The 127752-nt window shown below is 60.0% G+C and overlaps 7 protein-coding genes and 1 long non-coding RNA gene across 11 annotated transcripts in view; 5 read left to right on the top strand and 3 right to left on the bottom strand.

Annotated features, from left to right (window-relative positions):
* The first annotated feature begins 3014 nt into the window (after positions 1 to 3014).
* LOC102454174 (uncharacterized) lies at positions 3015 to 6866 on the top strand. The gene is made up of 2 exons (XM_075924225.2): positions 3015 to 5055; positions 5535 to 6866. The coding sequence occupies exon 2, from the start codon at positions 5556 to 5558 to the stop codon at positions 6105 to 6107; it is 552 nt and encodes a 183-aa protein (XP_075780340.1). The 5' UTR covers positions 3015 to 5055; positions 5535 to 5555; the 3' UTR covers positions 6108 to 6866.
* Positions 6867 to 24335: 17469 nt separating this feature from the next.
* On the top strand, positions 24336 to 33183 carry TYMP (thymidine phosphorylase). Its single transcript, XM_075924339.2, has 9 exons — positions 24336 to 24696; positions 25842 to 26044; positions 26335 to 26433; positions 27864 to 27993; positions 28370 to 28488; positions 28899 to 29061; positions 31337 to 31567; positions 31781 to 31921; positions 32234 to 33183. The coding sequence occupies exons 1-9, from the start codon at positions 24549 to 24551 to the stop codon at positions 32446 to 32448; spliced, it is 1449 nt and encodes a 482-aa protein (XP_075780454.2). The 5' UTR covers positions 24336 to 24548; the 3' UTR covers positions 32449 to 33183.
* A 3651-nt stretch (positions 33184 to 36834) lies between these two features.
* Positions 36835 to 38607, top strand: SCO2 (synthesis of cytochrome C oxidase 2). The gene is made up of 2 exons (XM_075924372.2): positions 36835 to 36985; positions 37578 to 38607. Exon 2 carries the CDS (start codon positions 37589 to 37591, stop codon positions 38561 to 38563), a length of 975 nt encoding a protein of 324 aa, XP_075780487.2. The 5' UTR covers positions 36835 to 36985; positions 37578 to 37588; the 3' UTR covers positions 38564 to 38607.
* Positions 38608 to 40269: 1662 nt separating this feature from the next.
* NCAPH2 (non-SMC condensin II complex subunit H2) lies at positions 40270 to 60806 on the bottom strand. 4 transcript variants are annotated; one of them, XM_075924362.2, is made up of 22 exons: positions 60721 to 60806; positions 59144 to 59392; positions 58378 to 58497; positions 53651 to 53752; positions 53140 to 53195; positions 51200 to 51281; positions 50344 to 50415; positions 49346 to 49425; positions 48068 to 48222; positions 47506 to 47598; positions 47065 to 47192; positions 46861 to 46932; positions 46536 to 46602; positions 45912 to 46019; positions 44879 to 44932; positions 44342 to 44412; positions 43185 to 43284; positions 42728 to 42793; positions 42040 to 42095; positions 41418 to 41519; positions 40785 to 40934; positions 40270 to 40625 (listed from the first exon to the last, which is right to left on the bottom strand). In XM_075924362.2, exons 3-22 carry the CDS (start codon positions 58486 to 58488, stop codon positions 40488 to 40490), a joined length of 1863 nt encoding a protein of 620 aa, XP_075780477.2. In that variant the 5' UTR covers positions 58489 to 58497; positions 59144 to 59392; positions 60721 to 60806; the 3' UTR covers positions 40270 to 40487. The 4 variants fall into 4 exon arrangements, with proteins under 4 accessions (XP_075780477.2, XP_075780467.2, XP_075780460.2 ...); XM_075924352.2 differs by having other exon boundaries at positions 58378 to 58522; positions 59214 to 59392; XM_075924345.2 differs by having other exon boundaries at positions 59214 to 59392.
* Positions 60807 to 60823: 17 nt separating this feature from the next.
* LMF2 (lipase maturation factor 2) lies at positions 60824 to 77741 on the top strand. Its single transcript, XM_075924330.2, has 14 exons — positions 60824 to 60981; positions 64396 to 64649; positions 67357 to 67385; positions 67820 to 68016; positions 68430 to 68608; positions 69153 to 69291; positions 70793 to 70927; positions 71359 to 71464; positions 72432 to 72528; positions 73251 to 73433; positions 73808 to 73976; positions 74664 to 74775; positions 76112 to 76223; positions 76597 to 77741. The coding sequence occupies exons 1-14, from the start codon at positions 60888 to 60890 to the stop codon at positions 76945 to 76947; spliced, it is 2157 nt and encodes a 718-aa protein (XP_075780445.2). The 5' UTR covers positions 60824 to 60887; the 3' UTR covers positions 76948 to 77741.
* Positions 77742 to 78680: 939 nt separating this feature from the next.
* On the bottom strand, positions 78681 to 102895 carry MIOX (myo-inositol oxygenase). The gene is made up of 10 exons (XM_075924381.2): positions 102743 to 102895; positions 86803 to 86883; positions 85961 to 86041; positions 85045 to 85207; positions 84583 to 84650; positions 83998 to 84107; positions 83538 to 83605; positions 82006 to 82055; positions 81484 to 81596; positions 78681 to 79076 (listed from the first exon to the last, which is right to left on the bottom strand). Exons 1-10 carry the CDS (start codon positions 102758 to 102760, stop codon positions 78968 to 78970), a joined length of 861 nt encoding a protein of 286 aa, XP_075780496.1. The 5' UTR covers positions 102761 to 102895; the 3' UTR covers positions 78681 to 78967.
* A 2930-nt stretch (positions 102896 to 105825) lies between these two features.
* LOC142826469 (uncharacterized) lies at positions 105826 to 110684 on the top strand. The gene is made up of 3 exons (XR_016348609.1): positions 105826 to 105960; positions 106557 to 106884; positions 110235 to 110684. It is a non-coding gene; the product is annotated as an uncharacterized LOC142826469 (long non-coding RNA).
* Positions 110685 to 124392: 13708 nt separating this feature from the next.
* Positions 124393 to 127752, bottom strand: part of ADM2 (adrenomedullin 2) — a 12776-nt gene continuing 9416 nt past the window's right edge. The window contains exon 3 of the mRNA XM_075924221.2: positions 124393 to 127752. This exon is cut by the window's right edge and continues 1124 nt beyond it. The gene's annotated coding sequence lies outside the window, so the exon portion shown is untranslated.

The following is a 127752-nucleotide window of genomic DNA, read 5'->3' as shown; positions in this document are numbered from 1 at the left end:
CATCCTCACTATCGATGTATCAGAGGCTGAGAAATAGAGGCACATTGAGGCAAAGGTCACCTGGGGAATCCGTTGCAGAAACAGAAATACAACCCAATAGTTCTGAGTCTTCCTGTGGCAGGTGTGGGTCTAGGTCAGTGTTTCTCGACCAATGGTAGGGGCACCCTTAAGTACCTTAGGGTACTTGAGAGAAGTCTGGAGGGGTATGTCAACACAACTGACATTTGGAGAAAACGGAATTTTTGTGTTACGTTTTACAGCGCTTTGTTATTTTTGTACTTTTGACACCCAAAAATTTCATCGCCTGCCTGGCTACGATTAAGTTGTTTAAACAAATGTGTTGCAATGGTAGAAAAAATTTTAGCGTGTCTGAAAACTGTAGGTACTGGGGGTACTTTTTTTTTTAAACGGGGTATTTATAAATTTTCTTTAAAGGGTGTACTTTATAAAAAAAAGGTTGAGAAACACTGGTCTAGGTTGATCCCTGTTCCGCTGTCGTACAAGACACGGTCGCACGGTCGCACTCCAAGATGGAGTTCAAGCTTAAAATCTTGTTCTGTCATAACGCCAACAGCAACGAGATTCCCCCGGGCACTCTGTGTGCTACTTTTTCTTTCCTTCGACTCACCTCTCTCTAACGGGTTACAGTAAATGAATTCCTTCAGGTTTGTGCCATGAGGTACAGAGGATCATACCTCTCCTCATCGCCTTCTTGACACACAGGCATCCTCATGGGCCAAAGGAAGTACAAGGGTGCACATTTCATGCTTGGGCAAGGGCAGAGCCATTGATTTTAAAGGCCTGACTGAAGAGGTTTTAGGCCCATATTTCTGCAGGGCTGAACACTCAGCACCCCCTGTGAAGCTACCAGGAACTTTCCATACTCAACATTTCGTGATTATAGGCCACGCACTTTCCTGAGCTCTGTATCCAAAACCGGAGGAGATTTGTGGCCAAGAAACCTTTGGTGCTATGAACAGATAAAGAGCGGAAGAGAGCATGGGCGGTGGGGGAATACAGGCCTCGGGGAGGCAAGCCCCCAACCCCGCCCCTTCTGAATGAGGCCCGCTTCTGCTGCTGAGGGCTTCTGTGGGAACCAAGCCACCCCACCCCGCCCAGAAGGGGCAGCCACCTTCCCCCACCTTCCGCCATCAGAGTCCGGGAGGTCTGGTGGCACAAACACAGCCTTGGGGAGGGGGGCTGAAGGCCAGGCAGCCCCAGGAGACGGAGGGAGCCATGCTGATGAGTGGAGGGCAGTGTGAGCAGGGCAGTTTGGGAAGGCCTTGTCCTTAACTCTGTCTTTCTTGCCTTTATTAGCTGAGTCGCTCACAAGGCCCAGTTCTCCGTTCATGGGTGGAGATCCTGGGCCTCAGGATTCCCGTTGATTTCCCGAAATGTTGGCTCGGAGCAGCAGGGGGTGGAGGAGCAGAGCATGCAGAGAAAGATTCACTTCCCCCCCCCCCCCCCCAGGTTTCTCTATCCAGGCGTAGGGAAAGCGCCTTCCTTCAGCCTGGAGTTCACAGAACTGTTCCTTCCTCACAGCTCAGCGTCTGCCCTTACACTGTAAAATAGACATAAAAGGGAAGAGCAAAGGTGCGTTGGATGCAAATCAAACAGGCCCGATTTTGAAGGCCAGGGATCACGAGCTGAGCACTGGATTGACGTGTGACCATCACAAGTTACTCAAAATCTTCAGTATTGGAACATAACTGTAGAAAGTTATTGCTACTTTAGTTATCCACCTCTCTGGCTGTATAAAGCTTGGGTGGCGTTTGCAACGTGCTGTGAAATACTCGGCTCAGAAGAAGCCTCAGACAATCTGCCTTGAAAGTTACAATTGTACCTGTTTTCCAGAGAGGTGCATGGAGGCTCATTCAGGTGAAGGTCAGAGGAGGTGACTGGCAGCATAAACCCCCGGACTTGGGATGACTCGGGGCAAACACTAACCTGTATCTCCTGAACCCGACTGGGGCTTCCAGACCCATCCCTGACCTCAGAGTGACTCTAAGGCTGTGTCTACACTGGCATGAATTTCCGGAAATGCTTAAAACAGAATAGTTTTCGTTATAAGTATTTCCGGAAAAGAGCGTGTACATTGGCCACAGATGCTTTTCCAGAAAAGCCCTTTTTCCGGAAAAGCATCTGTGGCCAATGTAGACGCGCTTTTCCGGAAAAGAGCCCCGATCGTCATTTTCGCGATCGGGGCTTTTTTCCGGAAAAGACTACTGGGCTGTCTACACTGGCCCTTTTCCGGAACAGTGTTCCGGAATAAGGACTTACGCCCGAGCAGGAGCAGCGTAGCTTTTCCGGAATAGCGGCTGATTTTGTACAGTAGAGCATCGTTGCTTTTCCGGAAATTCATGGGCCAGTGTAGGCAGCTCGCAGCTTATTCTGGAAAAGCGGCTGATTTTCCGGAATAAGTGGCCCAGTGTAGACACAGCCCAGGGTTTTGTCGGTAAAAGTGGACTTTTGTCGACAAAACTATACCTGCATCTACTCTGCCGCTGAGTTCTGTCGACAGAACTCAGCAGTTTTCTCAATGGCTGTAAACCTCATTCTACAAGGAATAACGCCTTTTATCAACAGAGTTCTGTCGACAGAAGGCGTTATTGCATCTACACTGTCCTTTGCGTCTACACTGTCATGTCGACAAAGTGGCTTGCTTTGTCAACAGAACTGGATGTAGTCTAGATGCTCTTTGTCGACAGAAGCTTTGTCGACAGCATGGTACGTCTAGACTACAGGCTTTTGTCGACAGAAGTTTTGTCGACAGATACTGTCAACAAAACTTCTGTCGACAAAGAGCGTCTAAACTACATCCAGTTCTGTCGACAAAGCAAGCCACTTTGTCGACATGGCAGTGTAGACACAAAGGACAGTGTAGATGCAATAACGCCTTCTGTCGACAGAACTCTGTCGACAAAAGGCATCATTCCTCCTAGAATGAGGCTTACAGCCGTTGACAAAACTGCTGAGTTCTGTCAAAATTAAGTCGACAGAACTCAGCCACAGTGTACACGCGGGTAGAGTTTTGTTGACAAAACCCTTTAGTCTAGACCCACGCTATCTATTGACAAAACTTCTGTCGACAAAAGCCTGTAGTCCAAAGTGTCCTCCGTTAGAATTCTAACTGAGCTTTTTATTCCTACCCGGCACAGGAACAAGCTTGAAACATCCACACTTGTGATTTCATTATATTCACCCGTTACAGTTATGGGGGATACCCAGCCTGGTCTTCTCACACAGTGTAACAGGCATCAACTTGGAGCTGCACTCCTGGGATGAAGAGTAAGAAGAGAAGGGTTGCATTTCTCTTGCTCCAACTCACCCCATGAGACCCTCACTCAAGACCCCTCTTTTTCTCAGCTTCATAAACATAGACAGCAAGGATGTTGAACCTCAAATTTCTGCAGCGTCCTCAGGACTCAAGATTTCAAAGCATCGCACCCAACCCCTGCTGTTTCACATGTGCACGAGGTCGTCTTCTTGGACTATTAATTGAGAGTTGCTGGGCTTGGAGGCCTCTACTCTGAGTCAGAGTCACTTGGACCGACATGGAGGCCAAGGTCTCCGGGGTCGTTCCCTTCATCGGGTCGTGATTTCAGGACACACCATGTGGGGATATTTCTTGTTCATTCCAATGCAGCTTGGAATTGGGTGTTTTTTCAACACCGTGCGGGATGGTACGGCCCAGGCCGGTTCCCCTCAGCTCCCGGGAGCTGGGAGGGACCCAGCGCACTGACCCTCCCTGGTCGCAGTGACCCCCCCCAGACCCATTCGCAGCAATTCCCCTCAGCAGAGCCGGAGCCTTAGGAGACCTTGCGGCCAGGCCCGGCGACCGGGGCTCAGTCTGTTCGGGGGGTGGAGATGAAGGTTCTCTCTAGGCGAGAATTAACAGGCCTCATTCGCCTTCACAGAGGCTGGGGGTCATTAACTCGAAGCAAGACACGTCCGCCCCGTCCCTGGATGAGGGCCCCACTGCTGGGCACCGCTCGTAGCCGTCCGCCAGCGATCTGGCCCAGGCAGGAATGGTTCCTGCAGCGGCCCTGTGGCTGGTCAGACTTTATGTCAGATCCCATCCACGGCATCCCCTCTCCCCCACAACGTGTCTCTTTCATCTCTCCTCAGTCTCTTGCTGGGCTCACTCAGCTGCTTTGTCCTCCGAGACCTCGGTGGCCTGGCAGCTCGTGGCTGGAGAGATGGTTTCTGACAGAGAAGATGTTCCAAGACGTCACTTTCTGTAAAAGAGCTCGGCTCCCTTCCCCGCCCTGCCATCCCCTCCCCCCTTGGCCCAGGAGCTAGTCCGCTCTAGGCAGCCCTTCGAGACACCTTTGGTGACCCACGTCACGGTGCGGTGTCACGCCCGGCTTCCCACAGGGTGTGGTCGGATTCCGCCCTGGGCACGGGCCCATTTCAAAGGCCTGGGCCCCATGTAAGGTCCTGCTGAGACCCACCGCACTAAAGTTCTCCACAGGCATTGCCCTGCCAAAGTGTGAATTTCAGCATTAAGATCCTGGCAGGGAACGCTCTGGGGCAATGGAACAATTCCCAGGGGTTTCCCAGGGCCGTGGCTATGGCCCTTTGGGGAACGGGGGGGTGGGAAGGCCGGAAAATGGCTCCCTCCTTCCTCGTGGCTTCACAATGAGCAGCCTGATGCCCCAAGCCTTGACCAGCGTGAGCTGACAGGGCCCTGCTGGATTCCTTTCACAACACCCATTTGTGGTGCTCCTGCTGCTCACAATCACCTTGACATTTGGCGCAAGGACACGGGCAATGCCTCGGGCCTGTACAATTGAAGATGAAAGGAGGCTGGAGATGCAACGTGCGTGTCCCGCCCGCTGAGGCTGAGATTAGCCCAATAATCCCCAACGCTGAGGCAAACAGCTCCGGCCAAAGGAGGACTTAGGAAGGCAATCGAGTTTGCTTGGGAGCTAATTAGGACTCCTCCACAAAGCATCCCAGCTCCCCCAGGCTGTCCTAGGAACGGTATAAAAGAGCTCCCGACCGTGGACTCTTCTAAACACTTCTCTGGACTCCATCTCCTCCCTGACCCAGGTAAGTCCAGCTCCGCTCGGTCTCTGTCTAACCCTCCACATCTCCCGGGAGAGGCTGTTTTCATTGCAGACTCACTCGTACCTGTGCTGGCAGTGATAGGGACCAGGGGGCTCTTCCATAAGTCTCTGGGGGGCTCAGGCGGCTGCGGGTGGGTTCACAACGGGAAACGAAAGGGGGAACGTTACCACAACAGATGCAAGTGGGAAACTTATTTCCTATTCACTGGAAACAGAACACGGGCATTGAAGTGAGGGCTACTGGAAGGTGGGTGCCGGATGAGACGGAAGTTCAGTCCTAGTGAACAAGAGGGGTAGACAGAGGAGATAGGAGCAAAGAAATGGCCATAGGGACAGAGTACCCTCCTCCACTCTCTCTTGGGCTGCACGCAGACCTCACTGCAATAGTAACCCAGCTTCGGAACCTCTTTTCCACTGGCACGTGTCCCTTCCCTTCACTCTCCCCCCTGCTGTGTGTTCCAGGTTTACCTGCATCCCACTGAGATGGCTTTCTCCAGCCTGTGCTATCCAGAATGCGGGGTGGCCCGGCCCAGCCCCGTCTCTGGTACCTGCAACGAGCCGTGCGTTCAGCAGTGCCCTGACTCCGAAGTGGTGATCAGACCCTCCCCGGTTGCGGTGACCCTCCCCGGACCAGTTCTCAGCACCTTCCCTCAGCAGAGCGAAGTGGCAGCCGTAGGAGAACCTGTGGTGGGAGCCGGCTACGGGGGCTCCTTCGCTAACGGGGGATTGTACGGCTATGGAGGCCGTTACGGAGGGTTGTTCGGTTATGGGGGTTATGGTTATGGAGGCCGTTACGGTTTTGGGGGATACCCAGGTTACGGTTATGGGGGATACTGCGGCTACCCAGGCTTTTATGGTAACGGAGGGTTCTGGGGCTACCCAGGACGTTATGCTCATGGGGGATACTGTGGCTACCCAGGCTATTATGGGAATGGGGGATACTGCGGCTACCCAGGCTTTTATGGCTACGGGGGAGTAGTCGGTTCCGGGGTGTCGTGCCACAGGTACCGCAGTGGAAACTGTGCACCTTGCTAAACCCAGCAGGACCATCTGTGGCAGACCCAGGCAATGAACGGCCGGATACAGATTCCCCCCTGAGCTTTGGGGCTTGGCTTTCAGACGTGCTGGGCAAACCCGGCTCCAGCTGAGCTCAGTGGGAGCTGTGTGTGCTCAGCCCTGGGTCTGGGAGCCAGGCTGCATTGCTCCCCTCACGCTTCATGGCTCCTTCTGCTCCTGCTTTGCCAGCCCCGCGCTGAGTCTCCTCCTGGCCTGTGGGCACCTCCTGAGTGTCACACAGACCGTTTCCCATCAATCGGGGGAAAACGTGGAAGGCAGGAGATGGGTTGCAAAGCACCTTGGAACTCGGGACCGACATTCTCTCCGCTCTGTCGAGTCGCTTTCTGTCACTGCACTGCCAATGCCATTCACATTAAAACTCTGCTGCATCTTTGTTTTCGTCTTCCGATTGTGTTTGTTCCTCCCTCCTGGCTGACAAGTATCAGAGGGGTAGCCGTGTTAGTCTGAATCTGCAAATCTCATGCATCTGACGAAGTGGGTCTTTGCCCACGAAGAGTCTGGTGAGTTCTTGCAGGGCAGCAACCAGGTTTTCATAAGGACAGAAAAAGTGGCACCAAATCGTATGGTTAATGCGAGGTTAACGCTAGACCAGGGCACTGGATCTGTCAGGGGACCGCGAGGTGCACCTCTTCCGTAGCCCCGCCCCTGCCCCTCCCCTTCACCCAAGCTCCGCCCCCCACGGAAACCAAAAGCTGGAGGAGGCCAGGGAGCCAGGGCCACCCAATCTGCTATGCTGGGGGGAAGGGGGAGAGCAGCCAGGCCTGGCCTAAGGAAAGTACTTTGGGGGGAAGAGGAGGATAGAGGCCTAAACACTGGGTGTGGGGCAGGAGTGTGGGGCAGGAGCACCCACTTTGCAAAGCGAGAGGCCATGGCCCTTTGCCCCTCCCTGTCCCATTGCACCTGGGAACCTGGACCCAACTCCGGAAACCAGAAAGCTCTTCTCCACCTGCCCGCCGCTGCCCTGCTCTTTGTGCGACGGAGCTGGTCCTCCCCGGGGCTGAGTGTCTCCGCAGGGGTTAGTCAGCCAGAAAAGCAGCTGGAAGTTGTTCCAAGCTGGCTGTTTGGTTTGGTGTCGGTCAGGATCCCTCAGCCCACGCCAGTCCCGTTTCCGTCGCTATCTCTGCTCCCGGCGCTAAGGCGAATGTTCAGATCCACGTGTCCCCGGCACATCCTTTTGTTCAGCATTTTGAGTAAGAAAAAGTCCAACAGAGACTCAGTCGAAACTTATCTATGGTGTCAGCAGCCTCCTCTCGGAATAATCCCCCTTTCTCCAGGACACTCTTCTCCGTTGCTGGAGGCCTCCAGGGACACCCGGCACCTGCAGTATTCTAGAAAGCCGCCTGGTACGATGAAACTGGGGGTGTAAATTCAGCCAGGACTGCCCCTTGACACCAGCTTCTCCCTGACAGTGCAGGGCTGGGGGTGAGCCGACAAGGGCTCGGGCCGCGGGGCAGAAAGACTTGAAACTCAGTGAAATTGCTTTTCTCGTTCTTTGCCCTCAAGCCGGTATCAACCAGTCAGCAGCAATAGCCGCTCCTCGATCCCATGACATGATCGGACGTTGGTGGCGCACGGATGCTGCAAACCCAGCTGAATGGGTCCGTTCCGCCCATCTAGACAAATTCCCCGGCAGCACCAACACCTGCCGGAATCTGGAATCTCCCATGGGGCGTGACGAGATTCATGCCCAGACCAGCCCTTGAGTACAGGAATCTCATGGGTCTGGGAATCCATGACTCACGGCTCTCCACATGCTGTGTCTTGCAGCAATTCGCTGCGTGTGCCGTGGCGAGATAGCGCCGGAGTCGCAGACACAGAGATTCCGGTTCCCGTTCCACTTTGGTTCCACCTCTTGATGGCCCTCAGTCCTCAAACAGGCTCCGCTGGTCAATTGTTTTATGGGACAACACAAACGTAAAAATGTATCCAGACCCTCCTGCCTGCGCACGGCCAGGACACACCACGCTCGGGGTGAGGGGACCTATAGCCACCTGGCCACGGGTTCTGTGTCAGGGCCACCCAGCTCTAGGCTATGTCAGACCACGCGACGGATCCCACCTGGGAACGGAAGGACACGGGCATTGCTACAGGAGATCAGGCCTTTCTCCCGCTCGGCTCAGTACCAGAGGCTTCACGGGGGGAGCAAGAAACCCAGCAAATCCAGGCCTGGGGACAGCGGCCCAGATGGGAATGTTTTCACCACCCCTCGCCAATCGGAGCTGTGTCCATTGTGGCACAATAATACGATTTTTTACCCCTGTCCCAGTCCTGAAGGGACTTGTCTCCCCCCGGCGCTCGCCTGAGACACACCAGGGTGAGTAACGGATTTAGAGCTGCAGCATGAACGAGCTGAATGACTGAGACATGAGCCTGTTGCCGTTAAGCCACAAACCTTTTGCCGCCAGATCACAGGCTGCACTGAGAGCAAATGCCCGACTATCGCCAAGGTCCCTGTCTGACATGCCTGCTTCGTCCTTTTGGCTTTCCTGTGGGCTCCCTCCCTTCCCCGTCCTATTACTTTGGAAGGGCTGGGAATTCGGGTCCTTTGAATTCAAGTGAGAGCCCTTCAGAGAAGACTCCAGACCTAGCAGAACTGGGCGTGGGCTGAATGGGTCACATAAGAACATAAGAACGGCCGTACTGAGTCAGATCAAAGGTCCATCTAGCCCAGTAGCCTGTCTGCCGACAGTGGCCAGCACCAGGTGCCCCAGAGAGGGTGGACCGAAGACAATGATCAAGCGATTTGTCTCCTGCCATCCCTCTCCAGCCTCTGACAAACAGAGGCCAAGGACACCATTTTATCCCCTGGCTAATAGCCTTTTATGGTCCCACCCTCCATGCAATTATCTAGCTTCTCTTTAAACTCTTTATAGTCCTAGCCTTCACAGCCTCCTCTGGCGAGGAGTTCCACATGTTGACTATGCTCTGTGTGTCACTATGACACAGATCTTATGCCTGGACACAGCTGAGCCAAACTGCCTGCAAAGGTGCCTTGGATTGTAGGGGTCTGACTAGAGAGATTCCGGGTCCTTTTCTCTGAAGTGCTGAGTTCTCAAAACTCCTCTTGGACTTAATGGGAGCCGATCCAGCTCCATGTTTTGGGGAACCGGTGGAAGGTTTTCTGATTTGTACAGCAACAAAACTAGTTGTGCACCACCACTGGGGATATCCACAACTAGAGGACAGTTTTGGATCAGAGATCTAGCAGCCTTTTGTGCTATTAAATGAAAAAAAAATGAAAAAAAAAGCAATGAAACCAGAGGACCGATAGTATGAGATCGCACACATCTGAGTTTGAAATAAAGGGGAGTTGAAAACTGTCCAACTAAAGCGAGCGAGCGGAGGAGCACGGCTGCATTTCCAGGCGGGGCTGTGCCCTGTCCCAGCTCCAAAGTGGCGTGTTTCGCACACAGCTCCGTTCCGTCTTTTTTGCATTAGAGGAAATCCACCGAGGGAGACATGGGAACCATCAGGCCTTTGACAAACCCGCCTCCATCCCTGCCTCCCAGAGTCTGCTCCGGCCAGGCGGGGGGGAACCTCACCAGCTCGCTGCCGAGTCCCAAGCTCCCTACATCCCAGCCAGGTGGGAGCAGGGGAGAGGCCCGGTGACCAACTGCTGCAGCAGCCTCCCCTGGCAAGCGCTGCCTCGGGTACCGCATGCACCGGCCCCCATGGCTCCTCTCAAGTGGTACTGCCCAGAGCCCTGCGAACGCTGCATGGTGGAGGATGCCGACCCAGCTGGGGACGTCACGGCACACACCAGCACGATGCATCACTGCCTCTGGGAACAGCTGCCCGGCGGGGAACAGCACGGCTGCCAGAGGGGGCGGCTACTTGGCTCCCACAATCTGCTCCGCCACTCTGGAGGCTGCAGAGAGACCCGCGAGTGGCTCCGCTTGAGAACCGCTGCGCTAGAGGAACTTCCCAGAGGCACGTTGAGGTTTTGGTGCCGTGATCATGGCCAGGGGGTGCTGCCCAGCCTCCGGATCTGGGGCTGCTTGATTTCCAGCCAATAACACTTTGCATTCCCCTCTCCTTGGCCAGCGTTCCTTGGTGCTGCCCAAGGGCAGAGGCTGAGCCAGTGGGCACCAGCGCAGCCTCATGGACTTCAGGGTCGCTCTGTGCCTCACGCCTTGGGAGGCATTTCATGCTGCCCTGATTGGGGGAGGGGGCATAATCCACTTCCAGTCTCATTCTAATTCTGGCTGAAAAGCTCTCTGTGGGAGACGGGACTTGCAGGAGGCCCTGGGTCGGTCAGAAGTGCGATTGGCCCAGTCTCCTCCTACAGCAATGTGCCCTTTGCATAACCCTGTCTCTCTTGTGCATCTTCCTTTCCTTGATTAGCTGACGTCTCTCACGAGGCCCAGTTCTCTGTGGGTGGAGATCCAGGGCCTCGTGATTCCCGTTGAGTTCCCGATATGTTGGCTCGGAGCAGCAGGGGGCGGAGGCGCAGCGCATGCAGAGAAAGACGCACTCCCCCCCAGGTTTCTCTAACCAGGCGTAGTGAAAGCGTCTTCCTTCAGCCTGGAGTCGATAGAACTGTTCCTTCCCCACGGCTCAGCGTCTCCCCTTACACATTAAAATAGACAGAAATGGGAAATGCATTTGTAGAATCATAGAGCCATCGAACTGGAAGAGACCTCAGAAGGTCAAGTCCAGCCCCCTGCTCTAGGCAGGACTGACCCCAACTAAATCAACCTGGCCAGGGCTCTGTCAAGCCGAGACTTAAACACCTCTAGGGATGGAGACTCCACTACTTCCCTAGGGAACCCATCCCAGCACTTCCCCACCCTCCTAGTGAAATAGTTTTTCCTAATATCCAACCTAGACCTCTCCCACCACAACTTGAGCCCATTGCTCCTTGTTCTGCCATCTGTCACTACTGAGAACAGCCTCTCTCCATCCTCTTTGGGACCTCCCTTCAGGAAGTTGAAGGCTGCTATCAAATCCCCCCTCACTCTTCCCATTGAATCCTAATCAAACAGACATGGAATCCCAAGGCTGGAAGAGCCCTCAGGAGTCATCGAGTCCAACCCCCTGCCCAAAGCAGGACCAACCCCAACTCAGTCATCCCAATTTCAAAGGCTAGGACTTGCAAACTGAGCACTGGATTGACAGATGAGACCTCGCCAGGTGTTTTCCAAGTGAGTCTAAATCTTAAGTATTATAATAACTTGCCCGAGTAAAAAGTTGTTGCTACTTTATTATTCATCTCTCTGGCTCTATAAAACTTGGGGAGTGTTTGCGACGTGCTTTGAAATACTTAGCTCAGAGGAAGTCTCAGACAATCCGCCCTGAAAGTTACAATTGTACCTGTTTGCCAGAGAGGTGCCCGGAGGCACATTCAGATGAAGGTCGGACAGAGGGTAATTGGCAGAGTCAGAAATAAGCCCCAGTATTTCGGATTACTCATGCCAAACACTACCCTGTATCTCCTGAACCCACCTGGTGCTTCCAGGTATATCACTGACCTGAGCGTAGCTCTGAAAGAGGCTCATTCTGGAATTGTTAAAATTTTTATATTCATGATTTCGGGGGGAATATTTGGGTGAAAAGTTTCACATCTAACGTGAACAGTTGTCAGCCCTCGAGAGTCTTGCGATACAGTCTAACACCCTTTCTGCACAGTCTGACTCGTGGGTATTCCCGTTTCAGTAGCATTACGTTTTCTTGTACCAAAATGCTTCCCGCTTAGAATCGTAACTGAGGCTTTTATTCCTACGCACCCCAGGTACAGGCTTGCTGTCCCTCTGAGCCATTATTACACTCCTGCTCGCTGTCTCTTATAGCACAGTGGAACAGTGATCGACCCGGAGCCACACCTGAGGGAGGAGGTCTCAGAAGTACAAGGGTGGCTATTCCTTGCCTGCAACTGACCCCCCTGCGAGCTTCACCTCAACATGCCTCTTTTTCAAGGATTCCTAAACGTGGAGAGTAAGGAGATTACATTGGGTTTTTGACCCATGCAGAGAACTGTCTCGTTAAAATATTAATTGAGAGTTGCTGGGCTTGGAGGCCTCTGCTCTGAGTCAAAGTCACTTAGACCGACATGGAGGCCAAGGTCTCCGGAGTCCTTCCCTCCATCGGGTCGTGATTTCGGGACACACCATGGCTGCGTCTAGACTGGCAAGTTTAGTGTAAAGTAATGCACATCGGGAAAAATAACCCCAACTATATGTACAGTATGATGGGGACTACTTTGGCTTTGACAAATCAGGAAAGAGATCTTGGAGTTATCGTGGACAGTTCTCTGAGAACTTCCACGCAGTGTGCAGCGGCGGTCAAAAAGGCAAATAGGTTGCTAGGAATTATTAAGAAAGGGATAGAAAATAAGACCCAGAATATCTTACTGCCCCTGTATAAAACTATGGTACGCCCACATCTCGAATACTGTGTACAGATGTGGTCTCCTCACCTCAAAAAAGATATTTTGGCCTTGGAAAGGGTTCAGAAAAGGGCAACTAAAATGTTTAGGGGTTTGGAACGGGTCCCATATGAGGAGAGGTTAAAGCGACTGGGACTTTTCAGTTTAGAAAAGAGGAGACTGAGGGGGGATATGATAGAGGTCTATAAAATCATGAGTGGTGTGGAGAGGGCCGATAAAGAAAAGTTATTTATTAGTTCCCTAAATAGAAGAACTAGAGGACACCAAATGAAATTAATGGGTAGCAGGTTTAAAACTAATAAAAGAAAGTTCTTCTTCACACAGCGTGTTGTCAACCTGTGGAACTCCTTGCCAGAGGAGGCTGTGAAGGCTAGGACTATAACACAGTTTAAAGAGAAGCTAGATAATTTCATGGAGGTTAGGCCCATAAAAGGCTATTAGCCAGGGGATAAAATGGTGTCCTTGGCCTCTGTTTGTCAGAGGCTTGAGAGAGATGGCAGGAGACAAATCGCTTGATCATTGTCTTCGGTCCACCCCCTCCGGGGCACCTAGTGCTGGCCACTGTCAGCAGACAGGCTACTGGGCTAGATGGACCTTTGGTCTGACCCAGTACGGCCGTTCTTATGTTCTTATGTTCTTATGTCTACACGCGGCAGAGAAGGGCGATTCCAAAATAAACCCCTTATTTCAAATGACCAGTTAAACCTTCACTGGTAATTCGAAGTAAGGGGTTTATTTCGGAATCGCCCTTCTCTGCCGCGTGTAGATGATGGCAGTTATTCCGGGCTAATCAATTTCCAAAATGGCGACTGCCCGGGAACATGCTAATGAAGCGTGGGATATTTAAATCCCGTGCTTCATTTGCAATTTCGGTCGCCCTCTTTAGCCTCCCTAGTTCGAACTAGAGGGCTAGGGTAGACATACCCCCTAACAGTTAGGAACTTCAATCATATTAATACACGGCCAAGCATTCTTTCAACATTCCTGTGCATCATTGCGATCTGACTGCCTGGCTACCGAATGGCGACAAACAAACCTCAAAGCCCCGTCTCATTTATGCAACCTGTGGTGTAATTATCCTCCTGTGGTTATTTGTTTACATGCACACAATGAGAAGACACAATTTGTAACCTGGGGTTATGCAGCATTTCAGCCAAACACCCTAATAAGATGGTCAGACAAGGCCTCACGTTAATAAAACAGTCTCTGGGCGTAGCCGTGTTCGTCTGACACTTTAGAAACAACGAGTCGTTCTGTGGCACCGTAGAGACTAAAAAATCTATATACAGTCGCATGAGCTTTGTCCTACATTCAACGAGTACTTTGTTTCTCTCACCTTTTTCCGTTATAAAATTCTGGGTTTCTGTTACTCCTGTCCAGTTCATCTGAAGAAGTGGGTTTTGTCCACACAATCTCATGATATTCTGTATATTTTTGGGGTATGAGTACACTGCACAGTTATTTTAGAATAAGTTATTCCAGAATAATTCTTCAGAAATAGCTTATTTCAAAATAGCACATCTACACAGCAGGAAAGCCCCAAAATTAGTCCGAGGGAGGCTTCCTTAATGTAGACATGATATCTCGATTTAGAGTCCCAGGAGGAATAACTTAGAATGGCCCTTGCAAGGGGCTATTTCAAAATAGCAGAAGTGGAGCATCTACACGCCTTATTCAGAAATAGCTATTTTGGAATAGGGGTTATTCTTCATAGAATGAGGTTTACAGAAGCCGGAATAAGCCGTCCATTATTTTGAAATAATTTTGAAATATCGGAATTGCTGCATAGATGCTCGCATCGTTATTTCAGAAAAACGGCCATTATTCCGAAATAGCTTTGCTGGGTAGGCACACCCTTCGTCACTATGCTATGCAAACTGTGTAACCTATTTCAAGATAGCCTCATTTGAAATTTGGCGCTGTCTACACAACACTGTCCACACAACTTTCGAAAGAGAGCACTATTCCGGCATCTTCCTTATTCCTCACGCAACGAGGTTTACAGGAAGCCGGAATAAGCCGCCCGTTATTTCGAAATAACAGGCATGTTGTAAAGTAGCGCACAATGCTATTTCGGGATAAAGGGCTGTCACAGTGTGACGTAGTGTGGGTACCTTGCTGGTTGCTAGGCTTGGGTTGTGAGTGACCTCCACTGGCTGCAGCACGGCCCAGCAGGGCAGGGGATGAGTCATTATGCAAGGGGGCTTCAAACCTGTCCGACCAGTTATCTCTCAGGGAGCAGAACAATGGGAAGAAGGGGAGTGAAGCCCTGGCTGGGGGCAGGGCTGGAAGTGAGGGAGTTAGTTTCTGTCTGGTATCATGGAGGAGACAGCCTAGGGAAAGGGGCTGGGATTTAGGGGCCCAGTCTCCCCATCTCAAGGGGGGCTGAGGCATCCTAGGCCTGCCCTGTAACAGATGACATCTGTGCTGTGCTGTATCCTGGAGAAGCAATAAACCACCTCTATTCTACTGGCTGGTGGAGTCTGTCCGTGCCATTACGGGGGTGCAGGAGACGGGAAAACCCCAACGCGCCGTCACACACGGGGCAGATTCACTGACACGGCGCCTCCAGCTGGTAGCCCTGGGGATTCGCTTCTGTCTGCTCTCTGGACGCCTCCCTCTGGGTGGGGTCTTCCTGTGTCCTCGCTTCATTCCCCAATCCGGACCCGCGTCGCTCTTGGACTGCGGTGTCCTCTTCAGGATACGGCCCTCTGGCCGTGCCTGCTCCCATGTCTCTCAGGCCCCTTCCGCGGGTACTTATCAGTCTCTGCACTCCAGGGTCCTCCCCTCCCAGGAAACCCCCAGTTCCCCTGCTCCCTCCTTGCCTCAGTGTCCCACAGCCAGTCTTCATCTCGCCCCTGCCTCAGGGGCAGACTGCAGCCTGACGTGGCCACTCAGCATTGGCAGGGGGGTGTGGACCTGCTGCCTTTGCCTATCCTGTCTGCCCCTCTGCAGCCCTCCTGCATTCGGGTCTGGCCTCAGGCCCTGCAGCCTGGAAGCTCCCCTGACCACAGCGTCCCCTGCTCCGCCTGCCTTCCCCAGCACTGCAATGCCTCCAGGAAACCTCCTGGCTCCCTGCCCCCCAGCCAAAGCAAGTCCCCTCCCCATCCAGGAACCCTTCTTTACATCGCCCCCAGGTGGGCCCTACTCAGGGCTGGGTTTTGGCCTTAAAGGGCCAGAGCGGGGCAGATGTCCGGTCGCACGGACGTTATCCCGAAATAGCGCCACTATATAGACGTCCCCTAAGGACTGCTCATTAATAAAACAGCCCGTTCACAATCACAAGCCCCAATAACCCACTTCTATATTTTCCTGCTTCCTCTCACAGCCTCGGTGACGTTCAGGATTAATTCTAGAAGCACGCTTTGCTGATCAATTACATTTTTCCCCTAACTATAGACCTTCCACCGTCCGGTAAGGAGCCAACGGACGCCCCATTGTTGGGTTGATTTTCCTGACAATAACTAGACTAATGTGGCCGTGTTCTGATCTTCTTTTTCCTGGGGTGCTCCCAAAGAAACAGCACCGAAATAATGGCAGTGGGTCTCTCATAGCTTTTAACAATGATATAAAACACAGCTCTGGAGCACAGCTAGTTTCCCCAGCCACTGTCACATTTTCAGTAAGTTACCTGAGCATTCAGATTGGCCTTTTCAGAACACAAGAACAGCCAGACTGGGTCAGACCGATGGTCGATCCAGCCCAGTGTCCTGTCTGCAGACAGTGTCCAGTGCCAGATGCCCCAGAGGGAGGAAACAGAACGGGGAATCCTCACGTGATCCCTCCCCTGTCACCCACCTCCAGACAAACAGGGGCTAGGGACCCCATACCTACCCATCCTGGCTAATAGCCAGTCATAGACCTAACCTCCATGAATTACTCTAGTTCTTTTTTGAACCCTGTTAAAGTCCTAGTCTCCACCACATCCTCCGGCAAGGAGTTCCACAGGTTGACTGTGTGCTGAGTGAATAAAAACTTCCTTTGGTTTAACAGATGCATTGGAGTGTAAGCTTTCGTGGGCAAAGACCCACTTCATCAGATACATGTAGTGGAAATTTCCAGAGGCAGGTATAAATATGCAGACCAGAATAAGGCTAGAGATAACGAGGTTAATTCGGTCAAGGAGGGTGAAGCCCATTTCTGGCAGCCGATGTGGAGGTGTGAACTGGACAGTCCCTACGCAAAAGAATAAATGGACTCAAATCAGATATTAGTAATGGCAATATACAAAAACCTGTAGGGGAACACTTCATTCTCCCTGGACACACAATTGCAGATCTAAAGGTAGCCATCCTGCAGCAAAAAAATTTCAAGACCAGACTTCAAAGAGAAACTACTGAGCTACAGTTCATCTGCAAATTTGACACCATCAGTTTAGGATTAAACAAAGACTGTGAATGGCTAACCAAGTACAAAAGCAGTTTCTCCTCTCTTGGGGAACGTCTAGACTACAGGCTTTTGTCGACAGAAGTTTTGTTGACAGATACTGTCGACAAAGAGCGTCTAGACGACATCCAGTTCTGTCGACAAAGCAAGCTGCTTTGTCGACATGACAGTGTAGACAAAAAGGACAGTGTAGATGCAATAATGCCTGCTGTCGACAGAACTCTGTCAACAAAAGGCGTTATTCCTTGTGGAATGAGGTTTACAGCCGTCGACAAAACTGCTGAGTTCTGTTGACGTCATGTCGACAGAACTCAGCAGCAGTGTAGACGCAGGTATAGTTTTGCCAACAAAAGTCCACTTTTGTGGACAAAGCCCTGTAGTCTAGACACACCCTTTGTGTTCACACCTCCACATCAGTTACTAGAAGTGGACCTCGCCCTCCTTAGCTGAATTAACCTCGTTATCTCTAGCCTTATTCTGGCCTGCATATTTCTACCTGCCTCTGGAAATTTCCACTTCATGCATCTGATGAAGTGGGTCTTTGCCCACGAAAGCTTATGCCCCAATACATCTGTTAGTCTCTAAGGTGCCACAGGACTCCTTGTTGCTTTTGCAGATCCAGACTCACACGGCTGCCCCTCTGATACTTGACTTCCTTTGGTTTGTTTTAAACCTGCTGCCTATTCATTTCATTTGGTGACCCCTAGTTCTTGTATTGCAGGAAATGGCCTATAACCAATTCCTGCTTTACACTCTCAGCCCTGTTCATGCCATGTTCTCTGAGCCGGGCCCTGCCTCTTCCCCACACCTTAGCACCGCTTTATATTAGCAAAGTCTCGACCATTGTTAGCTAGGCGTCAGGCCTTCCACCGGGCCTGTGCTACATACGCTTGTGTTTCAGGCCCTCAGCTGACAACCAGGTGTACCCTCAAAGATATCAGAAGGGAGGGATAGCTCAGTGGTTTGAGCATTGGCCTGTTAAACCCAGGGTTGTGAGTTCAATCCTTGTGAAGGCTGTTGAGGGATTTGAGACAAAAATTCATCAGGGATGGTACTTGGTCCTGCTGAGAAGGCAGGGGACTGGACTCAATGACCTTTCAAGGTCCCTTCCAGTTCTAGGAGATAGGCAATGTCCATTATTAAAAACACGTCAGCAGCTGACCCAAGTGGAACCAAAAAAGAGCACAATTCAGATGGTCCTTCCAGGTGCCCTCCAAAATCATTGTGGGCCTCACTCAGAACGTGGCCTTCTCACAACACCTTTAATTCCCAGCGGCCGACTCCACTCTCATCAACCCACCCAACTGCCTCAGCTTATCGATCACCGGTTTATCGGAAGGCAGCTCTCTCCAGAGCAGAGTCAGTCCGCTCTGGACCGACGGAATAGTGATCCCAGCACCATGTGATTCCACTGAGACCTGATCTTCACAGAAAATGGATTAGATCTGACCATTTATAACACAGAAAACCAAACATAAGAACGGCCGTACTGGGTCAGACCAAAGGTCCATCTAGCCCAGTCTCCTGTCTGCCAACAGTGGCCAGCGCCAGGTGCCCCAGAGGGGGTGGACCGAAGACAATGATCAACCGATTTGTCTCCTGCCATCCCTCTCCAGCCTCTGACAGAGGCCAGGGACACCATTTTATCCCCTGGCTAATAGCCTTTTATGGACCTAACCTCCATGAAATCATCTTGCTTCTCTTTAAACTGTGTTATAGTCCTAGCCTTCACAGCCTCCTCTGGCAAGGAGTTCCACAGGTTGACTACACGCTGTGTGAAGAACTTTCTTTTATTAGTTTTAAACCTGCTACCCATTCATTTCATTTGGTGTCCTCTAGTTCTTGCTCTACATTCAAAAACATTTTAGCCACCGCACGCTGGCAGCTATCCATGCTGCATTCTGATTACGGTGGGTTTGTTTGTTAAGTAACTTACCCCCGTATCATAATTATTCCTGTACATTACTACAGTCCTGCGTATTTACCAACTTGCAAAAAAGCTTGTGCAACTTGTGGTTTACCCGAGCTTTTGCAGTTCCGATTACCAAATTTACTAATCCTACTCTTTCTCTTTTCCTATTGCAGTTCCTGTAACTTTCTTTAATATCTCTGGACAGTTGCTTGGCAGTTAAACTATAGTTTACCCAGAACTATGGATCCTCCCCGGTCGTGTCCGGGGTCGATGTGCTGGAGTGTCCAAGCCACACAGGACTGGAAGGGGTTAAGGAGGCCAGGCAGGTCTATTAACTCCACTGGCTGCACCTGGAACAAAAGCAGGAGAGCAGGGAATTGATTTCAAGCAGGCTCAGCTGAGCAGAGCGAGGCAGCCACAGACAGGGAGGGCTGCTGGCAGGCCTGCTGAGTGCCCCACGGCCTGGCGAGAAAAAGGGCCAGTGTCCCCTGGCTGTCACCAGCCCCTGTCCACCCCAGCCCTGCCTCTCCCACCCACAGCCCCGTCCCTTCTGGGAGCACAGAGATACCCCTTCGCCCCCAGAACGCCTGTCACCCCCCGGCTGCTGGAAAGGGCAGTTGCTGCCAGGGAAGAGGGAGGAAGCTGGTTTGCCCAGGGCAAGGGGAGGATGCCAGGGCGGTAGGAAGCAGCAGTGATGCCCAGAACTGCAGGCATGAGGACCCAGAGCAGAGGGCAGGTGCTGGGCGGGCAGGTGGGCGAAGGCAGGGGCATCAGCCTCGGCGCTCATCCCCAGTATGTCCAGAAGGAGGCGCCAGACGTGCAGTAACCGCAACTCCCCCACCCTCCACTCCCCCAAGTGACGGGCAAGGCCAGCAGAGACAGCGGCCAGGCAGAACGGGGCCGGTTCCCCCAACCCGGCAACGCCAGGACCAGCCCTCCCCACTTCTGGGGCCCCCTCAGCCCGACCTGCTGCTCTTCTGGTGCCGTCGTTAGCTCCAGGGGCAGGCACGCTGGAGCCCCCGACAATTGGCTCCCTCCCTGGGGGCCGAGCCCGCGCCCCCCGAACCAACCGCGCCCATGGCTCCGGCGGCTTTGCCTGGGTGGAGAATTGGCATCAGTGGCTGCCATGGCGACAGCGACCCATCTCACCCCGGCCAGGCTCGCCCCTGTTGGAAACATGGGTGCTGACTCCCCCCCAGCCCCACCTCACACAGGGGAGAGGTTCTAACCCATCCCCCACTTCTCCTCAGACACCCCAGTGCTCCCTGTGCCCCCCCCAACCCCCTTACACAGGGGAGAGGTTATAACCCATCCCCCACCTCCCCTCACACACCCCAGTGCTCCCTGTGCCCCACAGCCCCCCTCACACAGGGGAGAGGTTATAACCCATCCCCCACCTCCCCTCACACACCCCAGTGCTCCCTGTGCCCCCCCAGCCCCCTCACACAGGGGAGAGGTTATAACCCATCCCCCACCTCCCCTCACACACCCCAGTGCTCCCTGTGCCCCCCAGCCCCCCTTACACAGGGGAGAGGTTATAACCCATCCCCCGCCTCCCCTCAGACACCCCAGTGCTCCCTGTGCCCCCCCAGCCCCCTCACACAGGGGAGAGGTTATAACCCATCCCCCCACCTCCCCTCAGACACCCCAGTGCTCCCTGTGCCCCCCCAGTCCCACCTTACACAGGGGAGAGGTTATAACCCATCCCCCGCCTCCCCTCAGACACCCCAGTGCTCCCTGTGCCCCCCCAGTCCCTCTTACACAGGGGAGAGGTTATAACCCATCCCCCCACCTCCCCTCAGACACCCCAGTGCTCCCTGTGCCCCCCCAGTCTCCCTTACACAGGGGAGAGGTTATAACCCATCCCCCACCTCCCCTCAGACACCCCAGTGCTCCCTGTACCCCCCTCCAGCCCCCCCTTACACAGAGGAGAGGTTATAACCCATCCCCCACCTCCCCTCAGACACCCCAGTGCTCCCTGTGCCCCCCAGCCCCCCTCACACAGGGGAGAGGTTATAACCCATCCCCCACCTCCCCTCAGACACCCCAGTGCTCCCTGTGCCCCCCAGCCCCCCTCACACAGGGGAGAGGTTATAACCCATCGCTCTCCTCCCCTCAGACACCCCAGTGCTCCCTGTGCCCCCCAGCCCCCCTCACACAGGGGAGAGGTTATCACCCATCCCCCACCTCCCCTCAGACACCCCAGTGCTCCCTGTGCCCCCCAGCCCCCCTCACACAGGGGAGAGGTTATAACCCATCCCCCACCTCCCCTCAGACACCCCAGTGCTCCCTGTGCCCCCGAGCCCCCCTTACACAGGGGAGAGGTTATCACCCATCCCCCACCTCCCCTCAGACACCCCAGTGCTCCCTGTGCCCCCCAGCCCCCCTCACACAGGGGAGAGGTTATAACCCATCCCCCACCTCCCCTCAGACACCCCAGTGCTCCATACCCCAAGCGCCAGGCTGGCGATGCAGTTGGGAGCTAACACACTGGGAAGTCTCTGGCTACGTCCCCTGTGAGGGTGGGTCCACAGGCCCGTCCAGGCTCTGTCCTTAGCGTCACCCTTCTGCCTGGTAGCGCCAGCGGGAGCCTGGTTATAACTGAACATAGAGCGTCTCCGCACAGTCTGCAACAGTGGTTTGAACTATTGTTTTTTAAAGCCACCGAAAATGAGCCCAGTACATCTACGAACATCCAGGAGACCTTCACCATCTGCAGAATCGCTATTGGCACTTCCACATATTCGCAGCCAGGAGGGACGGGTTCCTTGGGAAGGCACCGAGCAGGGACTCCGGAGAGCGACACTGACTTCCTGTGTGACCCTGGCCATGTCCCTTTGGCTCCTGGTACTTCAGTTCCCCCGTGACACGGGTAGGGTCGCCGGAGGTCCCATTTTTACAGAGACAGTCCCTCATCTGAGACCTCCTCCTGGCCTCCCGACTTAAAAAAAAATCGGGCGCTCTATCCTGTATTTCCCCTGCAGCGGGGCATTGCGGGCGGGGAGCTGCAGCCACCGGAGCCCAGAGTGACGGCAGCCCCCCGCCCTTTTGGGGTAAAGCCTCGAGCACCAGCAAGCCCCCCCCTTGGTGCCCCGTATTCGGCACAGGGAAATAGGGTTCCCCTAGACATGGAGACGGCACGCTGCTTTCCCTTGCAGGAGTGGAGGCCTGGCACGGAGAGTGCGGCGGTCGGAGGCTACGGCCGCAGGGTCACGGACGTACCCGGAGAGGTGGGAAAAGCCAGCGGGGGCGCCCCGGTACCCAGCTCCGGCAAGAGCAGGCTGAGCCGACAAAAGCCAGCGGGGGCGCCCCGGTACCCAGCTCCGGCAAGAGCAGGCTGAGCCGACAAAAGCCAGCGGGGGCGCCCCGGTACCCAGCTCCGGCAAGAGCAGGCTGAGCCGGCAAAAGCCAGTGGGGGCGCCCCGGTACCCAGCTCCGGCAAGAGCAGGCTGAGCGGCACCAAAAGCCAGCGGGGGCGCCCCGGTACCCAGCTCCGGCAAGAGCAGGCTGAGCCGGCAAAAGCCAGCGGGGGCGCCCCGGTACCCAGCCCCGGCAAGAGCAGGCTGAGCGGCACCAAAAGCCAGCGGGGGCGCCCCAGTACCCAGCTCCGGCAAGAGCAGGCTGAGCCGGCAAAAGCCAGCAGGGGCGCCCCGGTACCCAGCTCCGGCAAGAGCAGGCTGAGCCGGCAAAAGCCAGCGGGGGCGCCCCGGTACCCAGCTCCGGCAAGAGCAGGCTGAGCCGGCAAAAGCCAGCGGGGGCGCCCCGGTACCCAGCCCCGGCAAGAGCAGGCTGAGCCGGCAAAAGCCAGCGGGGGCGCCCCGGTACCCAGCTCCGGCAAGAGCAGGCTGAGCCGGCAAAAGCCAGTGGGGGCGCCCCGGTACCCAGCTCCGGCAAGAGCAGGCTGAGCGGCACCAAAAGCCAGCGGGGGCGCCCCGGTACCCAGCTCCGGCAAGAGCAGGCTGAGCCGACAAAAGCCAGCGGGGGCGCCCCGGTACCCAGCCCCGGCAAGAGCAGGCTGAGCCGGCAAAAGCCAGCGGGGGCACCCCGGTACCCAGCTCCGGCAAGAGCAGGCTGAGCCGGCAAAAGCCAGCGGGGGCGCCCCGGTACCCAGCTCCGGCAAGAGCAGGCTGAGCCGGCAAAAGCCAGCGGGGGCGCCCCGGTACCCAGCTCCGGCAAGAGCAGGCTGAGCCGGCAAAAGCCAGTGGGGGCGCCCCGGTACCCAGCTCCGGCAAGAGCAGGCTGAGCGGCACCAAAAGCCAGCGGGGGCGCCCCGGTACCCAGCTCCGGCAAGAGCAGGCTGAGCCGACAAAAGCCAGCGGGGGCGCCCCGGTACCCAGCCCCGGCAAGAGCAGGCTGAGCCGGCAAAAGCCAGCGGGGGCACCCCGGTACCCAGCTCCGGCAAGAGCAGGCTGAGCCGGCAAAAGCCAGCGGGGGCGCCCCGGTACCCAGCTCCGGCAAGAGCAGGCTGAGCCGGCAAAAGCCAGCGGGGGCGCCCCGGTACCCAGCTCCGGCAAGAGCAGGCTGAGCGGCACCAAAAGCCAGCGGGGGCGCCCCGGTACCCAGCTCCGGCAAGAGCAGGCTGAGCCGACAAAAGCCAGCGGGGGCGCCCCGGTACCCAGCTCCGGCAAGAGCAGGCTGAGCCGGCAAAAGCCAGCGGGGGCGCCCCGGTACCCAGCTCCGGCAAGAGCAGGCTGAGCCGACAAAAGCCAGCGGGGGCGCCCCGGTACCCAGCTCCGGCAAGAGCAGGCTGAGCCGGCAAAAGCCAGCGGGGGCGCCCCGGTACCCAGCTCCGGCAAGAGCAGGCTGAGCCGGCAAAAGCCAGCGGGGGCGCCCCGGTACCCAGCTCCGGCAAGAGCAGGCTGAGCCGGCAAAAGCCAGCGGGGGCGCCCCGGTACCCAGCTCCGGCAAGAGCAGGCTGAGCCGACAAAAGCCAGCGGGGCGCCCGGTACCCAGCTCCGGCAAGAGCAGGCTGAGCCGACAAAAGCCAGCGGGGGCGCCCCGGTACCCAGCTCCGGCAAGAGCAGGCTGAGCCGGCAAAAGCCAGCGGGGCGCCCCGGTACCCAGCTCCGGCAAGAGCAGGCTGAGCCGGCAAAAGCCAGCGGGGCTGTCTGAAGAGCTGGCAGGGCCCCGGGGGCCACAGGGCAGAAGCTGTAAGAAAGGCACCTTCCTGTCACCCCTGGCTGGAGGCCCACAGCTGCCTGCCCAGAGCCCCAGGCTGGCCCGTTCCAGCCCCGCTGTGGGCACTCAGCTCTGCCCGCCCCCCATGGAGCCAGGACCCGGCTGCACCAGGCAGGAGCCGGGGCCGGAGCGAGTCTCTTCCACAGCAGCCTCGGACTTCAGACCCACCGGGGCCGGGACCAAGGGCAGCGCCCTCCCGGGAAGGGAGCCAGGAGCCGGCATTTCCCAGGCAGGCCAGCGGGGAGAGGCCAGGGTCTGGGCCAGCTCCCCCCCAGGGAGGGGCCGGGCCCGGGCTGCAGGGCAGGGGCAGGTGCCCGCGGCCCGCTGGTTCCTGGCTGCCGGGGAAACCCTCCCGAAGGCTGGATCCCAGCCCCGATTGGCCGCGCCACGGGGCAGCGCCCACCACGCCTCCCCGGAGCCCGGGGCCGCTGGGAGCGGGGAGCAGCCCCAGTCCCTAGCGAGCCGGGGCGCCAGGAGCGGGACCCGCCGGCGTCTGCGCCCCTCTGGCTCCGGGGTCCCCGGGGCTCTGCCCGGCCCCATGGACCCGACGGGCCCCGGCCCCGACTCGGGCCCCAGCCTCCCGGAGCTGATCCGCAAGAAGCGGGACGGGGAGCGGCTGCGGGACTCCGAGATCCGGCTCTTCGTGCGCGCCGTGACCCGCGGGGCGCTCCAGGAGGGACAGACGGGTGAGCCCGGGGCAGCGGGGGGCAGTTGTGAGTCCCTGGGGGGCTGGGGGCCCCGGGGCAGGCGGGTCCCTGGGGGGGGGCAGTTGTGAGTTCCTGGGGGGCTGGGGGCCCCGGGGCAGGCGGGTCCCTGGCGGGGGGGCAGTTGTGAGTTCCTGGGGGGCTGGGGGCCCCGGGGCAGGCGGGTCCCTGGGGAGGGGGCAGTTGTGAGTTCCTGGGGGGCTGGGGGCCCCGGGGCAGGCGGGTCCCTGGGGGGGGGCAGTTGTGAGTTCCTGGGGGGCTGGGGGCCCCGGGGCAGGCGGGTCCCTGGGGGGGGCAGTTGTGAGTTCCTGGGGGGCTGGGGGCCCCGGGGCAGGCGGGTCCCTGGCGGGGGGGGGGCAGTTGTGAGTCCCTGGGGAGCTGGGGGCCCCGGGGCAGGCGGGTCCCTGGTGGGGGGGGGCAGTTGTGAGATCCTGGGGGGCTGGGGGCCCCGGGGCAGGCGGGTCCCTGGCGGGGGGGGCAGGTGTGAGATCCTGGGGGGCTGGGGGCCCCGGGGCAGGCGGGTCCCTGGCGGGGGGGCAGTTGTGAGATCCTGGGGGGCTGGGGGCCCTGGGGCAGGTGGGGGGGCAGGTGTGAGACCCTGGGGGGCTGGGGGCCCCGGGGCAGGCGGGTCCCTGGCAGGGGGGGCAGGTGTGAGATCCTGGGGGGCTGGGGGCCCCGGGGCAGGCGGGTCCCTGGCGGGGGGGGCAGGTGTGAGTCCCTGGGGGGCTGGGGGCCCCGGGGCAGGCGGGTCCCTGGCAGGGGACAGGCTGAGCTCCAGGGCATGGGGGTCCCAGAGGCCGGCCCCCTGCACGTTCCCTGGGAGGCGAGGTCCTCGGGGGATCTCTGCTCTGAGCCGGGTGCGGATCCGGGAGCCCCCTCTGCTTTGGCCTGGCTCAGCGCTGGGCTCGCTCTGCCCAGGGCGGGCCCCAAGTGCCCAGGTTAATTTCTCGCTTGGGTGGGGGTGGGAGAGCCCCCCCCAGGGTGCGGCTCCTGCCTGTCCCCTCCTCCCAATGCTCACCAGCTGCCAGGCCTCCGGCCCCATCACCCAGCCCCCCTGGGTGCCGGCTCCAGCCTGGTCCTGCCCAGCCCCCGGAGCTCTGCCGCTGAGCCGTGGCTCTGGCCCCCAGGGGCCATGCTGATGGCCATCCGGCTGCGGGGCATGGATCCGGACGAGACGCTGGCGCTGACCCGGGAGATGGTGGTGTCGGGCAGGGTCCTGGAGTGGCCCGACAGCTGGCAGAGGCTCCTGGTGGACAAACACTCCACGGGGGGCGTGGGGGACAAGGTCAGCCTGGCGCTGGCCCCGGCCCTGGCTGTCTGCGGCTGTAAGGTGAGCTCCAGCGCCTGGGCAGAGACCGAGGGGTGCTCACGGCAGCTGGGCTGGGACGCAGGCGAGGTCGGTGTCTCCCTGTGGGCCAGGCGGGCAGCGTGGTCGTGGGTGCGCCCGGGTGCCCTGCTCCGGGCGTGGCCCTGCCATTGCGTGGCTGCCAGCCGACGTGGCACCTGGCCGGAGTCTCTGCCCCGTGTGGATTCCCTTCGGCACCAAGGGGCTCATCCCGCCATCGCCGGCCTGCCCGGCTGCCTCTCACCAGCCCCTGGGGCCTTCTCTCCCCCCGCCAGGTGCCCATGATCAGCGGGCGGGGGCTGGGCCACACCGGGGGCACGCTGGACAAGTTGGAGTCTGTGCCGGGGTTCAACATCTCTCAGAGCCCCGAGCAGGTAAGGGGGCCGCTGCAGGGGCTGGGGCGGTGCCAGGGGAGGGAGCTCCGAGGGTCTGCCTGGTATGGGGGGGGCCCCATCTGGGGCCAGCCCCCCATCTCTGGGACAAAGGGGGGGGCACAGCATACAAGTGTCCATAGGGGCTAGAGAATTCGCTATCCAAAGGGGGAGAGAGTAAGACAGAGATCTTACTGCCTCTCTAGCTCCATGGGATGCCCACGGCTCGAACCCTGTGCACAGACGTAGTCGCCTCTGTGGCGGAGTGGGGGGGCTGCCTGCTCTGTGCCCGGGGTCCCCCTGCGCTGGGATGGGAGATTCCCACTGACTCACCCAATGTGGATTAACCCAGACACCCAGGCTCAGCCGCTTAGGGAGAGACAAAGGGGGGCGGAGGCCAGCACCTGGCTGGGGGCAGGGCTGGAAAAGAGGTTTTTGTTTCTGGCTGGTATCATGGAGGAAGCAGCCTAGGCAAGGGGCTGGGATTTAGGGGCCCAGTCTCCCCATATCAAGGGGGGTTGAGGCATCCTAGGCCTGCCCTGGAACCAGATGACATCTGTGCTGTGCTGTATCCTGGAGAAGCAATAAACCACCTCTGTTCTACTGGCTGGTGGAGTCTGTCCCTGCCACTACGGGGTGCAGGAGTCGGAGGAACCCCGACGCGCCGCCACTGCCTCACTTCCAGAAAGATTTCTTGGCCCTGGAAAAAGTTCAGAAAAGGGCAACGAAAATGATCCAGGATTGGGAATGGGTCCCATAGGAAGAGAGATTAACAAGACAGGGACTTTTCAGCTTAAAGGGGGGTTAGAGATCTATACAAGCATGACTGGCGTGGAAAGGGTGAAAAGGAAAAGCCATTTACTTGTTCCAATCACACATGAACGAGGGGGTCACCAAATGGCATTAATAGGCAGCAGGTTTTTTAGAAAGGGAAGGTTTTCTTCACACAACGCACAGTCAACCTGTGGAACTCCTCGCCAGAGGATGTGGTGATGGCCAGGACTTTAACAGGGTTCAAATAAGAACTACATAAAGTCATGGCTATTCACCAGAATGGGTAGGGTGGTGTCCGTGGCCTCTGTTTGTCGGGGCTGGAAATGGGTGACAGGAGGAATCATTTGGTGATTCCTTGATCTGTTCACTCCCTCTGGGGCACCTGCCATTGGGAGACAGGAGACTGGGCTAGTTGGACCTTTGGTCTGGCCTCTCGGGAAAGGAGCTGCGGGAAGAGACCAGAGCTGGGGGGAAGCCAGTCAGCGCCTTGGCCCGGCCCTTGTCTCTTCCCCGCCCCGAGGCCCTCAGACAGCTGGGCATCCCGCTCCCAGCGCCTGCTGGCAGTGGCCAGCTGCTTCCCGCTTGGCTGTTGCCCAGAAAGGGCCCTGCTGGGGTAACTAGCCCCCCCCCACGCTAATGGCCCCTCCCCGGTGCTGCAGATGAGGCACATCCTAGAGCAGGTGGGCTGCTGCATCGTGGGGCAAAGTGAGGAGCTGGTCCCGGCAGACAAGGTGCTCTACAGCCTGCGAGATGTCACAGCCACGGTGGACAGCCTGCCCCTCATCACAGGTACCAGCGCCTTGGCCGGGGTGAGGGAACGTGGCGGGGGTCCCGTCGGGCGGCCCCCTGGGGGGTGCGGTGGAGCGCCCGTCAGCCCTGCCCGAGAGCTGGGGGGTGTGGGAATGCCGAGGCCCCGGGAAACCCTGCAGTCTGGGCTGGGGGACCTGCCCCTCACCCCGAAGTCCAGCCCCCTGCCCCTTGGGCTGACCGGAGCCCAGAGCCAGCCCCTGGGGCTGTGCCAGGCGTCTGACCGGCCGTGGCGGGCGGCAGAAGCCCCAGGGGAGGGCACTGTCCCTGGGAGCCGGGCGTCAGACATCAAGGCAGGATTTTGCCGCAGTCCCTGGGGCCAGGTCTGAGCTCCCCCCTCCCCCTCGCGGCTCTGCAGCTTCCATTCTGAGCAAGAAGGCCGCGGAAAAGGTCTCGGCCCTGGTGCTGGATGTGAAATTTGGCAGCGCCGCCCTGTACGCCAGCCTGGAGAGCGCCCGGACCCTGGCCCAGAGCCTGGTGAGTGGGCCAGGCCTGCCCGCCCTGGGGGAGGCGGCACCGCCATCCCCCCCCCCCCCCGGAGCCCCGAGTGGCCTGCCCCATCCCCCCTCTGCCTGCCGGGGCCTCCGCACCCCCCTCCCTGTGCTGACTGGCCTCCCAGGGGGCCAGAGGTCTCCTGTGGGCCCCGACACCGGGGCCGGGCAGCCCAGGCCCTGGCCCGAGGGGAACTGGGTCCCCGACTCCACAACAGCCGCCCGAGCAAGGCCTGTCCGAGCCTGCCGTGCCCAGGGGGACGCCAGAGCCGGGGGGGGGCGGGAGCTGGAATCACGAGGCCGCAAGAGGGTGACGCTGGGTGGAAGCTGCCCCTCCTCCACCTGGGGCCGGGGGGGCGCTACCCCCCCCCCGTGCTCACTGCTCTGCCCCTGCAGGTGTCAGTGGGCAGCCGGCTGGGCATCTGCACCGTGGCCGTGCTCAGCAGGATGGATGGGCCCCTGGGACGGCGCGTGGGCAACTCCCTGGAGGTGCTGGAGGCCCTGCAGTGCCTGGGGGGCCAAGGGCCGGCGGATCTGCGGCAGCTGGTCACCATGCTAGGTGTGGGGAGCTCAGGCACTGCAGCCCTGGAGGGCAGGGGGGCGCTGGTGTGGGGGGGGCGGCGCATGCCAGGTTTGCCCATGGCCAAGGCTTAATGCCGTCCCTGGAGAGCAAGGAACATCCTTGGCTCCAGCCCTTTGTCCCCCCTGCCTGGCCGGGCTGTGGACACGTTCCCCCCGGCCGGGCTGAGAAGTTGTTCCTGGGGGGGGGAGGCAGGAGCTGAGTGCGGCTATGGGCCGGGGGTCCCTGGGTGATGGGCTGGTAGGGTCGCCAGGTGTCCAGTTTTGAACCGGACGGACCGGTATTTGAGCTTTCTGGACGGGAAACAAATGGAGAAAATACCGGACGTAGAAATGTCGGGTATTTTCTAATTAAGTCAGTTGGATTGTTATCATGAGCAGGGCTCGCCAAGTGGTGGCAAGCCGCACAGTCCGGCACACTGCACTGCGCACACACTGCACTGCGCACACACTGCTCTGCGCACACTGCACTGCGCACACTGCACTGCGCACACCGCTCTGCGCACACACTGCACTGCGCACACACTGCTCTGCGCACACCGCTCTGCGCACACTGCACTGCGCACACTGCACTGCGCACACACCGCTCTGCGCACACCGCACTGCACGCACACACCGCACTGCGCACACCGCTCTGCGCACACACCGCTCTGCGCACACACCGCACTGCGCACACACCGCACTGCGCACACTGCACTGCGCACACACCGCTCTGCGCACACACCGCTCTGCGCACACTGCTCTGCGCACACACCGCACTGCGCGCACACCGCACTGTGCACACCGCTCTGCACACACCGCACTGCGCACACCGCACTGCGCACACCGCACTGCGCACACCGCACTGCACACACCGCACTGCGCACACCGCACTGCACACACCGCACTGTGCACACCGCTCTGCGCAGCTGTGCCGGCTTGTAATCGACTCAGAATCATAGAATAATAGGACTGGAAGGGACCTCAAGAGGTCATCGAGTCCAGCCCCCTGCCCTCAAGGCAGGACCAAGCTCCGTCTACACCATCCCTGACAGATGTCTATCTAACCTGTTCTTAAATATCTCCAGAGAGGGAGATTCCACCACCTCCCTTGGCAATTTATTCCAATATTTGACCACCTTGACAGTTAGGAATTTTTTCCTAATGTCCAATCTAAACCTCCCCTGCTGCACTTTAAGCCCATTACTCCTTGTCCTGTCCTCAGAAACCAAGAGGAACAAATTTTCTCCTTCCTCCTTGTGACACCCTTTTAGATATTTGAAAACCGCTCTCATGTCCCCCCTTAATCTTCTTTTTTCCAAACTAAACAAGCCCAGTTCATGAAGCCTGGCTTCATAGGTCATGTTCTCTAGACCTTTAATCATTCTTGTCGCTCTTCTCTGTACCCTTTCCAATTTCTCCACATCTTTCTTGAATTGTGGCGCCCAGAACTGGACACAGTACTCCAGCTGAGGCCTAACTAGTGCAGAGTAGACTCGCCACGGGCAAGTAGATCACACTAATTGTCGAGCCCCGATCGTGAGTATCAGTGCGTAGTTGCGCACGGCGTGAGCGTGTCTACCAGCCAGGCAGTACGCAACGACGCCGTAGAGAGGAGGGGCATGGACGTGGGGGCGGGGCAGGATGGAATCCCGGGGCCAGACTCACCCTGCCAGGACCGTGCGCGGGACGGGCAGCACCCCGGGATCTGCATGCCCCCAGGCCAGCCCCGCTCCCTGCCAGCTGGTTCCCCCGGCCAGCCCCACTCCCCCCAATCTCCTCCCAGCCAGCCCTGCTTCCTGCCAGCCGTCCCCCCCCCCTGCCCTGATCTCCCCATGCCAGCCCCGCTCCCCCCAACCCCCTCCCAACCAGCCCCACTCCCCGCCAGCCAGTTCCCTCCAGCCAGCCACACTCCCCCCCAATCTCCTCCCAGCCAGCCCTGCTGCCCGCCAGCCCTCCCCCCCCCCATCTCCTCTGGCCAGCCCTGCTCCCCCCGACCTCCACCTGGCCAGCCTCACTCCCCTCCCGGCTGGCCTCCCCCGCATCTGAGATCAAGTGTATCCAGCATTTCTTTGAAATCACCTGGTAACCCTACTGGCTGGAACAGGGCCCAGGGACAAAGCTGGGGCAGGGCCCGGCCAGCTGGGGGCTCGCTCGGTGGGGCTGTGTTGGGGGCATTGGAGGGAGGAGGAGGAGGCCACCTTGAGGGGGCTGCATGGGGGATGGAGGAGGCTCTGTTGGCAGGAGTGAGACCCCCGCCTGTCTCCCCCATGCAGGGGGCTCTCTGCTCTGGCAGTGTGGGCAGGCCGGCTCCGTGGGGCAGGGAGCTGCCCGCATCGCGGCCACGCTGGACGATGGCTCGGCCCTGGGGCGGTTCCAGGCCATGCTGCAGGCCCAGGGGGTGGAGGCCGGCCTCGCCAGGGCCCTGTGCGCGGGAACCGAGGAGCAGCGCTACCAGGTGCTGGGCCGGGCTCGGGCCCAGGAGGAGCTGCCCGCTGCCCAGGACGGTAAGGCAGGGCGGGGAACAAGGGCGGGGCAGCCCCGGTCGGTAGCTCCCCTGCCGGGCCCCATGGGGAGCTGCTCCCTGCCCCCCGCCACGGAGAACCCCAGGGAGCCAGTGCTGGGTAGGGGGCACTGTCTGACCCCCCCCCAATCCCATAGGAACGCCCTCGGGCTGGGCTGGTGCCTCCCTCACTGCCAGTCCCCCCCTTTCTCCCCAGGCACGGTGCAGAGAGTGGAGGCTCTGCCCATCGCCCGGGTGCTGCATGAGCTGGGAGCCGGCCGCACCCAGAAGGGGCAGCCGATCAACCACCGCGTGGGGGCCGAGCTGCTGGTGGCCGAGGGGCAGCGCATGGCGAAAGGTGAGAGCCGGGCGGGGGCAGAGTCCGGCCAGGCCCCCAGACCCGCTCAGGGTTCCCCGGCGTATCCGCCTGCTCTGGGCACCCGGCCCCAGCTCTGCCCGCGTGACCCGGCACCGCCAGACCGTGGCACAGAGACGATGGCAGAGCCTGGGCGGGAGGCTGGCGCCGGCCTGGACGGGGGAGACACCGGATATAACCCCCCCGCAAACTGGGCACCGGGCTGGATTAGAAAAAGTGGGGCGAGGGGAGGGGCGCGGGAGGAGGGTGGGAGCCGGGGAACAGGGGGCTCAGCCGCTGCCCCCGTCTCCGTAGGTTCGCCCTGGATCCGGATTCACTACGACAGGCCGGAGCTGAGCGCCGAGCAGCGCCGCGCCCTGCAGGGGGCGCTGGTCCTGGCAGGCTCGGAGCCCTTCACGCCCAGCGGCAAGGTGGCCGAGATCCTCCTGCCCCAGGGCAGCCGGACCCTGGAGGAGCTGAGTGGGGAGCAGGCCTGCGGGAGCGGCCAGGCGCTGCTCAGCCCCGCCTAAGGGGGGCGCTGCCCCCCGGCTCTTCGCTGCCCCCTGCAGGCGCCGCCCCTCAAGCCTCTGCCTCCTGGACGGGGCAACTTGCCAGCGCCCGCCAGCCCCCTCCAGCCCCACTGCCAGCCCCACTGCCTGTCCCCTCCAGCCCCACTGCCTGTCCCCTCCAGCCTCAATGCCAGCCCCGTCCAGCACCACTGCCTGCCCCCTCCAGCCCCACTGTCCATCCCCTCTGCCCATCCCCTCCAGCCCCACTGCCTGTCCCCTCCAGCCCCACTGCCAGCCCCACTGCCTGCCCCCTCGAGCCCCACTGCCTGCCCCCTCCAGCCCCACTGCCAGCGCACGCCAGCCTCACTGCCAGCCCCACTGCCCGTCCCCTCCAGCCCCACTGCCAGCCCCATTGCCAACCCTATCCAGCCTCACTGCCAGCCCTAGTGCCAGCCCCACAACCAACCCCCCTGCCAGCGCCCACCAGCCTCACTGCCAGCCCCACTGCCCCTCTCCTCCAGCCCTACTGTCAGCCCCCTCCAGCCCCAACGCCAGCGCCTACCAGCCCCATTGCCAACCCTTTTCAGCCCCACCACCAGCACGAACGACTGGGCAATAAAGTGTCTTGCTCTGCTACCCTGGTGGTGGGTTGGGGTAACTCCTCGCTCTCTGCTGCACGCGAGCTGGCTGCTGTGGCTGGACCAGGCCAGGTGCTTGGCCCAAAGGTGCTGCCCCCTAGAACCACACCCGGCCTGCCCGTCCCCTGCGGCTGCTGCCCCGGGCGGGCGCCTTGCTGCCGGGCTGCTCCTCGCTGCCGCTCCGCTCGGGCCGCGCCGCCTGCCTTGCTCCACTGCCCCCCCCCCCCCCGAGGGTCACATGCAACCCACGGCCCGCCTGGCCCGCCTGCATAGAATCATAGAATCATAGAATCATAGGACTGGAAGGGACCTCGAGAGGTCATCGAGTCCAGCCCCCCGCCCTCAAGGCAGGATCAAGCTCCGTCTACACCATCCCTGACAGATGTCTATCTAACCTGTTCTTAAATATCTCCAGAGAGGGAGATTCCACCACCTCCCTTGGCAATTTATTCCAATATTTGACCACCCTGACAGTTAGGAATTTTTTCCTAATGTCCAATCTAAACCTCCCCTGCTGCACTTTAAGCCCATTACTCCTTGTCCTGTCCTCAGAAACCAAGAGGAACAAATTTTCGCCTTCCTCCTTGTGACACCCTTTTAGATATTTGAAAGCCGCTATCATGTCCCCCCTTAATCTTCTTTTTTCCAAACTAAACAAGCCCAGTTCATGAAGCCTGGCTTCATAGGTCATGTTCTCTAAACCTTTAATCATTCTTGTCGCTCTTCTCTGTACCCTTTCCAATTTCTCCACATCTTTCTTGAAATGTGGCGCCCAGAACTGGACACAGTACTCCAGCTGAGGCCTAACTAGTGCAGAGTAGAGCGGCAGAATGACTTCACGAGTTTTGCTTACAACACACCTGTTAATACAACCTAGAATCATATTTGCTTTTTTTGCAACAGCATCACACTGTTGACTCATATTCAACTTGTGGTCCACTATGACCCCTAGATCCCTTTCTGCCATGCTCCTTCCTAGACAGTCGCTTCCCATCTTGTATGTATGGAACTGATTGTTCCTTCCTAAGTGGAGCACTTTGCATTTCTCTCTATTAAACCTCATCCTGTTTACCTCTGACCATTTCTCTAACTTGCTAAGGTCATTTTGAATTATGTCCCTATCCTCCAAAGAAGTCGCAACCCCACCCAGTTTGGTATCATCTGCAAACTTAATAAGCGTACTCTCTATCCCAATATCTACATCATTGATGAAGATATTGAACAGTATGGGTCCCAAAACAGACCCTTGAGGAACTCCACTTGTTATCCCTTTCCAGCAGGATTTAGAACCGTTAACAACCACTCTCTGACTACGGTTATCCAGCCAATTATGCACCCACCTTATCGTGGCCCTATCTAAGTTATATTTGCCTAGTTTATCAATAAGAATATCATGCGAGACCGTATCAAATGCCTTACTAAAGTCTAGGTATATGACATCCACTGCTTCTCCCTTATCCACAAGGCTCGTTATCTTATCAAAGAAAGCTATCAGATTAGTTTGGCATGACTTGTTCTTCACAAACCCATGCTGGCTATTCCCTATCACTTTATTACCTTCCAAGTGTTTGCATATGATTTCCTTAATTACCTGCTCCATTATCTTCCCTGGGACAGACGTTAAACTGACCGGTCTATAGTTTCCTGGGTTGTTCTTATTCCCCTTTTTATAGATGGGCACAATATTTGCCCTTTTCCAGTCTTCTGGAATCTCCCCTGTCTGCCATGATTTTTCAAAGATCATAGCTAAAGGCTCAGATACCTCCTCTATCAGCTCCTTGAGTATCCTGGGATGCATTTCATCAGGACCTGGTGACTTGCTGACATCTAACTTTCCTAAGTGATTTTTAACTTGTTCTTTGTGTATCCTATCTTCTAAACTTACCCTCTCTCTGCTTGTATTCACTACGTTAGGCACACCTCCAGACTTCTCGGTGAAGACCGAAACAAAGAAGTCATTGAGCATCTCCGCCATTTCCAAGTTTCCTGTTACTGCTTCTCCCTCCTCACTAAGCAGTGGGCCTACCCTGTCCTTGGTCTTCCTCTTGCTTCTAATGTATTTATAAAAGGTCTTCTTGTTTCCCTTTATGCCTGTAGCTAGTTTGATCTCATTTTGTGCCTTTGCCTTTCTAATCTTGCCCCTGCATTCCCGTGTTGCTTGCCTATATTCATCCTTTGTTATTTGTCCTAGTTTCCATTTTTTATAGGACTCCTTTTTTATTTTGAGATTGTGCAAGATCTCCTTGTTAAGCCAAGCTGGTCTTTTGCCATATTTTCTATCTTTCCTACACAGCGGAATTGTTTGCTTTTGGGCCCTTAACAACGTCCCTTTGAAATACTTCCAACTCTCCTCAGTTGTTTTTCCCTTCAGTCTTGCTTCCCATGGGACCTTACCTACAAGTTCTCTGAGCTTATCAAAATCTGCCTTCCTGAAATCCATTACCTCAATTGTGCTGGTCTCCCTTCTACCTTTCCTTAAGATCATGAACTCTATTATTTCGTGATCACTGTCCCCTATACTGTCTTCCACTTTCAAGTTCTCAACTAGTTCCTCCCTATTTGTTAAAACCAAATCCAGAACAGCTTCTCCTCTGGTAGCTTTTTCAACCTTCTGAAACAGAAAGTTGTCTCCAATGCAGTCCAGAAACTTATTGGATAGCCTGTGCCCCGCTGTGTTAGTTTCCCAACATATGTCTGGATAGTTGAAGTCCCCCATCACCACCAAATCTTGGGCTTTGGATAGTTTTGTTAATTGTTTAAAAAAGGCCTCATCCACCTCTTCCACCTGGCTAGGTGGCCTGTAGTAGACTCCTAGCATGATATCACCCTCGTTTTTTACCCCTTTTAGCTTAACCCAGAGACTCTCTACACAGCTATCTCCTACATTCATCTCCACTTCAGTCCAAGTGTGTACATTTTTAATATACAAGGCAACCCCTCCTCCCTTTTTTCCCTGTCTGTCCTTCCTGAGCAAGCCGTACCCTTCCATACCAACATTCCAATCATGCGTCCCATCCCACCAGGTTTCTGTAATACCAATGATATCATAGTTGTATTTATTGGTTAGCAATTCCAGTTCTTCCTGCTTATTACCCATACTTCTCGCATTTGTATATAGGCATCTAAGATACTGATTTGATCTTGCCTCCCTGTTGTGCCCTGACCCTCCTTTCTCCTTGCCATTATAGGCCGTAGTCCCCCCTATTTCCAACCCATCTCCCAGTCCCGCACATTCAGCACTTACCGGTGGGCTTTGCTCACCTGCCCCCGACAAACCTAGTTTAAAGCCCTCCTCACAAGGTTAGCCAGTCTGTGTCCAAACAAGGCCTTCCCGCTCCTGGAAAGGTGAACTCCATCTCCGCCAAGCAGTCCTTCCTGGAAGAGCACCCCGTGCATGGTCATCTCCCGCTGGAGGGGACGACCCCCCCCCCCACTGGGGATCTCGGGGGGCACCCCCCAGTTGGAGGGCCAAGGTGCGCTGGGGGTTGGGAGGGGGGAGCATCCCCGGCAGGAGGGCTCAGGGGGCACCCCCCGCTGGGGGGCTATGGGGCATTATGGGGGCTCTGCAAAAGAAGGGGTCCTGTGGGGGAGGGGCGGCCCCATTGGGGGAGGGGGGGAGGGGCGCGCTGCACTTTAACGCGGGCCCGCCCCCGCGCCGCGCCGCCAGGTGGCAGCCCCGCGGGCCCAGCGCTGTGCGCCCGGCGCCCCCTGCTGCCGGCAGCCGGGAATCGCGCGTCAGCCGCGGGGACCAAGGCGCAGGCGCAACGCCAGGGGCTAGGGAGGGGGGGCGGAACAGCGCCGAGATGGGAGGCTGCGCATGCGCCGGGCGGATGCCGTGTGGGCGGATTCGTCACGGACTTCCGCGTGTTCAGCGCGGCCGGAGCGAATCTGCTGATGGGCAGAGCCCGGGCGCCGGCCAGGTGGGCAGGGCTGGGGGGGCAGGAGGCTGCAGGGCTGGGGGGGCAGGGTTGGGGTGAGCCTGGGGCTGGGGGGGGGCAGGAGGCTGCAGGGCAGGGGGGGGGGCAGGGTTGGGGTGAGCCTGGGGCTGGGGGGGCAGGAGGCTGCAGGGCTGGGGGGGCAGGGTTGGGGTGAGCCTGGGGCTGGGGGGGCAGGAGGCTGCAGGGCTGGGGGGGCAGGGTTGGGGTGAGCCTGGGGCTGGGGGGGCAGGAGGCTGCAGGGCTGGGGGGGCAGGGTTGGGGTGAGCCTGGGGCGGGGGGGGGGCAGGAGGCTGCAGGGCTGGGGGGGGCCGCAGGGCACCGGAAGAGCTGGGGCGGGGCAGGGCAGGGCTGCAGGAGGCTGGAAGGCAGGTGCAGCTGCAGCTGCAGCGCCAGGTTGGTGAGGATCAGCCCGTGCTCTGGGAGCCATGAGCCAGGGCTCCTGCATTCCCAGCCTGGGGGACCGACCCCCCATCTGCTCCATGCTCTGGTTTCCTGCCTGGCCCACACTGCCTGCCTTGCAGAACGGTGCAGCCCAAGACACCAAGTTACTGGAGGCTCTTTTTTGCCCTTTCAGCTTTGCCCAGGATGTTTCCAACCCTCCCCCTGCGGAGCCGCTGGCCCAGGGCTCAGTGCGGTGCCCAGCAGTGCGGCCTCCGGGGGAGATGCTGGGCTCTCTGGGAACGTGCCCACAGCCCCTCTCCCCCTGGCAGTGCAAGGCACATCCTGTCGACAGCCAGTAAAAGAGTCCAGCCGTCACCACACTCAAAAGCCTGGGACAGCGGCGGATTCTCCACACCCACAAGGTGGTTCCCAGCTGCTGCAGCAGGGAGCCTGCAGCCACGGTGGGCAGCACAGCCCCCTTCTTGGAACAGGGTCACAAGGCGACCATTCTCCCAGGGGGACCCATCGGGCACGGCCCAGGTGCAGCTGAGGACTCGGCTGCTCATCACCTGCCTGTTTGGGGGGGCCTTCCTGGGGGTCTGGCTCTACTTCCGCAGGGAAAAGGAGCAGCAGCAGAAGCTGCAGCGCATCCAGGAGCTGAAGAAGCTGTCCCTCGGCCAGGGGGACTTCCAGCTGGTGGACCACACCGGGCAGCCCCGCTCCAAGGCCAACTTCCTGGGCCAGTGGGTGCTGCTCTACTTCGGTTTCACTCACTGCCCCGACATCTGCCCGGAGGAGCTGGAGAAGATGAGCCAGGTGGTGCGGCTGCTGGACCAGGAGCCACAGCTGCCCCGGGTGCAGCCCGTCTTCATCACCGTGGACCCCGAGCGGGACAACGTGGCCGCCGTGGCCAAGTACGTGAAGGAGTTCCACCCGCGCCTGCTGGGGCTGACCGGGAGCCCGGAGAACGTGCGGAAGGCAGGCCGGGCCTACCGGGTGTATTACAGTGCCGGGCCCCGGGACGAGGACAACGACTACATCGTCGACCACACGGTGATCATCTACCTGCTCAGCCCCGACGGGCTCTTCCTGGACTACTACAACCGGGGCAAGAGCGAGGTGCAGATCGTCCAGAGCATCAAGGGCCACATGGAGACCTACCGGCGGCTCGGCAGCTGAGCACCAGCAATAAACGCCCTGCTCACTGCTAGGGCAGACCCATGGGCCTGATCTCCTTTCCACTGCTGGGCCGGGCCTGGCAAAGCAGGCAGCCCCCTGCCCCTGGGCAGCCAGTGGGTCCCCTCCCCCGGGGCCCTGAGGGCAGGCCGCTCCTCCCTCTGCTGCAGTCAGTGCTGTTCTCTACCTAGGCCTGCCAGCACCAAACACTGCTGCTGCTTTGCAACTCCCAGCCTGCTTGCGGTGCTGGCCTTGCCCCTACCAAAGGCTGGGCCTGCCCTGGCAGCAGAGTGAGTGGCTGGGGCTGCTGGTACGTTGAGTTGACCTGGCCTAGCTGGGAGCTGCCAGGGGGCAGGAGGAGAGGTGGAGGCTGCTGCGTACCTAAGATTACTCACAGCCAGCCTGAATAATTCTCTGCGCTGGGTGGGGCGGGTATTTCCTAACAAGTCTCTGAGCTGGTGGGTCTGAGGGGCTCAGCCCAGCCCTGGGAGCAGGACACTGATACGGGGGCCCTCCCGCCCTGCAGCCTGGGCCTCTACTGACACTGAGTAAAGGTCTCGGCTCCTCTGGGGTGGGCAATACGTTTTGCAGGGGGCCGGGTAACTCCACTAATTGTAGCTAGCGGTGCAGGCAGCTCCACCCCCACAAGGGGCCCCTCTAAATGCTAGTGGGGGACAGAGACTTCATGTGCTCCCCTGCCCCCGCCTCTTGCCCCTGCCTTGCCAGAGGGCACCGCATCTAGAGGGCACCGCCAACCATTTGGAACAGCTGGCGGTTCCCTCTGGACACCGCACGCTCTCCCCACACCCAGGGCAGGGCAAGAGCCAGTACAAAGTCATTCACTGATCACAAGGGCTGGGGGCTCCCCCCAGGCGCTGTGCACCCCTGGCGGGCAGAGGGAGCCACCCCCCCCCCTTGAACAGCGAATGACTTCTCGGGCGCCCCGGCCTTGCTGGGCCCGTGGGCTGCACCTTTCCCATCCCTGCTCTGAGCCCCTCCCCAGCACAAGTGCACAGGCCAGGCTCAGGCTGTGTATGAGCCAGCTCTGCTCTGGGGAGAGGAGAGGCAGAGCAGCATGGGCTACTCTATCCGCTAGGGTCTAGCGGAGCCCGGGCCGCCTGCCCTGGGCCATAGTGCAGGTGGATTGGGTCACCCCTGCGCAACAGCCAGAGGGAGTGACAGCCACAGAGGTGACACGGGGTCGAAGGGCTGCCAGAGGAGAGTAACAAGACTGGAATGGGTCAGCTTGGACGAGAGCCCAGCGAGGGTGGAACAGAGGCTGTAGGATGCTGCCTGCTGGGGGGCCGGGGAGCCGGGAAGGGCTGTTGCCCAGCCTATAGCAGGCACAAGGTCACTCAGGGCCGGCTGAACACAGGGCCACAGGCCCAGGGGAGGTTGTGAGGCCAAGCAGAAGTGCCAGCAGCGCGATTGGCCCAGGCTGCAGCCTCATGCACTGAACCTCACAGCCAGAAGCCGACGGGTACCCGAGGGCCAGGTGTGCCCGCAGAGCCCTGGGCCTGACCCCGTGGGGCAGGAGCCTGGGGGAAGGGCCATGTCTGTCTTTAGCAGTGCCAGCTGGGAGAGGAGCGGGACAGGAGCCTACCTGGCCCACGAGCATTTCCACCTACCCGCCAGCCCCGGGCTCCGCTAAAGCACACGCCATGGAGCCTGACCCCTCACCCCCCGTCAGAGGGGAAGCTCGTCCCAGCGCCGTATCCAGGGTTTATTGGCATGCAGGTGGAAAGAGCCAGAGCAAAGAGGGAGGCAGAAGGGCCCGGCCAGAGGCGGCTGGGAGAAGACAGCAGAGACAGGCAGAGGCTGTACAGAGTTTGCTGCAGGAGGGCAGTATATACAGAGGGCAGGGGCAAGGCTCTCAGCACAGCAGCCCCCGGCCGGCACCGTGTGTCCCAGCAAGCCGCAGGCGCCGTCAGTTCGACACGGAGGGGGCCATGTAGGTGCGGAATCGCTCGTGCGCTCGCTCTTGGGTCATGAGGCGCAGCCGCATGGTGTCCACCCCCTCCTCCAGGCCCGGCTGCTGGCCGATCTCCACCGTGTAGTCGTTGGCCTGTAGGGGCGACAGCCGGGGGACTGACTTCCAGCTGTGGGTAGCTCCGGGGCGGGCAGGCAGACAGGCAGCCTGGCCCACAGCAAGGGGCAGGGAGGGGCTGGCTGCTCGCCCTGGAGAGCAGGGTACCCCCGGGGCAGCCTGAGCCCAGCCACTCACCAGCTGCAGAGAGGCCAGCATGTAGCGACACACCTCGAAGGCCGGCTTCCCTGCCACCAGGCTGGCGAAGGAGCGCCACTCGCCCAGGCGCCCGCAGCTCCCCGCCAGCTGGTCCCCGTAGCTGTGGATGTCGAAGGCGGCTCGCTCCTCCTGCGCCGATATGGGGAGGGGGGGGGTGTCAGACGCTGAGGGGCTGGGGCCAGCCCCACTCACCCACAGCCACTCGCAAGTGGGGGCTGCCTCCTCACAGGAGGGCAATGACTGGCCTGGCAGCCCCCCCCCCCAGCCCCGTTCTGCAGCTGTCACTGGCTGCCCCAGGACACAGGCTGCACTGCGGGGGGCAGTGGGTTGGGCAGCTCTCACTCCAGTTTACCTAACGGGGCAGGAGCCGACAGTGGGAGGGGCCCAGGCCAGACAGGGAGCCCTGGCCAAAGCTGCACAGGGCTGGGCAGATGGGAACATGCCCCGGAGCAGTGGCGGGGTGATTCTCGCAACACACCCGCCGCCCTTACTCCCAGCCCACACCAGCCACCCCGGGGCCTTGCCAGCAGCGCCCACCTCTCCCAGGCCTGCAGAGAGCCCAGCCCGCGCTCTGCCCTGCCTCCCCGCCCCCCAGCCACGCTCCGGCCGCACCTGCTCCTGCAGCTTGGGTCCCATCTTGTCCTCCCAGTCGCGGATGCGCTGGGACAGCACCGTCTCACGGGCGTACTTCTGGGAGTTGGCGATGAACAGCTCCTGGGCACAGGAGAGAGCATGAGGGGGGAGGAGGGGGACCTTCCCCACCCCCAGCCTGGGGCCAGTCAAACAGCCGTGAGCAGAGATGGCTCCTGCCAGTGTTTCGAGAGTGGCAGGGGGCTCACTCCTCCGGCGGAGGGCCTGCCCCATGGAGCAGCCAGCAGCTCCCCCTCTCTGCTGAAAAGTTCTGGCCTGGCCCTCATGGGCTTTTAATTGCACAGCCCTGAACTGGAGCGGGGGGGGGGGGGGGGGGGTGTCAGACAGCCGAGGGGCTGAGAGACTCCCAGGCTGTCCCTTGAACCTCAGAACCAGTCCAGTGAGCCCCCCAGCAGCCCACTCGTGCCTGGGCTGGAGGGAACAGACACTCATGGCCGTGGCTTCCCAGATGCCATGAGCCACGGCGTCGGAGGGGCACGGCTGCCTGGGCAGGGAAAGGCCAATGGGCAAGTGGCACCACAGAGCCAGGCTTGGGCAGGGAGGCCCTGCACTCTGCCCCACACCCCCCGGGAGGGGTACATACCACGTTTCTCCTCACCAGCTCCTCATAGCTCAGGGAGTCGGGGATCGCGCAGGGGCCTGGAAGTGAAGGGGAAGCTGTAGCCGAGCGCCCCCGGGGCTGCTGTTCCGCACGGCCGCCCTGCCGACCCACGAACGGAGACGTGGCTCCCCCTGCCCCACGGGAAGGGCATGGAGCTTGCTGCCTGAGCGCTGGGCGTGCGCGCCAGGCTGGGAACACGCACCACACTCCTACCATCAGTTAGGGGGCACCCACAGAACAGATGGGCCCGACCCAGAGACCAAACCCATCTCCGACAGCAGCACAGAAGTGGGGGGGGGGGGGGGCAAATCCATGACCCCTTCTGGGGCAGGAACCCAGGGTTCCAACACCCTGAAGCCTCAGATGGAATCATCGGACACCGTGCGAGTGACCGATTTTAAAACCACGTCCCTGACGTTAAAATGGACGGTGAATCTGGTAGGGCCGTGCTCACCGCTAACCAAACTGCAAGCCCTGGAGACTACAGGTCCCAGCATGCAGTGCATCTTACAATGGAGCAATGCATGCTGGGATACCACCCGTGTCCAGCTACGCCCAGCCACTCTGAGTTGCACATCCTTGCTGTAGCTCCCCGGCTGGGGCCTGCTGCCAGCCCAGGCCCTCGGGGTGAACGAGGCTGCACGGTGGGGATCTGTTGGGACTACGTTACCCAGGTCGCCCTCGGGCAGCTGCTCCGGGGCTTCCGGCTGAATGTCCTCCTGCTCCAGGAAGTCATCTGCAGAGAAAGGGTTTTGGTCAGGGCTGGAGGGGGGGCGGGGGGGAGGAGTTCCTGCCCAGAAGGCCGAGCATGGAGTCTCCAAACCAAGGGGAGCGGGAACGGGGGATCCCTGCAGCCTGCTGGATGCTTCACCCCCGCAAGAAAGGACAAAGGCGTCACACGGCCGATGCCCTGGGTGTGCCGGGGGTGCGGAGCCTGCCTGTCCAGCTCGGCACAAAGCACCCCAGCCTGAATTCTCACTCCAGTTTCAGCAGGTTGGGTCCCCCATAGCAAATGCCTCCCCTCTGAGGGGCGCTTCCTGGCCCTGCCCTCCAGGGCAGGAGCGAAGCCCAGCGGGCAGGATCCCATGCCCAGGGAGGCAACGGCCGCCCCCGGCTTTCAGGAGTACCTGCCCCCCCGTCGTGGTCCAGGTAGTCGTCCATTCGCTCCTGCTCCTCGGCCTCCTCCGGCAGCTCCTCCTCCTGCAGATGCTTCCCCAGCAGCAGCCCCTGGCAGAGGGAACAGGCCCGGCTGTCACCGTTGGCCTCGCTGCATCAGGCGCCCTCGGGATTCGCAGCACCCAGGGGCCCTGAGCAGTATATGCCGGGCAGGGCTGCCCCCTGTGTTCCCGGGCAGCCGAGCACTTGGGTGCTGCCCAGCTGATTAGCAGAGCGCCCAGTTTCCACTAGTGGTGCACATCCACATGCACCTCAGTGCATGTAAAAGTTATTCCGCACCAGGATGGAAAACACAAGGGGCAACACTGCAGCCCAGGTGGTCCCTGCCCTGTGGGGGGCAGGCCTGGGAAAGATGCCCTAGCCACCGGCCAATCCCTGTGGCTCCCATGTGTGCTCGAGGAATGTTAAATTGCAGGTAATGGACTAATCGAATAGTTGATGCAATTTGCATCGACTAGTCGATGGGCACCCCCCTAGGGCTGTTGCTACACTTTAAAGGTGAAAGCGCCATGTGGAGCCCGGGGTCCACTGGGGACTCCCTGTGGATCCCGGGGCTCCGTGTGGCGTTGCGGGATCAGCCCAGGCTCCATGCGGCTCTGCCGCTTTGAAATGCCGGGAGGAGCCTAACGCTGGGCTCCCATGGCAGCATTTCAAAGCAGCAACACCGCATGGAGCCGGGGTCTGGCCTCAGGCTCCACACGGCACTGCCGCTTTGAAATGCCAGGAGGAGCCTAACGCTGGGCTCCCATGGCAGCATTTCAAAGCAGCAACACCGCATGGAGCCGGGGTCTGGCCTCAGGCTCCACACGGCACTGCCGCTTTGAAATGCAGGGAGGAGCCTAACACTGGGCTCCCATGGCAGCATTTCAAAGCAGCAACACCACATGGAGCCGGGGTCTGGCCTCAGGCTCCACACGGCACTGCCGCTTTGAAGTGCCCCCTCCGGGGGGGGAAGCAACTAGCGAACTACTGAGCAGAGCATCCGATAAACATTTGCTAGTCGACTAGTCCTTGACATCCGGAGGGTGCTCCCAGGAGCCTGTCCCCTCCTACAGGCAGGCCGAAGGCACCGTCGCACTCCCCCCCGGCCCACCGCCGCGGCTCTCACCATTCTCCTGTGCAGCTTCCTCTGCACGGCCATCCGCTCCTTCACCTGCTTCCAGTACAGAACCTCCAGATCTGCCAAGACAGTGGGAGCTTGGGGACTGCCCGCCAGGGCGCCTGGCCCGGTCCTGGCTTGGCTGCAGACAGGCTGGGGTCCCCCCTCGTTCCAGGACAGACACCCTACCAAAGCGCAGCAGGGGGTGGGAGAGGCCTGCTCCAGCCAGCTGGGCATGCAGCTCCCATTGCTCTGCAGTGGGACAGCCAGCTGGGCATCCTACCCCATCCAGTGCAGGCCAGCCCCCTCCCCCCAGGGTGGGGAGGAGGGGTGTGCTGATGGGAGAGGGAGGGTGAAAGTACATTCCTGCTCCAACCCTCCGCCTCACTGCCCGGGGGGACCACAGGCTGAGCTACTAGAAAGGCACACGGACCGAGCCACGTCCCGTAGGGGTGTGCAAATCCACATGCCGAGACAGCAAAGCTGACTTAAGGGGGGCGGGGAAGGGGGTTATTGCACAGACACCGCCAGCCCCGGCTCACTCACCAGCGAACGTGGGTCCTTTCCTCTTGGCTCGTCTGGTGTCAGCTCTGTCGTGCTCTGGGGAGAGACCGGAGCCGGGAGACGTGAGACCGGCAGGTTCAGCCCTGTCGGTTGGGCACCAGCCAGCAGCTTATTGGGGCCAGGAGTGGGATTAGGCACAGACGCGAGGCTGGCCCGGCGCTGCGGGCACCAGCCGCGGGTGCAGGAGACCCGTGTCCAAGTCCCTGCTCTGCCCGGCTACCTGCATCTCTTGGGGTGAGTCTCCTAGTCTCTGGGTCTCAATTCCCCGCCGGGAGGACCCCCCGCCAGACCCCTCGGAGGAGGAGCGATTAATTACAGGGGGCAAGGCTGCGATGCTACAGCTCTGGGGCCCGGAGAAGATGGACACACGCACGGATGCCAGCGCCTCAAACAGCCCTGTGGCCAGGCACAGCTGCTCGCCCAGCCCCGGGACCCCCTGGCGGCTCCAGGCCACGCCTGGGGGTTGGGAGAAGTAGCGAGAGGACCCGACAGAGCAGCGGTTCTCCAGCTGGGGGTCGGGATCCCAAAGTGGGTGGCAACCCCGTTTTAATGGGGCCACCAGGGCTGGTGTCAGACTTGCTGAGCCCAGGGCAGCAGGGTTCAGGTTACAGGCCCCCTGCCTGGGGCTGACCCCATCCTGGGAGGGTGGGGCTCAGGTTCCGCCCCCCCGGGGTGGTGCTGTCACTTTTGTTGTCAGAAGGGGGGTCGCGGTGAGAGGACTTGGAGACCCCCTGGGATAGCGGGACGCAGCCAAGCGGGTTAGGGAGGGTGTGACGTGGGGGGGCTGTCCCCTCTCGTGGCCCTGGGTAGTCACTGGTTGCTGTGGGTGACCCCCACTGGCCTCTGTCTGGGAGCACTGCCCAGCGGACCCTTCCCAAGAGGCCCCTGGGCCCCGCAGGCTGGGACACCCGCTCTCTGCAGGCCGCAAGTCCCAGGGCAGAGCCCAGACATCGTCGCCATGGCACAAGGGAGCGGAGGCCGGGCAGAGGAGCGGCACCGGAGCGCAGATACTCACGGGTGGCAGAGAACCACTTCATGAAGTCCTGCAGCTTACAGGGGGCCCTCCTCTTCCGCTTGCTGCCGGGCACCTCGGCCAGGCCCCGCGGCACCGTGAAGGGCCTGCCTGGAACCAGGGCAGACAAGGGAGTGAGCTGGCATCGGTGGGCGGCGAGGGGCCCTGCCAGTCTCTGGCTCCTTAGCCACTGACAGCCAGCGCCTGCCCCGGGACTAAGACCCAGGAACGTAGCCTCGCCAGGTCCCCTTCCCCAGCAGAGGCGCCTGCGCTCCTTGGGGCTCTGAGGCCAGGGCCTGACACCACTTCTCAGCACCCAGCAATCCCGCAAGCGCCATGGGAGGCAGGTTGGGGTCCCGCTGTTCTCGCTGTCAGTGTAGGGGCCCTTCCCAAGGGGCCCCTGGGCCCCGCAGGCTGGGACACCCGCTCTCCGCAGGCCGCAGGGCTCAACTCCAGATGGGGGCAGTGACATTTGCCCCATGGACAGCAGGAGCTCTCAGACACGGGCTTCCCTGCCCCCAGCAAGCGGGCAATCCCCGGAGCCGAACGCCCAGCCTAGGAGCCCATCCCGGGCCAGCGGCTAAACCCCAGGGAGCAGCCAGGCCAAGCCACCCGGCCCCTCGGTACCTTTCTTGAAGGGCTTGTCCTCGGAGTCGTCAAAGGGGTCGAGGCTCCGCCAGGGATCCAGCATCTCCTGCCCCAGAACGCGAGGGACTGGTGAATGTCACCGCTCGCCGGCCAGGCTGCGGGTTCCCACCTGGCACAGCCCCCTCCCTGAGCCGGCCAGGAGCACCCAGGCACTAGCCAGGGGCCGCTACGATTGGCTCTAGGGCTCTGCCCCCTGGCAATGCCCCCTGCACAGGGCAGCCCCTAGATCACCTGCCTCAGCGGGGACTCGCTCCACCCCACAGGGACGCTGCTGCCCCTCCGGAGGCGTTCCAGGGACTCTCACCTTTATGTGGGCGTTGGGGTCCACGGCGGGGGCCCTCTCCCGCAGCATGTACCCCCTGCCCTCGGGCGCGCTCTGCAGGCAGAGGACAAGGCAGTCAGCTTCCGAGGCAGCATACAGAGGGGAGGGAGCAGGACCCAGGCTGCTGGATGGGAGCCAGTGCGGCAGCCCTCCCGTCCACCCCCCGGCAACAGCCCCACCTCCTACCTTCTGCTGCTGCATGTGCTCCACAGCAGGACTGGCCTCCACGCCTCCTGCTGGGGCATCGGGCCAGAAATCGCCCCCGCCTCCTGCGTCATCGTCGTCACCGCCGCCACACTCTGGTGCCACGGCGCCTGCCAGAGAGGGGCACAGTCACCTGGAGAGACGGGTCCCTTCCCAGCCCGGCCTAGGGAGTGCCCCTGGAAAGCCACCCATCCTCCCCCCGCCCCACTCCCAAGAGGGACCGCTTGGGCAGCTCTGAACAGCCAGCCCCCCACCTGCCCCTTTGAAGGGTCTCGAGTGACCGAGACCTGCTCCGACCCACCCCCAAGCCACAGGGCTGCCAGGGAGAACGGGAGCATCCCCATGGCCCCCTGTGGCAGGGAACCGGGATCGGCACGCCGCCAGCGCCCCGGCCTCACACAGCGAGCCGGCCGCGTCGCTCACCTTCATGGTCAGAGAAGTTCAGGACCGGGACAGGCGTTCTGCAGACACTGTGCTCCGTGGGCACGTTTCCAGGCTGCGGGCCGATCTGCTCTCCTGGGGGCGGGGGAGATTTGTTATTGAGCCCCCCACACGGCGCTCGGCCCCCGAGGAACCCCCTCGAATAGCTCCTGGTTTGGTGACCAAGGCTCCCTCCAGCCAGCCACAAACCAGGCCGACTTGAGTAGCCAGCTCCCCTCAGCTCGGCCTCTCCTGTGGAGCAGCGCCTGGCCCAGGGCAGGAGCCCCTAGGAGGGCAACTGCTGGCCCAGCCAGTCCCCTCGTCTCTCCCCCACCCAGGCCATGCTGCAGTGGGCCGGTCACGGTCCCCTCAGCATCGTCGCTGGAGGCAGGCCCAGCCGACGGCAGGACGCAGCTCAGCAGCTCACCCAGCCTGAGCCAGGGGACGCTGAAAGGGCAGGAACAAAGAGCCTCTCCCCAGATGTGGGGGTATCAGTGAATAGGCCCACATCCCCCCAGTGCTCTCTGGAGTGGCCACGGGAAACCCCCCCAGCCCAACCCCGCACCTGTAGCGCTGCCGGGCTCCCTGGCCGGGGGTCGTGCTTGGGGGCACTGCGTGGGCGAGAGGCCGGCCAGCTCCAGCATGAAGGCTCCGTTGGCGTGAGGGGTGCACGTGTTCATGCGGAAATCCTTCCGGCTGGCCAGGATCTCCCCCTTCCGGCTGCGAGGAGAAAGTGGCGTCAGAACGGCTCTGACCCGGCCCCGGGCGCAGCCAGCGCGAGGTTTCATATTGGGCTGCGCAGGGCGCCAGGAAGAAGGGCGAGACGCTGGGTCCATCAGCCCAGTCACCCCCCCAAGCCAGCACAGAACGGGACCTCTGTTGGCTCGGATACGACGGAGGGGGCTGCGTTGGGGAGACCTGGCCCCACCCTCCCATGCGGCTCAGGCCAGCAGCCCGTCCCCGTCGCTTAGCCAGACAGGACTGGTTCAGCTCAGCTCACGTCTCCCTCTGGGCCCCGAATGCTTTGGTAGAGCCACAGAATCCTGGGGCCGGCAGAGACCTCACGAGGCACCGAGTCCAGCCCCCTGCCCAAGCAGGGCCAACCCCCACTCAATCAGCCCAGCCAGGGCTTAGTCGAGCTGGGACTTAAACACCCCTAGGGATGGAGATTCCACCCCTGCCCTAGGGAACCCAGCCCTGCGCTTCCCCCCCACCTAGGGAAACAGTTTGTCCCAGTCTCCAACCTACACCTCCCCCACTGCAACTTGAGCCCATTGCTCCTCGTTCTGCCCCCACTGGGACCAGCCTCTCGCCAGCCTCTTTGGAACCCCCTCCAGGGAGCTGCAGGCTGCTACCAAATCCCCCCTCTTCTGTAGGCCAAATCCCTCAGCCTCTCCTCAGAGGTCACATGCTACGTCATTGTGCTCTGAACGCCCCCTACATAGCCCCACTCTCTGATCCGATGGGGCCAGAGCTGTGGGCAGAATCCCAGCGAGGGCTCCCTGCAGCCGGCCAGAGAGGGAGGCTGTTCCCTCCCTGCTTCGGGACACAAGGCCTCCATCCGTCCAGGCTCATGGTGACCCACCTCATGTCGGACTGGCTGCTACCCCCCCTTCCTGCCAGTCTCTGCCTGCTCCCCAGTTGTGTTTCCCCTCAAGGAATCTCCTGCCATGTCCTGCCCACATCTCTGCAGTCCACGGAGCCCCCGGCCTCCTCCCCTCCCTCCTCTGGCTCGTTAATGAAGATGCCGAGTAGGGCCCGACCCTAACGCCGCCGGTGAGACAACCCGCGAGAGACAGCAGGCAGCCACGAGGAGAGGAGTGACGTGGCGGGGAGCCTTTACCTGAGCAGGGGGTTGTCTCTCTTCTCCATCTCCTCCGGCGGTACCAGGGCCATGGGAGTCAAGGGAACGATGTTCACCGTCTGCAAAGGGAGGACCGCATGATCCCAGCTGCCCATTGCGGGAGGAGGGGACCCGGCTGCTCTCCAGAGACAGGGGCCTTGCAGCCGGGAAGAAGTGATCACACACCCGGAGAGCTTTTGCCCTCTGCTCTCAGGGCTGTCGGGGCAGGCTGGGCACCGACCTGCCAGGGGACAAACACTGGCTCTCGCCAGCCACAGGACAGCTGCTGGTACCCACAGCGTGCCACTTTTGCTGCTGCTGAGGAGGGTCCTGGCTGCAGGAATGGCTGGAAATTCTCCCTTGCTGGCAGGGGTTTCTGCTAGCAGCGCGGCTCAGTTAGAGGAGACCCGGGGGGCAGGGGAAGCTGGCAGACTCTAGCCTCAGAAGCCCCGTGATGCAGGGGCAGAAGGGACAGGAGCGTGGCAGGCACATCAGATAGGGACTAGGGATGCAAACATTTTAAAAACTAACCACGTAACCGGTTGAAATACAATCGCTTACAGCAGGGCCAGAGAGCCTAAGGCCCGGGGGCTGCTTGCCTGGATCCAGCCCCCGAGGCTCAGGGCTCTCCCCCAAGGCTGAGCCCACCCAGCACTCCAGTCCCCCCCACCAGTCCCCCACGGGACTGGAGCACACAAAATCTATTAGCCTGGCCCCGCGAGGCTCTGGGGGCCGTGTCTTTCTCCTCAGTCAGCGGCCCCATCAGGGAAGGAGGCTTGGTTTGGTTTTTTGCTTCTTGCTCATGTGCAGCCCCCCACTGATTTTTCTGTGGCCCTGACCCAAAAAAGGTTCCTCGCCCCCAGTCACACGGTTAAATGCTCCACGGGCTGCCGGCCCTGGGGGCTCCTGGAAGTTTAACCAGGAGGTGCAATCACTAAGCTAATGCTCATCAGTTAACCGGTTAAACTCTTCCCTCCCTACTGGGGACCGTGACTCACGGGAGGCTGGTGGTCCTTCCTCATGTCCACGCTCACCACGGCGGTGTCCCTGATGTCGTCCAGCGAGAGGAACTGCAGGGAGAGCGGAGTGCGGCTGAGCCCTTCGCCCACACAGCTGTCTCTCTTGGACGGGCTGCACGGACACGTCGCGCTGCGCCCCGAAGGCAGGTCAAGCGACGTGCCCAGTGGCGGAAGGAATCCTGACTCCTTGCCCCAGGCACAGCCCGCTGCCCCCGACCCAAACCAGGGCTCTGCAGAGCTGCCTCTGCACCCAGGGCCGACGAGAGGGCAGAACCAATGGGAATGCTGCACACGGTGGCCCTGGGAAACATCCCTACCCTCAGGGGCTTCGGAGCTGGGACCTTTCGTCACCAGACGGACGCCCCGGGCAGGCCCTGCTCCCCAAAGCCAGCACACCAGGCTTCCCCAAGCAGCACGGCTGGTTAGCCATGCCAGCTGTACTGGTCACCGGCTGACGCCTCCCGCAGCCGTCAGCCCTCTGTCCCGGCAGACAGAGCTGTGGTGGTCGAGCAGCCAGTCTCTGGAGCGGGGCAGAGGGCTCTGTCCCAGGCGGTGAAGGGCTGGAAGGCCAGGAGGTCTTGGAGCAGGGGGGAGGGAGCAGTGGATGCTAAATACCCCAGAGCCAGAGAAGAGCAGCTTGGGAGGGGTCTGGCGGCGAGGGATCAGAGCAGCCAACCAGGCTGGGCACAGTTAGACCTGGCACCGGAAGCCGCAGCCCAGGGTCACACTCCCAGGCAGATCCCCGGTTCTGCCAGGGGTGCAGACAGCTGGAACGCTGCCCACACTCCCCCTGCTGGCACACACAGGAACGGCACCCTCCCGCCCAGCATCTTACCTCTTCCTCCTCCCTCCTGGGGCCAGTGCTCACATCAGCGTCCGTCCCATCCTCCCCCACCGAGGTCGGCTGCCTGTCCCGCCTGGGTTAGAGGGAAAAAGCCACAAGAGAGCGCTAGGAAAACCATTGCTGGCAGCCGGGATGTTCCCGGGGACAGAGCCTTCCCCGGATCTCTGACTAAAGACACGGGGACCTCGTGTGTCTGCTCCAGGCCAGAGGTGGGCAGCAGATAAAGCCACAAGGACAAGAGAGGACCCGGTACAGTGCTAGAGAAGGGGCCTATCTCCGAGGGGTGGGGAGTCCCCGGGCCCTGCACCCCCAGCTGCAGCCAGATGCGACTCTTGGCTGGCAGGGAGAGCAGAGGGCTTATCAGTCAACAGGGACACGGCGTAGAACAGACTGGTCAGCAAGGGAACCTGGAGCAGCCAGCACCATCCACCCTGGCCACAGAGGGGCCCTCTCCCTGCACCCCCAGCTGGCAAGACTCACTCACACACCCAGCAGCCCATCTCCCCCAGCAGCCAGCCCCACCCGCAGCGTTTGTCCAGTTTCCCGGGCAAAAGGTATCCCCTGGTCACACCCCCCTCCCAGGCTCAGGTTGCAGGAGGCATCAGCCATTGTGCACGTGGGGGAGGCAGTCACACCCAAATTCCCACCCTCGCCTCGCTACTGATGCAGTGCCCAGGGAAACCGAGGCACACACATAAGGCTACCACAGGACAGCAGACTCCCATGTAGCATAACAAAGCAGGGTCGCTCCCGGGACCCGGCACAAGCCGGGACTGAGTCTTGCAGTGCCAACTCTTCTAGAGTAATCGTGTAGTGGACAAAAAAGGTGTCGGTTACACGATTAACGAATTACACACTTCTTCACGATTAACCAATTACACGCTTCTTCACATCCCTGCTTTAGACATAGGGAAACGATCACTGTTTGCGCGGGTGGGAAGCAAAGGGCCTTGCCCAAGTCTGCACAGTAAGTCAGTGGGAGAAAAGGGAATAAACCCATAAGAACGACTCCCTGCTCAGATCACTGGGCAGGCTCGTCCTTCATCTGGTGTTAAACCAGTCATCCAGGACTGGCTCCGTGGTGTTTGGCGGGTTTAATGCTAGACTCCAGTCCTGAAAAAAATCTGTTCACAACGGGCGTAGCTCCCGGGAGCCAGCACCAGCCGGGACTGAGCCAGGCTGCTGGCCAGCCCCCTAAAAAAATGTACTGGTGGGGGAGTAATGCATCTCCTCGAAGGAATTAACTGATAAGCTTTGGCATCTTGGTTAATCATTCAATCCAGTGTTTCTCAACCTTTTTTTTTATGAAGTACCCCCCCCTTTTTTAAGGGGGGGTAAGTACCCCCAGTAACTGAAGTGGGTCTGGCCCACGAAAGCTCATCACCTAATAAACCATCTTGTTAGTCTTTAAAGTGCTGCATAGTCCTGTCTTTTGTTACAAGTTTTCAGACACACAAAACCTTTTTCTACCATTGCAACACATTTGTTTAAACAACTTAAACGTAGCCGGGCGGGCGATGATGTTTTTGGGTGTAAAAAGTACAAAAATAATAAAACGCGGTAAAACTTAAAACAAACATTCAGTTTTCTCCAAATTTCAGCTGTGTTGACGTCTCCCCCAGACTTCTCTCGAGTGCCCCTACGGGTACTCGTACCACTGGTTGGGAAACACTGGTTTAATCGACTACATTATTACATCCCTGATCTAAGGGAGGAGTAGTGTTTGCAAAGTACAACCAGACGCTTGACTAGAAGAGATGAGGGAGGGGCAAAGAAGCATGAGAGTGAGAATAAGGACAGGAGGGGCAGAACAGAAAGCTACGAACTTGCCTGCTGAGCTACCCTGCGGGGAGCCATGCTGAGAGCCCCCAGCACTGAGCCCAGGCAGATTTCAAAAGGGGCAACTTCCCAGAGAAGGAAAATGGACTTACTTTTTGTTGGAGATGAAGTCGAGGGCCTGGTAAACGAGAGAGTAGAGATATTCCACCTGCCAAAACAGGGCAAGAGGGTTAGAGGCTGAATTGTAAGGGTCTCCAGGAAGCTGCTTCATTAGGGGCTGAGGGGGACAGGGGACCCTAAAGAGGCCTCAATGTTTGTTTTCAATAACTTCTGCGTTCTCGCCTTAACTCCAGGTGCAGGGAGCATTTCGCCTGAGGAACAAAGTACTTTCTGGAGAGACTCTGCAGGCTGCATGTCCGTATCCCAAGAGAGACGAGGGAGCCACAGTAGGGGCTGGATCTGACAACCTGTGAGGCCGATTGTTTCAGGGCTACCTTTGGTCAATAGCACACACGCAGATGGCCTGACACTTTCAGTGTTAAGTGAGCCTCCCCAAAGCACCCACTGCACACGCCTGCAGCTGGCCAAGGCCATGCAAGCTCTGGTCCCGGCCTTGCAGGGGCAGCAGACGTGAGTCACGACAGGCCTCCTTGGCTCCCCCACCTTCTTGCTATAGATGCAGGCTGAACCCTGGATCAGGAGAGCTGCCTCTATGAAGTTCATGGTGGTTTTGCCGCCATCGAAGGAAATGCAGATCTGGTCCAGCTACAGGACACACAGATTAGGGATGTTAAATATCGGTTCATTGAATAGTCAGGTAACCTCACAAATTCTTATCGGTTAGTCGACTAATCTATAGTCCCCGGGGGTGGCTAGCCGAGGGCTGTGCTTAAAGGGACCCGACCCCCACCCCGGACAGACAGTTCTGTCTACCCCAAGGACAGGGTAGGCCCACTGCTTAGTGAGGAGGGAGAAGCAGTAACAGGAAACTTGGAAATGGCAGAGATGCTCAATGACTTCTTTGTTTCGGTCTTCACCGAGAAGTCTGGAGGTGTGCCTAACGTAGTGAATACAAGCAGAGAGAGGGTAAGTTTAGAAGATAGGATACACAAAGAACAAGTTAAAAGTCACTTAGGAAAGTTAGATGTCAGCAAGTCACCAGGTCCTGATGAAATGCATCCCAGGATACTCAAGGAGCTGATAGAGGAGGTATCTGAGCCTTTAGCTATGATCTTTGAAAAATCATGGCAGACAGGAGAGATTCCAGAGGACTGGAAAAGGGCAAATATTGTGCCCATCTATAAAAAGGGGAATAAGAACAACCCAGGAAACTACAGACCGGTCAGTTTAACGTCTGTCCCAGGGAAGATAATGGAGCAGGTAATTAAGGAAATCCTATGCAAACACTTGGAAGGTAATAAAGTGATAGGGAATAGCCAGCATGGGTTTGTGAAGAACAAGTCATGCCAAACTAATCTGATAGCTTTCTTTGATAAGATAACGAGCCTTGTGGATAAGGGAGAAGCGGTGGATGTCATATACCTAGACTTTAGTAAGGCATTTGATACGGTCTCGCATGATATTCTTATTGATAAACTAGGCAAATATAACTTAGATAGGGCCACGATAAGGTGGGTGCATAATTGGCTGGATAACCGTAGTCACAGAGTGGTTGTTAACGGTGCTAAATCCTGCTGGAAAGGGATAACAAGTGGAGTTCCTCAAGGGTCTGTTTTGGGACCCGTACTGTTCAATATCTTCATCAATGATGTAGATATTGGGATAGAGCTGTGGTCCCCAACACAGTGCCCGCGGGCACCATGGCGATCGCGGGGGCATTTGCATGCGCCCGCCAGGTGCTCGGGGCTGACCTGGCCCCGGGCACATGGCGCGCGGCGCTTGGTGGGGGGAGCGCCGGCCCCGGGCACGCGGCGCTTGGAGGGGGCCCCGCCCCCAGGCATGCGGCTATGGGGGGGGCCGCCCCCGGGCGGGCGAACGGCCACGCCCCCTGGCGCCCGACAACCTGAAAAGGTTGGGGACCACTGGGATAGAGACTATGCTTATTAAGTTTGCAGATGATACCAAACTGGGTGGGGTTGCGACTTCTTTGGAGGATAGGGACATAATTCAAAATGACCTTAGCAAGTTAGAGAAATGGTCAGAGGTAAACAGGATGAGGTTTAATAAAGAGAAATGCAAAGTGCTCCACTTAGGAAGGAACAATCAGTTCCATACATACAAGAAGGGAAGCGACTGTCTAGGAAGGAGCATGGCAGAAACGGATCTAGGGGTCATAGAGGACCACAAGTTGAATATGAGTCAACAGTGTGATGCTGTTGCAAAAAAAGCAAATGTGGTTCTAGGTTGTATCAACAGGTGTGTTGTAAGCAAAACTCGTGAAGTCATTCTGCCGCTCTACTCTGCACTAGTTAGGCCTCAGCTGGAGTACTGTGTCCAGTTCTGGGCGCCACATTTCAAGAAAGATGTGGAGAAATTGGAAAGGGTACAGAGAAGAGCGACAAGAATGATTAAAGGTCTAGAGAACATGACCTATGAAGCCAGGCTTCATGAACTGGGCTTGTTTAGTTTGGAAAAAAGAAGATTAAGGGGAGACATGATAGCGGTTTTCAAATATCTAAAAGGGTGTCACAAAGAGGAAGGAGAAAATTTGTTCCTCTTGGTTTCTGAGGACAGGACAAGGAATAATGGGCTTAAAGTGCAACAGGGGAGGTTTAGATTGGACATTAGGAAAAAATTCCTAACTGTCAGGGTGGTCAAATATTGGAATAAATTCCAAGGGAGGTGGTGGAATCTCCCTCTCTGGAGATATTTAAGAACAGGTTAGATAGACATCTGTCAGGGATGGTGTAGACGGAGCTTGGTCCTGCCTTGAGGGCGGGGGGCTGGACTCGATGACCTCTCGAGGTCCCTTCCTGTCCTATTATTCTATGATTCTCAGGGGTGCCCCGCTTGCAAAGCAGTCCTGGCTTGGAGTGCCCTGAGTACCCACACTGAGTGCCCACACATCAGACCGGCTGCACTTGCCGCAGGCTGCCATCTGGGGAGAGGGGGCAATTGGGGGGCTGCAGGAGAGCTTCCACCCCCAGAAGCCCGCAGAGCCAGCCCAGTCCTCCCCATCGGGGGCTCATACCCCATTCCTCCCTCACCTCCTCCCACTTACCCTTCCCTAGCCCCCCTTCCTGATGTACAAAATAAAGAAAATGTGTGGTCAAAAATAGAATCTCTCTTTATTGAACAAAACTTGGGGTCACTGGGAAAAGGAGGTGGGAGAGGGGAAGAGAGAGGGTGGGAGAGGGGAGGGCAACTAAAATGATTAGGGGTTTGGAACGGGTCCCATATGAAGAGAGGCTAAAGAGACTGGGACTTTTCAGTTTAGAAAAGAGGAGACGGAGGGGGGATAGGATAGAGGTCTATAAAAGCATGAGTGGTGTGGAGAGGGTGCATCAAGAAAAGTTCTTCATTAGTTCCCATAATAGAAGGACTAGAGGACACCAAAGGAAAGGAATGGGTAGCAGGCTTCAAACTAGTAACAGAAAGTTGTTCTTCACAAAGCAAAGAGTCAACCTGTGGAACTCCTTGCTGCAGGAGGCTGTGAAGGCTACAACTAGAACAGAGTTTAAAGAGAAGTGAGATAAAGTGATGGAGGTTGGGTCCATGGAGTGGTATTAGCCAGGGGGTAGGAGTGGTGTCCCTGCCCAAAGTTTGTGGAAGGCTGGAGAGGGATGGCACGAGACAAATGGCTTGGTCACTGTCTTCGGTCCATCCCCTCCAGGGTTCCTAGGGTTGGCTGCTGTCAGCAGACAGGCTACTGGACTAGATGGACCTTTGGTCTGACCCAGTACAGCCATTGTAAGCTCAGGGCTCAGGGTTGGGGGTCTCAGTGGACCCCCTTGATTTTCATGCACACCTGCTCCTGGGTGGCCAGGCTGGCAGCTCTCCTGCCCTAGACGGCCACTTTCCTGTGCCTAGTGCGGAGGTCGTGGACGAGGTCCACGATGTCTGCACTAGACCAGGCGGGTGCCCGCCTCGTGCGGTCCCGGGCAAGCTCCCGGGAGCCGCCAGCCTGGTCCCGGGAAGAGGGGGAGGGCTGGGGGCATCAGGTGGCTGGCTTGAGCCGTGCCAGGTGCAGGGTCTGCTAGCTGGGTGCTGGCAGGCTTGCACCTGGCACGGGCATCGTAGCCAGCCCGTGCCCCTTTAAGGGCTCCGGGGCCGGGAGGGGAGCAATAGAGTCTCCCTGGTGTTGGCCAGAGTGGCCACCAGGGAAAGCTGGGGAGGGCTAGCCTCCCACTAGTTCGAATTAAGGGGCTACACACCCCTTAATTCGAACTAGTAAGTTCGAACTAGGCTTAGTCCTCGTAGAATGAGGTTTTCCTAGTTCGAACTAAGCGCTCCGCTAGTTCGAATTAAGTTCGAGCTAGCAGAGCGCTAGTGTAGTGCCTATCAAAGTTAATTCGAACTAACGTCCGTTTGTTCGAATTAACTTTGTAGTGTAAACATACCCTCTTAGACTAACTGAAGTGTTGGAGCATAGCTTATGCTCCAACACTTCAGTTAGTCTCTAAGGTGCCACAGGACTCCTTGCAGCTTTTGCAGATTCAGACTAACACGGCTACTCCTCTGATACTTGCCCTTGAAAGGACCCTCTTTGAAGCAGCATTAGGAAAGGCGAGGTGATGACTAATTGGCTGCATGAGAGGGATAAATAGGAAGCATCTTGCAGAGGGACCCCAGGTTTTCGTCTTGTCAACATGGGAGCATTGATCTGGATCGGCAGAAGCCCGGCTCCACCCCTTCCACATCTAACTCATCTGGCCAGTGTAGTTAGGGGGAGCAACTATTAGTAACAACAAGACGGAGTGTGAATGTGTGTGTGAGAGTGCATGAGTGTAATGCATCATATGCGTATGATAAAGTATTGATTGATCTATGTATGTTCAATAAACGTGGTGTGTTGCCTTATCCCCCTGAAAAAGATCCCAGGTGCTTCTTTTAAGCACAACATCTCCAGTGTGTCCAGATCATTTTGAATTACAACCCTATTCCCCAAAGCACTTGCAACTCCTCCCAGCTTGCGGCTAGAGCTCTAATCTTGGTGGCAAATAGTTCTTCAAGGAACAGGTCTGTAGTGTAACAAGTATCATTTCTAAAAGGTCTATGCTGCAGGAGCAAAAGGAACACAGGTCTGAGGCCCAGGAGTGAGTGACAACACAGCAATGCTGGCCCGAGGGACGGGAGCATTAGGGGCTGAAGTGAGCACCACTCACGAGGAATTCCAGCTGCCTGGCTGCAAGTCACACCGGGGTGCTTGGATACAGACATTCCTCCCCGCCCCCACTCCTGTCTACATGCATGGAGAGAACGCGCCTTACCTCCTCCAGATACTCCCCCAGCTGGGCTGCCACATCCACCTCCCAGTTCTTCGTAAGATCCCGGATGGGCTGCAGAAGGTGCAGGAAACGCGACTCCACATCCTCCATCATAACAGATCCCTACAAGCGCGGCAAGTTACAGGAGCTGGGCAGACAAGGCCACAGAGAGGAGGGGACAGAACAAGGACACAGGTCTACCCACTTAATAAAAACATAAGAACGGCCAGACTGGGTCAGACCAAAGGCCCATCCAGCCCAGTATCCTGTCTGCCGACAGTGGCCAATGCCAGGTGCCCCCAGAGAGAGGGAAGAGAACAGGGGATCATCACGTGACCACTCTCCTGTCACCCATTTCCAGCTTCTGACAAACAGAGGCCAGGGACCCCATTCCTGCCCCCTGGCTAATAGCCATTGATGGCCTGTCCTCCGTGAATCTATCCAGCGCTGCACAACGTCCTCTGGCAGGACTTGCTGTCCTTTGCAGCCTGCAGGCATTTCATGGGATGCAGTCAGCTCAAAGCCGGCTGCAGTTTTGTTTTCATCCAAAGCCAGCTTTTGTAAAACTGGACACCAAGAGCAAGGTTTGAATTCAAACAAAACCCAGAGCTTTGTTATGACAACACAGGGGAATGTTTGTGTCACAACCCAGGGTGCACAATAAGGAACACGCAATGTGACAAATAAGGAATGCTGCTCCAATTTGAACCCTGTCTGTACATAAACAAACCCAAGCATGAAACTGGCTAGAAATCCCACAGACACTGACCGAGCCAAGAGAAGTAAAGCGAGGCAGGCAGCCTCAGTTACTGATCCTATTATTTAAGCAGTCTCAGCACCTGGGGGGCCTTGTCGGGGTGGTTCCTTTGTACACTGGAGCACCAGTTCAGCCAGCAGCTACGCACACGCAATCTCACTCCGGGGTCTCAGGGCCCAGTCTGGTACCGGCATAGCATGGGCTCACCCACGGCCAGACGGCTCTGAACTTGCATCACTTCGCACACGGGGTCTGCGTGCACTGCAGAGAGCAGGAGCTGCCATTCATTGCATCCCTGAGACCAGCCTGGGGTCTGCCCCACAGCTCTCACCCCCCCTCCCCACAGACCCCCCCCAGCTCTCACCCCCCGCTCCCCACAGACCCCCCCAGCTCTCACCCCCTCCCCACAGACCCCCCCAGCTCTCACCCCCCTCCCCACAGACCCCCCCAGCTCTCGGCCCCCCTCCCCACAGACCCCCCCAGCTCTCACCCCCCCTCCCCACAGACCGCCCCCAGCTCCCACCCCTCCCCACAGACCCCCCCAGCTCTCACCCCCCCCCCTCAGACCCCCCAGCTCTCACCCCCGCTCCTCAGACCCCCCCCACAGACCCCCCCAGCTCTCACCCCCCTTCCTCAGACCCCCCAGCTCTCACCCCCGCTCCTCAGACCCCCCCCACAGACCCCCCCAGCTCTCACCCCCCCTCCCCACAGACCCCCCCCAGCTCTCACCCCCTCTCCCCACAGACCCCCCCAGCTCTCACCCCCCCTCCCCACAGACCCCCCCAGCTCTTGGCCCCCCTCCCCACAGACCCCCCCAGCTCCCACCCCTCCCCACAGACCCCCCCAGCTCTCACCCCCCCTCCCCACAGACCCCCCCAGCTCTCACCCCCCCTCCTCAGACCCCCCCAGCTCTCACCCCCCCTCCCCACAGACCCCCCCCAGCTCTCACCCCCCCTCCCCACAGACCCCCCCAGCTCCCACCCCTCCCCACAGACCCCCCCAGCTCTCACCCCCCCTCCCCACAGACCCCCCCCAGCTCTTGGCCCCCCTCCCCACAGACCCCCCCAGCTCCCACCCCTCCCCACAGACCCCCCCAGCTCTCACCCCCCCTCCCCACAGACCCCCCCCAGCTCTCACCCCCCCTCCTCAGACCCCCCCAGCTCTCACCCCCCCTCCCCACAGACCCCCCCAGCTCCCACCCCTCCCCACAGACCCCCCCAGCTCTCACCCCCCCTCCCCACAGACCCCCCCAGCTCTCACCCCCCCTCCCCACAGACCCCCCCCCCAGCTCTCGGCCCCCGCTCCCCACAGACCCCCCCCAGCTCCCACCCCTCCCCACAGACCCCCCCAGCTCTCACCCCCCCTCCCCACAGACCCCCCCAGCTCTCACCCCCCCTCCCCACAGACCCCCCCCAGCTCTCGGCCCCCGCTCCCCACAGACCCCCCCCAGCTCTCACCCCCCCTCCCCACAGACCCCCCCCCAGTACCGCCCTCTAGCCCCCCCGCGCAGGCCGCAGACCCGGGGGAGGGGGCGGGGGTGTCCGGACCGTACCACGGGGCGGGGGGGGTCCGGCCCGCCCCACACTCACCGGGGGATCAGCCCCCGCCGCCGGCCGCCATTTTGATTTTCCCGCTCGAGCCGACGTGGGCGGCGCGGTGACGTGGCGGCGGGCGGGGGGGGGGCGCTCAGGCCCCGCCCAGGCCCCGCCCCCGGCTACTTGTGCGCGCGGGCCGGGCGGTGTCGGGCGCTCGAGCCATGGGGGAGCCGCGCCTGGCCCGGCCGCTGCTGCTCGGGGGGCTGGGGGCCGCCTACCTCGCCGCCTTCGCCTCGCTCTACCTGCAGCTCCCGGGTAGGGGGGGCACGGGCCGGGGGGGTCTGGCACGGGGCGGGGGGGACTCGCGGGGGGGGGGGCCTGGCACGGGGCGGGGGGGGCTCGCTGGGGGGGGGCCTGGCACGGGGCGGGGGGGCTGGCGGGGGGCCTGGCACGGGGCGGGGGGGCTCGCGGGGGGGGGGGGGCCTGGCACGGGGCGGGGGGGACTCGCGGGGGGGGGCCTGGCACGGGGCGGGGGGGCTGGCGGGGGGCCTGGCACGGGGCGGGGGGGCTCGCGGGGGGGGGGGGCCTGGCACGGGGCGGGGGGGGCGGGGGGGGCCTGGCACGGGGCGGGGGGGCTCGCGGGGGGGGGGGGCAGGCACGGGGCGGGGGGGCTGCCGCGGGGGGGGGGGCTGGCACGGGGCGGGGGGACTCGCGGGGGGGGGGGGGGGGGGGCTGGCACGGGGCGGGGGGGCTCGCGGGGGGGGGGGGCCTGGCACGGGGCGGGGGGGAGCTCGCGGGGGGGGGGGCTGGCACGGGGCGGGGGGGACTCGCGGGGGGGGGCCTGGCACGGGGCGGGGGGGCTCGGGGGGGGGGGGGGCCTGGCACGGGGCGGGGGAGGCTCGGGGGGGGGCGCTGTGGGGCTCAGTGCTGTGAACCTTGAACGCTCAGCGCCGCGGGGGAGGCTGTGGGGGGGTCCTGGGGGGCCCCCCCGGGGCTGTGGGGGGGGCTCGGCAGGGCCTGGGGGGGTTGTGAGGTGCGGGGGGGCTGCCCCCATAGAGAGCTGCCGGCGCTAGGGGTGGGGGGCTCGGCAGGGCCTGGGGGGGCTGTGAGGTGCGGGGGGGCTGCCCCCATAGGGAGCTGCCGGCGCTAGGGGTGGGGGGCTCGGCAGGGCCTGGGGGGCTGTGAGGTGCGGGGGGGCTGCCCCCATAGGGAGCTGCCGGCGCTAGGGGTGGGGGGCTCGGCAGGGCCTGGGGGGGCTGTGAGGTGCGGGGGGGCTACGAGCGCTGCACAGGCAGGGCCGTGGGGTCTGTCACTTGCTCTGGGGGGTGCAGGGCCCTGGGAGGGGCTGCTGGGGGGGCTGTTCAGGGTTATCCGTGGGGCTCGCCTGTGCTGTTTGGGTGAGCGCTGGGGATCCCCCCCACGTAGGGGGTGCCCTGGGGCTGGGTGTGGCGCCCTGTGCCCAGGAGCACAGGGGATGCTGTGGGTAGGTTAGCTGACAAGGTGTCACTTCCAATAGACTGCGGGGCTCTCCTGACTCCTCACCCTGGCGTCTGGCCTGGAGAGGAGGGCCGTGCACCCAGTAATGATTTGCTGTGCACCCCTCAGCCCACCCATCTGGGGTACACACGATGAGCAGCTCCTGCTGAGCAGCAGAGCTCCTGGCCTCAGCGGTTGCCCTTAGGCTGCGTGTCAGGACCTGGTGGTATTGGGGCAAAGGGGAGGAAAGATGGACGAGGGGGGAGGGGCGTAAGGGAAGGGTGGTGCTTGCTCCAGGTGAGGTGGGGAGTGAGGGAGCAGAAGATGAGCTGCTGGAGAGACAAGCTGTGCGGGTGCCGTGCCTGCAGTGGGCTCGGATGCTACCCTGAGATCCCAAATGGGAGGGTGTTGGTAACTCCTTGGGAAGGCTTGGCTTAGGTCCGTGAGGCCCCTGGCCCAAGACATAAGGAGGGACCGGGAAGGCTCTTGTGGGGAAAGGGGAAACCTCTCTTGCGCTTCGTTGACTCTGCTGTTTTGGGGCAGGGAGGGGAGCAGGGTAATCCGGCCCCAGCTGGAGGCCTCGTTCAGCAGCGATGGCTCCGTGGCCACTCTATGAAACTTGCCTTGATCCGGTGTTCAGTGCAGATAAAATCCTGTCCCCTCTCCCCGATGCGGTCAGGTGCAGCTCCCCTGAAGCCCAATGGGAGTTGGTCTCACTTGGGCCAAATCTGGTTGGTATCTGAAAGGGGTGGGGACGGTGTGTGAGAGACCGAGTGACGACTGTGGGGATTGCTGCCTACGTGCTCATAAGGACCCCGTCGCCCTGCTCTGCCAGTACCCCCCATGCCCTAGTGTCTAATCCAGACTCGCTGAATAGGATGCTGTTCTCCCCTTCCAAGGCACAGACTGCATTGCACGGGGGGGCAAGCTGAGTTGAGCAGTGCCTAGGATCTACTGAGTCCTCAGCTGGGGCCCTCCCAGGCTGCCTTTACTTTCTTTACCCTGCTGCCCTTCCCTTCTGCCCCTTGCTGTGTTACCCATGCCCTGCTTACCCCAGCGTGCCTGCTGCTGCTGCGACTCTCCCTGGGAGCTGCACCTGTGTACGCAGGCTGCGCTTGGCCCCAGGGGTGACCTTCTGTGTCACTCCTGTGGGAAGCCCTTCTTCCAGACCCTCCTCCTGTCGCCCTCTTCATGGGAGCTCAGAGGAAGTGGCTACTGTTCTGCTCAGCGGGGCTCTCCCTTTGCCCAATTCTTCAGGCCTCTGCTTAACCACTTTATTTGAGAGCCTTTTCTCCGTTTCCTTCTGTTTTCTGTTTCCTGCCAACTGCTGGCCAGGAGCTGGGCGGGCGGCCAACCAACCGCTCAGCCACTGCAAGCAGGGCTTTTAATCTCCTGAACTCCAGTCTGTGCTGGGGCGTAACAGGCGGGTCTCTGAAGTTGGCATCTCTAAATCTAGGGTGGCCCCTGAAATCCACCAGGAGAGAAAACTCTCCTCCTCCCCCCCCCCCCCCCCCCCCCCCCCCCCACGCCATGCTGTGATTCCTGAGCTGCTCTAGAGATTGAAGGATATTTGTGGCAGCGTTTGGGCCCCCGCCCTTGAAATGGTCACTCACATCCTGTTGAAGAGAGGCCCCTGCAGGCTGAGAGAAGAGAGACCTCGCTCTGCAAAGACTAAAAGGCTTCAAGTCTCTTTAAGGCCTTGAGCACATTGGGGTCCAGGCCACGCTGAGTACAGTGTGCTTGGGGCTTTACGGTAGTTGTGGATAATCCCAGCTGCTATCCCCCTGCATGTTGCTGGTTCTGCCTGGATGGCATATGCACCGTGTTGTTTTCTGCCTCTGCAACCCTTCTTGGCTGTGCAGAGGCCTGGTTTGCTTGCTGAGCAGAGTCCTCCTAACACGTGGGCAGGCTTAATCTGGCAGCCCTGAGGCTGTGGACATGGATCGTTAAGCAGCTGTTCACCCTGGGAGCTCCAGATGGATGTTTCCCATGGTATTTTTATCCCACTCTTCCAGGCTCAGGGCCTGCAGTCGGGAGATTGACTGTTGTTGCTGGGCTTCAGGACCTAACTGTGCTCCTCTGATCCTGGGGAGGGTGGAATTCAGTGGGACCTCCCCCCAAGATAGACTAGCTCCCCAGGCAGATTGGGTGCCCCTTTGGGAGGGAGGACTGCGTGTGTCTAGTGGACAGATAGTTACCAGGCAAAGGGGTTGCTAGGTGTTGTAACTTCCTTTCTTGTTCCCCTCTCCCTAGGGCTCTATGGGAAAGATGGCATCCTGCCAGCCCGTAAGATGCTGCGTGTCTCTGGGAAGGGCTTATGGGAGCAGCTGCGGGATTCCCCAACACTGCTGTGGTTTGGCCCACGCCTGGGGCTGGACACGGAACTGGGCATGGAGCTACTGTGCCTGCTGGGTGTGCTGACTTCCTTCGGCACCCTGGTGTTTGAGCCCCTGCGGGACAGCCTAGTCTTCCTGCTGCTCTGGGCACTCTACCTCTCACTCTATCAGGTGTGTGAACACTGCGGGGGGCAGGATGGGAGCAGTGCATGGGTGGGAGTAGGGATGTAAAATCCTGTTGAACCGGCTAACTGCTCAAACAGGGTTAAGCGGGGGGGGATGCCTGAGCCCAGCCAGGCTGCAGGCTAACTGGTAACCAGTAACTATCACCCGGTAAGGAGCGGACCACAGGTTAGTAACTGACATCCCTAGTTGGGAGTAAGGCAGGTCCTCCAGGTATGGGGGCAGGAAGCTCTGACTGGTGCATGGGAGGAGCGTGCTCCTTGCTGCTCTGCACCTTGGATCCTAATAGAGCAGGGGGTTAGCAAAGTCCTTACTTGAGGCAGGTTTTGCTCAGCCAGGCCTCTTCCCTCCATTCCCGGCCGTTCTTACTTAGCACCTCTCTTTTTAAAGCAGTCCAGCTCTCTTTCCAGTCTTCTTCCCTCCCCTCTGCCCAGGACATGAGGATTGGCTTGCGCTCTCTGGCCAGAATCAGTCCTCCATCCCTTTCCCTAGTTCTGGTGGCTCCATAATGTCCCCCGGCTCCTTTTGGGGTTGAAATTCTCCTTCTTTGATCTGGGACCAGTGATGGGGGGGGGGGGGGGGGGCTTGAGGTGGCCTCTTGGGCAGTGGCTGTGTCACATTCTCACCTGCGCTGAGCAGGAGTGTTACTTAAGCTAGAAACCTCAAATATACTTGATGTAAAGCAAAACCCCAAAGCTCTTTGCAAACCTGGCTTGCTTTGGAGAGCTGAGAGTAGCTTTGCTAATGCACCACTGCTAAGGCCAGGGTGTGGCACACTAGTATGGACTGCTGCCTAACCTTTCTAGCACATGGTAGGGGTCTTAATCTGCTGCAGAGCTTGCGGGCTGCCTGTGCCCATGTAGAGGAACTTGTGGTGTGACCCAGGGATCCTGGCAGCCTGTAAATGGCTTCTCTTCTCACAGCAGGGGAATTAAATGCCAAAGATCACTCTTGCTGTATTGTATACCTTGAATCCCCAATGCAGACAGCATGGCGGAGTTAACCCTGCCAGCGCAGCTATCTTTCAGAGCCGCCTGGCTAGTGAGTGTTGGCTGTTTGGCCTTGACGCTGCATTCATCGCAGGCTCTGCTCTCCAGTCACAATGGAGCTTCTCCCGGTTGCAGAGACAGGAGTCGCGTCTCCTCGGCTCTCGGGCAGAAGTGATTCCTGCAGAGTGGGGTGGGGAAGAGCGATGCTGGTTGCTTTGGGGTCCTAGGCAGACCAATCAGTTGAAATCGCTGCCTCCCGGGTGCTCTCCCCAGATCCGTGCGCTCTTCGGAGTCCGGTATCCCTGCACACGGCAGGTAGCCAGTGCAGCTGGCTTGCTCCATCCCAAACTCTGTGCTGACGTCTAGGGCTCTGGCCCGATGCCAGCCAGCTCCAGTTCAGCTCACAGCCCCGCACTGCTCACAGAGCCCTGCCGCTTGTTGCAGCAGGGAGCAGAGTCTGCTGGCCCCAGCTGTGCAGAGGCGGTGAAGTACCCTGGCTGCAGCTTGTGTAGCCAGGAAAAGGAAAGGGAAATGACAACTGTCCCAGCAAAGGAATGGCCCACCTCTGGCACGGGGCCAGCAGATGCTCCCTGGAAGCCGGGCCTAGGGGGAGGTGCTCTCTGCCTGCAGAACTGATGGTTTCATCCGCTAGGTGCAGCATCTCTGAGGCCCTCTGTGTCCCCAGGGCAGCGACCTCCAAGCCAAGGCTGGGGGAGGGGGCATTTTCTGCCTCTTTAGGGCGTCTTGCCCCCACCTGCCTTGGAGCTAAGCTAGCCCTTGTGCGTGGTGTGCTGCTCTCCAGAGTGCAACGCAGTCCACAGCTCTCCCCTCCCGGCTTTGGGGATGTTCCACTTGCTGCCTCTTCCTTTTAAGGTGGCACTGGAGAGAAACCTTGTTCCTCTAATTGGAGCCTGCAGGGCTCCTCCCTGTGAGCAGCACTGACTCAGAACGTGGCAGCAATTGCATCCCCCGCACTTCTAGTGGAGCCTTGGCAGGTCCACAACTGTGGTGGAGTCAGGAGCTGGTCTCTGGCATCTGCTTATTACACTGTCAGTATTGATCTTCCTGCCTTGAGCACGCTGACAGCGACAGGGGGCAGGAGAGGCTAAGAGCACTGGCGCTAGAGGCAGCCACCGGGCAGGCTGGCGTGGAGCAAGATTCACCTGCAAATGCCCATGAGACCCGACTCAGCCCCCTGCTATCCCAGCCCTGGGTTCCCTCCGTTCTGACGCAACCTCTCAATCCCAGCACAGTCCCCTAGTCCTCCTGAGTCTTCCTTGAATAATCTTCCTGGTTGCCAGGCTTAACCCAGACAGCCCGTCCCCCTGGAACAAGCCAGGCTGGTGCACTAACTCCCCTCATTCTTGTGGGTGTGCTTTGACCTAGGTATGTCCTATCCCTTTGCTCCCTCTGCTTTTACCCCCAGGTGCCCAGGCATTGTGCTGGGGCCTTATGCCACACAGCTCTTGGCTGAGTGACTGCCTAGTCATGGCTCCCAGGAGTTGGATCAGGGCCTGTTGCCTCAAGGGAACTGGCATTGCTACCTGGAATGTACCCAAGAGAAGGTGGTGTCTTCTGCCCTCCCACCTGGATAGGAAGGAGAGGACCAGAATGAGGCAGTCATGTGATCAAACTTCTCTGTGCCTGTCACTTTGCGATGCCCTGCCGGTCCCCCATTGACACCCCTGTGCTCCCTCTCTCCACAGGTGGGGCAGGTGTTCCTGTACTTCCAGTGGTAAGTGATTGTCTCCCCAGAGCTACTCATGGCTGCTCCCCCTTCCGAGTACAGCTCGTGTCCCTGGCAGGATGGGCCCCCACCATATCCTGCAGGCGTTGACGTGACCCCTCGTGTGGCTGCACCGTCGCTCTGCAGGGGTTCAGAAGGGCAGGCTTGGTGCTGACGCAGTCCAGGGAAGCCACACTGAAGCAGAGATCCCTGCTGCCCAGGCACTGCTGTCCTGGCTCAGTGCCGTCAGGGAGGCCTCCTCTCCTGGGAGTTTCTGGGAACTATCCAACGCAGGAATCCTGCTTGGTCCGGTGTCTGGCTGTCCCCTCGCTGTGGCCCTTGCTGAGCGTGGGGCGAGGGCAGTTGAGGGGAGCAGTTGGCCCCAGCAGACAGGGAGCCTCTGGCCCTCCAATCTGACACTCGGGGTGCTGTGTGTTCTGCAGGGACAGCCTCCTGCTGGAGACAGGCTTCCTGGCCGTGCTGGTGGCCCCGCTGCACCTGCTGAAGTGGCGCTCCACTGCCTGGCGGCCACACGACAGCATCACCTTCTGGCTGATGCGCTGGCTGCTCTTCCGCCTCATGTTCGCCTCGGGTGTGGTAAAGCTGACCAGCCGCTGCCCCACGTGGTGGGGGCTCACAGGTGAGCCCGGTGTGGCCACGGCAAGGGGAGGGCGTCACTGCGGCTGCTCTCTCGGCCCTTGCAAATACTCCTCCCCAGAATTCTGGGGCTGGGTCTGTCACTGCCCCTCTTCTACAGGATGGGTGGGCCACAGAGCCTGGATGAGGGAGGGGTTCCTGGCTCCCGGCCCTGTGCTCAGCCCATTGAGCTATGCTGCCGTTACCAGACACTGGCAGGGGTTCCTGCCCCAGGCCTCCCAGCAGACACACTGCCGTGCAATCCCTGTGGCCTGTGTAGGGCAGCACTAAGCATTGTGTGCCGCTTGTGGGACAGCTGGCCCTGCCTGGCCTCTGTCCCCACATAGGCCTGGCCTGGCTGCTTCCCTGCCTGTGCCTAATGTATTTCCTTGTGGCCCTGCTCCCACTCTCCCCCAGCCCTGACCTATCACTACGAGACCCAGTGCATCCCCACGCCGGCTGCGTGGTTTGCCCACCAGCTCCCCGTGTGGTTCCAGAAGCTCAGTGTGGTGGCTACGTACGTCATCGAGATCGCTGTCCCCCTGCTCTTCTTCTCCCCCATCCGCCGCCTCCGCCTCTTCGCCTTCTACTGCCAGGTAGGTGCCGCACCCCTGGGGCGGGAACAGGCAAGAGGCCTCGGGCCCGGTGCTCATCCTGCATGTTGCCCCGTGAGAGCCACGAGTTCAGAGCATGCTCTTGGTCTCCTGTCGCACACCCAAGAGGGTGCCACGGGACTCCTGTTCCCATCCTGCATTGCAGGCTCATGCTAGTCAAATGCCAGTGCACCCCCTCAGACTGAAGGGTGCCGCTTACAAGCAAGATGGTTCCTTCTCCTGGCAAAGTGGGGCTCCATTGCCCCTCCTATGCCTCACACCACAACCCTGCCCCTTCCGCTGCTGGTGCCAGCCACGGGGGTGGCTGTGCTGCCGTGTGGATCTCTGTTAACCCTCCGCAGGCTGAGCTAGTGTAGGGCTGCTGCCCTGCAGGAGCAAGACTCTTCCATGGGGGGGGGGGAGGGGTTCTCTTGGCACTTCCCCTCCCCTCCGGGCTCAGGGAAGGGGGTGCTGGGGATGCCAGGCCTGCACGGGATGCCCCTGTGGGACTCTAGCTGTGGCTCTGAGTTCCCGCCCTCCGCCGCAGGTCCTGCTCCAGCTGCTGATCATCATCACAGGCAACTACAACTTCTTCAACCTGCTCACCATCGTCCTCTGCTTCTCGCTGCTGGACGACGAGCATGTGGGGCTGTGGTTGGGGCGCAGCAAGAAGCGGCCTGCCAGCGGTGAGTCCGTGGGGGCAGATATCGGCCATGCCGTTCCGGGGCTGTGGGGGAGAGGGACCCCTTGGCAGCATTTTCAAGTGCTGTGCAAAGAGCTTGTCCTGTGGCAAGGGGGCGCTGCCCTGTGCAGACAGGAGATCCTGTAGCAGACTCGCCTGGGATGTTTATAAATTGCCTCCCCGTTATCTTTCGGGGGGCTCCGTCTCTCCAGAGCACAGACTAGCGTGTGAGAAGCACGTTGGCAGCATGTCTGCTAAAAGGATGGCGAGAAGCTGGGTGAGATGGTCTGTCGCTTGCAGGTGATTCAGCCCAAGAGATGCCGTTGAGCTGCTCAGGCTTGGTCCACAGTGGGAACTTCACCTGGCGTAGCTACGTCTCGGGAGCGTGGAGATACATAGCAATGCCTGCCTAACTCCGGGGCAGTCAGCGCTTGGCCAGCGGGAGAGCTCTTCCCTTGGGCTAGCACCGCCTCTCAGGGAGGTGGATGGCCCATGCTGATGGCTCGTGTTGGCCTGGATGGCGTCCATGCCACGGCTGCTCCAGCAGGGTTTCTGCGTAGACCTGCCCAGCACCTCTGCAGTTAGGTAGCAGGTCGCCAGTTGTCGGCATGAGGTTCAGCGCTCGCATGTCTGACTTCAGGATTCGTTAGTGTCGCGCAGCGTTCTGAGTGTGAACGCCCAGGCTCCTCGTCGGGAGAGGCTGTGCGGGCTTCCTGTGAGGGCAGGTACGCAGGGATCGCTTTGGAAATGTTCCGTGTGCGTGACAGGAGGTCTTGTCTTATTTTTCTCCGTGAGCTCACTGGAGTATGATGATAGCTGCTGTGGCATGTGATGCACTGGATGAGGTACACTGTGTGGTGTGATGGGAGGGAGGTGCCGTTTGTAGCAGTGCAGCTATGGCTGCAGGTTTTGCATGGGTTGTCCTGGTGCCCGTTGGCGTGCAGGGAACTTGCCCCTAACCTTGTCACCAGAAGCGTGTTTGAAAGGGGGAGAATAAGGATGGAAACTTCCTTTGGGAATGGGGGTCCCCATGGGGGTCAGGGTAGCGATTGCTACCTGGGTGGGTGAGGGAAGACCCCGAGAGGGGTGTGCTCAGGGCTTTTTCTGGATTGAAGAAAGTTCTCTCAGGTTATTAGTGTGGCTTGTTCCATAATGCAACATCCTCCTCCGGTGGAGAGGCCTTGCTTGATGTGAGCGCTGTTAAGTGTGTGGTGTTTCTAGATCCCAGGCTCTCTGGGGCAGCTGAGTGCCTGCTCTAGGTAGCAAGTTCCTTGCTGTCTGGGGTATCGGCTGGGTCTGTGGAGATGCCTGTTGAAGGATGGAAGGAGCATTAACTCTGCTAGTCAAACAGCCACCATTGGGTGTCAAAGCCAACAGCTGAACAGGGTTCCCATGGCACAACTCTGCTTCTGCTGGAGCTGCTGTATCCGACTGCAGCAAACAGCACCGTGTAATCGTTCCACTCAGCCCTTGTAACTCCTCTTCCTTCCTCCCCTGCCCTGCAGCCTGGCCTCCCAGCCTGGTGTCTGTCCTCTCCACGCTGCTGGAGTTGATGGTCTATGGGCTACTCATCTACTGGAGCATCCAGGACTTCGGCCTGCAGTTCAACTGGGAGAAGCAGCTGATTGAATCCAAAACAGGTGCGGTGCTTCCTCCCCTTACTGCAGGGTGGGGTGGCGCGCACTGCCCACAGGCGGGTGCTGAATGTGCCCTCTAGCTGCTATCCTAGGTCTTCCGTGATTCCCCTCTGGTGTCTGCAGCTGCCAGGAGAAACGCTGGCAAGACGTAATCTTGAGCAGCGCCTGGCCCAGCTACCATCCAGGCAGGCTCTCAGCGCTTCACTGAGGGGGGCGTAGCCACTTGGCTGCCAGACCCTCTCCCTCTAGCCGATGGCAAAGGCTGGCATGTGTCCTGGAGAGCCTGATGCCTTCGGCTTAGCGACCCTTGTTGCCTATGGACTCCTTAGTGCCTCTGGTCGTCTGACCTGCACTCCTTCCTGGAGGAAGGGCTGAGGTGTGGGCCCCCTACTTCCCTGCCCAGGCGCTGACTCCTGTACTCTTACCTCCTCCAGCTTTCACTTACCATGACTTCATCCAGTGGCTGAAGACGGTGACTCTCCCTATTGTGGGACTGAGCCTCCTCTCCCTGGCCTGGGAAATCATCTATGCCCTGTACAGGTGAGTCCCGTTCCCAGGACAGCCAGGGTCACTAGCTGGGGCAGGCTCTGTGCCTCCGAACCTGAGGGGTAGTCCTCTGCTGTCTCCTCCCCTTCTGATGCTGGAGGAAGCTGTCCCTCCCTGCCGTAGGGAGGGGCAGAACAGGGCACCAATCCATGCACAGCTGATGGCACATGACTTGGAGCTGGCACATGGAGGGAGCTGGCACCCCTTTGCTCAGGGGGCCAGGCTGTCTGCCTGGGGCAATTCTGGGATCCCCACGGCTCTGGCTCTGAGGACAGGAGCCTGGTTGTTGGTAGGGATGTAAAATCCGGTTTAATTAAGCTTTCAGTTGAACCGGCTAACAGATGACGCGGCTGGCAGGGGGCCGCACTGGTTAAAAGCCTTGCCTGTTACGGGTGAGTCTTACCGGTTAACTAGCAACATCCCCACTTGTTGGCGTGGTCCACACCATCTGCAGTCAGGCCCCGAGTCAGTGCTGTGGCTGCCGGCTGCCCTGGGTGAGTCCTGCCAGGGAGGCTCAAGGGCTAATGCGGCACAGGTGTGCTGACCCCTTTGCCCACTGCCTCAGGCCATGCAGGGTCTCTCCCTGCGGAGGTAGCTCCGGTTGTCTGCACTCTCCCTGCGGTTAGGCTGACTCGGGGCGGCTGAGCCGCTGTCGGCACTGGCATGGCACAGCACGTGGGTGCAGATCTCTGTGGCACTTCGCTGGGCTGCAGGAATCTCTGCCGCTCTGAGTTCACTTGCAGGGTGTTGTGGGAGAGCCCATCGGCCTCTGCCCCTCCTGGGGCCGGGGAGAGGCCCTGGTGAGCTCCTGCACTCCAGGAGAGCTCGCCTGCTGCATGCTACACAATGGCTGTGCTGGCAACGGATGGGTGAACAGGGTCTGCAGCCCTTCCCCAGCTCTGCCCTTCAGTATGGGGGATGGGCCTCGTCCGCTGACCTCCCTCTCCTCCCTTGCCCACAGGTGTGCCTGCGTCCGGGGCTTTCCCTGGAAGCTCTGGGCTACTTTGCAATGGGCTGTCTTTGCTGCCGCCGCAGTGGGAATGTTTACTGTCAGCCTGGTGAGTGGGCAGGATGGTGAGAGTCTATTGTCTTGTGGAGGCTGGCTAATACGGTTCCCGCACCACCCTCTCCGAAGCCCGAGCTGGCAGGGGGCTGGGCACTCCAGGGGAAAGCAGCAGCAGCTGCAATACAGGCTGAGGCTCTGCCTTGAGGCAGGAGAGTCCCTGGGTATGTGGGAGGGGGCGGAATAGGACCCCCTGGGGACTGGGTCATGCTGCCTACCCCTTGCAGCCTCCAGCTCGGGCTCCTGGATCCAGGCCCACACGCTGAGGCGCAGCAGAGGGCCATGCCAGTGCAGCAGGGCAGAACCACCTGTGAATGCTGCCGGGGGGAGCGCCGCCCTGGTCAGGCTTGTCTCTAAGGCAGCCTCAATTCTGGAAGGGCCATTGGTGCAGGAGGGTTGACTGGAGTCTGGGAAAAGCCATGTGGCCCGCCCTGGGCAGGGAGTCAGACTGTGGCTGGGCAGATTAGGAGTGATTCGGTGATGCCCCAAGGTGACGGCAGAGCTCCATCTTCCCAGCACTGCCTGGCACTCTGCCCTGTGCAGTGCTGGCCCCACGGGGCTCGGGGTGGGAAGTCCTGGGGATTGACTGCTGCGGACGCCAGCCAGGGTTGCGTTGTGGCCTGGGTTGGGCAGGGCCAGGCAGCCTGCTGCTGCGTTCCCCGCCCTGTACCAGTTGCACGGGGTGACTGAGCCGGCCCGTTCTCTGCTGCCTCCCAGGTCCCCTTTACCTACATTGAGTACGAGTCGAACGGAAAGCTGTGGCCCGGCATCCACCAGATGTTCGGGGCTGTTGACCGCTACCAGCTGGTGAACTCGTACGGGCTCTTCCGCCGGATGACGGGGGTCGGGGGCCGGCCGGAGGTGGTGGTGGAAGGAAGTTACGACAAGGAGAAATGGACGGTAACACCCCCATCTCGCGCAGTTGCTGTAGCTTCTCCCCAAAGGGGGGGAATATGTGGGGGAGGTGCTGGAAGAGGGGGAGGTTACCCCTTCTCCCAGCCGCTGACAGACAGACCTCGTTTGCCCCACTGGTGCCTGGCAGAGCTGGCTGACTTTGTTCCCTGCAGTAGTAGTACCCTCCTGGGATCCCAGGTCTGAGGGGCTTTAACTGGAGTGACGTGCTCTGGAGGTGCAGCTGCTGCGTCCCACCCCAGAGGGAGCTGCATTTAGGGACAAGTCAGTGCTGCTGTCTCATTGGTCCAGAGTGCGCAAGCCCCATGGGGTGAGGCAGCAGCTCAGAGACCGGTTTCCCCAATTCCCCTCTGTCCCTGCAGGAGATCGAGTTCATGTACAAGCCGGGGAACGTCAGCGCCGCCCCTCCTGTGGTGATCCCGCACCAGCCCCGCCTCGACTGGCAGATGTGGTTTGCGGCCCTGGGGCACCACAGTCAGAGCCCCTGGTTCACCAGCTTCGTCTATCGTCTGCTGCAGGGCAAGAAAGACGGTGAGGCCGTGGGGCTGTGCTCACCCAGCTGCCCTGGGTTGGGCTGGGGCGGTGCTCTCACCTTGCACTCAAACGCTCACCCGGTTAACTCGCCTGATGCCGTCTGCCCAGGCATCACTCTGCCTTGCGACAGGCTAGTCGCTGCGGGTTGAGGGCAGGCCGGGGCTGTGGGTCGGGGCTGACATGGGCAGTCTGTCTTATTTGCCAGTCCCTGCTTACCTCTTAGCCGCCTTGGCTTGCTCTGTGTCTTGCTACTTTCCTGCCCTGCCTCCCCCGTGTCGGGCAGGGCTGCCAGAGCGTGCCTGTGCTAAGGCAGTCCCAAACCTGGGAAGCCAGGCTCCCGTGGATGGCAGCAAGGGGCCTCCTGGGGTGAGCCCTGTGGCTGGCAGGGGTAGCGCATGCCCCTTCTGCTAGGCTCCCCCAGCAGCGGGGCGGGGGGTTAACTGCCTTGTCATTGGAGTTGACTCGCTTTGGCGCGTTCGGCCCAGGCTCCGCTCAAGGCTGCTGCATTGGCTGCTCGGGAGCCGTGGTCTTCAAGCTTCCCTGTGCAGCGCTGAGGGCTAGAAACCCTAATGTGAGATCACCAGGCTCCAGCGGCGGGGTGCCTGGCGTTAGTGCGCCTGGGCAGGGTGAGCAGCCTGGACCCGGGGGTGCTGGGGCCCTGTGCTAACTCCTCTGTCCTGGCAGTGATCCACCTGGTACAGATCGACGAAACGAAATACCCATTCAGCGCGCAGCCGCCTGCCTACATCCGAGCCCAGCTCTACAAGTACTGGTTCACCAAGAGCACCAAGGACGGGTGAGCGACGCCAGGGCTCTCGGGGAGGGAGGAGGAGCTGGCTTGGCCCAGGCACAGCTCGCTGTCCCCAGCACGCTCCTCATGCCCATGGCCTGTAATGCCTAAACCAGCCAGAAGGGGGGTGAGCAGCAAGGAAGCTAAATTTGCGAAGGGTGCTGTTCTTTGGGGCGGGCGGGTACGGAGGCATTCCAGAGACCCGGGCAAGCCAGGAAAATGGGCAAGATGCAAGCAAATGGAAGTCCGGCTTCAGTGCAACGTAATCATGAGTGGTGTGGAGAGGGCCGATAAAGAAGTTATTTATTAGTTCCCATAATAGAAGAACTAGAGGACACCAAATGAAGTTAATGGGGAGCAGGTTTAAAACTAATAAAAGGAAGTTCTTCTTCACACAGCGTGTTGTCAACCTGTGGAACTCCTTGCCAGAGGAGGCTGTGAAGGCTGGGACTATAATAGAGTTTAAAGAGAAGCTAGATAATTTCATGGAGGTTAGGTCCATAAAAGGCTATTAGCCAGGGGATAAAATGGTGTCCTTGGCCTCTGTTTGTCAGAGGCTGGAGAGGGATGGCAGGAGACAAATCGCTTGCTCATTGTCTTCGGTCCAGCCTCTCTGGGGCACCTGGTGCTGCCACTGTCGGCAGACAGGATACTGGGCTAGATGGACCTTTGGGCTGACCCAGTACGGCCGTTCTTATGTGCTGGAGGGAACCTGTAGCCACGTGCCCGGGCAGGGCATTACGTGAACGGTCAGCCCCGGGGCGGCACAGGGCCACAGCCTGTCTAGCCCAAGAGTGGGCAGTAACTGTCACAGGGCCACTTAACGAATTTTGGTACAAGCTGGCCTCTCAGCCCTGCCCTTCTGGGGGTGGACTAGCTCCCCCCAGAGCTGTCTGGGGCCAGAGGCTTTTGGAATGAAACACACACACAGGGGCTCGCAGCTTGGCTGTTGCTTGGCATTTCTTTGGCTCTTTAAAGGGCTTGTGGCTCCAGCCCCTGCCGGGGTAGCACCGTGACTGGGAGCCATTTCAATAGCATCCTGCTGCCTGAGCCACCGCCTGGAAATTCGGCAGCAGGGTAGAAAGCGGAGGCGGCCAGGTGCCGTGTGCAGACCGGATGAGAGCGCGAGGGGGGCTGGGGCTGGCCCTGCTGCAGGCAGGAGATGTGGGGAATAATGTAACTGGAGCGGGCCGGGTGCTGGTGCCCGTCCCACCTATGGGTGGGAGATGACGGCTGCAGCGGTCCTAGCCCTCCGGAGCACGGAAGCTGCAGGAACCCTTCCGCTCAGGGCTGGGTTCTCCCGGGACGGCTCAGCACAGCTGCCCCTCTCTCTTCTCGGCAGGGCCTTCCCCCGCCAGTGGTGGTGGCGGCGGCGGCACGTGGAGGAGTTCTACCCCCCCGTGTTCCTGGGAGACCCCAACCTGGAGGCCATGCTCAGTCAGTACGGGCTGAAGGTAGGAGTGGCAGACTGGGCCGTGCCCGGGGCCTCCTGGGAGCAGGGCAGGCTGCCGGCGGGGGGTGGAGTGTGGTGTACTGCTGCCTGCACGCCTGGGCCGCCCACGTGCACCGCCTGGCTGCTGCGGAAGCTGCTCTGAGCAGCGCGTCCTCCGGGCCCATGGCAGTGGGGCCGGGGCATTTCCTGCCCTGCGCTAAGGCCAGGTGCTCCGCCCTGCGCTTCAGTGAAAGGTGATGGGGGAATGGAGCCCTTCGTGGGGCTGGCTCTAGAGAGGCTTGTCTGCCCAGGGCAGGGACCAGAGGGGAGGGCGGGGGCTTCTCCAGCAGCCTGGCAGTGGGGCTGCTTCTGCACTCCCCTCTCTTCCTGTGCAGGACAAGACTCCCCTGAAGCGCCCTCCGGACACCTTCCTGCCCAGGGCCCTGCAGCTCATCCGGGAGGTGAGCCGCCCCTACTCGGGCCCTGCCGTGGTGTGGTCGCTCTACCTCACGGCTGCCACCATCTGCCTCCTGCGCGCACTGGGCAGCAGGACCCTGGGCGGTGCCCCCAGCAGCCGGCACAAGGGCTCCAAGCGGCCGGACGCAGCCGAGGGGGACGGGGACCATGTGGGCGAGAAGAACGGGCAGGTGCGGAAGAAGGAGGCGGAGGAGAAGGCTGAGGGCAGAGCCCGAGGGGCTGGAGACACCACTTCTGACAGCCTGCGGAGCACCAGGAAGAAGAAGTAGCCCCCCTGTCTTCCAGGCACTGACGGCAATGGCTCCGCTCTGGACTCCTGTCTCTGGCCTTGCTGCTCTCGCCCTGCCTGGCTCCTCCCGGCGCTCCCCTCCCCGTAGCCAGATGGCAAATGGAGGGTGGTGGCTGCGGCCACAGGCCTAGCAGCCTTCAGCCCCATGCTGGGCTGGGCTTCTCCCATGCGCTCAGTCCCCTCCTTTTCCTGCGGCCTGGCCCAGCTGTGGCGTCTGCTGCCCCCAAGCCCTCGGCTCATTCGGCCGGTCCCTGCCGCTGGGCAAGCGCCTTGCTGGGAGCCAGCAGCTCTGCTGCTGAGTCAGGAGCTGGCGTTGCCCCCTGCGGCTCCTCGCCCTCTCTCCCTGGGCCTGGGGCTCTGCTGAGCTGACCCAGCTCCAGCCCCTTGGGGGGCAGTAAATGGGGTGAGGTGAGAAGTCTGGGGCTCCGGCTGATGCCTGTAGGCAAGGAGCCGGGTCCAGCTGGAATGAGCTGCAGGCTCTGGCTCCACCCAGCCTTTCCCCTTGGGGTGAGGGGCAGCAGTGGGGTCCTGGTGTGGCAGTCATGCCAGCCTGTCCCCTCCCCCTGCTGCCTCCCCGCCCACAGGGCCGGGGGCGCTGCTGTGCTTGCGCTGGGCTGCCGGGGATTCCAGGGCCGGGCTCAGCACGTTCAGGCTAGGGGCCACTCTCCCCAGCCCCCTTGGGCCCTGGGCCCGGCTGGAACTCGCTTCCCGGCAGCCGCAAGCAGAGCGGAGCCCTTTCCTGCACCTTTCTAAATAAAAGCCTTCGACATTCCAGCCCAGCCTCCCTTCCTGGGGGGGGAGGGGGGGGAGAGAGAGAGGTCAGCCTGCCCCTGCCCCCCCCCCCCGGCAGGGCTGGTTCACGGTACCTGTGCTGGATTGTAACCACCCCCAGGGCCCCATGGGTGGTGTGCACGCCTGCCCTTCCCCTCTCGCCTGAGGCCAAGAGCCTAGGCTAGGGCCCTGGCCATGGGGCTGGGGGGAGGGTGGCAGGCTCAGGCTGACCTGTGTGTGCTCTACCCCCCTAGCAGGGCTGGGAGTATGTGTGGCCCTGGCACCAGCCTGTCTCCAGAATGTCTCAGGGCCAGTGCCCCCCCCCAGCCATACAGCTACCTGCCCATGACTCTACCAGGGCCAGGCGCTCATGCTTTCCCCTGCCAGCCCCAAGGCTGAACCTGCCCTGGGGGCAGCAGCCTCCCCCCCACTCAGGGCACGGCCTCTGGGTCTTGTTCCCGTTTGCCGGGCTGCCTTCCCCTGCAGCTCTAGCCACCAGCATGTTTGTGTGGGCCTGGCTTGGGCACTGGACCCATGGCCCTTTCCGTCCCCAGAGCCGAGGCCGGGGGGATGGCGGTCGTGTGGCAAGGGGGGGGGCAAGCTGCATGAGGCCCTGCCTCAGCCTAGAGGGGCAAGGGGGGGAAGGAGGACATGGGGGTAGAGGGCAGGTGCTTGTGCACTGCTGGGGGGAGCAGTGAAGCCCAGGCAAAGGGGTGCAGGAGGGACATGGGGCAGGGCTAGCAGCAAGGGGCTGGGGGCCTGTTTTCCAGCTCAGCCTGGCCCTGGCAGGGTGGTAGGCAGCTGGTGGTGAGGGCAGTAGGGGTGGAGTGACTGGCAGGGCTGGGTGAAGTAGCCCCCTCCTGCCCTCCCCTCGTAGCCTGCCCAGCCCTGTTGTGGCGCTAGGCCTGGGGCCCTGCAGCATGCGGGTGACACACCAGCCCCGCCTGTTAACAGCCGGTTTATTGAGCTCTGGACGCTGCTCCTTTGAGCGGGGCGCTAGGGGTCGGAGCTGGGCCCCAGGCCTGCAGCAGCCGGGTGGTGCGGGGGGGGGGGGTGTAGGAGCAAACTCGAAGGGGCTTGGCGGGCACAGGCTGCAGCAGCTCTGGAGTCCTGTGGGGGTTGCTCTGTGGGGCAGGGCCAGGCCCGGCTGCTGTTCTGCTTCGGCCTCCAGCTATAAGATGGCGGGCACGGGGCTGCTGCCTCCCAGCAGGCAGGGCTGGCGCAGGCCGTCACCAGCACAGCGGGCCCGGGCAGTACTTGTCCACCAGGGCCTGGTAGTAGGGCTTCAGCTGCGCCACGGCCGGCAAGTCCTCGCGCTTGGAGTAGAGGTCGAACTTGCTGGAGGGGCAGAGAGCAAAGGCTCAACCAGCTGCTCCCCTGCTGCTGCCTGTGCCCCCCGTCCCGGCCCCCTCCCCCTACGCCTGGGGGCCCCGCTCAGCTGCTCCCCTGCTGCTGCCTGTGCCCCCCGTCCCGGCCCCCTCCCCCTACACCTGGGGGTCCCGCTCAGCTGCTCCCCTGCTGCTGCCTGTGCCCCTCGTCCCGGCCCCCTCCCCCTACACCTGGGGGTCCCGCTCAGCTGCTCCCCTGCTGCTGCCTGCGCCCCTCGTCCCGGCCCCCTCCCGCTACACCTGGGGGCCCCGCTCAGCTGCTCCCCTGCTGCTGCCTGCGCCCCTCGTCCCGGCCCCCTCCCCCTACGCCTGGGGGCCCCGCTCAGCTGCTCCCCTGCTGCTGCCTGCGCCCCTCGTCCCGGCCCCCTCCCCCTACACCTGGGGGCCCCGCTCAGCTGCTCCCCTGCTGCTGCCTGCGCCCCTCGTCCCGGCCCCCTCCCGCTACGCCTGGGGGCCCTGCTCAGCTGCTCCCCTGCTGCTGCCTGCGCCCCTCGTCCCGGCCCCCTCTCGCTACACCTGGGGGCCCTGCTCAGCTGCTCCCCTGCTGCTGCCTGTGCCCCCCGTCCCGGCCCCCTCCCCCTACACCTGGGGGCCCCGCTCAGCTGCTCCCCTGCTGCTGCCTGCGCCCCTCGTCCCGGCCCCCTCCCGCTACACCTGGGGGCCCCGCTCAGCTGCTCCCCTGCTGCTGCCTGCGCCCCTCGTCCCGGCCCCCTCCCCCTACACCTGGGGGCCCCGCTCAGCTGCTCCCCTGCTGCTGCCTGCGCCCCCCGTCCCGGCCCCCTCCCCCTACACCTGGGGGCCCCGCTCAGCTGCTCCCCTGCTGCTGCCTGCGCCCCCCGTCCCGGCCCCCTCCCCCTACACCTGGGGGCCCTGCTCAGCTGCTCCCCTGCTGCTGCCTGCGCCCCCCGTCCCGGCCCCCTCCCCCTACACCTGGGGGCCCCGCTCAGCTGCTCCCCTGCTGCTGCCTGCGCCCCCCGTCCCGGCCCCCTCCCGCTACACCTGGGGGCCCCGCTCAGCTGCTCCCCTGCTGCTGCCTGTGCCCCCCGTCCCGGCCCCCTCCCCCTACACCTGGGGGCCCCGCTCAGCTGCTCCCCTGCTGCTGCCTGCGCCCCCCGTCCCGGCCCCCTCCCGCTACACCTGGGGGCCCCGCTCAGCTGCTCCCCTGCTGCTGCCTGTGCCCCCCGTCCCGGCCCCCTCCCCCTACGCCTGGGGGCCCCGCTCAGCTGCTCCCCTGCTGCTGCCTGTGCCCCCCGTCCCGGCCCCCTCCCCCTACACCTGGGGGCCCCGCTCAGCTGCTCCCCTGCTGCTGCCTGCGCCCCCCGTCCCGGCCCCCTCCCGCTACACCTGGGGGCCCCGCTCAGCTGCTCCCCTGCTGCTGCCTGTGCCCCCCGTCCCGGCCCCCTCCCCCTACGCCTGGGGGCCCCGCTCAGCTGCTCCCCTGCTGCTGCCTGTGCCCCCCGTCCCGGCCCCCTCCCCCTACGCCTGGGGGCCCCGCTCAGCTGCTCCCCTGCTGCTGCCTGCGCCCCCCGTCCCGGCCCCCTCCCGCTACACCTGGGGGCCCTGCTCAGCTGCTCCCCTGCTGCTGCCTGCGCCCCTCGTCCCGGCCCCCTCCCGCTACACCTGGGGGCCCCGCTCAGCTGCTCCTCTCAAGCCGAGCACCCTCCCCTAGTGGACATTGGCCAGCACTAACCCACGGCTGGAGCCAGGGCTCAGCCATTCTGCCCGGTGGCTCTGCCGGCGCTAGGGCTCTGTGCAGGTGCAGCAACTCATTCCATGCCCCACGCCAGCCCCAGTGCTGCCCCTCAGAAACCAGACTCAGCCAGGGAGCCTGCTGCCGCTGTTCTCCAGCCCTTGCTGACTCTGGCCTCTCGTGCTTTGCTCTGATCTGAAATGCTGCACTTGCCAGACTGGATCAGCCCTGGGCTCTCCCCTCTCCCCTCCTGCCCGCCCCCTCATGCTGCCAGCTCCAGACCCTGCGTCTGAGGGGGATGCAAACAGCTGAGAGGCAAGTGCAAGCAGGTGTGGGGGTGGGGAGGCTCCCGCCAGAGGGCCCCTCCTACTCTCCAATAATTGGAGCCCAGCTCAGGCCCTGAGGCTTAATTGTGGTGCCACTGTACATGAGTGTTAATAACTGGGGGTTGCTGTTAAATGTCCTGGGAAATGCCCATGGCCTGCGTGATCTGAAATGTTTGGCCTCAGTGATCATGGGGCAGTGAGTTCCCCTGGTTACTGGCTTTCTGAAAACAATGATTCTCCTCTTATCAGTTCCACTTTGCTGCCTTTGACTGCAAGGCCCAGTGTCTGCTGTAACAGCCCCCGGCCCTTCTTCCCCCCTCCCCCGAGACTGGGGCACGCACTTGAACTCCCTGACCCAGGGCAGCATGCGCAGGTCCTCCTCGCTGCACAGGTGCATGTAATCCCCGCCCGTGTGCCAGGGGTAGAAGGAGTGGAAGCGAATCATGTAGAAAGCCTGCGAGAGGAGAGAGAGGGAGAGGGGCAGCCGTGGCCCGAGCTCCCCTGTGCCACCGGCTCCTTTCCGGTCCCTGGAGCCCAATCTCCCATTTGTGGCCCTTTGGGGGCCATGTCTGCAGAGCCTTTGTGGGGGGTGGTATCGGCCCTGTGCCAAGGGAGCAGCTGGGAATCGCTGGAGCCAGAGGGATGAGCCGGTGAAGGCTTCCTGCTCCAGCAGGGGGCAGTGCCAGCCAGCCAGCAGGGGGAAGGGCAGGGCCAGATGCCCCGGGGAGGGGGCAGGGGACAGTCCCGTGGGAGCAGCTCGGGGGGGACTGGCATGGATCCGTTCTCACAACCCGGCCCCCGTTTCACCCCCACTGCCCTTAAAAGCCAGATCTCCCCCCCCCCCCCCCCGCACGAGCACTTACCTCCGGGGGGAGAGCGAAGTTGTTGAATTTCATGACTTTGTACATGTACTCTGGGGAGAGAGACCAGAGCGTTACCCCCATGGCCCCGGGCACCAGCCTGGCGCCAGGCCCTGCCCCGGCCCCTCCGTCACCACGTGCTCCTGCCCCTCTGGGAGCGGGGAGCTGGGGGAACGGGGGCAGCCGCCGGCCACAACTGAGCCTGCAGCGAAGCATCTCCCCTTTACCCGCAGCCGGCCCTGCAGCTGAAGGCCAGGCCCCCGGTGCCTCTTGCTGGGCTCCGAGACCACTGGCAACATTAGCCCAGGCACGGGAGCAGCCGTGGCCGGAGCTGGCTCCCACAGTGATTTGCAATGGGCCCTTGGGCAAGTCTGTGCCTCTGTTTCCCCAACTGTGAGCAGGGGACACACGAGCCCCGCACTGCCCACCGGAGCACCCCAGCTGGCTGGCGGCAGCAGTAGGCTGTTCTCCTCTGGCCCGGCTGCTGGCAGGCAACAGGAGGGAGGCGCTGCAAGGGGGCTGCGGCACCGTGCCCCGAGCCCCTGTGGGCCAGGAAGGACCGCTGCAGGGGAGGATCCTGTCTGAGGCAGGGAGGCAGCGTCCTCGGCACCGTGTTTTGTTCCGATAGCTCTCTGGCACAGGCTGCTGGGGGAGGGGCGGCAGTGCCCCATGTGCAGGAAGCAGGGAGGGGGCGATGGGGCAGGGGAGAGTGGTGGGGTTGGGAGCTGCCAGCGGGAAGGGGGGATGCAGCTCTGGCTCTGGGGGGCGAAGGGGACTGTGCACGGGGGGCAGGGGAGGGCCCCCAAGGACAAAGGCAGAGAGCCGGGGGGGGAGGGGGCTGAGAGCACCAAGAGCAGGGGTCTCCCACTGGAGCACTGACCCGCACCTGGAAGGGCCCTAGACGCAAATCCCAGATCTCAGTGGCACACGCCCAGGCACACACCCCAGGCGCGCACACACCCCTGGGCACACACCCCTGGGCACACAACCCCAGGCACACCGCCAGCACACACCCCCCCGGGCACACACCCCTGGGCACACAACCCCAGGCACACCGCCAGCACACACCCCCCCGGGCACACACCCCTGGGCACACAACCCCAGGCACACCGCCAGCACCCCCCCCCATGGACACACACCCCTGGGCACACCGCCAGCACACACACCCCTGGGCACACACCCCCGGGCACACCGCCAGCACATCCCCCCCACGGACACACCCCCCTGGGCACACCGCCGGCACACACCCCTGGGCACACCACCAGCACACACCCCCCACGGACACACACCCCCGGGCACACCACCAGCACACACCCCCACGGACACACACCCCTGGGCACACCGCCGGCACACACCCCCCCATGGACACACACCCCCGGGCACACCGCCGGCACACACACCCCCATGGACACACACCGCCGGCACACCCACCCCCGAGCACACCGCCGGCACCCCGCCCCCATGGACACACACCGCCGGCACACCCACCCCCGAGCACACCGCCGGCACCCCGCCCCCCCCCGGCACACCCTTACCGTCATGGCCCCAGGACATGAGCACGTTGGCCAGGCCGCAGCGAGGCTGGTAGATCCCGTACTGTGTACTGCACAAGAGACAGCCGGTCAGTGGGGCTCTGGCTGGGCCCCAGCCCTCCTGCCCCCTCCCCTCGCTGGGGGAGCACTAGCGCTGGCTCGGGGCGAGCAGGGGAGGTACCCACAGGCGGGTGCAGACGGGCTGTGTACCCCACGGCCGACTCAGCCCGTGATAGTGTTGGGGAACCGCAGCTCTGGGGGGCAGGACCCAGACCCGCCCTCGAGGGGCTCTGTGGGGTCTTAGGAGTGTAGCGCTCCTGGGGGGGGATGATTTCACCCACTCCAGACCCAGCTCTCAGTGCATCAGCCGGGGCCAGAGGTGTCCCGGTGGGAGGCTGCCCTGTAGGGTGCGGTGTGCCTAGAGGTGGCTGGGCGGGGGCACTGGCGGGGGTGGGGCACTCACTTGTACAGGGGGTTGTTGGTGTCGGGGTTGTCGTGGAAGGTGGAGGCACTGAAGACGACGGAGTCCTGGACCCTGCAGCCCACGGGGAAGGTGTCGCCCACCACGGCCCACTGCAGAGAGAACCCGGGAGCAAAGGGGGTTGAGGCCCCTGACCCTGACCTGCTGCCCTGGCTTTGCCCAGCTGGCAGCTGGGGGGCGTGATCGGCCCCCCCCAGGGGTAGCGCGAGATCAGCGTGAGGCCACCCGTCGCCTCGCGTTGCCAGAGGCCTGTGGGCGCTAGCGGCACCAGCTCCGGCTTGCCTGGGTCTCACAGACCCGCCCTGAATCGGTGCTTGGCCTCTCCGCGGGGCACCCGCCTTCCCGCAAACACGGCTGGGGACGAGGACGAAGGGCTGTGTCCGGCATGGGGCCTGCGAGCAAGCAGCCTTTTTGGGCACGGCCCTGCCCTGGCGCCCCCCTTCCTGGCTGATGCCCGCGGGTCCCCCCGCAGGTCACCAGTGCTGGGTGCCCCCGACCTGCCCACTCACCCAGCGCTTGCCCCGCCCCTGCCTGGCACATGCACACGCTGCATCCGCAGCTGCTCACCTGCGGCTCCCCTGCCAGAGCCAGGATTTTGCCCATGTCGTGCAGCAGCCCGACTAGCTGGAACCAGTCTGTGACGGAGAGAGCAGGGAGGGGGTCAGCCTGGCCTGGGCGGGGGGCAGCATGCGGGGGGGGCATTCGGCAACAGAAAAACCCCACACTGGTTTCTTGGCTGCGCCCACAACAAGCCTCCCATCCCGGAGCAGGAAGGGGGTCGGTCCCTACCCACCCGGCTCTGCGGAGACCCACCTGGGCTCAGAGTTCCCTGCCAGCTGAGCGCGTGAGAGATTCGGGGGCCTCCCTTTGCAGAGCGCCCCCCACTGGCAGCAAGTGTTCCTAGTGGTGGTGCACATCTGCCCAGGTCAGGGTGCACAGAACAAAATGTATTCTGTACACAGGAAAAATTAGAGGGACCCTTGCTTGGGATCCTGCACCCAGCCCCTGCCTACGTGAGGCTGGCCTTACCTTTGTCCGGGTGGGCTTGCCGGATGCCCTCGGCGGTCTGGTACGCGTGGTAGGAGTTGGGAAAGTCCACGTCCGGGTCTGATTCATCCACCACGTTATCCAGTAAATCCAAGGCCTCCATGATGCTCAGTCTGCGCTGGGCACAGGCCCCGTACTCTGCGCTCTGGGAAGAGGGGGGCCGGTGAGCCGTCACTGGGCACAGGGGTCGCTGCCAGCTCCCAGGGCCAGAATCAGGGTGGGGAATTGGCTGCAACAGCTCCACTCCCTTGGCTGGCATTCCCAAGGACTGTCTGGGGAGCAGTGTTCCCAAAGGGCATCTCCCCTGGGATGGGGCATGAGGGGGCTCCCGTGGGCTGGGGGTCCCGGGGACGGTCCGGGGAGCAGCGTTCTAGAAGGGCGTCTCCGCTGGGGTGGGCACGAGGGGGCTCCCGTGGGCTGGGGGTCCCGGGGACGGTCCGGGAGCAGCATTCCCAAAGGGTGTCTCTGCTGGGGTGGGGCGCGAGGGCGCTCCCGTGGGCTGGGGTTCCCGGGGGCGGTCCAGGAGCAGCATTCCCAAAGGGTGTCTCTGCTGGGGTGGGGCGCGAGGGGGCTCCCGTGGGCTGGGGATCCCGGGGACGGTCCGGGAGCAGCATTCCCAAAGGGCGTCTCTGCTGGGGTGGGGCGCGAGGGCACTCCCGTGGGCTGGGGGTCCCGGGGACGGTCCGGGAGCAGCATTCCCAAAGGGCGTCTCCGCTGGGGTGGGGCGCGAGGGGGCTCCCGTGGGCTGGGGGTCCCGGGGAGCCAGGCTGTAGCTAGCTCTTTCCTAGACACCCAGCTGCTGGGATTCATAGGAAGGGGTGCCTACAGCGTCTCGGAGGGCAGGATCTGCAGTGCTGGGGGGCCCAGGGGCAGATCAGTGAGACGCCAGGGGACGAACCTTCCTCCGGACAAAGTCCACGGTCTGGTGCGTGTGCATGAGCAGGTAGGTGTTGTACACGCGCTCCAGCAGTGGCCCAGTCTGGAACAACACACCCCTGAATCAGACAAGAGCCCAGGCCTGCCACTGCAGGGCCAGCCTCTCCAACGGGCTAGCTATGGGGCTCTGGCCCCGGGAGCAAGGCAAAGTGCTGGCAGTGGGGGCAGCTCCCAGCTACTCCAGGCCCAGCCTCTCCCAGCAGGGGGCACTGTGGGATGGTGGTAGAAGTGTTGGTGGTGGGAAGTGCTCCCAGCTTTTCCAGTTCCAGCCTCGCCCACCAGGGGCCACTTTAGGGCATAGGGCAGGAGTGCGGGCCATAGGGAGCTCCCAGCCATTTCAGTCCCAGCCTCTCCCAGTAGGGGGCGCTGTGGGCTGGGAGCACTGGCTTGGGGGGGGAGCTCCCAGCTATTTCAGTCCCAGCCTCTCCCAGCAGGGGGCGCTGTGGTCTGGGAGCACTGGTTTGGGAGGGGCTCCCAGCTATTTCAGTCCCAGCCTCTCCCAGCAGGGGGCGCTGTGTGGTGGGGCGGTGGGAGCACTGGCTGGGGGAGGAGCTCCGGGCTATTCCAGTCCTGGTTTTCCCCAGCAGGGGGTGCTGTGAGGCATGGGGCAGGAGCGCTGGCCATAGGGGCCCCCTGTCTACGCTAGCCCTGGCCACTCCCTGAGCATGGTTCCACAGCGTCCCCCCCCACTGAGGCTTGAATCCAGCCTACGCTCCTCGCACCGGGGCCAGCCTGCCGAGACGGGGGCTAATGCCCCATGCAGGGCAGGTCCCAGACAGCGCGCGCTGGGCGATGGGCCCTCACCGTGTAGTTCCTGTAGTCTGTTTTCGGCTTGCCACGCTCAGCCCCTGCGTCCGGCCGGTAAACTTCAGAGGGGTCTGCGTCCTGGGGCAAAGGAAGGCATGAGGGACCAGCCAGGGGGGCATCTGCAGCATAGGCCCAGGAGTGGGAGGGGAGCCCAGGGAGCCAGTCGGGGCTGGAGGCCAAAATACAAGATCACCCAGGACACCATATCCCCTAAGACTGCCCTGGTACCCTCCAGGGGCGGTGGATATGCTGGGGGGGCGTGGCCTTTGTGAAACTATCTGGCAACCCTAAATGTGGGTCACTGTTCCATGGAGTGACACTTAGACCACGTATAGCCTGAGCTAAAAACAAAGGTGCTCTACAGCCCACATTGAGAGCCAGCTGGCTTCATAGCTCAAGCTGCAGAGGTCTTGGGTTCAAATCTACCAGTTGGCTGTTACACAGGATCCATGCTCAGCTACCTGTGTGAGCTTGTGGGTTTAGATCTCACACACACACACAGTTTTTCCAGCACAGGTTCATACAAAACACCCATGACTTAACAAATCTAACTGCCCCTAAGTCCTGAATATATGTGTGAAAGGAGCAAGCTCTCCCCTCATTTAAACGATTCCGTATAAAAGAACGGCCAACGTGGTTTTACTTCTCTTTCCCTGACTGAGGCCCCCATTCAGTTATGTTAAATGTGTAACTTGTTCGGAACATAAGGTGCCAGTATGAAATGTAGATTTGCAAACATGGTTACTCTTGGATTTCATACATGGAATTAAAAACGATGGAGTATTAGGGAAACCTGTGTTTTAGCATTTAGGAGACTGTGACGTAGTGGGGGTACCTGGCTGGTTTCTATGCTGCTGGCTCTGGGGGATCCCCCACTGGCTGCCGTGGGTACCACGACCCAGCAGAACAGGATGAGTCACTATGCAAACCAGTGGCCAGACACCCCCCATGGAGAGGAACAAAGGAAGGTGGAATGCTGGCTTGGCTGGGGGGCAGGGCTGGAAGTTAGGGAGTTGGTTGCTGGCTGTCGGAGGGCATGGATGAGACAGCCTAGGGAGAGGAGCTGGAGTTTAGGGGCCCAGTCTCCCCCATCTCAAGGGGGCCTGAGGCATCCTAGCCCAGTTCCTGTGACCAGATTACATCTGTGCTGCGCTGTGCTGGAGGAGCAATAAACCACCCTCAATTCCACTGGCTGGTGCAGTCTGTTTGTGCCATTTCGGGGTGCAGGAGACGGGGAACCCCCAACGTGCCGTCACACTGGTGTCAGAAGTGGGATGCACTGCACCCCGTGGATGGAGCTTCCAGCGGCAAGCGACAAGGCGCAGTAGAAGCAAGAGCCCTGGAGCCAGGCGTGCTGGAGACAGAGCGAAGCGGTTCCTGGGAATCGTGGGGCGCTGCAGCACTAGACTGGTGAGTCTGCACCGAGGGGCCCAGCGGGCAGATGGCCTACGCCCAACTCTTGAAGGCAGAGCTGGTGGGGCTGTGCAGAGAGAGGGGCTTGCCTGTGCAGAAAGCAACCAAGGCCCAGCTGATTACCCAGCTGGAAGAGAATGACCAGCCACAGGGCCAGGATCTTGTCCCCAGGGGAAGCAGCCAGACCCCCCCTGAGAGTGTGTCAGGCTCAGAGAGGGGGAGGAGCGCTGGAACCCAACGGAGAGATGAGACAGCGTCTCCCGGGAGGCCTGCAAGTAGCCTATCTAGGGCAGGGGCCAGCCCAGCGGAGCTGCGGCGGCTGGAGATCCAGCTGCGGATCAGGGAATTGGAAGTAGAGGACCGAGAAAGGGAGCGCCAAGATCGAGAGAGGCAGCGACAGCATGAGCTGGCCATGGCAGAGCGGAGAACCGGCGGGGCACCGGCTGCGCCAAGTGCGGATGAGCCCCAAGGTCCCAGGACTGCCAGACGCTTGGAGAGGCTCGTGGGGGCCCAATTGAAGGACATGGGTGACATAGACGGGTTCCTCAGTGCCTTTGAGAGGGCCTGTGGACTGCAACGGGTCCCCCCGGCTGACTGGCTGCAGGAGCTCGTCCCCGCACTGAACCAGGAGGCGGCCGGAGTGCTCAGTCAGCTGGAGGACCTACAGCCAGGGGATTACAACCGAGTCAAGGAGGCCCTGCTGCACAAGTTCGGGCTGACCCCCGAGATGTACAGGAAGAAGTTCCGGGGGGTACAGAAAGGGCCACGGGAGACCTATGTGGATCTGGCCTCCCGCCTGGCGCAATACTGCCGCAAGTGGGTGTCTGGAGTCGGAGCCCAGACCGCAGAGGAGCTGCTCAAGCTGGTCATGATGGAGCAGTTCTATGAAGCGTGCCCACCCAAACTGAGGCTGTGGCTCAAGGACCGGAGACCAGAGAACCCCCAGGAGGCCGGGAAACTGGCGGATGAGTTCACGGAGAGCCGGTCCGGGTGTGAACGGGAGTCCCGGAGAGAGAGGGAACCGCGCAGAGACCGGATCTCGGCTGAGCGACGGAGGGAGTCAACTACGGGGCGAGACCAAGGAACAGGTCGTCTGCGCCCCAGAGAACCAGCCAGGGCCTGGACAGAGACAGCCCAAAGCCTAACTTGCCATCGCTGTGGGCAAAAAGGCCACAAGAGGGCTCAGTGCACCAGGTCCCAGGACCGGGGACTTTCCAGGGTTAACTGGCTGGGGCGGGAGGAAGGGCAGGCTGCCCCAGAGGCAGGGGCTGGCAGGCAAACCTCAGCTCAGAGAGAGGGGAAGGATGCTCAGTGCACCTCCCCTGGGAGGTCTGATTCTCAGGAGGCGGATTTCTCCGTGTACCGGGTGGGGGCAGGACGGCCCCTGCGGAGCGAGTGCCTCATACCCCTGGAGGTGGATGGTAGGAAGGTGACGGGCTTCTGGGACACGGGGGCGGAGGTGACTCTGGCCCGATCCGACATAGTGGCCCCGGAGCGGATACTACCCCACGCGCAGCTGACCCTGAAGGGCATAGACGGGTCCCCGTTTAAGGTGCCTGTAGCCAGGGTGCATCTGAAATGGGGGGCCAAGGAAGGCCTCAAGGAAGTGGGGGTGCACCCGCACTTGCCCACCGAGGTGCTGATGGGGAATGACCTAGAGGAGTGGCCCCATGAATCCCAGCGGGCTCTAGTCACTACCCGGAGCCAGAGCCAGCGGGGGGCTGACAACGTGGGTCCAGGGAAGGACTCCTGGCAGCGTCCTCAGGGTCCCATCCCAGTGGACACGGGGTCCAGCCAGGCTGGGACTCCGGACCTAGGCAGAGGTGGGGGACAGGTCCCGATCCCTGCCTTAGCAGCTGAATTCCAGGCTGAGGTGCAGGCAGACCCCTCCTTGCAGAGGCTGAGGGACCAGGCTGGCCTCCATGCAGCTCAGCCCCGGGGGAGAGGTGGCCAGGAGAGATTCCTGCGGGAGCGTGGGCTCCTGTTCCGTGAGTGGCTTCCCCCCAGGAAGGCGAGGGCATGGAGGGTAGAGCGGCAGCTGGTCGTCCCCCGAAAGTATCGCCTCAAGCTGCTGTATTTGGCCCACGATTCCCCCGTTGGGGGCCACCGGGGGATCCGGAGCACCCGGCTGAAGCTGCTCCAGCACTTCTATTGGCCGGGAATCTTTACAGCCGTGCAGCGGTACTGCCGGTCCTGTGACTCCTGCCAGAGGGGCGGGAAGGCCCAAGACAGTAGGAAAGCGGCTTGGGGGTCTCTACCCCAGATAGACCCTCTGGGATGGCTGAGAGAGTTATGGGAGGGGAAGGCCTCCCTGGATGGAGCGTCGGGTGTGGGAGCCACCCTGGCTGTCCAGAGAAGGCTCGCTGGGCTCATGGCCCCGGCCCGAGAGACCCTGGCCAGAGATCAAGGCCAGCGGAAGGGGGGGTGTGACCCCCGAGGACAGGCCTGTGCCAGTCGCCCTGGAGCGGGGCGGCGAGTGGACAGAGGGAAGCCAGCTCATGTGGGGCCTTGCCACGGCCGGCCCGAGTCAAGGGGAGCACCCATGTCCCCAGGGCGGGTTCCCACGCAGAGGACCCGAACTTCCCTAGGTCACGAGCGGAGTGACCCTGCTCAGTTCGCTCTCGGAGGGGGGAGAACTGTGACGTAGTGGGGGTACCTGGCTGGTTTCTATGCTGCTGGCTCTGGGGGATCCCCCACTGGCTGCCGTGGGTACCACGACCCAGCAGAACAGGATGAGTCACTATGCAAACCAGTGGCCAGACACCCCCCATGGAGAGGAACAAAGGAAGGTGGAATGCTGGCTTGGCTGGGGGGCAGGGCTGGAAGTTAGGGAGTTGGTTGCTGGCTGTCGGAGGGCATGGATGAGACAGCCTAGGGAGAGGAGCTGGAGTTTAGGGGCCCAGTCTCCCCCATCTCAAGGGGGCCTGAGGCATCCTAGCCCAGTTCCTGTGACCAGATTACATCTGTGCTGCGCTGTGCTGGAGGAGCAATAAACCACCCTCAATTCCACTGGCTGGTGCAGTCTGTTTGTGCCATTTCGGGGTGCAGGAGACGGGGAACCCCCAACGTGCCGTCACAGAGACTAACGAGATGAACAAAATGTTCTCTTTAAAATGTAACATATCTCCGTTGGCAGGGGGGTTGCAGCCCTGTTGGTCCCTAAGTATGAGCGAGACAAGCCAAGGGGGGTAATATCTTTTACTGGACAAATTTCTGTTGGGGAACACAAGCTTTCAAGCTCCACAGAGCTCTGCCTCAGATCTGGGAAAGGTAACAAGAGCATCACAGCTAAATACGAGGTGGAACCAATTATTAAGCGTAAGGAGTTCACATGGATTGCAAGAGACTATTCATAGTGTCATAGAACACTAGAACTGGAAGGGACTTTGGGAAGTCATCAAGTCCCAATCCCTAGTCTCACAGCAGGACCAACCACCATCTAGATCGAGGTGGCCAACCCATTTAACAAAGAGAGCTGAAACAGTGGCGGAAAAAATGCAAAGAACCGCACAAAATTGTCAAGCAAAAAAAAAATAAATAAATAAAATAAAATAGGAGGCTGCCCCTTTAAGAAACAAGCGTAGGCTTTTGGGCCATATCAGCTTCCCGTTGATGGCTGCCATCTTGGGCACCATTTTGAATCGCCACCCGTGATCACAGGGGAACCGGAAGTGGGGGCCATTTGGGGGGGAGCAGGAGCGGCTTCACGAGCTGCACTTTTGGGGGAGAGGAGCCACGTGGCTTGCAAGCCTCGGGTTAGCCACCCCTGATCTAGATCATCCCTGCCAGGTGTCTGTCCATCCCGCTCTTAAATATCTCCAGAGATGGAGATTCCACAACCCCCCAGGCAATTTATTCCAGTGTTTAACCACCCTGACAGGCAGGAAGTTTTTCCTGATGTCCAACCTAAACCCCCCTTGCTGCAGTTTAAGCCCCTTGCTTCTTGTCCTGTTCTCAGAGGCCAAGGAGAACAATTTTTCTCCCTCCTCCTTGTGACACCCTTTTAGGAACTTGAAAACTGCTCTCATATCCCCCCTCTGTCTTCTCTTTTCCAAACTAAAACCCAATTCTTTCACCCTTGCCTCCTAGCTCATGTTCTCTAGACCTTTCATCATCTGTGTTGCTCTTCTCTGGACCTTCTCCAATTTCTCCACATCTTTCCTGAAATGTGGGGCCCAGAATTGCACACCATACTCCAATTGAGGCCTAATCCGCACAGAGCAGAATGGGAGAAGGACGTCTCGTGTCTTGCTCACAACACTCCTGTTCATGCCTCCCGGAATCATTTTTGCTTTCAAGACAACAATTAACATTTCAGCAGTCCCAGGGCAAAAGAAGAGTCCTGTGGCACCTTACACTGCATCTACACTGCAAGGGTTTTGTGCAAAAATGGCAGGTTTTGCACAAAAACCTGCAGAGCGTCCACACCTCCAATACGCTTTTGCACAAGTAAATCAGCAGTAAAATGGCAGAACAGAGGGCTTTTGCTGGTGTAGGTAAACCTCCTTCTGCGTGGCACAACTCCCTTTTGCGCTACACCTATTGTGCAAAAAGGCAAGTGTGGACGCGCCTATGGGAAAAAGCACAGGTGCGCTGATGGCCATCAGAGCTTTCTTGCACAAGAGCGTCTATGCAGTGTGGACTCTTGTGCAAAAGCACATGGCTTTTGCGATGCACTTTGAGGTGTGGATGTGCTCCTGTGCAAGACGTTTTTGTGCAGTGTAGACATCGCCTTAGAGACTAAAAAGGGTTGGTGGGTTACAGTCCACTGCCAGGAGACATCAAACCTGTGTCTCTGTTGCATGCCTGATTTTCAGCGTCCAGCCGAGTTTGGAATGGAAGCTCCCTTTAGAAGGTCTTGTGCACGTTCCCTTTGGCTACGTCTAGACTGCAAGCCTCTTTCGAAAAAGCTTCTTTTGAAAAAGAGCATCTAGACTACAACCAGTACTTTCGGAAAAGCAAGCTGCTTTTTCGAAAGAGAGCACCCAGGCAGTCTGGATGCTCTCTTTCGAAAAAGCACGGTTTGCATTACATAGCGCCTTTTTTCGAAAGAGCACTCTTAAAAAAAGATGTTATTCCTCGTGAAATGAGGAGTACCGCCGCCGAAAGAAAAGCCGCGTTCTTTCGATTTCATTTAGAAAGAACGCGGTTGTAGTCTAGACGCAGGTGACTTTTTTCGAAAAAAGGCTACTTTTTTTCGAAAAAACCCTGCAGTTTAGACACAGCCTTTGAGGCCGAGGACTGAGACGTCAGGTTGGTCGTTTTGCATCTGTCATTTGCCTGCAGGTTTCCGGTGCCATTTGGAGTGGGTGAGTGCTGGTCCGTGGGGAGCTGGTTTCTGACGATGGCTTGGCCAGGCGGGGGGAGGTTTGAAGGCCAGAAGAGGCGTTCTGGAGAGATGTATTTCCAGGCAGGGGCTGTAATTGTTTGATGATACCCGGTGTGGGTTCCAGCGTGGGGCGGTTGGTGACGACTAGAGGCGAGTGCGTCAGCGGTTATTTTCCTTCCATATTGACGCAGTTTCTCTGAGGTATCTGAGAGGCCGGTGACGCCCTCGACTCCTCCGGTGGAGCGGCCTTGCCTGGTGGAGACCATTTTAAGTATGTTAAGCTGCGTATCCTCGACTTTCTCCTCAGCACGTGTTCCGTGGTGCCTGAGGGCCTGGCTGTAGCTAACAGATCCCTTGGTGTTTCTGGGTTGGGGGGCCGTGGCTGGAGCCGTGGAGGGAGGAGAACTGATCGGCAGGTTTCTTGTGTACAGTTTTCTGTCAGACTCCATTGCTGATGGTTACCGGGGTGATGGAGCCTTGTGGGCCAGGTCCCGATACCACTCACTCAGATTTGGCCCTGTCACGTGGGGGCAGCTAGGCCCAACCAATGTGGCACTACAACGTGGCACCCGATAGCTGTGGGTGCCATGACACCCTGGGACTTCAGCTCGCGCCACCTCTGGTGCAAAGCGCTGCACCATAACGAAACCCCTTCTTGTTCTAAGTGTAAGGATATTTTCTAGCTGTACTCCGAGCGGCATATTGGACCCGGCAAGAACAGCAGCGACTGAACAGAAACCTCAAAGCAAGCGGATGCGCAAATCGATGAGCCGTGCCGTGTGGCCGTGCTCCATGTAAAAAGCCCTGTGAGAAATCAAAATGCATCTGCACCTTTACATTTGTAGTAGGGATGTGAACAGTTAACTGGTTACCCGGTAAGCATCACCCTTCATGGATGAGGCTTACCAGATAATGGTTCACCAGCCCCAGGGGGCTGCCGACCCCCCGCATGTGCAGGCTGGGAGTTGGCAGCTTTGCAGAGGGCTGGAAGCAGCGAGGCTGCAGCAGCCCCTGCCTGTCGTTAACTATAACCAGTTAAGTAATTAAATAGGATTTTACAGCCCTAATTTGTAGCAGGCCCTGCCTAGGGCGCCAAGTTAAATGGGGCACCCAATGGTGGTACAATATCATTGAGGGGTTTGGAGGTGGGGGTGCCAATTGCATGGTTCTACTAGGGCGCCAGTTGCTGGCAGCTCGTCTAGGACTGCCCGATTTGTAGCACTATATTATGGAGCTGTCTGCAAAAGAATTAATTTTCCATTTGATTTATCATCACTTTGAAGTGTCGCCAAATAATTAATTTGCTGGCACTTACATAAGACGTTACCTTTTAAAGTGCCTTTTATTTCATCTGTAACCCCCGGTAGGGATGTAAAATCCCCTTTAAAAAGTTAACTGGTTAAATGTTAAGTTTAACCAGCTAACTGGGATCTGGTACGGGTGCTGCTCCAGCCCAGCCGTGCTGCTGGTTAACTGCTGACCCGGTAACCATCACCAGGTAAAGCCTTTACATCCCTAACCGCCAGCCCCCCCTCCCCTCACCTCGCGGTGAGAACACACGGCATAACACAGTGTCCCAAATTCAAATGCATCTGACCAAGTGGGTCTTTGCCCACGAAAGAGTATGCTCCAACACTTCGGTTAAGGTGCCACAGGACTCCTTGCCGCTTTTGCAGATTCAGACTAACACGGCTCCCCCTCTGAAACCCAAATTCAAACGGTGACATGGATGGTGCCCACAACATCATGGAGGAGGCCACGATGCAAAAAAACTTCCAAACCAGACTGACACGCAAAACTGCGGAGTTGGGATTCATATGCAAATTCGACACCATCAGACTGGGTCTGAACAGAGACTGGGAATGGCTCTCTCATCACAATAAGTAATGTTGCCCTGTAGGTATTCTCACCTGCTTATCCACACCCACCCTGACTGAATTAGCCTCATTCACCCTGATGTAACATGCCTGTCTCTGGACATAGACCTATATCCCTGCCCTCAGATCTTTTCACTGCCTGCGTCCGAGGAAGTGAGCATCAGCGCATGACAGCGTATGCCATAATCAATGTCTTTAAGGTGCCACTGGACTCCTGGCTGTGTTTGATCTGTGGACGCCCTACGCAAGGAAGGGAAATTACAACCTAAAGAATTGCCCAGACCAGGGAGCTGTTTAATCACCTTAAATTCCAAGGCTAAAGCCTGAGTAGCTTTTGCAGCCCAGAACAACATCTGCATTAGCCCACGATGAGAAGCGTCTCGATTTTAGTGAATTTCAGTAAAGTGCATGGCGTGCGGGAATGCAGCCACACACGAAGTCTCGGCATGTGTGTGACAAAGAGCACACCTATAACGGTACCTTCATCGTTTGCAGGTGGTGCAGAAAGCATTCGCTTCCAGGGTCAAATCTGCAAATCCTTCCTTGGCAGATGTTTGTTAGGGAGCAGCCACAACAGACAGCATGGGAGGCAGCTCGGAATTGCTCTCTTGTTACTGCAGTAAGAGTGCTTGTAATAAGCTGTGACGGCACGTCTCCTGCACCCCGAAATGGCACAAACAGACTCCACCAGCCCGTGGAATTGAGGGTGGTTTATTGCTCCGCCAAGATACAGCATAGCACAGATGTAATCTGGTTACAGGAACTGGGGCTAAGAGGCCTCAGTGCCCCCCTTGAGATAGGGGAGTCCCAGCCCCCCTCCCCAGCTCCTTCCCCCCTGCTTTCCAGACAGGAACTAACGAACTCTCTTCCAGCCCTGCCCCCCAGCCAGGGCAGCATCCCCCTTCCTTTGTTCCTCTCCATGGGGGGTGTCTGGCCACTGGTTTGCATAGTGACTCATCCTGTTTTGCTGGGTCGTGGTACCCACGGCAGCCAGTGGGGGTTACCCCAGAGCCAGCAGCATAGAAACCAGCCAGGTACCCCCACTACGTCACATAAGCGCAACTACTTCATCCTCATCCTCCAGTGAACCATCTGGGGAAGACAAAGGCAATCAGCTATCACATGTTGGGTTCCAGGCTTATATTCCAGTCAGGGCCGGACGGAGGCATGGGTAAGCCGGGCAGCTGCCCAGGGCGCCAACTGCTGGGAGGCACCTGATGGCAGCTGTAAGGGGTGCACGGTGTCTCTTACAGCTGCCATCAGGAGCCGCATGCCCGGCCTCCACAGGGCCGGCCTGCCTGCATCCTCGCGGCGCCGGCCAGCAGCGCCCTTTCCCCCACGGCCGCGGGGCTCTACACGGCCCGGCGCGCGCGACGGCTGCGCCAGACTGGGCCGCGCTAGCGCCATGTGCCCTAGGGGCGGGCCCCGGGCTGCATGCCAGCGGGCGTAGCCAGGCCGCACATGTGCCATGCACCCTGGGGGCAGGCCTGGCTTGCATGCCAGCAGCTGTAGCCGGGCCGCGCGTGTGCCCGGGGGCGGTGCCGTGCGCTGTGCCCAGGGCACTGGAATACCTCGGGTCAGCCCTGATTCCAGTTCCTAATTGAAAGAGAGTAGTCTTGCAGACCATCTAGCAATACGATTTCTTGCTCTTCCTAGTCCTTTTGTGGTTAGCAGTGTTGTCAAAGGGCTGTGCTCTGTGCGCAACTTGAACATGCGGCCCCACAGGTAAGTTCTCCATTTTTCTGTAGCCCAGACACAAACAAGTGCGTCTTTTTCAACTGTAGAATATTTTCTCTCAGCATCACTCAGTGTCCTTGAAGCAAATGCAACAGTCCTCTGTGTTGTCCTCATGAAGTTGTGTGAGGACAGCCCCAAATCCATAATCAGACGCATCAGTAGTCACAATTGTGGGCAATGCAGGACTGAATAGTGCAAGTACTGGACTGTGTACAATCAAGTCTTTCACAGTTTCCAAACTAGCTTGTGAATCCGTTGTCCACACCAAGGTTGAACTTCTCCGTAGTAATTCTCGTAACGGTTCAATGACAGAAGCATAATTGGGAATAAATTTTGCATTCCAGGAGGTAAGACCCAAGAAGGAACGTAAGGTTTGCAAATCTGTTGGAGGAGGAGCCTTTGAAATTGCTAGGATATGATCTGGATCAGGTTTCAGCCCAGCCGGTGACACTGTCTGCCCCGGAAAGGAGAGTTCTGTTTGTCTACATTTGCATTCAGACAAGTTGAGTTTGAAGCCGGCTGTGCTGATGCAGTTTAGTGCAGACTGCAGGTTATTGTCATGCTCCTCAGAAGTCTTTCCAAACACAATAATATCATCCCGCTAGCACTGAACTCCATGGTGATTCTTCAGAATCAATGACATCATTTTTTGGAAGGCACGTGGGGCAGATGCGGGACCGTATGGAACACGTTTAAAACAAAATAGTCTCTCATGTAATAAATGCTGTGAGGTCTCTGCTGTCTTCATGCAGCATAACTTGGTGGTACGCGCTCTGCAAATCAAGAGCAGAAAACATCTTTGCTCCACGGAGTTCTGCAAATACTTCTCCTGTGTGAGGCAGTGGGTGGCTGTCAGTCACAATAGCTTTATTTGGCTCCCTTAAGTCCACACAAAGGCGAATGCCTCCATCCTTCTTCCCATGAGTCAATCTCTTCAATAACGTCCTTTTGTACAAGTTTTTAAAGTTCCTCTGACACAGCTTCCCTGACTGAAAATGGTAAACGCCGTAACTTCTGTCCTACAGGCATCATAGTATGTTGCATTTTAACTTTGTGCACAAACCCATAAGCATGGCCAAGTTGCTCCTCAGCTTGGTCTGGGGTCCAGCTGAAACTGGTGTGTATACTCCAAGGCTATGTCTAGACTGGCCAGTTTTTCCGGAAAATCAGCCGCTTTTCCAGAAAAACTTGCCAGCTGTCTACACTGACCACTTGACTTTCCACAAAAGCACTGACTTCCTACTGTAAGAAATCAGTGCTTTTTGCGGAAATACTATGCTGCTCCCGTTCGGGCAAAAGTCCCTTTTGTGCAAAACTTGCGCAAAAGGGCCAGTGTAGACAGCAGAGATTTGTTTTGTGCAAAAAAGCCCCGATCGCCATTTTTGCGATCGGGGCTTTTTTGCGAAGAAGTGCGTCTAGATTGGCCACGGACGCTTTTCTGCAAAAAGTGCTTTTGCGGAAAAGCGTCCTGCCAATCTAGACGCTCTTTTCCGAAAATGCTTTTAACAGAAAACTTTTCCGTTAAAAGCATTTCCGGAAAATCATGCCAGTCTAGACGTAGCCCAAGAGTGGTTTGCTGAGGAAGGTCAATTCGTCCATTGACTACCCTGAGGTTTAAAGCAGCCAATAAATCTCTGCCAAGAATAGGCTGCCTCTGTGGACAATGTAGAACTCTGCAGTTACACAGCAATCACCAAAAGTCACCGTTGCTGGCAGGCAGCCACGTACTGGAATTTGGTTTTTCAAATAGCATACTGACTCTATGTCTACACTGTGCATTGTTGCACAATAAGATATGCAAATGAGGGATGGGGATTTGCATACCTAATGAGCCTCCATTTTTGCGGCACGGGCTTTTGCACAAGGAGCTGTCTACGCTGCTCCTTCTTGTGCCCAAAAGCCCCTCTTACGCAGAGCCGTTCCGCCGCTTATTTTCAGGAAGAATGGCTCTGCACAAGAGGGGCTTTTTCGCACAAGAAGGAGCAGTGTAGCCCAGGCTGCAAAAATGGAGGCTCATTAGGTATGCAAATGAGATACAGTGATATTCATCGCGGTGCCTCATTTCCATATCTTATTGCACAACAATGCTCAGTGTAGACATAGGTCAAGTGAAGTTTGGGTTCAGTAAGAGGCAGATCTTTAAAGTAATGCAAATAGATGGAATCAGGTAGTATAGACACTGCTGAGCCAGCGTCCAACATTAGCTGAATAGGATGTGATTTACCTGAAGATGTGACAGAAACATTTACAGTGCACCTTATCTGTTCTGGAATATGTGCAGGAGTGATTTTGTCCACACTCAGCACAGTAACATCTGGTATTGTAACTGCATGCACCTGTTGATTGGACTGGCTACTGCGGCATACCTTAGCTAAATGCTCAATCTTTTTGCACTGAGCTACTTTTGCAGGACAACTTGTGTAGCTTGCGAGGTGTTGTGGGGATCCACAGTGAAAGCATGCCTTTGCTGTGCTTTGAATTTGCTGATTCTGTGGTTTTCCATTCGCTTTCTCCTTGTCATTGTTTGTCTGCAGTGATAGTGGACTTTTCTGCAAAGGAGTCACAGCCTGAACTGGGCCTCCTATATCCATGCTCATTATTTTGGCTTCTGCTATAACTGACTCAATTTGGTGGCAATGGTTATTGCTTTTTCCAGTGCAAGTTGTGGTTCTAGAAGCAAGCGTTCTCTTACACAAAGCATGGTTGTTTTCTCAGTGAGCTGGTCTCTAATCATCTCATCTGCTATGTTCCCAAAGTCACAAGTTACAATCAGACTCCTCAGAGAAGCATCGGACTGCATTTTAGTCTCCCCTGGTTTCTGCTCACGCTGGCAAAATCTGTAGCGATTAGCTATTACATTCACTTTTGGCACCAAAAAGTTCTTTAATGCAGTGAGTGCAGTCTCATATTTATCACCTACAAGGAGAAAAGCGTAAAATACACGCTGCCCTTCTGCTCCAAGGCAGTGATTAGCAGAGCACGCTTTCTTACTTCAGAAATCTCTGTCGCACTGATTGCAAGCAGATAAGTCTCAAACACATGGATCCAGGCAGTAAAAGCAACTGGAGGCTCACCTGGGCTTTGCAGAAAGGGTGCAGGTGGGTTTAGAGGCAAAAGATCCATCCTCATCGCCAAACTGTTGTATCATGCAAGCAAGGGAGTAACAAACTTCACCGCGACTTTATTTAACAAAGGTGAAACCTCTTTACAAAGCTGCTGCACCCCTCAGTAGCACTTAGCCCCCCCACGCCCCCCACGCCTAATCTTCTCTCCCCTCCTCCCTTTTTCCTGTGCTTCCAGACTTCCAACAGGCGCCAATGCTCTCCGTTCTAATCATTACAAACAGTATTACATCTAATACACCACAAGGCGGTGGGGGGGGAGGGAACGCGAATTTGTGTCTGTGCAGGTCGTTCATTTACTTAGAATTGTATTAACTGCTTCAAAGAATCATTTTCTCTAAAAACAAGGAGAATTCATGAGGCGTGACGGATATAGCGCAACGCTTCCGTGTTCCTCTCTTACTAGCCCTCTCGGCAAGCGTATAGATAGATAGATAGATAGATAGATAGATAGATAGATAGATAGAGGGGGGTGTATGGGGATAGATAGATAGATAGATAGATAGATAGATAGATAGATAGATAGATAGATAGATAGATAGATAGATAGATAGATAGATAAAGTGTTTTTAACCCTTTTTATTGTAGCACAAGCACTGTCCAGCATCACACAATGCCAGTGGCAGACTGACTCAGTCCCGTAAGGTTTCGCTCAGTTCAGCTGCTGCCGCTGCTGCCTTGTGACTCGTTTTTTGCCGACGCTCACTCACTAGGCTCTTGCCATTTTGATGCGGGCTATCGGGCGTGCCGTACAAGTGGATGCCGGACTATTGGAGTTTTACTGTACTTATTGAGAATGCTGTTCCGGCTGTGGTATATTTGGTGAATGCACATTGTTTAGAATAGTAGGACTGGCATAACAAGCCTGTTTCCTTCTAACAGTGAGTGCAGGGCACGACATCTATATCTGGACAGTTCCCTTTCACGATTCCGGAAGGAAAATGAACTCACTTCTTCCCAAACTCATTTTTTCCCAAAGGGTGCATGGCCCCTACAGTGCACCCGAGGCCAGAAGTGACCCAAAAGGGACATCCAGAACCGAATGACCAATTCATTGGGCCAAACGCAGGGGCTTGCAGTCTAATGCTTGGGTCTAGTCTGGACAATGGGGAGCTGGAAATCTGGCAGACATACATGGTGAGGAAAGGTCCAGAGAGGTCACTACGAATGTCATAGGCACATAAGACTGGCCAGGCTGGGTCAGACCGATGGGGAATCTACCCTGTCTTCCAACAGGGACCAGTGCAAGATGTTTCAGGGGGCATGACCAGTACAGGGCAATTACTGAGCAACCCATCCCATCGCCTGGTCCCAGCTCCTGGCAGGCAGAGGAAACATCCCCCAGCAAGGAGTTCCACAGGTTAATGGGGGGTGAAGAAGCATGGTTCTTCCTTTTGTTTTAAACCTGCCGCCTGTTAATATCTTCAGGTGGCTCCTGTGTGAGGTGAACAGGTAAAAATGCTCCTGATTTACACACCCATCGTGATTTTACAGTCCTCTCTCACGTCCCTCCGTAGTCGTCTCTTTCCCCCCGTCCGTTCAGTCCCTCCTCAGACAGCGGCTTGTTGCCTTTCCCTGGCTTTGCCACCTGGAGCCTAGAGCTGCCGGCACTGTGCAAGGAGTGGGCAGCCCATGGGGGTACCAGGTTATTCCCTGCCTTACCTGCGAGCCGTTGCCTGACGGCCCCTGGCCATCCGTCTGCCCCGCTGCCTGTGTCCTACAGGGCTCACCCTTTTATTCCAGGCTGATGTTGCCCTGATCTACTGGGGGGAGGAGTGTGGGCTCCTGTATCCCCCTATCTGCTAGCAAACTGCTGGAGGGCCCAGGCGTGGGGTGGGGAAATGTGCCTGGCACCGCCGTGAGATCAAGGAGGAATGGGCCTGGGTGTCCATAGCAGATCCGGCCCAGCTGTGCCTGCGGGAGCCGGGGGGAGGCAGGATCTAAATGCCTAGGACTAATCACCCCCCCCCCCCACACACACACAGGGACACCTGCCAGGCAGGGGAGGTCCGTGGGGGGGGGGATCAGGTGAGGCGCAGCAGAATCTCGAGGGGGGCCGGGAGGGGCAGGGTCCAGTGGGGTCCAAACACAGAGGACCCAGGGGCCTTGCGGGGGATGGGGGCTCTGGGGGAAGAAGCCAGCTCCGGGAGGCAGACGGGGGGCGGGGGGTGCACACAGAGGACCCAGAGGGAACCGTAGGATCCAGCCCAGCAGAGGAAAAGCTCAGGGGACCCCCAGGGAAAGTGTGACAGGCTGAGGAGCCCTGCCCACGGGCTGAGCAGGGGCTTTGTCCCTTGGGACCCTGAGCAGTCGCCCGGGGGAGCCCTGGTGAAGAGACCCAGGGCCCAGTCCAGGCCTGGCAGCCGGGGAGGGACCAGCTGGGCAGGATGGGGAGACCCGGGGGGCTTCTCCTCCAGGAGTCAGGTCCCAGGCCAGCCCCCCCCCCCCCCCCGACTCACCATGCGAACGACCTTCATCCCGGCTGCTGGATGAGGAGGACTCAGGGCCGCTGGGCAGGCTGTGGGCGGGGGCAGGGCCTTTCTCTGGGTTTATAGCCCCCAGTTACGCAAGGGGGCCAAGGACTGGCTGGAACCTGCCCGGGCTGCCCCCGGCGCAATGAGTCACCGGTTAACTAGCCCGGGGCCAAACTCGCCTTGCTGGGGGAGGGACTCACGCGGGAGCCTTTGACCGCTGGGGGAGGGGGCAGGGCAGAGCGCGTAACCTTTCTCCCCTTCCCCCCCTTATAATTCGCTCTGCTCAGCACCAGCCCCCTGCCCGGGGCACCCTCTTGCTCTGCGCCCCCCCACCCTGCGCCCGCTGAACCTCGCCACGGCCTTCTGCACAGCCGCTCTGAGACCGGCCTGTCTGGCCAGCCACCCCCCGTCTGGCCAGCCGCCCCCCGTCCGGCCAGCCGCCCCCCCAGCCACCCCCCGTCCAGCCAGCCGCCCCCCCAGCCGCCCCCCGTCCGGCCAGCCGCCCCCCCAGCCCCCTGCCCTGGGCACCCCCTTGCTCTGCGCCCTCCGCCCCGCGCCCGCTGAACCTCGCCACGGCCTTCTGCACAGCCGCTCTGAGACCGGCCTGTCTGGCCAGCCGCCCCCCATCCGGCCAGCCGCCCCCCCAGCTGCCCCCCGTCCGGCCAGCCACCCCGCCAGCCCGCGCCCAGCAGTGCGCTGAAAAGCCCTTTGCTTTGTGGCCATGTCCCCCTCGGCGGGCGCCTCTCCCCCAGCTGCCCTCTCCCTCGCGCGGCTCGTCTGCATGCGCCAGGATGTTCCAGCACTTTAACGCTCCGGGTGCAACGAAGCCCCGGGGGGCGGGGGGGGGAACCATCGCACGACAGGACTGGAAGGGACCTGCAGAGGCTTCGAGTCCAGTCCCCGACCCTCGTGGCAGGACCCAGCCCCATCTGGACCATCCCTGCCCAGCGTCTGTCTAACTGGCTCCCATGGTGGCGATTCCACACCCTCCCCAGGCAATGGCACTGGGGGCAAGGGAAGGTCCCAGGAAACTCCTCCCTCCCCTACCGCCACCCCTGCCCTCTTGCAGCCCCAACGCCTTCTCCCTGAGTTCCCCCCTTCCCCCGATTCAGCCCTAGTCCCCTGCCCCGCCCCGCCCCGCCGGAGGCCACCCATCCTAGCATCCAGCCTCCCTCCCTGTGCATGCAGCACCTTGTGCAGGAGGGAGGGGAAGCACCTGGCAGGGGGAGGCAGAGCAGACCTGGGATGCACAAGGGGGAAGAGGAGAGGGACCCTGCCTCCTCCTATTCTCAGGAGTGGGCTTGTGCAGGATTTGAACCCAGGCCTGTCCACACCCAAAGCGAGAGCCACACCCCTAGGGCAAGAAGCCAGCTGCTAGGGCAGGAGGAAGGGAAGTTTGTCCCACAGCCCCATGGCCTGCAGGCCCCCCAGTACTGGGCCCCTTTCTGCTGGCATCACTGGGCCCACACTACGGGTGTCACGCCAGTGGATAAACCCAGCCACACCCCTACCACGCCGGCTCCTCCGGACTGACTGTCTGGGCCTCCCTCGCCCATGGGGACCGTCGCCCACGGACACTGCTGGGCTTCTCCCCCCCCCGCCCCCGCCACCCGCTGCCCTGCGTGGGTGGGTGGGGCTCCCTGTAAGCCCCGCCCCCAAGCCACTCCGTCGGCCCCTTTCCGCGCCCGCGCTGCGGCTCTCTGCCGCTGAGACGCCGCGAGACGGGGCTGCGGATGCCCGGCTCTTTGGGGCACAGCCCGGCGGGCCTGTGGGAAGGCAAAGGAGAAAAACCCAGGGCCGGCAGCGAGGGGGAGCCCTGGACTGCGATGGGTGTGCATGTGGCCTGTTTCCTCCTGTGCACCGTCTCTGCAAACAGAGAAAGCCACTTCACAGGAAAGACCCCCCGCTCCCCGCGGTAGCACCCCCCAAACGTTTTCACTGGCCCCTCGGGTCAGAGCGAGGCCGCCACACAGCCAATAACGGCAGCGCGCTGGCTTTGGGTGGCCACGAACCCTCGCACAGGGGCCACGGGCTTCCAACCCAGCACTGGGTGGGGCCTAGGCCACGGGTGGGCAACCATTTTCACAGGGGGGCCACTTAATGAATTTTGGTACCTAGTCGGGCCAGCTCTACCCCCGGAAGGGGCGGGGTCTAGGGCAGAAGGGGCGGGGTCTAGGGCAGAAGGGGCGGGGCCGGGGACTAGCCACTCCCCAAGAGTTGTCTGGGGTTGGCGGCTCTGAATGAAAAAACAGCAAAGGGCTCCCAGCTCCCGGCTCCGCGGCGCCCGGCAGCCACTTGGCGCGGCTGTCGCTATTTAAAGGGCTTGCGGTTCCGGCCCCTGCCAGGTAGCGCCGTGACCGGGAGCCAGTTCACTAGGATCCTGCTGCCTGAGCCACCGCCCGGGAATCCGGTGGCACGGGCAGCAGGGTGTAAATAGGAGACAGCCAGGTGTCCTCCACAGGCTGGATCTGGACTCCACCTCGCCCAGCCCTGTCCTTTGCTAAAGCAACACTGGCAGGTGGAACCGAACCCAGGACCTCAGGGCTATGTCTACACTGGCGGCTTCTTGCGCCAGAAATATGCAAATGAGGCTAAGCGTAGAATATCGCCGAGCCTCATTTGCATACCTAATGAGCCGCCATTTTTGCAGAAGAGACTCTTGCGCCAGAAGGAGGGTCTACACGGCCCCTTCTTGACCCCGACAGGCAGCCCTGAACCCAGGACCTTTGGAACTCTCTGCTGCAGGATCTGCTGTACGAGCGTGAAGCCAACTGGCTCTCAGCTCAGGCAGCAGAGCAAGGGTCGGCACTCTACGGCACATGCCAATAGTGGCACGCAAGATGCATGTGTGTGGCACACATGGAGCCCCTCTTGCCACTGGAGGCTTGCGGCCGGCAGGCAGCTGCGCGGCTGCAGCACCAGCTCTGGGGGCAGGTGGGGAGGCGAACAAAGCAAACTCCCCTCCCCCGCCCGGCGTGGGCCACGGAGCTACACGTGGAGGAGCGCCGCCCCGCCCCCCTCCGTGGAAAAGCTCCGCCCATTACTGGGTGTCCCCTCGGCTGCTCTGGGGGGCAGGCTGCAGGTTGGGCTGCACGGGGGACGGGCTCTCGGGGCGCGCGAGTGGCCGGCGCCCTCCCCCGGCAGCACGTTAGCCCAGCGGCGGTGGGACGAGGCAGCGCTGGGGCTGAGGACCCCGCACACAGGTGGGGGCTCGGGGCCCTTCGGGGCCCGTCGGGGCTGGGCGCCCCCGGGGACTCGCAGCTTTGTAGACAGCAGCGAATCCGTTGAGTCTTGGCCCCTCCGACAGGTCGCCGACCCGGCTGGAGAGCAAACACAGTCGCCCCCTGCAAGTGCTCTGAGTGCCACTCCGTGGGGCAGTGACCCCCGCCGAGTGTGTGTGTGTGTGAGACCTCCACCCGGAATGTGTGTGACCCCCATGCGCCCAGTGTGTGTGTGACCTCCGTCCCGAGTGTGTGTGACCCCCTGCCCGGAGTGTGTGTGACCCCCGCCTGGGGTGTGTGTGTGTGTGAGACCCCCGCCCAAAGTGTGTGTGACCCCCACCCAGAATGTGTGTGACCCCCATGTGTCCAGTGTGTGTGTGACCCCTCGCCCGGAGTGTGTGTGACCCCCGCCTGGGGGGGGTGTATGACCCTCGCCCTGAGTGTGTGTGACCTCTGCCCAGAGTGTGTGTGACCCCCGCCCCGAGAGTGTGTGTGTGTGACCCCCGCCCCGAGAGTGTGTGTGTGACCTCCAGCTGGCTATCTGTGACCAGAGACCAGGCAGCGGTTTTGTTTTTCAGTGGAGCTGGCTGGAGACGCCTTGTTCCGAGATTTCGTCCTCGGGGGCGTTGGCTCCCGGCCCCGGCCTGGCAGCGAGCCGTGACCCCGCGCTCCGGGACTTGACCGGTCCGTGTTGTTGATCCGCCTTTATGCAGCATTGGAAACGTCCCGTCAGGAGCGCAAGCCACGGCCGGTGGGTTCGTGTGTCCCGGGCTCCCTGCCTCCCCAGAGGGGGATAGCTGGGATGTTTGGGATGTTTGATGCTAGAGACTTCCCCTTCCACATGGCAGCCGGCCCAGCCCAGCCAAAGGGCAGCGGGGCAGGGAGGAAACCCAGACGGATTCGGAGGTGAGAAATCCGACACAGGAGAGCTCCCCATCCAAGCGGATGGACGAGAGGGGCAGGTGTCCGGGGGGGGGGGCCGAGTTGCCCACTTCTTGTCTCCAGCGATTATTTCTACCCTGGGTTACGGATTGTCTGTCATGCCCGAAAATACTACAGGGATCTGGGCCGGAGAGCAGCGCCCTCTCCTGGCTGGACTCCCCGTCTGTCCCATCCTGCTCTGTCGCTGGCCGCCGCAGCCGCGTGCCGATCTAGATGAGGGTGCCTGGCATTTCCCAGTGCAATGCTCCCTTTGGAGTCGCTCGTCGCCTTGCCAGGGCTGGGGCTGAAATTCCCCCGCAAAGCATCTGCAGAAGGGGGGTTAGGAATTGGTTCCGGCATTTCTGCGACCGGGATGAGGGGGAAAGAATTAGGGTTCGGTTAAAACCGCGGGACGCCCACAGCTTGAATCCTGCCTGCAGATGTGGCCGCCTGCTCTCCAGAAAGATCTCTTGGCCTTGGAAAAGGTTAGAAAAGGGGAAAACAATGATTCGGGGTTTGGAACGGGTGCCATAGGAAGAGAGATTAAAAAGACGGGGATTTCTCAGCTTAGAAAAGAAGAGATTAAAGGGGAATAGGATAGAGGCCTAAAAAGTCATGGCTGGAGTGGAAAAAGTGAAGAAGAAAAATTTATTTTCTGGTTTCCATAACATAAGAACCAGGGGTCACCAAATAAAATGAATAGGCAGCGGGTTTAAAACAAAACCAAAAAAAGGACGTTTTTCGTCGCACAGTGCGCAGTTCACCTGTGGAACTCCTTGCCAGTGGATGTTGTAAAGACCAGGTTTTAACAGGGTTCAAAAAAGAGCTAGCTAAATTCATGGAGGTTAGGTCCATCAATGGCTATTAGCCAGGATGGGTAGGAATGGGGTCCCCAGTCTCTGTTTGTCAGAGCTGGGAATGAGAGATGGGAGAGGGATTGCTTGGAGATACCCTGTTCTGTTCCCTGCCTCTGGGGCACCTGGCATTGGCCGCTGTCGGCAGACAGGACACTGTGCTAGATGGACCTTTGGTCTGACCCAGCCTGGCCATTCTTACGTTAACTTTTAACAGCCAGTTGGTTGAGAAGCCCGAGCACCCCCCAGGCCGTGGGATGTTGCTCTAGAGCCAGCGAGGTGCCCTTGGCTGCCCCCGGGACGCTCTTCACACATTTTGCCAAGCGTGATGCCTCTGAAAAATGTCGACTGGTCAGTACCTAAATTCTCCCGAGGGTCCAGCTCCAGCGAGCTTGGTCCATCTCCGCTCAGCTCCTGCATGTGGCTGCGTCTCTCACGGGTCACTTCCCAAAGCAACTGACTAAGCCCCATGCCAGGGCTACAGTCGCTGGGCAGAACCCCTGTGTGCCCCATGACCCTGCGGTTGCCACAGGAGCAAGGGGGCATGCCGAGGGGTGGACGGCCGTGGCAATTAATTAACTGTCCTATGCCGGCTTGGGGGGGAGGGGGGCGTATGGGCCCACAGCCTGGAATTTCTCCTCTTTCAATTGTTTTAAATGTAGGAAATTACATCCAAAGAATTCTGTGCTCTAGCAAAGGGTAAAGTTGCGAAGTCGAGCCCTCTAACGCTAGGTGATACGGGAGCCCCGGGCACCCTTCAGTTACCCCTCCGCTCACAAGGGTGTCGCAAAGACAGCTACGTTACCTGGTATGAGGCTAATGTGCTGAGAGCCCCGTGGATGCACCATCATGTGGTGTTCGGGGTAGGCGTGGCTGGCTTGGGTTTCAGGTCTTGGGCTCCCCACGGCGGGCGGCGGAGACCTAGCGATAGCGAATATCTGACTGAGGCGGGGTCCTGAGGTAAGCGCCCCGGGTGATCATGTCATTAAAAGCTGTGGTGCAAGGGATGCACGTGAGGGGCTGTGTTAAGGTTGCGGAGGCGTCCTTAACGCTGGCATTCCCTCACTCCTGAGCGTTTGGCGCTGCAGCCGGAACCGTCTTTCAAGGCCGTTTTTAAATGTATTTGTCCAGGGGGTTCTCCTGCCTCCCGCACTGGCCGCTAGCGCAGCGAGCCCCGTGGCTACCACCAGGAGCTCAGTCCCTGTCGGCTGACAGACCCTCCTGAAGGACTCGGGACCCACTTTTGGGCCCCCCAGGCCATCAGCAAGGGGAGCGGGAGGAGCCATTCCATGCCTGGGCGGAGGGGGCTGTAGGAACTGGCCTGGCCAGGGTGGAGAGGAAACCCGAGGGGGGCCAAGAGTGAAGAAACTCCACAGCAGACAAGGCTGAGAGAGAGGCACTGATGGGCCTGGGAAGAGGCTGTGGGGCAGAGCCAGAGGCGTGGGATGCAGGGAGGTAAATGCCCCGGCTGCTCAGGGGACTAGCCACTGGGCCAGCTGTTCCCCGGGGGCTCTGCTCCCTGTCCCGGGTCCCCTTCAGCTGCTGTGGCTCAGGCACTGGCCCCATTTCCAGCCTGGGGGCTCCGCTTCTGGCCCTAGATCCCGCTCGGCTACCGGCCCCATCGCCAGGTCCCACATGCAGGGCCCAGCTGCCGGCGCCAGCTCTAAGGAGCACGGACGGGGGTCAGGAGGGGCACCGATCAGCGCCCCTCCGCCAAAAATCCTTCCCCTCCCGCCGCACGGCCCAGGGCGGGGCTAATGACAGTGACTCCTGGTGTCAGCTCTTGGTTTGCTTTGCCTTGTCAGGGGTCGCCTGCGAGGTTTAGGGGTGCGGCGCGGAGCCCTGTGTTCCAGCGCTGACACGGGGTGACCTCGAGCAGCGACTGAGGGCTGGCGTGCCTCAGTTTCCCCTCGTGTAAAACTGAGCTCATGTTTCAATGCTGCCTGGGGGGGGGGGGGCAATCAATGTACTTGCCGGTGAAGGCTCCAAGCCGGGGCTGGCGCAGCTGGTGGCCAGAGACGGGAAGCATTCCCTTTCCCCCGGGGAGCGTGTGCAGAGGACGGGACGTATCAGCAGAGGGCACTGCGACCTCAGGGGAGAGCTGGGGCAGAGGCTGGCCCCAGGACCCTGTCACTGCCCCCCAGCTGGCCCTTGACCCAAATCACATTGAGGCTGTTTCTAAACTCCCTTCTTCCCCGGTGTCTTCTGCCCTGCCCCCCTCACAGAGCTGCCCCCAGTCCCTGGTTCCGTGGCACTAGCCTCGGGTGGACCTCAAAGCCCTGGAGCTCTGGCCAGGAGCCAGCAGGAGTGTCACGCTACTGGATTTTAAGGGGAGCAGCCAAGGTCCCAGCTGCACCCATGGGGGGGTGCCCCAAAAGTTGGTCCAAAGGGGGCCATGTGAGGTGTCAAACAAAAGCTCACCTCCTACCGATTCTGTATCCGCTATTCATGTGATTGTGTAATGTCCGTGTGTGGAGTTAGGAACATGGACTCTGTACGGACGCTGGAAACTTCTCTGTCTGTGGTGGAGCAATGGGCGAGGAATGCTCAGCCCATCGATATGCTAACGAGCGAGGCTCCAGGGACAATGGATCGCTAAATGCCAAAGACACACCTGGCCACTGACCATGTGACCCCTCCAGCTTGGAAGGGACCAGGGATGAGTATAAAATGCCATGTGGCAGCCTCCATTTTGGTCTTCAGCTCAGCTCTTGATCCCAGAGGCAGCCTTGCAGGGAACCACGAGCCGGAAAGAACTGTGGACCCGTCCTGACATAGGATGTTCACCATAGACTTTTAAGCCAGCAGTTATAACATCTCTGCTACGAACCTGCATCGAGAACTGGGAGATTCGGTGCATGTAACGTATTCTCCTTTAACAACCTCACTCTCATGCTTTTCTTTTTTCAATAATACAGTAAACCTTTAGATGTGAGAGGCTAAAGGATTGGCTCAGCATGGTCTTGTGGGTAAGATCCAGAGTATAAATTGACCAGGGATCTGTGGCTGGTTTCTTGGGACCGGAGAAGTTGTTCGGGGTAGGTGAGATTGGTCCTATAACCCCTCACCTGTGTGTTAGGCCCAGGGCTGTTTGAGGCACGGAGAGTGCTGGGGTGTCTGAGGGGTTTTGCTCGTGATGCTTCTGGCTGGCCAGGCAGGCAGCTGAGCGCTCGGTGGGACTGGTGTGTGGCCGATTTGGGAAGGTCTCCAGTCAGGGGCAGTAAGGAGCCCCGAGTTTGAGCAATTCACCCCGAGCGGATGCCCTCAGCCGTGCCCAGACCCAGCTCGGTCAGTTACAAGGAGCTCCTGGGTGGCTGGAAGGGGGGACCACGGACCTCTGCCCACCTCCTCCCCCTCCTGCCCTCGCTGGCAGTTCAGGCTGCCCCCTGCATCGCACCCCACAGGTCGGGCGGGGTGGCCATGCGCTTGGCTGACGGGCTCTTAAAGAGCCTGGGAAAGTTCCTTGCTGAGCCCAGCCGGGCCACCAAGCTGTGGGGGGCGGCGAGCGAGCAGGGAAGCCGGCAGAGAAGGGAGCTGCCTGAGTGGCGGTGCGGGGTCTGCGTGGTGAGGAAGGGGGATGCTATTAGCTTCTCCAGCTGCTCAGGCCCATCTGGAGGCACTGGTCTCCAAAGCCAATCCTGGGGCTGCCCCCCAGCCCTCCCCCCATTGCTGGGCCGCCAGCTCTGACTAGGGTTGCCAGATGGTTGAACCAAAAATACTGAAAACCCTCCCCCCAAAAAAACCAAAAACACCGAGAGACTCCAAGACTTAAGCAAAAAAAAAAAAAAAGTAAATATTAAAACAGTATAACAGCATGTGCCCTTTAAGAGTCAGTGTAGGGATAGGAACAGGGGAGAGGTTGAGCACTAAGACCCAGGGGAAGCATTGCTCCCCCTTGGTCTTTTTGCCAGCAGCCATTTTGTGCCAGCAAGCTTGCGGAACCAGGTAAGCATGGGGTCGGAGGGCTGGGGGTGTTGGGGGCCAGAGGTGGGGCTTGGGGGTGGGGAGGCTGGGCGCTGAGTGTTTGTAGGGTTGCCAGGTGCCTGGCATTTTCGCCTCCTGGCCGGGATAAAAAATCAGAAAATACTGGACATCTCAGGTGTCCGGTATTTTCTGAATGTTTTTACTAGATGGGAGGCGAAAATACCAGACTGTGCGGGTGAATACCGGACACCTGGCAACCCTAGCTCTGACAGGCCCTTTGGGAAAGGCGTGTCCATTCGCAAGGCTCCCAGGGCCAATCAATGCAGCACACGGTCTCCAACCCACTGGGCTGGCCTGGGATCCATCTCCACCCTCTGACAAACAGTCGCTAGGAACACCATTCCTACCCATCCTGGCTAATAGCCATTGATGGACCTACCCTCCATAAATTTATCTAGTTCTCTTTTAAACCCTGTTATAGTCCTAGCCTTCACAGCCTCCTCAGGCAAGGAGTTCCACAGATTGACCCAGAGGAGTTTGTTGGGGACTCACTAGAGTTGACTGAAGATGGCACGCACCATGCTGAGAGGAGGACACAGGCTTTCGCTGTGGAGTCATGGGTGCTGGAAAATTCCTTGGCAGGCCAAAGGAAAGAGAAAAGAGACCTTCTGTCGTGTTATTGGGAACCACCAAAGGGCGCTGTTGCGGATTCGGTTACATGTTCTTAAGTGATTGTATAGGCAGTTAGATCTTGGAGAAAGGAAAAGGTGCAGAAAAGGGCAAAAAATGATTCGGGGTTTGGAACGGGAGCCATGTGAAGAGAGATTAACAAGATGGGGACTTAGAAAAGAGGAGACTAAGGGAGGATAGGCTAGCGGGCTATAAAATCATGACTGGTGTGGAGACAGTGAATAAGGAAAAGCTATTTACCTGTTCCCATAACATAAGTACTAGGGGTCACCAAATGAAATGAATAGGCAGCAGGTTTGAAACAAACAAAAGGAAGTTTTCTTCACACAGTGCACAGTCAACCTGTGGAACTCCTCGCCAGAGGATGTGGTGAAGGCCAAGGCTATAACAAGTTTCAAAAAAGAACTAGATAGATTCATGGAGGTTAGGTCCATCAATACTTAGTAGCCAGGGTGAGTAGGAATGGGGTCCCTAGCCTCTGTCAGAAGCAGGGAATGGGCAATGGGGGGATCACATGATGATTCCGTGTTTTGTTCCCTCCCTCTGGGGCACCTGGCGCTGGCCACTGTTGGGAGACAGGACACTGGGCCAGATGGACCTTTGGTCTGACCCGGTCTGGCTGCTCTTGTGTTCTTGTATGCGGGGGGCTAGTTGTGGTGTCGTTCTCAGAAACGGAGCCGTCAGCAGTTAAGGGTGTTTGCTGCCGTAGACTCTGGCTGGAACGGTTCCGCTGGTGTTGAATTGTTGCCATAAGGAATGGCTTTGTGTTAATATTTACAATGCAATTACATGGAGGTGCAAGTGGGAACCAGCGAGAAAGGCAAACATCAGCTGTGTCTGGGCTATTCATGGGGAACAGGTTCGTAGATGACTGTAGCCCTTTGCTCGTGGATAATCTACGGAGCAGACTTTGATTTTCCCAGATGGGCTCAGCCTACGCCAGTGCGCGGTTGGGGGAAAGAATTTAATCACACGATTTGCTCTTGCGAAATAGGTAGCACACCGCACGCGCTGGGGTCGGCCAGCCAGGCCTCAGGCTGTCGGGTTTGCTCCTCCGTTGGGCGGCTCCCAAACCCACAGCGCCCTTTCGAGGGGAATCAAAGCAGGCAGCCAGCGAATGGGCTGTCTTACTTCAGGCAAATGTTTGCAAATACTTTTGTGCAGCCTCTGTCTCGGCCTGTTTATTGCCCTCCTGTCATTCCAGCCAGGCACTCCAGCCAGGGCAGCAAGGAGCAGGCCATCGTAATCCTGCCTGCAGATTGGATTAGCCAGAGTTCTCCATGTATGGCTGAGGGCAGGGAGTTAGCAGGGGCTGAAACGGGAATGAAAAGGGGCATGTGTTTTGTTTTCCTGCTAATGAGCAGCCTTTCCACAAAACCAGCCACTCCGGTCTGGATTAAGGGCTTAGCTAATTCCCCCGAGGCTAATTGAGATCTGACACGCGGCTCTAAGAAGAGCCCAGTTGTGCTGGCCGGAACGTGGCACCGCAGTTGGGAGCTCTCGGCTGCGTTCTGCATGGGCTAGCAGGTCACGCTGCTCTACCCGAGCGCCAGCCTGGCCTGGCTCGTGGCGTGGCTGCTTCCGTGCCCTCTTGTTTCACTGGTTCTCTCTCCGAGCTAGACTCGGCGCCGGGTGCGGCTGGCTGGCGTCGGCGGGAAACGACCCCTTCTCCAGCTCTCTCCGGGGAGACCAGTCACACGGTGCCTAAGCACAAAGCTACAGGACTGGAGAAGGCTGCGCTCTTCCTCAAGCAGTGCCCTGGTGGCGGGGCCCCGGCGGGCCTGGCATGGCTCAAATGAGCGGATGAGGATGGAGAAGCAGGAGGAAGGTTGAATGGGGGGCTGGAGGGATGTGGGGGGGGGGGAGGTTGCCCCAGGCTGGACAAGGGGGGGTCCCAGTAGTTCCTGCCCATTCCAAGGCCTGATCCCAGATGATGCTATCTCTACTGCAGCCCTGCCGGGTCCCACTCTCGCCTCTGCCTCCCCCCACGTGGCTGTGAGTTTCCATGGGGAGGGGTCCCCCAATATTTCCTTGTTGGGGTGTTAGTCACCCCCAGCCCAGCCCTCCACTCAGGGTGTTGTGCTAGCACCGGGAGGGGGGCCATGTTGGGGGGGGGCCCTGACTCGCAGAAAAATCAGACGGGGGCTGCACACAAACGAGAAGCAAAAATAACCAAAAACCAACCCCGCCCTGGTGTGGCCCCCGACTGGGAAGCAGAAAGACCCTCCCCCCATTGCCCGGTCTGGACAAACTGGAGAAATGCTCTGAAGTAAACAGGATGAAGTTTAATAAGGACAAATGCAAAGTGCTCCACTTAGGGAGGAACAATCAGTTTCACACACAATGGGAAGCGACGGTCTGGGAAGGATACGGCAGAAAGGGATCTAGGGGTCATAGTGCACCACAAGCTGAATGCGAGTCAGCAGTGTGATGCTGTTGCAAAGAAAGCAAACGTGATTCTGGGAGGTATTAACAGGAGTGCTGTGAGCAAGACACGAGACGTCATTCTTCCGCTCTACTCTGCGCTGGTTAGGCCTCAGTTGGAGTCTTGTGTCCAGTTCTGGGCACCTCGTTTCAAGAAGGATGTGGAGAAATTGGAGAGGGTCCAGAGAAGAGCAACGAGAATGATGAAAGGTCTAGAGAACATGAGCTAGGAGGGAAGGCTGAAAGAACTGGGCTTGTTTAGTTTAGAAAAGAGAAGACTGAGGGGGACATGAGAGCCGTTTTCAGGTATCTAAAAGGGTGTCAAAGGAGGAGGGAGAAAACTTGTTCATCTGGGCCTCTGGGGATAGAACAAGAAGCAATGGGCTTAAACTGCAGCAAGGGAGGTTTAGGTTGGACATTAGGAAAAAGTTCCTAACTGTCAGGGTGGTCAAACACTGGAATAAATTGCCCAGGGAGGTTGTGGAATCCCCATCTCTGGAGATATTTAAGAGCAGGTTGGATAAATGTCTAGCAGGGATGGTCTAGACAGTATTTGGTCCTGCCATGAGGGCAGGGGACTGGACTCGATGACTCTCAAGGTCCCTTCCAGTCCTAGTGTTCTATGATTCATTCCCCTCCCATAGCAGAGCCTGGGGGGCAGGCTAGGAGATGTTGTGTGCTCCAGCCATGTAGTGGGGGGCGGGGTTACCCGCTCAAATGTCTCTCTCCCTTCCACACTGTAGGGACACCCACCTGTACCCAGTTCCTAGGGCTCAGGGTGCAACCCTGTGAATTTACACACCCACCTGTACCCAGTTCCTAGGGCTCAGGGCGCAGCTTCCTGCAGGTTTTGCAGGATCTTTAGCCACTGAAAGAGCCTCACCCAGAAGTATCCTTCTCCTCTATTGATTGACAATAAATAAACAAGCAAGAATGCACATGCTGAGCACACAGGGTCATGCTCACCAATCCTGATCCAGGCAGGCAGACTGCCCCGGTGGGCCAGGCAAGATCAGTCTCTCTGGATCTTAGCTGCTGCCCGTCACAGCTGTGCAGGAGGGTCCTGGCCGCTCTTATCTTAGGCTGGGTCTTGGAGGTGAGTTCTTCTGGGGGTTCCTTGTCTCCCTTTGGTTTCTTCCAAACTTTTGCTTCCTTCCTTCTGCTTCTGTTACGTCCCATCTTCTTCCTGATCTCCTGCTTGGACCCCAGTTTAGACCAATTAGTTTAGTATAATTTTACTAACCAATCCTACCCCACCACCTTCATTGATTTACTCCCAGCAACATTAATTATCCAGCAGACAGGAACAGTCACAAACCAGCCAGAGATCACCCCGTCAAAAAATAGGCCAGTGTCGTGACACTGCTCGTAGAATGAGGATTCCACGACATCCTCTATGGAGAAGCAGTTTCTGGCCAGACAGAATGGGGCGACTTCGGTTTTCTGTACCCATCTTGAGATCTGTTTCTGTATCTGGTGGCAGTGGGGGGCCGTCAGGGCAAAGTCCCCTCCTCCCAGCCTGGTGACACTCTGGAATACAATTTATCTGGAATGTGAGGATGTGGCTCCAGGCCTTACAGGAACGGCGGCTGCTCTTCAGTCCGGTTGCAGCAGGCGGCTTTGGGTCAGGCCTAGCACAGGCCTTCCACCATGGCTACAGAAATGCCAGATTGTTACAGCCAGTGGAGGGGGGGGCCCAGCATGGGCTCCCCAAAGCTGGAGGGGGAGAGCCCCGAGCCTTAGGGGCCAGGACCGGACTAAGTGGTGAGCGAGCCGGGCAGCTGCCCAGGACACCAACCGATGGGGGGCGCCTGATGGCAGCTGGAAGGGGTGCGCAGCGTCCCTTATAGCTGCCATCAGGCGCCGCGGGCCCAGCTCCCGCAGCACTGCACCCCCCGATCCCCGCGGCACCGGCCAGCAGCGCCCTTCCCCGCACGGCCTGGCGCACGCGCCAGCATTGTTAGCCGGGCCGGGCTGGGCAGCGCGTGTGCCCGGGGGTGGCGCTGTGCGCCCAGGCCTGGGGGGCCAAAATGGCTCGGGCCAGCCCTGTTTGGGGCTGGATCCAGGCAAACCGAAGAACATAAGAACATAAGAACGGCCGTACTGGGTCAGCCCAAAGGTCCATCTAGCCCAGTATCCTGTCTGCTGACAGTGGCCAGCACCAGGTGCCCCAGAGAGGGTGGACCGAAGACAATGATCAAGTGATTTGTCTCCTGCCATCCCTCTCCAGCCTCTGACAAACAGAGGCCAAGGACACCATTTTATCCCCTGGCTAATAGCCTTGTATGGACCTAACCTCCATGAAATTATCTAGCTTCTCTTTAAACTCTGTTCTAGTCCTAGCCTTCACAGCCTCCTCTGGCAAGGAGTTCCACAGGTTGACTACACGCTGTGTGAAGAAGAACTTTCTTTTATTAGTTTTAAACCTGCTACCCATTAATTTCATTTGGTGTCCTCTAGTTCTTCTATTTAGGGAACTAATAAATAACTTTTCTCTCTCAGCCCTCTCCACCCCACTCATGATTTTATAGACCTCTATCATATCCCCCCTCAGTCTCCTCTTTTCTAAACTGAAAAGTCCCAGTCGCTTTAACCTCTCCTCATATGGGACCCGTTCCAAACCCCTCATCATTTTAGTTGCCCTTTTCTGAACCCTTTCCAAGGCCAAAATATCTTTTTTGAGGTGAGGAGACCACATCTGTACACAGTATTCAAGATGTGGGCATACCATAGTTTTATACAGGGGCAGTAAGATGTTCTGGGTCTTATTTTCTATCCCTTTCCTAATAATTCCTAGCATTCTATTTGCCTTTTTGACCGCCGCTGCACACTGTGTGGAAGTTTTCAGAGAACTATCCACGATAACTCCAAGATCTTTCCTGATTTGTCGTAGCCAAATTAGCCCCCATCATACTGTACGTATAGTTGGGGTTATTTTTCCCGAAGGCTGCATCCAGCCCCTGCGCTAGGGCAGGCCTGGGCAAGATACGGCCCGTGGGCTGGATCCAACCAGCCAAGCCACAGAATCTGGCCCACAGACGCTGCGGGGCGCCCCAGGCAGGCCTCCCCGCTTTTCTCGCCCCACCTGCACACCCCTCAGCAACACATCTGTGGGGCAGTTTCCCTTTAAAAACTGAGCCCCAAGGGGAGGGGGGAAGCTTTAGGAGCTGCTCCCACCCCAGCACAATCCCATTGGCTGGCTTCTGGCCAGAAATTGGCCAATGGGAACTGCCTGTTTCATTAATCCAAGGGCATCCTGGCCCTGACTCCCGTAGCCCCATCACGTCTGTGCTGGGCTGGATCCCGGAGGAGCAATAACCCCCCTGTTCTCTGGCTGGAGGAGTCTGATCTTGCTGCAGTCGGGGTGCAGGATCGGGGGGGTACCCGATGTGCCGGCACCCACCCCCCCATCAAAAATTCTTGCCCATCCCAGGGCTAGAGTGTTCCTGGTGCACCACAGCGGGTGCTGGGCCATCGACGTCTTTCCAGGAGGTTTATTTCTGGTGCCTTTTAATGCCAGACTCCATTCCCGTCCCTCCCCCAGGGAATGCCTGAGTTTCCTTGGGGAGGGGAGTTCCCCAGGCCAGGCTGGATTCTGCCAGCGCGGGGGAGGGAGGGGAAACGCTCCCAGGATTCCTGCCCTGGCTCTGAGAAACACCCCAAAGGCAGCTGGGCCCCACACACCGTGATTGGGAGCCCCCCTCTGCCGGGCATGGCCCTGGCCGAGTGCCCTGCCTGGCACGGGCGGAGACAGGCACCGAGCGGGGGACAGGACTGTGAGTTGCGAAATGTGGTTGCATCTGCAAACCGCCTGACCCAGGTAGCGCAGCTTTCGAAGCCACAAATGCTGCGCAGATAACGCCGGGCCCCGGGGTCAGGCCTGCCCCCCAGAAAGGAACCGGGCCCCAGGGACCGAACGGTCCTTTCGTGCTCTCTGCACAAAGGCGGCCGTGGGAGGTTCAGCACGGCCAGATTGACGCTCGCTGAGCAGCTGAATTCGGGGAGGAGGAGATGCTGAAGAGCGAGCTCCGGACGTTTTCCTGCTCGGTTTAAAAGCTCTGCAGTCCTCACTTCAAGGAATTACATAAGAACGTAGGAGCGGCCAGGCTGGGTCAGACCAAAGGTCCATCCAGCCCCATGTCCTGGCTGCCCACAGCGGCCAATGCCAGGTGCCCCAGAGGGAGTGAACGGAACTGGGGATCATCCCGTGACCCCTCCCCTGTCACCCACCTGCAGACAAACAGAGGCCCGGGACCCCATTCCTGCCCAGTTTGGTTACTAATAAGTATTGATGGACCTCCCCCCCCATGAACTTATCTAGTTCTTTTTTGGACCCTGTTATAGCCTGGGCCTTCACAGCATCCTCCGGCAAGGAGTTCCACAGGTTGCCTGCAATGCTGCATGAAGAAAAACTTCCTTTGGTTTGTTTTAACCCTGCTGCCTATTCATTTCATTGGGTGACCCTTAGTTCTTATGTAATCCTGGAGAGAATTCAAAGGCCCCAGCACGGAGCTTCCCCCCACCCCCACTCCATGTTAGGGCCAGCAGGGAGGGGCTGGACCAGACAGACCCAGACCCGGGGAGGTCATTTCTGCCCCCCATCACTGGTCCCCCAGCCTGGATCCACTCCTGGCCTGGCCTCCCGGCGGGCTCCCCACGCCCGTCACGGCAACCCATGGGACCTCGCCCCTCCACAGACTGCTGCTCAGCCACTGAGGTTCCCGGCCCTGCCAGCTCTACCAGGGCAGCGCCGGCCCCATGGCTGGGACTCCTGGCTCCGCCGGCCCCACAGTCTGCTGCCAGGGCCCTGGCCCCACCGCTGCCCCACCAGCTTGCCAGCCGCCCTGCCACCAGCTCCACCGGACTCTGTGGCAGGCCTTCGGACACTGGCCTCGCTGCAGCTAGCCTGGCTGGGTTCCTGGCCCCCGCGGGACTCCTGCCTCTGGCCCTCCAGCAACGGCCGTGGTGGTCCGGTTGAGAGAAGTTCAACCTGTACTCGATAGCCCCGCGGGGGGGCCGGCAGCCAGCATGCTCCAGCCCCACCCCCGGGAGCCCCTCCCGCCCCGCGCTGCTGCCGCTGTATCCGAGGCAGCACCAAAGGGTGGCAGCAGCTCTTGTCCACAGGGGTCCGAGCTCCCCGGGCAGCAGGGGAGGGGGGGAGATGGGAGGCAGCACTGCAGAGCCAGTGTTGCCAGCTCCCCCCCAGCACTGGCTCCTGCCTGCACCCCCTCCCCCGCCTCTATAGGAGGCAGCAAGGGGGGGGGGGCAGGTGGGTCCATGGAGCCAGCACGCACATGGAGCCGGCTTGAAAGTTGGCTCCCCAGGTGTGTCGCGCCCGCCGAGGAAGCAACACCGAGGGGGGGAAGGTGGATCGGTGCTCTTGGGGAGCCTGCTTAAAGCCAGTTCCTCACTGGCTCCTCCCCCCCCCCCCCCCGCTTCCTCGGCTACAGAGGCAGCAAGCGGGGGCGGGGGAGGCGTGGAGTCGACAGGATTAACGGATACGTCCAGGCTCATTGGTTAATCGGACAGTCGACTCCACGCTGACGTCCCTACTTCCGGGCATGTGATGCCTGCCAGGTGCCTGCTTCCCCGGCGGGGAGGGGAACCCTTCCCCCCCGACCCAGGCCAGCCCCTGTGAGTGGGGTGCAGGGAGGGAGCAGAGGGGCACAGAGAAGGCACGTTTGGGGTAGAACTGGGGAGCAGGCGGCGGCAGGCCCTGCCCCGCACACGGGCTGGGAGGGTCATAGGTGTGCGCAGCACATTTCATTCGGGTGTGCACCCAGGGAATTTTAGTTTTTATTTTTTTTTAAGGCGAACATTTATTGAATACGCAGCCATAAAGGACGCGATTTGTATTCATCAAACAAACTAAAGAAACTAAAACTTCACTAAACTTCAGTTTTTAAAATTAACAATTACACTTTACGTAAAAGAGCGAATCCTGCTCTTCATTTAAAACGCAAAGACGCTTTTTTCTTTTGAGACATTAGGGCCGTGGTCCCCAACGTTTTGGGGCTGCCGGGCGCCTGGGGGCGGGGCCACTCACGGGCCATGTGCCTGGGAACAGGGCCAAACATGCGCCGCATGCCCGGGGCCGGCACTGGCACGTGGGGCCAGGACCGGCACCAGCATGTGCCGCGACGCTGGGGCAGGAGCAGGGGCTGCCCATGCGCCCGGGGCTGGCCCCTGCCACACGCCCGGGGGCGGAGCCAGCACAGATTGCTCCGCGGGCGCACATAAATGGCGCGCGGGCACCACATTGGGGACCATTGCACTAGGGTGCCGCCTGTGCTGAGGGCGCTGCCCCCGGTTTTATGATTGTGAATCCTTCTTGCAGCGTTTCCCTTCACTGAGGCTGGGTGGCTTCCCTCCTGCACGCCGCTGCCAGGCCTGCCGGGAAACGCCGCCGCGCAGAGGCGCCCAGGCTGGGGTGACATGTTCCCAGGCTCTGGGTGGGGTGGGCGCCGGCGCCGTGCTGGATCGCTGGAAAGGATCCCTGGACACCGCCCCTGGCCGGCTCCGCCTGCAGCTGGGCTGTACAAAGAAGCATCCATCACGCCGGCCAGGCGTCACTGTTTCCCCCTTATCTTCCTGCTCGTGGCTGCCGTACCGGGACACCGGCCAGGCCCAGTCGCTGCCAATTGCCACGTTCCACCCTGGCCTGCGGGGCGTCTCTGCACCTCGCTCTGGCTGCGGCGGGGCTGGCAGCGTCCGGGCGCTTTTACGGTTTTGTCCCATTATTTACGTGCTGTTCGGCTGCCGGGCGGGCCAGGGCCTCGCCCCGAGAGTGGCACAAGGCCCCAATTGCTGCTCCTCTGTCCTCCAGCCGTTCCCCTTCGCCCCCGGGCTTCCCCCAGGGAGCGCAGCTGGATTTAGTGAGCCACGAAACTGCGCGGATTTGCCCCAAGGAGCGTTGTGGAAATGTGCCCGGCACTTGCCTTCCCCCAGGCCTTCTCCTCGCGCCCTGCCCGTGGCCAGTCTCACATCTCCCCTTGGCCTGGGACGCTGAGAACTCGCCGCAGGTGGGGAAAAGGGAGGGGAGGGGGTTGCACCAGGCCCCTCAGAGAAATACAGGACGGGCCTGGGTGGGTGGACAGAGCCTCCGGCAAGGCCTGGGGCCGCTGAGAGGCCAGGCCGGGGCCGGGGCAGCAGCTGAGGGGTTCCCTGCTGGAGTCTCTGAGCCAGAGGGAAGCCGCCCGAGGCAGCGTTTTGGGTCCTTCGGCAGGGGGTGAGGGGGGCTCCAGGGAGGAAGGCCCAGAGGCGGCTGCGGGATGAGGAACAGACTGGCCTGGAAGAGTTGCCTCAGGCCCGGCAGAAGAGGCCAGGGTGAGTAAAACTTTTGGGCAGGGGGCGGGCTCTCTCTGGGGACGCCCCGGGGTGCTGTGAATTGTTTCCCTCAAACCTGCCCCCAGAAGGGTGGTACTGGCCATGAGAGAGCCTTTCCGAACCCCGGTGGGAAACTGAGGCAGGGCTGCTGCAAACGGTCCCCCTCCCCCAGCCTTGAGTGTGGGGGGTCCAGGATCAGCCACCCTACAGCAGTCGTGGTACGGAATTCCCTTTGCATTGCTCCGTCCGGATTCAGCGTTTCCTTATCGGTTTCGTGATGCCGAAAGGTGCGGCGCATTTCGGGGCTAGCCGAGGGGCCCGGGGCACAGACGCCCTCTCTGAGCCCGGCTCCTTGTCTCCGGGATCCGCCCACCCCGCCCCACAGCTCAGGGTGCAGGGACCCATCTCAATCGGCTGCAGCCAGGGCGGGGGGGGGGGGGGAGAATCACCCACGGGCCTTGGTGTGACCTGGCCCCCCCACATACATTTGCCTCCCGTGGCCTGAGGCTCAGAGCCGGGAGAGTCTCCGTGGCCAAGCCCGTGGCCTCGTTCCTGCAACGGGGAGTCCAGGGATCCCTCCCCCCCCCGGCGTGGGCCCTGGCAGCTCTGTCTAGGCACACGCTGATGGGCCCCACACAGACACTCAGGGCCTCTCCACCCGCCCCTCCTCTCCCCCTGGGGGGGGCCCAGAACCAGGAACACGGAGGTTCGGGGTGGGACCGTTCAGGGATGGGTGGGTCCTTTCTGTGGCTCACCTGAGCAGGTGGGAGGGGTGCAGGCACGGTGAGCCAGGACTCTCTGTAGCCGTCTGGCCAGTGGGGAGTTTGGGGGCTCGGGGGGGGGGTGTTGCACACGGGGGGCACGCAGGGCCTGGAGGTTAATGTGACAAAGGGGGGAGTTGGTTATTGCAGAGACCAGCCCAGAGTTGGAGCCACGGGGTCTGGGACCGGGTGACCCCGGATGGGCGGCAGAGGGGACCCCGGCAACCGGCCCAGCTGGTCCCAGGGAGGGGAGAACGGTAGACGGGGCGGGGGGAGAAGAGGGGCCAGGCGACTTACCTGGGGAGAGGGCTGGGGGAGGGGCTGTGGCTGGGGTATCGGAGGCTCTGCTGGGAGACGGGGGCTGTTTTTGGGGGACTGAGGGCAGAGCAGGCAGGACTCAGCCGGCTGCAGGGGAGGCTGACGTGGGGCTGAGGGCCCAGGCCGACCGGCCTGAGGGACCCGTTGCTGTCAAAGCTCCATAGACCCTCCTGTTGGGTGCTGGCTGATAGTGGCTCTGGTCTAGAGAACAGGGGGGCACCGTGCCTTCTGGGGGAGGAGGCCCCGGGGTCCAGAGGGAGGGGACCCCCCGAGGGGGCTCACAGCGGAGGCAGGCGACTGGAGGCCCTGAGAGGCACGGTCCCGGAGGCGGAGGGGCGGACCCCCCAGGTAAGAGTGGGCCCCCCCAAGAGAGGGTCACCGCACTGGAGTGGACTCCCCGAGAAGGGGCTGCCGCACTGGAGAGGGGGGGATCTGCCCAGGAGCCGAGGGGCCAAGCGTGGACACGACCTGTGAGCTGTGACAAGGCCACCCAGCCCTACAGCCTGTCCTGGGGCGTGGGGGTATAGCCATTGAGAGACCTAGCCTCCACAAATCTATCTAGCTCTTTTTTGAACCCTGTTAAAGTCCTGGCCTTCACCACATCCTGTGGCAAGGAGTTCCACAGGTTGACTGTGCGCTGAGTGAAGGAAAACTTCCTTTGGTTTGTTTTCAACCTGCTGCCTATTCATTTCATTGGGTGACCCCTAGTTCTTATCTTGTGGGACTAAGTAAATAACTTTTCCTTATTCACGTTTTCCACACCAGTCGTGATTGTATAGGCCTCTGTCACATCCCGCCTTCATCTCCTCTTTTCTAAGCTGAAAAGTCTCAAGTCTTTTTTATCTGTCTTCATATGGCGCCTGTTCCCAACCCCGAATCGGTTTTGTTGCCCTTTTCCAATTCCAAGAGATCTTTTTCGAGATGAGGCAACCACATCTGTACGCAGTATTCCAGATGTGGGCATGCCATGGCTTTATCCAGAGGCAATCAGCTGTTTTCTTATTCTCTACCCCTTCTTTAATGACTCCTTACATTGGGTGTTTTCAGAGAACGCTCCACAGTGACTCCAAGGTCTCTCTCTCGAGTCGTTGTAGCCAAACTAGTCCCCATCATATTGTGCGTAGCGTTGGGATTATTTTTTCCAACGTGCGAGACCTTTAACCGTGGCGCCTTTGGCATGAAGCAGACCAGGCTGGTGGCTTTTCCCACAGTGTTTAATCATGAGACTTACAGTTCGCTAAAGGAGCCACTGGCAGGGGGCTGCCAGGCCCGGTCAGTGCGTGTGAGGTGGGGCCAGCCCATAACAGACAGGGCTGTGCCCTCCGGGGGCGCGTGGGTGCCGGGGACTGTCTGGGGGCTTCCAGAGTGGAGGGGCCGGTCTGGAGTAGCGGGTGCCTCCTACACACAGCCAGCGTGGACCCTGCATGGACCCCGGCCGCAAAGAGAGCCCAGTAACCCCTCCCAGACACCTTAGCCCCACCCCACGCCATGGGTCTGCCCCCCAACCCAGCCCCACGGGAACGCCCGAGCCCAGGGAGTGCAGCCTGGCCATCACGTGGGTACCGGGGATGCCTGGAGCGTGTGTGTGTCTCCAGCCCCACAAGGGCAGGTCCCTGGTCCATAAAGTGCTTTGAACGCAACCTGCTTTCAGTGCAGACTGACTGACAGGGCCCCCCCCTCGTCCCTCCACCCCGGGCAGCTGCCCCCAGGCCAGTGAAAACGGGGGGAGGGGAGGCCAATGTGCTAGTGGGTTTCTGTCGTCCACCCCCTCCCGATCCAATGTGAGAAAGAGCCCCCCCCTTTAGCGCACATCACCGGGGGGGGGAAAAGGGGGGTTCTGAGCCCTGTTCCACACCCAGGCCTGTCCGATCTAACCCCCGCTGTAGACCTGGCTGGGCTAGCAGCAGAATTCAGCCACCTCAGTGGGTGGATTAACTACGGGGCTGGAAATACCCCTGCCCCCCACTTGTGGGATGGGTCTGCGCTCCAGAGCCTGCAGCTGCAGCCCCATAGCCGTGCGGCGGGAGCCATGTCGTGCAGACCAGCCTGCAGCCTGCAGGAAATGCAGCATAGTGCTCAAGCCCTGCGAGGGAGGGGAGAGATGGACAGTGGGGTGTGAAAAGGAGGGGAGGGGTGAGCAGAGCCTGATACAGAGAAGGGCAGTCGTGACGCCTGCCCCAGCGGGTGTGAGCCAGGCTGTGCTAAGCAACACACACCACACGGTAGAGAAAATGCGCTTAGCAGAATCCAATTCACCTGTGGAACTCACTGGTGCAGGAGATGGGGCGGAAAGCACCAACAGTCGCCCCTTTGACTTGTGCACAGTGAAACCCGCAGGAGTGGACGTTCCACAGGCCTTCAGGGTGTGAGCTGGTCCCCACTGGGAGCAGCAGAAATTGTTCCAGTTTGGGCCCGGCAACGGCAGAACCAAGCCGGTTGCCGGCCTCCCTCAGCAGCAGCCGTTAGCAGCCGGCAGGGCAGGGCGGGGGCTCGATGGGCCGTCCGTCGCTTCTCACCACTGCCGGCTGGGCAGCTCAGCAGGGAGGTCCGGGCTCCCCACACGTTTGGGGCAGCTCCCCAGGGAAGGGCGCTGAAGCGAGGCAGGGCCAGGAGGCAGTGCCCGGCGTAGCCTGAGCCGGGCCGGGGCCAGAGCAAGAGGACAGGCAAACAAAGCAGCAGCGAGCAGGGGCCGCGTCCCCCCAGCCCAGCGCCCCACAGGTCTGCACAGCAATCCCGCAAGGGCCTGGAACTAGCGGGGAGACCCGACCCCCCAGCTAACCCCCGAGGGGAGACCTGGCTCCCAGGAGCAGCAATGGACCCGTGTCCTCGGAGGACACCCGCCAGCCTGGCTTCCGCACCGCCCCTCGGTACTGCCCACCTGCCACGACCCCTGCTCAGCTCAGCCCCGGCGGTGCCCACGGCAGGGCACGTGGGGGGAGGTGGAGCTGGGACCGTCCTGGCCAGCAGCACCCGCCACCGTGCTCCAAGCAGCCTGCCACGTCCCCCGGGTCCCCACGCCCAGTGGTCATGGAGAGATGCCCCTGGCGCTCTGCCCCGTGCCGGGGGGCAGCATGGGGGTGGGGACGGGCACTGTTAGCCCTGTTGGCGCTGGGACCGTGGGCCTGGCAAGCCCACTTGCCACCGCCCGCCGTGCGAGGAAGCCGCTGACTCAGACGCCGGGAACGGCCCGGGGCTTGGCCAGCCCTTGCACAAGTCCTGGCGGCTGCTCGGCTCAGCCCGGCTGAGTCACGGCCCGGGTGTCCTGGGGCCCAGGGATGTTAAATCTCGTGAATTGACTAGTCGAGTAACCTCGCGAATTCTTATCGGTGACTCGACTATTCGATGGTCCCGGGGGCGGGGCGGCAGCCAGCGGGCTCCGGCCCCACTCCCGAGGAGCCCCCGCCGCTCCGCGCTGCGGCCGCTGGATCCGAGGAAGCAGCGCGGGGCGCCAGGCGGGAGCTGCTCTGCTAGGGGAGCCAGTTTAAAAACCAGCTCCCGTCGCGGCCCGGCTGCCTGTCGCCCCGCGCTGCTGCCTCTGATCCAGGGGTGACAGCAGCCCGTCTGGGGGCGGATCGGAGCTCCTGGACCGTGTGCAAGCTGGGACTGAGCCGGGCTGCCGGCCAGCTCCTAATACACCTGAAATGCAGAGCCGCAGCGGGGGTAGGGCCCGGACCCGGAGCCAGGACTGAGCCGGGCTGGCCAGCTCCTAATACACCTGAAATGCAGAGCCGCAGCGGGGGTAGGGCCCGGACCCGGCGCCAGGACTGAGCCGGGCTGGCCAGCTCCTAATACACCTGAAATGCAGAGCCGCAGCGGGGGTAGGGCCCGGACCCGGCGCCAGGACTGAGCCGGGCTGCTGGCCAGCTCCTAATACACCTGAAATGCAGAGCCGCAGCGGGGGTAGCGCCCGGACCCGGAGCCAGGACTGAGCCGGGCTGGCCAGCCTGCTAAAAAAACTGCCAGGGAGGGGGAGCCGGGGGAATGCGGGTTGTCTAGAGTATTAACCTAGAAGCTTTTGCTTAGGGGTTAATCGGCCGCACTATCGCACCCCGGGCCACATCCCGCCCTCTGCCACCTGCCAGCACGGGGCACAGACACGCCGGGACTCGGCAGCAGGGACACAGCCCCCCAGCCCCACCCCCTTGCATTGGCTGTGGGGAGCCCGGATCCCCCCCCCCCAGCAGTGACTCCCTCTCGGGGGCTGACGCTTGTGCTGCAGCCTGTACAGGCTGGGGGCCTGCGTGGCCGCTTTGTGCCCGGGCCCCTCTTGTGCTCCCAGTGGTACCCACCATGGCGCTGCCCAGGGGCTCCTGGCTCCCCGAGTTTGCATCGTGGCAGGAGAGGGGCCCCTCTGCCTAGCGCCCCCCGGGGGGGGTGAGGGAGCTAGAGTCAGCTGTGCCCCTCCCCTGCCACGTCCTTTCCAATCTGGCTGCCAAACCCAGCCCCTGCTCTGGGATCAGGCGCCTCCGTGGGGGCCTGCGAACGGGACGCTGGGGAGCTATTCCCCACTAGCGGGGGGGGGGGGGGGCTGCGCTGGCAGCCAGCCCGGCCCCGCC

This window comes from Pelodiscus sinensis, chromosome 1 (assembly GCF_052426305.1).
Source record: "Pelodiscus sinensis isolate ZL-2025 chromosome 1, ASM5242630v1, whole genome shotgun sequence".
Classification (NCBI taxonomy): domain Eukaryota; kingdom Metazoa; phylum Chordata; order Testudines; family Trionychidae; genus Pelodiscus; species Pelodiscus sinensis.
This window is presented reverse-complemented; position numbering and strand designations above follow the sequence as displayed.

Excerpts from the sequence above, each read along its gene's own strand:
- NCAPH2 (XM_075924362.2), bottom strand. The coding sequence starts at position 58,488 with ATGATGGAGGATGTGGAGTCGCGTTTCCTGCACCTTCTGCAGCCCATC. Across the intron at positions 46,020-46,535 it reads GGACAAGCCCTTCAAGAAAG|GCAGGCCCTTCACGGTGCCG; the intron begins GTACCGAGGGGC and ends CCCTGGTTCCAG. Across the intron at positions 43,285-44,341 it reads GGAAGCTGCACAGGAGAATG|GGGCTGCTGCTGGGGAAGCA; the intron begins GTGAGAGCCGCG and ends TCCCTCTGCCAG.
- LMF2 (XM_075924330.2), top strand. The coding sequence starts at position 60,888 with ATGGGGGAGCCGCGCCTGGCCCGGCCGCTGCTGCTCGGGGGGCTGGGG. Across the intron at positions 60,982-64,395 it reads GCTCTACCTGCAGCTCCCGG|GGCTCTATGGGAAAGATGGC; the intron begins GTAGGGGGGGCA and ends CCCTCTCCCTAG. Across the intron at positions 73,434-73,807 it reads ACGACAAGGAGAAATGGACG|GAGATCGAGTTCATGTACAA; the intron begins GTAACACCCCCA and ends CTGTCCCTGCAG.
- SCO2 (XM_075924372.2), top strand. The coding sequence starts at position 37,589 with ATGTTTCCAACCCTCCCCCTGCGGAGCCGCTGGCCCAGGGCTCAGTGC.
- TYMP (XM_075924339.2), top strand. The coding sequence starts at position 24,549 with ATGGACCCGACGGGCCCCGGCCCCGACTCGGGCCCCAGCCTCCCGGAG. Across the intron at positions 28,489-28,898 it reads GGACCCTGGCCCAGAGCCTG|GTGTCAGTGGGCAGCCGGCT; the intron begins GTGAGTGGGCCA and ends CTGCCCCTGCAG. Across the intron at positions 31,568-31,780 it reads GCTGCCCGCTGCCCAGGACG|GCACGGTGCAGAGAGTGGAG; the intron begins GTAAGGCAGGGC and ends CTTTCTCCCCAG.
- LOC102454174 (XM_075924225.2), top strand. The coding sequence starts at position 5,556 with ATGGCTTTCTCCAGCCTGTGCTATCCAGAATGCGGGGTGGCCCGGCCC.
- MIOX (XM_075924381.2), bottom strand. Across the intron at positions 86,042-86,802 it reads CAGACTACAGGAACTACACG|ACTGGGCCACTGCTGGAGCG; the intron begins GTGAGGGCCCAT and ends GTGTTGTTCCAG. Across the intron at positions 79,077-81,483 it reads CCCTGGGTCAGGGAGTTCAA|CAAGTTCGACCTCTACTCCA; the intron begins GTGCGTGCCCCA and ends CTGCCCCTCCAG.